At 35.3% G+C, this 144,179-nt stretch overlaps 1 non-coding gene across 1 annotated transcript; it reads left to right on the top strand.

Moving 5' to 3' along the window:
- Positions 1 to 53,806: 53,806 nt before the first annotated feature.
- On the top strand, positions 53,807 to 101,344 carry LOC106969505 (uncharacterized). Its single transcript, XR_003422220.2, has 5 exons — positions 53,807 to 79,060; positions 81,432 to 81,501; positions 88,057 to 88,168; positions 89,571 to 89,609; positions 99,959 to 101,344. It is a non-coding gene; the product is annotated as an uncharacterized LOC106969505 (transcript).
- The last annotated feature ends 42,835 nt before the right edge of the window (positions 101,345 to 144,179 follow it).

Genomic DNA, 144,179 nt, shown 5'->3' with positions numbered 1-144,179 from the left:
ATGATGTTTACAAAAGTCACCAGCGTTAAAAAAAAAGTCACTGTGCTAAAAGATATTTCCAACGTCAAAATATTCTTTCTGACCTCATTAGTATGGATGAAGACTCAATGCAACTTGCTTTATTTATTTATTTCCTATGTTCCTTCCATTAATGTTTTAATCATACTGTGTGAAACTGTTCAAGCTTCAAAACTGATATTACATGTCTCTATTCTGCCAAAGCAAGACTGTTTTGTTAAACATGAAGCACGTCCTAAGGCTGTTTGGGGATATTGAGAACTTACGAGGTGAAGAAACAACTTTTTTCTGTAAACTAGAATAATTATAAAATAGTCTAATCAAACATTTTTAGAGGCCTATTTTGGTGCTATACCTTAAATAATAATGACTAGGCCTTAGTAGATAATATGAATCACACTGACTCATGTCTTTAGAATTGTGAGATTAAATTTGTATAAAGCTCAGGGATAAAATCGTATGGATTTTGAATTTATGTGTTTATAATGCTATTAAGGTAGAATGTCTCAAACTTAAAGGTGACATAATTATTAGATTATAATTACTGAGAGACTTTGAAAATGGAAGAATACTGAAAAAATAGCCTGGTGATCAGAAGTCATAGGTATGTTAAAAGGTAAACTGAGATACATTAAATTTTTTCAAGTTATTTGAGATTAGAAATGGGCAGCACCAAGCCCAGGGTGATTAGGAGTACTACAATGATAAAAGCTAGGGGGAGGTTTTTATGAAGGATGCAGAAACAGAGCAAGGGAATTCGTTTATTGGCTAGACCTTAAGCAGCTACCTTATTTAAGAAAGCCTAATTGACTGTTGTGATTGGTTGTTTTTAAGTTCTGTTTTCTCAGATTTGAGTCCATTGACTCTGGCTTAGGTTTTAGTTTGCTTACTAGGCTACCAAGTCATTAAAGTCACCTCAATCTAATGGTTTCCTTGTTTAATTACAAATTCCTTATTTGATTTTGTTTGTTTGTTTTCATTGAAAGGAGGAGGAAAAAGCAGATTAAATGGATACTAATCTTCAGTAAGACAATACTTTGTCTTTTTAGAACTGTACAACTAATGTACAACTGGACGACTGTGAACTAACATACACATCTTTTAAATTCCGTATAAAAAATGACCACTTAGAATATTAATAAGATAAATAACAACTAAAGGAAAGGAAAAAACCCATTACTACCATGAATAATGCAGATTTTTTCTACCTTGGAATCTTGAGAATTACTAAGTTATGAAAATGATTAACCGAGAGGATAACTTATAAGTATTTTTTCGTATGGCTGATTTTATAATTTGCAATACCCAGTAAACAAACACAGGAAGAACATGAGAACAGTTTTGTATTTTCAAAGATCACCTCATGGGGAATCTGTTTTAGTGTATTTAAAACAATTGTTTAAGGCTCTGTTTTCCCATGTATTAACATTTAAATAACTTCAGTTCAATAAGTGCGTCAGGTACCAATGGTGGAATTATGATCAATAGACTTCTGTCTCGAAGCAGTGAATAATCTGTTGGAGGAGAGAGATGACTTAAAAATGTTTACTACTGGTAATTATAAATAATTCATAAGACCTGAGGATTCTGATCAGTCAAGTGTGAGCTGTCTGCAGAGCACCCAGTATTGCATGAGTGTAGCCACTCTTTTCAGATATATAACATGATTTAGTTTAGAGCAGATAAGTGATCAAAATGGTTATAAAATTAAACTACAACAAACTTCATTCAATAATTTTGTGACAGATGATTTAGACCAACATAATGAAAATTCAAAGAACTATACATTTGGTTACCTTTATCCACATGTGAATATCAGCATCATCAGATAATGTTATAGTTAAAAGTTACACTGTGGAATGATAATTCACTCATTCATAAAGAAGGATTTTTGTTCAAATCGTACAAAAACATCTTTACTACATTATCTTTAATCATAGTTACAAACAGCTCAATTTTGTCATGGACTGAATTCCTGATATTTAATGAATGACACATGATACTGAAATAGATTAACATACATGCATAATTATTTATAAATATTAATTACAGTATATATTATCTCAAACTTAATAGTGAATCAAAGGCTTATAAGCATGTGTAGTCAATACATTTGCAAATTATTCTCATCAATTGCTTTATGTACTTTGTATGAAAATCTATGTATAAAATCTATGTATAAAGTATTTGTGTAGCATTCAGCCAAATCAAACCCATCAAAACATAAGAAAAAATTTGCTTAACTTTTCTTCTATTGTAAATCACTGAATCTTTTTATCTGAGGTCAATGACCAAATGATACTTGGATTAACTACATTTGATATTTATTGAAAAGGATGTCTCCAAGTCTGTCTCACTTCATTTCAATTCTGTTTTATGCCCTGTTCATGTTTACCATGGAATGAAGCTGAAATAAGAAATTATTACTTTACTTTGGCATTACTAGACTTCTTTCAAAATCTGATAAAACTCCAGGTGATTTTAAAACATTGCTAATTTGTTCTGCACGTCTGGACCACATTAGTTGCCTGGATAGAGACAAAGCATAGATCAAAGAAGAAGTTAATTGAAGTACCCATTTGTTTTTAGTGGATCCAGTATACGTTGCTTGGAAAAAAAATTTCAAGACTTGGACAAGAGTTTAAGGGAAGGTTTAAAAGAATTTGTGCAGAAGCAATAATTTTTGAGGTAGAAATAACTGAGCTTGAAAGCTGAAAGAAATGAAGTATTGAGTATTCCTTACAAGGGTAAGGAAAGAGGAAGTTTTGAAGAATTACCTCACCTGATCTTCAGGTCCTGGAAAAGCATAATGAGCACTTGATTATTGCTCAAAGCAAGGAGAAAAGATAATATAGGAAGGAAAGGGAAATCTTGGAGAGTTGGAGGTGTAACAGCATACAAACCAGTGATTTGAATATGAAAAGTGCTTTTGAAGTTGGTCTATTCAAGGAATGGTAATACATTATACCTTAAAGGAGGACAGCAGTAACTAATGGATTAAGGTTTTGTTTTTCATATCAGTACATTTAACTCATTAGTAAATTAACCCAATAAGTTATAGTTTCCCTATAAAGATAATTACTTAAGTCTTTAATTTTATCAAATGTATGCTTTGTGGAAGTGGGACATTTATATTCTACTTTAAACCATAAACATGTTCTCTCATATTACTCTTGCACGGATTAAGGTGGTTTAAATAATTTAATAATCCACAATAAGTATATCAACACTCCTAAAATAATTTAATTAATACATTATTACCACATTTGAAATTTAAGGATGCATTTCACTTATTGTATACTTTGATTTATCTAACATTTATTTAGGATACTTTGAATATTTTTGTTTTTCTTTTCCTTTGAGCTATTTTGCACAATTAAAACTAAGCTGGAAAGAGGAAAGATCTTGGGGGTGTAGAGTGTGTGCGGGGTGGGGGTGATGGATATAGGGTTTGGTGGGTAGTATGTAAATGTCATGTGGGCATAGGACATAATTGAGTTTAAAATATTCCATAGTGGCAGACATGTTAGTCATTTTTGCTTTTTAAAGTGAGAAGTAGGTTTAAATACCACCAGAAGAATGTCAAGTTTTAGGGAGCTGGGAAAATTCCTAGTTCCTTATTTGCACAGATGATTATATGCATATATTCCTGATGAGTTTTCTAACTCTGGGTATTAACTTCAGATTAAGCATTACAGGTAGCCTAATTGGAGGATTTTTCTAGCACCACATAATATAGTTCTTTGTTTGCAATAGAAAACTGAGTACAATATAAAACCATACTAAATTCTGCAAAGCTGCTGTCAGTTGTTAGCATAAAGAAGACAGATACAGCTAAATGGCATTTTTGTGACCCATTTGTAATGCAATGCTTAAGAGCCTAAAGTGAGAGCCTTTGATTTCTAGCATGTATAGAGGGCATGATTCAACAATGATAATATATGAATGGAGTTTTAAATGAACATACAGTTAAAGCCCAAGTTGCAACCCACCGATTTGAAGAACATTATATATATATATATATATATATATATATATATGTATCTGCAGTCATGGCAGCCTTAGAGAATAGATTTTAGATTGTATATTTTATTATAGACTATAGATAGAAAATAAAGTGAGAAGTCTCAGTTCTCTCTACTTCACAAAACTAGTAGGAATGTATTTCAGCCACAGGAGATTTCTATTATCTACTAATTGTTTCATTATTATTATAGTCACAAAACACTTTAACACTGGATACCTTGAAATGGTCTGCAATTAAATTAATTTCTTGTGAGGCATAGCCATTGAGTTCTCAATAAACATAATAATAAAAAGCTTTCTTTCCTACATCAAAATCTTAGATGAGCTACAACTCCTCCATGTCATATATATGATGTCCTTACTACCTAAATTTTAATAAAATGAATTGAGTATTATTTATTTATCTTTTTGAGTTTTTTAAATATATATTTAAATTAAATATATATATATATATATATATATATATATATATATATATACCAGATATATAACATACAGTGTTATATTAATTTCAGGGGTACAATATAGTGATTCAAGAATCCATACATCATCCAGTGCTGATCATGACAAGTGCACCTTAACCCCATCTCCTATTTAACCCATCCTTCCACCCACCTCCCCTCTGGTAACCATCAGTTTGTTCTCTATAATTAAGAGTCTGCTTCTTGGTTTGTCTCTCTCTGTCTCTCTCTCTCTCTCTCTGTCTCTCTCTGTTTTCTCTTTACTCAGTATTTGTTCATTGTTTCTTAAATTCCACATATGTGTGAAATCATATGATGTTTGTCTTTCTCTTACTGACTTATTTCAATTAGCATTATACTCTATAGCTCCATCCATGTCTTTGCAAATGGCAAGATTTCATTATTTTTAATGGCTTAATAATATTCCATTGCGTGTGTATATGTATATATGTGCATATATGTATAAAATCAGTCTTCTTTATATATTCATCAATTGATGGACATGGGCTGTTTCCATATCTTGGGTATTGTAAATAATGCTGCTATAAACATCCTATAAACATGCGTGTATCCCTTTGAGTTAGGGTTTTATACTCTTTGGGTAAATACCCAATAGTGTGATTGCGGGATCATAGTGTAGTTCTATTTTTAACTTTTGAGGAACCTCCATACTCTTTTCCACGATGGCTGCACCAGTTTGCATTCCCACCAATAGTGTAAGAGAGTTCCTCTTTCTCCACATCCTCACCAACACCAGTTGTTTCTTCTGTTACTGATTTTAGCCTTTCTGACAGGTGTGAGGTGCTATCTCACTGCAGTTTTGATTTGCATTTCCCTGATGATAAGCAATAATGAATGTATTTTAATGCGTTTGTTGGCCACCTGTATGTCTTATTTGGAGAAATGTCTCTTCATGTCTTCTGCCCAATTTTTATTTGGGTTATTTGGCTTTTGGGTGTTGAGTTTTATAACTTCTTTATATATTTTAGATACTAACTCTTTACCAGATATATCCTTTGCAAATAATCTTCTTCTATTCTATAGGTTGCCTTTTAGTTTTGTTGATTGTTTCCTTTACTGTGCAGAAGCTTTTCATTTTGATGCAATCTAATAATTTATTTTTGCTTTTGTTTCCCTTGCCTCAGGAGAAATACCTAGAAAAAAGTTGCTATAGTTGATGTCAAAGAGGTTACTGCCTAATGTTCTTTTCTAGGATTTTTATGATTTCAGGTCTCACATTTAGGTCTTTAATCCATTTTGAATTTAATTTTGTGTATGTTGCAATAAATTGGTCCAGTTTCTTTCTTTTGCACTTTGCTGTCCAGTTCTCCCAACGCCATTTGTTGAAATGAGTTTTGAAACTAGGTGATAGTGAAATGAATATTTTACCTATCATTTATTGTATTATTTCTAACCCAAAAAGAAGTGGTCTCAATCTGATTAAAACAAAGTTGTCCTATGGAAATTTACTGATTCTACATCATATCCTAAAATTAGAACTTTCCGTTACAAGATAGATATATTACCATTTCTTAAAGCTTTGCAATAACATGGGGAGGCAGAGTGTCAAAGAGAAAAGAATATAAGCATTAAAATGATATAGACTGTTACAAACTACATAGATAATAAAGTAGAGCCACTCTGTATATATACATATATTATGTATTTTATATTATGAAATATATCTATATATGCATATATATACTTTCTATATTATATATATTAAAAAGCTAATAACATTGGTAATAATATTCAGTAACTATATCAATTTAAAATTATAAGTATGAGTCATAAATGTTGCACAAATATCAAAACATCATGAGTTTGTCAAGAATCTGGAATAAATGATGCATTGAAAGCCATCAACATGGGTGATATATAGTGTAGAGTCTGGATAAGAAGGCAAGAAAAGTATCAAAACATAATCTTGAGATCACTAATATTTGAAGAGTCATTAAAAGAAGAGAAGATGTAGAAGAGGCTTCAAGAGACTTCCAAACAAAGGGAGAATATGGAAAGTGTGATTTACCAAAAATATAAGGGAGAGAGAAACATTTAAGACCTAGCCTTTCAGATGCTGCTGAGCTCTCAAGCGAAATCAGTTGTCATGGATGCAGGATTAGTAAAGAGGTGGGAATGAAAACAGATTTCCATGATTCTAAAGTGTAAACAAAAGCTGAAGAGTAGGCACAGCAAGTTGAATATGTCTTATAAAACATGTCTGTAAAGGAGACATTTTAGGTGTTTGATAAAGGGAAGTTCAAGGTACAAGGAGGCCTTCTGAAAATGAGATGAGAAGAATATAACCTAAGGTGATAATCTCAGTGAAGGAATATAATTGTAGGATAAAAGGGAAAGTGGATATAACTGATCAGTTAGAGTTTCTGGAAAATAGGCGCAGGTGTTACCCAGAGCAGAGAGAGAGAGCAAGTGAGTGAGTGAGAATTAGCTTTGAATTGGAGTGATACATTTTCCCTGCAGCATTAAAGATGTGAGAAGTGATAATGTGTGTGTATATATAATATGTTAAAGAATAAGATGCTAAAATAAATCCTAGTTTATTTTTTCTTATAAATTTACTTATAAAAATTTCTTTATAAATCAGAAATGGGGTCTTTGGCTTCGTGGGAAGGGAATTAGAAGTGGGTAAATTGGCTTAATTAGAATGGTAATGTTAGTATACTAAATAAGAGAGCAGAGAGAGGGAAGGAAAGAGGACACAGAACATAATCTTAAAGAATAAGGATATTGGAGAGATAAAGAAACACAAATAGTGGCCAGAGAAGTTTAAAGGAATCAAGGGAATAGAGTTTTTATGAAGATAAATGATGAGTAGGATTATATGTCTTTCAGTTATTTATACAGGAATATTTAATATTAGTTTTAGCAAAAATAACTGTAATTTCAAAGCAATTAGACAAATTTTACAGAAAAGCAAGGTTTAAAAAATTTGACATAGTGGCAATCAATTCAGTTAAATTCAAGGAGTTTGTGCAGGAAAGAAAATAGATGGGGTTATATGGTTGCAAGGAGGATATGAGATCAAGGGATGGTACATTAATGAGAGGGAAAAATCAAGTATGTTCAAGTAGTCAATGAAAGGATCCAAGAAAAAGTGTTGGCTAAAGACCAAACAAAAAAAGATTGGTTAAGAGATAAATATAGCTGAAGAAGGAAGGGGAAAAAAGTGTGAGATTATTATTGCTATAAAAAGATAACTCTTTTTGAATAATGGTGGGAGAATGTTGAGTATTTCTGCTTGTGAATTTGAGGGAAAATTTTTCTGTTGAGAATGAGGACAATGGAAGATAATGTTTGAAATAATTTCTCTGGAGAATGGGAATAGCAATAACTTGGAATGATTGTTCGACATTGTAGAGCCCAGATGATGTTAAAAAACAAGGATATGTATTGGCACAGATCTTAAAGTTGAGCTATTTTTCTTTGGCAATAAATGTGAAGCCAAACATTTGTTGTAATTCAAGTTCAGGGAGTGGAGATGGTGGTATTGTTGAAGGACAGTACACAGAGGGACTATACATACTGACAAGTCAGTGGTTGAAATAATGGAAATGGAGCCTAAACTGAATATGGCAGAAGGGAGCTTATGATAGGGAAAAAATAAAGATCAAAAGACTAGAGTTCTGCTGAGTCCCAATAATTATGGAAGTGGAGTTCTAAGTAGATGTAGTCAGTATGATTAACAAAAAAAGTAGGAAGTTGCAAGGATCTTTTTTTTTCAATAAAAAAAGGGTGAATTATGACAATATAAATGAGCCTCAGAGACCTGAGGTTTGCATTAAAAAAAAAAACATAAAAGTAAGAGTGTGGAAGTGGCAGGAAGCCAGCAATACCTAGGATGTAGGAGTAACAGGCTCGTTTACTTCACAGGGTTACACAGGAAGGAGACAGGACGCTCAGGGGAAAATCTATTTTGAAGATGAGATTCAAGATCCCTTAGTGAAGAGTTTTTGGACATAAGTTCTATGTACAGAATGGTGCCTTCTTAGAGAATCATGAAAAGATTTGGGTAAGAGTGGGACATTGAAATTTGTGTTAATGAAGTAGAATTAATGAGAAGTAGGAATAGACATGAGCATGAGATGACATGAAACAAAGGGATTTGCATCATGGGAAGTCCCAAAGACTATTAGCCATGATATGGTAGTTTTAGTAGCATCACTGATAACATTTTTAGTCACATGAATCTGAAATATAATGTTAACAATTTTTCTTGTAACTAAACTTAGATGTAGCATGTCTAGACTTTTCTTTCAAAACCACTTTATTGAGGTATAATCTAAATGCCATAAAATTCACCAAATATAAGTGTCCTATAGTTAGCAAATATACAGAGTGGTACAACCATCACCACAGTCCAGTTTTAGATAGTTTTCATCACCCAAAAACTTTCCTTGTGAATATTTGCAGTCAATCAATGTTCTTACACCTAGCATGGGACAGCCACTGATTAACTTTCTGTGTTTATAAGTTTGCCTTTTCTGGAATTTCCTTATAAGTGGATTCTGATCTCTTTTGTGTCTGGCCTTTTAACTACACCTAATATTGTTTTTTATGTGCTACTTTACGTGCACCACTTTATATTTCCACCAAAAATGAGTGAGGGTCCCAGTTTCCCCACATTTGTGCAAATACTTGATATCCTCACTCTTACTGATAATCACCATTCTAGTGGTATATAGTGATATTTCACTATTATTTTAATTTGCATTTCCTTAAAGATATGCTTATTAGCCTCTACTTATCTTCTTTGGTGAAATGTCTATTCAAATCTGTTTTTTTTCTTAAGCTGGTTTATCTTCTTAGTATTGAGTTGTAAGTATTCTTTACATATTCTGAATAAAATTATTTTAGATATAGGATTTACAAATATTTTCTCCCAATCCATAGCTTATCATTTTTTTGTTTTTGTTTTCTTTTTGTAGTAGTAGTAGTTGTAGTGGTATCCTGCTACTTTGTTGAATATGGTTCTTAATTCTAGTAGTCTTTTCATAGGCTCTTTAGAATTTTCTACATACAACGTTATGTTGTCTGCAAATAAAGGCAGTTTTACTTTTTTTTTTTTCTTCCCAGTCTGGATGCCTTTTATTTGTTTTTGTTGTTTTATTTATTTGGCTAGTCTCTCCAATACAATATTTGAATAGTAATAAGAGCAAAATTCTTTCCTTGTTCTGAACCTTAGGGTGAAAATATTCGGTCTTTTGTAATTAAATACAATACTATAGTTTCTTATAAATGCTTTCATTAGATGGGTATATTGCCCTTGTGGTTTGTCATGAGTTTTTATCATTAATAGGTGTTGGATCTTGCTAAATGCTTTTGTTTTTGTCCTTTGTTATACTTAACTAATACTCAGATATTGAACAAACCTTGCATTCCTGGAAAAATTCCAATCTGTTCTGATATATAACACTTTTTATGTGTTGTGGGATTTAGCTTGCTGATGTTTTGTCAGTAATTTCTGCATTTATGTTCATGGAGTTTCTATAGTTTCCTTGTGTCTTGTTTTGATATCTAGGATACATAGTCTTTGTAGAAAGAACTGGAAAGTGTTTCCTCTATTTCTAAGAGGTTAAGATTGGCAATATGTCTTCTTTAAATACTTGATAAAACTTACCAGTGAATTTCATAGAGCCTGGAACTGTCTTCATGAGAGATTTTTAAAATTATTATCATTAACTTAATTTCTTTATCTGTAATAGGTATATCCAGATTATCTCTTTTTTTGTTGTTGTTGAGTCAGTTTTGTTAATGTTGTCTTTGTATTAATTTGCTAATTTCATTTAAATTGTCTGATTTACTGGCATAAAAATTGTTCATGACATGCCCTTAGAAGACTTTGAATTTCTCCAGGGCCATAAGTAATGGCTTTTTAAATATCTGATTTTTATATTTTTTGTTTTGTCCTTTTTATTTTCCTTAAAGAATAGTTTGTCAATTTTTGTGTTTTTTTTAAATCAGATTTTGTTTTTTCATTTATTGATTTTCTGAGTTCTCGGATATCTATTATTTTATTTCTTATGCTTGAATTCAATTTCTCCCTCTTTGACCATTTTCTCTATTGCTGCTGTTTATATTAAATAACTATCTCTCTTTTTAAATAGAGACATTTAAAGTCATAGATATCTACAAACTATCAGGATCTGATAAATTTTGATATTTTGTTTTTGTTTTGATTCAATTAAAATATTTTCTAATTTCCTTGACTATTTCTTTTTTCAAATGTAGACTTCTTTAAAATTGTGCTGATTAATTCCAAATATTTGAAGATTCCCCAGCTGTTTATTTTATGTCCAATTTTATCCTATTATGTTTAGAGAATATAGCTTCAATTATTTTAACCCTTTTGAGTTTGAGTCTTGTTTTATAATATAGCATACATCATATCCTGGAGAATATTTCACCTACACTTGAGAAGAATCTGTATTATCCTTGTTTTGTGTGCTGTGTTCTGTAAATGGCAGGTCAAGCTGCTTAATAATATTGCTCAAGAATTCTATATCTATGCTGATGTTGTATATAGTTGCTTTAGTAATTATTGAGAATGTGGCATTGCAATATCTAACCATAATTATGAATTGTCTATATACCCTTTTGGTGCCATCAGTTTTTGCTTAATGTATTAACATATCCCTATGCTAAGATACACACATGTTTATAATTGTTATCTTATGGACATTTTATAATTATTAAATATTTCTGTTTCTAGTAATATTTTTGTCTTATATTGTATTTGATATCAGTATAGCTATTCTCATACATTTGTGATCACTATTTGGCATTTGTATCTTTATCTACCCTTTTACTTTCCGCCTACTGGTGTTTTTGGTCTCAATGTATTTCTTGTGGACAGCATTCACTAAATCTTGCTTTTTCATCTTGCACTTCAATTGCATAACTTGCCAAAACTCATTTAACATAATTATCAGTATGTTTGAATTTCTGTCTATAATTTTGTTATTTTTTTTATAGTTCTCATATCTTTTTCTTCCTCTGTTCCTTCTTACTCTTGTATTTTGTGTTAACTACTTTTTAGTGCCCATTTTCATTTGCCTGGTGATTTTTTACTAGTATATTTTTAGTTTTTTTAATGTATTTTAATATATTGCATTCTGCTTCAAGTTAATCTTTAGAACTGTCGATGTTTTGAGATTTTGCTTTACTTTCAATAACAAATAGTGTGCAACAGTATCATGGGTATTAATAGGGAACATGTGACTCACGAGCAAGAAGCAAAGGACTTTCTTACTCAAAGCAATAGAGTGGAAACCGGAGGATCAGCATTCCCATGCCTGGTTCTTTGAGGACTATTTCCCACAGGGCAAACCGAAAAAGGTCAAGTGGCACTTGCAAACACAGTGAGTTTCGTTACAGGAAGGAAACCGTGAGGTTAGCTTACTCAGATCTTATATGCAGCAACGAAGTTCCCCTCTGTTTTGTTCCAGTGGGAAGATGCCATCTCTTACTTCCAAGGCTGTTCCTTATACAAATGTCCTTGAAGGGGTAGTCCAAATTAAATGCAGAAATTTCTCTGCTGACAAGATAGATGGGAATGTGAGGGACCCGTGGGGAATTGCCTCCCAACAATTAATACTGGCTTAATTCTGGTTAAATACAATAATTTCACACTAATAGAACTCTTTTCCACCTCCTTTTGTGCTATAATTTTTATATATCTTGCATCTATATATTTGATCTAAAAAATACAGCATTATAATTATTGCCTTATAGAACCATGTGTCTTTTAAAGAAATTAAAAGAAGAAAAGATATATTTATAAAATAATTTATATTTACCCAGATATTTATCATTTCCAGTCAACATCTGGTGTAATTTCCTTTCAGCCTGACAGTCTCCTTTACTATACCTGGAATGACAGGTATACTAGCAACAATTTATCACAGCTTTTGTTTATCCAGGAATACCTTTATTTCACTTATTTTGAAGGTTAAAGTGTGTGTGTGGATGGGTGGCAGGGTGTAGGTGTGGGTGTGTATTTTCTGAACATGCTATTCTCTAGCTTTTACCTCTAGTTGTTTCGATGAGAACTCAGAAATTAATCTTATTGGTGTTGCCTTCTGCATGGTGAATTATTTTTCTATTTGTTCTTTCAAGTCTTTTTCCTTTGTTTTTGGCTATTGACAGCTTGTCTATTCTGTATCTGGGTGTGGATCTCTTTGGCTTTAAACTTCTGTGGCATCATTTTATAAATCAAATTTGGCCAATTAAGTGTCATCATCCTTAATTTTTAATCCTGCCCCCTGTCTCTCTCTCCAAATGTATCTATGGTGGTGTGCCTGATACTGTGTTCTGGGTCTCTGAGCTTCTGTTTATTTTTCTTTCATCTTTGTTTCTTTCTGTTCTTCAGATTATGCACATTCTATTGATCCATATTCATGTTCATCGATTTATTATTCTGACATCTAATACCTGCTATTAAGCATATCTAAATTAAATTTTTTTTTTACTTTTCACACTAGAATTTTCATTTGTATATTTATACAATTTTTATTGTTTATTGATATTACCTTTTTGCTAAAACATTTTCACATTGTTTATAATTCTTTAAGGATCATTTCCTTTGATTCTTTGAATATATAAAGATTACACTTTTATTTCTTTACATGTCTCATTTTTAATTTTTTTAAATGTTTAATTATTTGAGACACACACACACACACACACACACACACACAGAATCTGAAGCAGGCTCCAGGCTCTGAGCTGTTAACACAGAGCCCGACCCTGGGCTCAAACTCACAGACCACAAGATCATGACCTGAGCCAAAGTCTGAGGCTTAACCGACTGAGGTGCCCCTCTTTACATGTCTCTTACTTCTCTGTTGGAAACTTTACCTTTTACAGAGCATATTGTAGCATTTCTGGATTCTGATTTTTTTTTTTTAACAGAGAAGAGTTATAGCCATTGCTAATTTTTGTTATTTTGCTTTGCTTTCCTTTATGCTGTAACTTTCCTGGACTTAAATATGGACTCTCTCCTCTGCAGTGTGTGGTCACTGATGCTTCTGCTCAGTTGTTTTTATTCTTCTATTTTTAGCCTCAATTCCTAATGGTTGTACCTATGTTTGCTTGGTAGGCAACCAATCGTTGATGAAAGAGTCCGCTCAAGCCTAAATCCAGTAAGATTTCCACTCTTTTACAGTAGCTCTGATTGGAAAGTATTTCCAACATCAGGCGGTTTTCAAGTCTTTCCACTCAGGCCTCTCCCATCTCCCATGTGCATATGCAAAGTCTCCTATTCCACTGTCATTTCCTGGAGATCTTGGGCCCATCTGAGTCTCCTCCTTATGGACATATAGCTACCCATCAAGCCAGGACTAGGGAAAAGCTTGTCTAACTCGACTTTTGCTCTTAATTTCTAGGATCTCTCTGCTAAGAGTTTTGATTGTCTGGGGGACTTCCACGCATTCCACTCATGATGGTTTTAACCTTAAGCTAAAGAGCTACAGGCTTTCTGTATTTGTTTCCAAGTGAGTTTGCTACTTTCATTGGGAATATTGTTAGGATTGGACTTTCCATTCTGTGAAACAAATTAAGTCTACTTCCTCCTCCAGTGAAACTTCCGGTTTTCACAGTTGGCACTGCTCTGGTAGAGCTATATGCTGACTGAGATGGTGGGGACAGGAGCACCCCTAGCAATAATGACACAGACTCCCACTGTTGTTACCCCAAATTCAATGGTACAGCATAAGAAACTGCTTCTGTTTGTGTTTGTTGTTTGGCCTTTGACCAACTCCCAGAATCTTGAAATAGATATTTGTAACAACTTTGTTCAGATCCCAATTTGCTTTGGGGGAGACCATTTTCTGAACTCTTTGCACCTCTATAACCAGAAGTTCTCCCTATTCTTTTTGATATGGTGAAATGAAACAAAACAAAAACCTTAGCTTAAACTCTTTCAAATAAGTCACTTTTGTAACTTTTCTCAGATATTTCTTGCTTAAAGAGTCATTCTCTCCCATCCTGCCCACTCTTCCCTTTGTGGAGTTTTTAGGATCCTCTAGCAAAATATTCAGTGAACTGCTATCACTGCCCACATCTGACTCGTTTGGATGTTTTCTCCACAACTTCTGCTGCTATGTCTCCTCTAACTGACAGTGAGAGGCCTTGTAAAATTTTCTGTTTGTGTGTTCTCTCTCATGGTTAGTTTCTGTGCCTCCTTTGGGGGTGGCAAGTGGGACCATAGGTGTCCATTCTAATCCTACATTACTGAAGAAGTGCAGGAATCTGAGGAATTCTCTGCTCTCAGGTTTGGACACACAGTGCCACTATGATAACTGAAAGAAGGCTTTAACTAGAATTTGCAGCACTGTCTTCTTTAAAATCATTTCTCCAAACATAGAGTTGTACCATCCACAACTCCCCACTCCAAAAGACTAGACCTTGAAAACAAACAAAAATAAAAAATGCAGGTAGAAATTATAATCTAAGTATCATATCTACCTTGTTCTGACTCTATGTCCTCACATACCATCCTGCCCTCTCCCTTCACAGTTCAGAGGATTATATGGTCGGGAGCAAAGATTCAATTTCCTATATCTTTCTGCTTTACAATAATACAGAAGGTTTTTTTTTTTAACTTAAAATCTCAGTATTTACCAGTTCTTCTGTTTATAATCTTTCCTCAAGGCAATGCCATTCTTCTGTCTCAAGGCCTAATTTGAGAGGATCATAAGATACAAGGGGGAAACATACTTCAGCTAGTGTGTGTCTTCCTGCCACATTTGCAACAGCCTTCTCAAACTAGAATAAATCCCTTTCAGTCCCTGATGAATAAAAGACATCCAGGACTTGATTGATCATATTTCAAGGTGAGTCCTTGACCAGAGGCACAACCTGGCAATGTGAATATCACCACATACTGGAAAAGTGACAGCTTCCGATATTTGAGAAACACTTAACTTATAAGGGAGATATGTGCCAAGCAAGATTCTAGCCTAGTGGTCTCAATGCTTGCTTCACATTTTAATCAGCCAGGGAAGAGTTAGAATAGAGCAGTGTTCATGTTCCACCTAGAAATCATGATTTAATTGTCTTGGGTTATGAACATTGTTTAATTCTATAATGTAGCACAGCTTGCTTGAGCCTTTCTGGGAGGGGTTAGCAAAAGATTCGTTTGGTTTTAGGGATTTACTGCACATACTATCAGAGAGGCACTGTATGACCTAAGGAAAATCTCAGGTAATTGAAAAGTGCCTAGCCTGTAGTCACTGTGTCTAAGGCGCTGGTGGTTAAAAAAGTCTCATTTCTCTACTTCCTTTGATAGTCTTTATCTCTCTACTTCCTATTGCTAGCAAATGATTAACCATTGTATTCTTTGTGAATAATCATGGTCCCGAGACTAAAACACCCCAGGCTATGATAATATTAATGTTTCAGAACATCAAAACAGAGAGCCTATTCTTGAATATAGTGACCTTCTTGAATTTACCTGCTGAAGTACTTTACAATGTAACCACTTTTTCTTATATGACATGGCCAGCACTTTCATTGCTGAGTTTCTACAAGTATTTGTTGTTGAAGAACAAGCTGTCTGAGGCCAGAATGGTATATTATTTTTTCTAGGCATGCCATAATGAAATACCACAGACCGAGAAGCTTAGACAGTAGAAATGTATTTTCTCACATTTCTGAAGGCTGGAAGTCCAAAATCAAGGTATCGGCAGGGTTGGCTTCTCCAGAGGCCTTTCTCCTTGACTTGCAGAAGGTCACCTTCTTGATGTGTCCTCACATGGTCTCCATCCCTGGTGTCTCTCTGTGTGTCTTAATCTCCTCATTTTATATGGACACCAAGGAGATTGAATTAGGGCCAACGCCAAATGTCTCACTTTACTTTAATCCCCTCTTTAAACACCTTACCTCAGAGAGGCTTGAGACCTGAACATATGAATTTTGAGGGGACAAATTCAGACCATAACAGATGCCGAAGCTGCTGAAAGGACATGGAGAACAAAGCTGAGGTGAGGGCTGTTCTAATCCATGATCTTGTGACAACTACTTAAATTGTATTTCTTCTTGTTTTCTTTACCTATAAAATGGGGGGAAGTGAGCATCAGAATAGTTAAAATTAAAACGTGTTAAAATTATGCTGCACGCTCTGAAGATACAGTTCTCCATGGATTCCTTGGGTTTCTGTGTGGTCTCTCGACTTCTTAGCAAAAGGCATGTTTGAAGAGCAGGTGGAATTGGAGATTAGAGACAGTCTATCCCTGTAATTTAATTTAATTCCTATATATTTACCATATGTAGGAATTAAAACTGTACTGAAATCACTTATTCCATTTATGATTTGAGGCAGAAATAAATTAGGAACAAATACTCTGCTTGTAATAAGTGAGAAACAAATGAAATTTCTTGAATTATTTAATAATTAGAATATTTCTTAGAGTACTTTAGCAATGTCTTGATTGTCCTAATAGAATATTTTTACCAAGCTGTAATGAAGTGGATGACTGCAAAATAACCAAAAATCATAATTATCCTTTACACAATTGGTAGAAATGACTTTTGTTACATTTATTTAACAGAACCCTGTAGCTTAGCTCCAATTAATGAGTCTGTTTTGTTTTAAAAGAAAGGGATTGGGACATAGGAAATATTTTGCCTTTAATTTTTCCCCCATTACTAGAACATGTTTAAGTTCGCTGTCTTGAAAGCATAAGCTCCGTAGAATCTATGACAAAAACCAGATGCAGTGTAACCCTATGTGGCAGATAGCAGATTAACCCTATGTAATACCAATACTTACAATACCTGCCCTATTGCACACTATAGACTGGGAAGTTGAAGAAAAGTGCGTGGGTCCAGATATCTCTAAACATATGTATAGGATAACAAGTGCATCAGATGGTGTAATTCAAATTTGAATTTTAACATATGGTTGATCCTAAAGTTTTTAGTACCACTCATCTCCAGTCCTGTCCCATGCTTTTATTCCCTTCTCTCAGGGTATTCCACTAACCAACATCAACTCCTCTCCCCCATTTTCAAAGTGTCGTTGGAAAAACAATGAACAGAATAGCTTTTGATTTACTCTATTTTGGCTTCATCCTAGCCATAAAGAGATCTGCACTTTACCCTTCCAGGTGATTCTTATGCACATTGATTTTGAGTCCTAGTTTCCTGGGATTTAAGTCTCTGCGAAACTTTCTGATTATTTTAAAATTCAGGCCTAATGGTTTGTGTTCTTACTTGACTTCTAGTAGACCCTGCTGGACTATACCAATAGTACTCACATTGACACTGGGCAAGCACTTCTTGTAAGTTATCTCTCCTAATTATCACACTGGTCCTATGGAATGGTATATTCCCATTTCACATATTAGAAAATGAGATGAATAGTTAAATAGCTTGATGCTTCGCTGCCAGTTTGTAACTGGACGGACTTTGATTTGAGAATACCAGAAAGAGGCCAGTAACCCGAAAAACTAGATATTAATTCTACCTAGAGCTAGGTATTTCTGTCTAAAGATTTTATTACACCAGTCACTACCAGGCTGTCTTCATAATATCTATCTGAAATCATTTGCTTCTTTCTATCTCATAGACACCTTTGCTGAAAAAAATGTACTCAGTGTAGCCATTATGTAAACAGACTATTCCCACCATTGAATTTTCTTTTTGATTCTACCTGAATTTTAACATGTTCTCATCAAATCACTAATTTTAAATTGTAAAATTCTCCATCTTCCCTACCAAAACTTTTTGAGACATTGAATTAGATTTTCATGATTTTGTTCTGAGATGAAATTTTTATCATATCATTTTAATAATACAACAGAATGCTCAGTTGCACCTCTATTACTGCCCAAAATTGATGATGGAATCCAAAATTGGAGGCTGAGAAGCATCAAGCAGCAAGGAATTGGAGGCCAGACGTCCACTTCAGCACTTAATAAGGGAGGCTAATTTGGCTCTGCTCCCCTGATTCTAATCCAGCTTCTGAACCCTCCATTTCAAGCCAAGTAAGAGTGTTTCCAACAAAATTAGTCACAGAGTTTTAGGGTTGCCTTCATTCTCCATTTGAAGGTCTATTCCTTAAACTATCAGCTACATATGCTTATTTAAGCAGGAGCTAGGGAGGGAATTGAAGTGAAAATCTTCGGCAGGAAGAAGACACAAAATGGAGCAGCAGGCATAACCATCACTTGACGTGGCCAGGATGCGTAAGCTTTCTCTAGTATTTATAGTGCATGAAAATAAAATTTGAGGCATGTTGCTGGTATCTCAATCAGGAAGCCTGCCAAGTCTGCTGGCTGCCAAGCGAACAAAAGACTGTAGGATGGTAGCTGAAGGGTTGGAGGAAGGCAAGCCAAAGGAATCACCATCTTTGCATAACTCCTGTCTGTAAGTTTACCCATGCATACAGTGAGATAGCCAGCCTTCACACCATTGTTACACAGAACATCAGTGATCACCTAGATGAGTGAGAAAAAAAATTTGCAGCCTAGAGAGACACTTGTTCCTTTCTACTCCTCTTTTTCCAATCCTGACCTAGTGAAGGAGAATGGAACTGAAGAGAGAGAAAGAAAGCAGTGAGAAAGCAGAACATATCCCCTACCCCATGTGGGTTACTAGGGCCAGAGTTGAGCCCGACTTAGAGAAGTATAGAACGCATTGAATGAGATAGGAGATTAGACTATTACACTTGATTAAATTTGTCTCATATTTTCAAACCTGACAAGAACCATAACGTTACAGAATCTGTGCATTACTGGAGGAAGGGACAAAGTCACAGAATGTTTGTGTCTTACTTGGTTCACACAGTTTAACAAATTAGTGAAAACTAAAATACAATCATATTCTTGAGAATAGAGAAAATTTAATTTGACTTTGCATTTTTTGCCATTGTTGTGTGCCAGTAACTCCTTATCTTTTTATTAATCTGGGAATTCTCAAAGTGTGGTGTTCATGTCAGCTGCACTGGCATCACTTAGAAGCTTGTTAGAAATGTAACTTCTCAGGCCCTAACCCAGACCCACTGAATGAATAACTTGGAGGTGGGGCCTGGTGATGTGTCTTTTAACAAGCCTTCCAGATGATTTTAGTACAAACTGAAGTTTAAGAATCACTGGGTATTTTGTTTTCTATTTTGCATGTTTTGAGGGAAAGGGTTACACAGATTTAACTTTAATTGATATTTTGGTGACAATTTTGCAGCTTTGTATATTCATCACTTAATTTTTCTAATATTTGGTTTAACTTAAAATATTTTGGACCTTTTATTACAATATTGTATCAATGTTTATTATGGTAAAATCTTATTTAATAATTTTATAATTATAAATAAGTTTATAATTTTTATATATTTTTCCAAATGAAAATGTCCCATTTCATAAATTTATATTTGTTATTAGCTAGTGATTATTTAATATAAACTCTTAATGAGCTATCCTACTGAAGAGCTATTCTCTTAAAATTTCCTTAGAATATTATCCCTGGCCTTTAAAAAATGTAAGCATTTCTGTAATTTTAGTAATATGCTTAATTCAGAATGACAAAGTTAAAGTTAATAAATTCTGAAAATTTATATCTGGCTCAGTAATCCTTAACAGTTTATAATTGACCCATATTTAGCTCATAAAAGATTTCTATTGCTTTTGAAATTTTATCATAGCCAGCTAAAATTAGCTTCTCAAATATGTTTTATGTCTGGTTTAATATCTAAAATGCATTTCTAGCCTTGATTGCTATTTGTTTTGTTTTGTTTTGTTTTTACATTCCTTGTCTGTTTTACTATCTAGGAATATCACCATTTTAAGTTAAAAACTGGTAAAGTCCTATTGACTTTAATAATCATATACTTACTTAATAGAATAAAGAAGAGGTTGTTTTCTATAGCCATCATATTCTTTATAAAAATACAGATACACACACACACACATGCACACACACACATGCACACACATCTATTTAAACCATGGCTTGATTCTATTCTACTTTGGAGCTGAAATAACGGTGCATAAAGATTTGCTTGGTAACTGTTTCTGGGTAAAACAAACTTTTAAAATTCTAATAAAAAACTTCTCAAACTACTGTGTTGTGAAATGTAAGGCATTGCCACATTATATTTTCAAAAGACAGAGAAAAGAGACTAACACGAATGTGCATATTAACACAAAAATGCATTTCTATAAAAAAATAGGTGATCAGTGCAAAAGAAATATTTTGATTTCATGTTAGTATCCGCAATATATCTACATGCCCTTAATGTAATAGAATTTGACTTAACTCTGCTAGAATGGATCAATAACAAAAATAACAATATCACTGTGTTTTGGATGTTTGAAGGATGTCAGGAATCTCTGTAAATGCTAAAAATACAGTATAGTATGCCAAACAAAGGGAAGCTAAGAACATGTGAGGTCTAAAATTTGTGGATTTGGGCCAGCTGAGCACAGCAACAAGTAGTTCATTTTAGCAGTGTGCACAAACACTTCTTTCATAGAGGAACACTCTGTCACTATTCCAGCCCCTCCGGTCTCCCTGAAAAATCCCATACATGACATTTGCATTGACTTCATCAGCTTCGAATCACACCATCATGAATACTAGCACGTATTTTGTATTCTTTGCATCAATAGCCAGGACAGGAGGCTAATTAGTGTACCACCAATCCTTTAAACACAGAGTTGCCATAAAGAGCAATTCTCTCTCACAAACACCTCAACTTCAAACCTGTCAATTTAGTCAGAGATGGGATTTTTCCCCCTTGCACAAACTGCCCTAAATAGCTACCTATTTACAAAAGTTTTAACTCTTATACTAAAATGTCAAGTAATATTTTAAAAACTGTTCCAGCTTCAAGTCTGAAACTTTAAATTCTAAGTGAACTGAAGCCATTCATTGAAAAATATTATAAATTGATCTGACTGCTATTTAGACTTCAAATTCTGTTATAAATTAAATGAAGTAATTCATTGAAAGATATTATATAGTAAGACATGGTTAGAGTATTAGTTGTGGGAATGAAACTCAGAGCCTTTATTGCTAGTATCTGATCCCAAAGGTGGTTGTGCTTTGAGCAAATATCACTGGGTTTAGACCTGCCATAGTTCTTAGAAACTCATAAAGTTCCAATAAATAATATCTTGAGCATAAGAGTGAATGACCATGTACAACATTTCAACAGGATAAGGATGTGAAATTTTTTATTTAAATACTCAATATTGATGATTCTTTAAAAAGATATGATTGAAATAATTTTGAAGTAATGGTAGAACGTTATATATGTATATATAATACCTATGTGTATATATTTGTACATACTTATACAGACGTATAAACACACACACACAAATTTTTATTTTTTTATAAATTACAAATGAAAATTTGAAAAATACTACTTTCTGTATTTTTATCAATAAAAAATAAACTAAAATATCTATCATGGAAGTTGAATCCATCTCTCATCTTGAAAGAATAGATACATGCAAAAATTTGTAGAAATTCGTCAAGGGAAGAGAAGACAAAACATTCATATATTTTCTGAAATTGTTTAAAATTCTTCATTTGTAATCATGTAATAATTATGACTGAGAAATCTCTCCAGTTTCCCTTTTTCAGGAATTGTAAAGAAGTATTACCATCTATATGTGAGTTAGACTGCGTTACAACGAGGTCAACACTTCTGTGTAGTACAACTTTCAAAGCACATTTATAATTGAAAACCAATGTTAACATTAGTTTTTGGGGAGTTATTTTGTACTTGTGATAATAAGGTTTGGCCCGTAATGCCTTTTTAATATTTGTATATATTCCAAAATGATCACCGCAGTAAGTCTAGTTAACTTCCATCACCACACGTAGTTACAATTTTTTCCTTGTGATGTGAATTTTTAAAGCCTACTCCCTTAGCAACTTTCAAATATATAATAGAGTAGTTATAACTATAGTCACCATGCTGTACATTACATTTCCATGACTTATTTCTTTATAACTGGAAGTTTACACTTGATCTTAGCCAAAATGCTGCAGTGAACATGGGGATACATATATCTGTTTGAGTTAGTGTTGCCTTTTTCTTCAAATGAATGCCCAGATGTGGGATTGCTGGACCATATGGGAGTTCTATTTTTAATTTTTTGAGGAACCTCCATACTGTTTGCTTTCCATAGGGGTTGCACCAGTTTACATTCCCACCAACAGTGTAAAAGCCTTGTATACTACCTAGGAACTACAAATTAAATACATTAACTCAATGCATTTACAATGAATTTTTAAAGTAAAAAAAAAAAAGGAACTTCGCATTTTGTTTTGTTTTTCTTTTTCTTTTTCAGAAACCATTAACAATGTGGCTTTATTTATTTATTTATTTATTTAAATAAGAGGATCCACCTTTTTTTTTTTAAGTTTATTTATTTTGAGAGAGAGAGCATGAACAGGGGAGGAGAGACAGAGAGAGAGGGAGAGAGACAGAATCCCAAGCCCCATGCTGTCAACGTGGACCCAGTGTAGGCCTGGAACCCACAAACTGTGAGATCATGTCCTGAGCTGAAACCAAGAGTCAGATGCTCAACAGACTGAGCCATTCAGGTGCCCCAACAATGTGGCTTCTTAAAAAGATTATCTACTGTGGTCTTTATATTAAACTTAAAAAAGTATATACATATATATATATATATGATATATATCATGTCTTTTTACAAACCAGAGTAACAAGAAGCATATCATTAATAATGTTCTTATTATGACTATGAAAAACTGAATTAAAAATTGTAAAACCTTATGGAACATCATTCAACTAAATTTTTTCAGAAATGATAGCATTAAACTAGCAGAAGAGTAAATTAATGAGTATATTAATTTAGAAATCATTAGCTCATATCTCATTTTAGTTGTATACTAAACAAATCAGAGTATCTGCAACAATTTTAATTATTTTGTTAGATGTGGTCTTAAACTAAACTCCTCTTCTGCCTGTGTTGGAAATAGACTACAGATGATTACATTTCCATAGACTTCAAAACATAAGCTTCTTTTGGTTTGAAATAAGAATGTTAAGGTTGCCAAGTATAAAGTTTATAACTGCTGTTATTTTGGATTATATAGAGTTATGAAAATCCAAATGTTTTACAAAGTTAAAAAGTATTCTTTTTTTTGCTCACTTATAACTCAAAAATCTCTAGTCATTCTGCCAAAACATGCCAAGAAGCCCAGCTCCTTGCCATATGTCTGCATAATCTTATCAAATCACTGCTATTCACGTGCACACTCTCACACACATACAAACAAGGGATGCCAAAAATTAAAAATATATGTATTTTACAGAAGCTTGAATTGAGACCATGACCTCATTTGAACACAGCATGTGGCCTATTTCTAGGGTTATTTTAAGCCACCATTAACAGAAGTATGTATGTGTATTTTACTTAATACTCCTTGTACTACCTACTATAATTTTAATGTATCCTGATAGTAAAGCATGATTGAAATAATTTAATAATAATTTAGTTTTTTAATTTCGTTTACTATGTACAATTTTCTTTGTTTATCAGTTAATAATATAAAACAACATAATAGTGAATGGCATTCCGGAAGCACCAAATAAGCATTAGCTATAATATAATAGTTACTTAATATTTAATAGCATTAACTATTACTAAAACATGTATAAATAGATTCTTAGACAAGGCCCTTAATGTCTTAGGTTCTTAAAATAACTAAATTCTGTTAATAAGTTGTTTATTAGATTTTTTTTCCTTTGTGAAAAGTAGCAGTGCAGCAATTTGTTCTGAGGTCACGATTGTCCAAAGTTCCATATTTCCTGTTCCTAGATACCCATTGATATCTTCCTATAATATCAGTCATTCCAGGCCCTGTGAGAAAACAGACACAAGGATTGTATTCTCTCTCGAGACATGGACTAAAGAGAATTTCAAATTGGGTGTTCTAGTGTTTAAAGAATACCTACTTCATGCCAAAAAATAATTAAAAACCATTTCTATATGTCTATGTGTTAGGGAAAAAATGTGAGTGGGAAAAAGCAGGAGGAGTGAGCTCCTCTCCTTGTCTTCAATATCACCACATTTTGTTCCAGGATAAGTAAGTCTCAAATGCTTTAGGGTATGAGGTTCTTTTTAAGCTGATCTCAGTTTGCCCCTTTATCCTAGGTTTGAATGATTTTTCCAATCCAAATCACCTCACATCAAGATGTATGTCCTTTCCGATTGGAATTTGCATTTTGCACCTTTACTTTTTTCTATTTCATATCTCTCTGCTATTTATATTCACACTATCTTTTTTTAATTAAAAGAAAATTTTAATGTTTATTTATTTTTGAGACAGAGAGAGAGACAGAGCACAAGCAGGGCAGGAGCAGAGAGAGAGAGGAAGACACAGAATCCAAAGCAGACTCCAGGCTCTGAGCTGTCAGCACAGAGCCTGACGTGGGGCTGGAACTCACAAACCGCGAGATCATGACCTGAGCTGATGTCGGATGTTCAACCAACCGAGCCACTCAGACGCCCCTATATTCACACTATTTTATAGCTACTTTAGTTTTTCTTATATTCTTAGTCCTAGCTAAAGACTCAGTGTTTATTTAATAAGTAGACAAATGAGAACATTTTCTTGAGAAATACTGAAAACCATGTATAATCCACCCAGTGGGAACGGCCATTCAATCCCACTATAGTGAATTTAGACTACTTTAATGGCACTCAGCCTTAGATGAATGTATAATAACTTGGAAGTATTGAAAGAAATCATGTTGGAAGAACTTGCTCCGAATTATATTAAAATATCTGAAGGTAGAGGGGACTTGGCATTAAGAACTATTAATATCTCCCAGGTGATATTCTAATGGGTAGCCATGGTTGAGAACCACAAAAAGATGACTTTGTATCTACCTATAAGGTTTCATATCACATGTACTTAATTAGGCCAACGCATCAATGAACATCAGGTGTTGTTGAAGTTAGCCTATAATGTGGCTTACATGGATCTACTTCCTGATCACTTTTCCACTGCACAATAATGTGAGAGATTTTTCATGGAGTCCAGACCTATGATTTATAACTTATATCTTATGATTGGATTTGGTCATGGTTTTATGACTTGATTGTGTTATTTTATTTATTTTTAAGTATTACTTATTTCTGAGAAAGAAAGAGAGAGAAAAGGAGTACAAGCAGGGGAGGGGCAGAGAGAGAGAGGGGGGGAGACACAGAATCTGAAGCAGGCTCCAGGCTCTCAGCTGTCAGCGCAGAGCCCAAGGTGGGACTTGAACTCATGAACTGCAAGATCATGACCTGAGCTGAAGTTGGACACTTAACTGACTGAGACACCCAGGCACCCCTTGATGGTGTCATTTTAATCCCTTCTACAAAATCTTTTGGAGATGCTTTGTTAGACTTCTTTTGAACAAATCACTTTGTGTTTTTCCCTTGACACAGTCTATACCTATTAATAGATTGTTCTAATTCAAGTCAATTTCCTGTTAAAAAACAAAATTCAGGCAAGTAAATTTGAATATCTAATTGGCTTTATTAAAGGATTCATGAAGTGTGCACCATCCCATCTGGCAAGTAGACGGAAGCTCAGAGTGGTACAAATGGAAGGTTTTTATAGGAAGGAAGGTGGGGCATCCTTTGTTAGTAGAAGAAAAGGATGATTCCTGGCAAGGTTGCTTTTCATTAAGGGGGAAAATGGGCTCTTACCCAGCAGATGACCTCATCTCCCTTTGGGGGATGGAGAGGGCCCACATGGCAGACTACTCCACTGGCATCAATTGAGATAATTCCTGACTGACCAGTTATAACTACATTTCTGGGGGAGGTTGAAACTTCAGATGGATTGTATATTAAACCTCAGTTTGGGGACTCAGCATAAGTGGTACCATTTTTGGCTGTTTTCTCTTTAACATTCCTCATTTGGATTGATTAAAAATCAGGTTCCCTATAATTTTCCCTGGACCTTTGCACATGAAATAAATCTGTTTGTTTTCCATCAGTAAGTCCATTGAGTGTTTGAAGATGGTTATTATATTTATTTTTCCAAACTATACTTTTACACTTCTTTTATGATATGTTACTTGGCTTTTGTATTACTCTGTAACAATTCTATTTAAAGTGTAGTACTGTGCAAATATTTAATACTGTAGATGCATAGTGAACTAGCAAACGTTAAAATAAAATCATATATTTTTGAGACGAACATTTTTTCCTGGTAAACCAAAGTTACCCCTGCCTCCCTTTCTAGCCTGTATTTTTGTTGTGGGGTTTTATGTCCAAATACAGATGTTACTTTTATCATGGCTTAATTTTAGTTTGTTTTATTTTATAATTCCCATCAGATATTTTTAAAGTCCAGTTGTTGTAATCTAAGGGAAAAAGGATTCCTTGAGAAAGCTGGAGGCAGAGATGTTTTTCAGAGGCATTTAGGCAGTAACGATGAGTTCTCCTTCTGGAATGGTATGGCCTTGCTGATACAGAGTTTGTTTGGTTTAAGACCTCCATATGTTTCCTTAAAAGCAGCACATTGATTAACAATTTAAGAGTTTCCAAATGTCAGCTGAAGTTCCACATGTAAAAGGTCAGAATCATGAAATAAATTGACTTTTTGGAAACTGGTAAGACCCTACCTGCCCTACCACAGACTCTGGCTACATCTGTTTTGGCATAGTGGAAAATTTATTTTCATTATGATTTTATATCCTTGGATAACCAAATTGGGAATGTAGTCTGTGTAGAGTGTTTATCTGTGTGTGTATAAACATGTATAATTGCATACTTGTCTTTTATTTTGTTTGGGTAGGTAGATATTCCTTTTCTCCTTATTCTGCTTGTCTGAAAAGCAACACTTGTCAGGTGTTGATTATTTCTTTTTGCTCTGGCTAATCTGTGTCATCAACAACCAAAATGACTTTATCAAAGACATTAATAACAATGCTGAGCAGAAAAGGGCTGATGATAGGACTTTGTAAAATACCACTGAAGACAGCTCCCAATACCTCTTATCTTCAGTTTGAAAACAATCTGTTATGCAACATTCCTCAGACATATTTTCCAAATAGTTATATTGCCCTCCACCATGTGAAGTCACAAGGAGAAGGCATCAGCTATAAACCAGAAAAAAGGCCCTCACCAAATAATGCAACCATGTTGGTGCCCTGATCTTGGACTTTAGGCCTCCAGAACTATGAGGAATAAATCTCTGTTGCCTGTAAGCCAATAAAAAAGTGTTTAAAATTTGTATCACTAACAATCCTACTGGATTTATATAACAGAGGTTTATTTCTCACTACTGTTTTGTGTCCTCTGCTATAGGTTCTATTCTGTTTCTTATTTATTCCAAAACTCAGGCTAAAGGAACAAGGTTGCTTAGGGTATACTGGTTTTGTGGCTCTTAAAACTTCTGGTTGAATATGATATGTCATTTCTTCCTACATCCTGTTGGCCAGAGATAACCCTATGGCCCATTAGCTCTGATACAAAAGGGAGAAGTGGGTATATTCATCTAACAGGGAGAACACGGAAGGGATAGATGAAACCTTATAGATGGACCCTGTAGATATTGGTAAAAAATAGTACAATCTACTACAGAGTTCTTTATGGTCAAGAACCTTACCTTTCTTATGGCTATATTTCCAGAACCAACAATTATGCCTAGAACATAATAAGATCTGGATGCTTGTTTGTTTAATGAATGAAAGGATTGATTAATGGCTGAATGAATGATTGAATGATTAATTTTGAGGTACTGAGTACAAATGCCACTAAATACCAAGCTAAGGCATTTAATATTTTAACTGTTAAAAGAATAAGACATCATTCAAAGCCTTGGATCAAAAATATTATTTGAATAAAGGATAGCTAGAAATTTCTAGTGAAACTCTGGAGCAAAATACAGCCAGAAGACCATCCACCCAAGAGCCCTCAGAGAGATTGTTAAACATGCAGATACTTAAGCTAGATCTTCTGAATCAGATTCTGCAGAAGGGCCTAGAAAATTGCAATTTTTTTGATGGACGTATTTCATGACTTTAAAGTACCCTCAAGTTCGAGCATTTCTCACTGATGCATATAAGAAGATCAAAGAACTATTGGAGTTTAGAGAATTTGTGGAGAAGCAGGTTCTGGAGAAGAGGACAAAACCAAAACTCATCAGACAGATGAAGCTGTTGATGAGATAGGATTATCTGTTAATCCTGTCTTTAGAGGTACTTTTTTCTTCCTCCATCTTTTGTTAATATTTCTATCTTTTTCATCCTAAAAATGACAAGACTATTCTTAGGTGAAGTTAGCGATTATTCAGAGAATATCCTTCTGACTTCTGTTTCAAATTCTAACCTAATTGCTGGATTGTCCCCTGGAGGAAGGGGACAGAGGTGATGGTACAATGATGAGGTAGCAGGAAGAGGTAGAATGGGATAAGAGGTATGAGAACTACACCAGAAATTAAAGGATAAAAAATTACAGGCATTTGGCAGGATGTCTGAGCTGAGTTCTCAAACTTATTTTCAGATGTGCAATAAAGTGTTACTTTTCCTTTCTCAGAAAAATAGAAGCATTTGGGACACATTAAGCAATCAAAAAATGTTATCTATTTCAAATATATATTTTAGTTTCCTTATGGAACTCAATTATTTTCACATAAATATTCACTCTTTTAGATTTTAATCTCTTGCCTATCGGTATCTATTTATTAAATATATTATGAATTAATATACAGAATTTTGCATCCTCATAAATTTTTGAATAATGTATTGTTTTAGTATCTTGCTTTTTTAGCCACAAATTAATACAAATATTTAATATAAATTATGTAAATTAACAATTATTTTTAAAAATCTAGAGCCATTCCTAGTGTAATTTCTAGAATTTCTTCAAACATCCTCTAATTTCATCATCCCTATGATTGTTATTGATAAGATGTTATCCATATTATAGGGTAGTATAATTGTTCAATACTTTCCCACTTTTTTTAAACAGTCTTTTTAAACAGTTATAATATATTGATTAAGAAGACAGTGGCGTCAGACTGCTTGTGGTTGAATTCTAGTTCTCCAAGTTAACCACAACAAACCTCTGTTTATTCATCTATAAGATAGATATAAAATAAAATATTACCTATGTCAGAGAATTATGACAGCTGGATAACAGAATATGTTCAAAGGCATAATGCATGATACAGTAAGCCTTCAATTAAGATTAACTATTATTATTAGATATTGGTGTAATACTTATAAATTATATGGAAAATATCTACTTACATATTTCATAGTACAAATTTTAATTTTATTAATATCAATACCTATTATAATATTACTCTGTTGATGAATCTGACAGTTTTTAGATTTTTGATACGAGTATATTTTATAGTAATATTCTAGAGAGCATGCATGGGGGCTTAACCTTCTGAGTCCTCATATTTTCACAAAGTTTATTTTGTTTTCTCATTTTTAAAGTTCATTTGGTTTGGATGCAGAATCCTAAATTCCAAATCAGTTTCCCTTCCATCAGTGTTATATTGTTTGAATTACTATGGCTATGTTTAATACCAAGTGTCTGATAAAATAGGCTCTTATGAATTAAGATTATTTTTCAAATTTTCTTAAAACATTTTCTATGTAATCCAGTTTTGGTAATGAGAATGTCAGCATTACTTATATTCTCATTCCTTTGTAGGCAATTTGTCTTACTTCTAAAAGTTTTCCGTAGTCTCTATTTTTCCTTATAGTTCAAAATTTTTGCCGCGATATGTGTCTTGTGGGTCATTTTTCATTCTTACTACTTAGTACTTGATAGGCCTTATACAAATACAGATTTATGTATTTCTTCAGCTCTGGGAAATTTTCTTCTAATATTCCAGATTTACTTTAAGGGTCTTTAGTCCTAATATAATTACTGATATAGTTATATAAATATATGCATTAAAATTATCTTCAACTTTTATATACTTGATTCTGTATACTTTTTATGACTAACATGTAAAAAAATAATTTTCAAAGTTCAGAAAATCTTGATTTTATCCAAGTACAAAGTCTGGAATCTAAGAAATTCATTTATGAAAGCACAAGCAGTGTGGTAAAATCGATACAAAGAATATTTTTCAAAAGACTTTATTTTTTGAGTAGTTTAACGTTTACAGAAAAATTGAGCAGAAAGTGGAGATTGACCATATATACCACCTACCTTTCCTCTAGTTTCCACTGTTATTAACATCATACATTACTGAGGTACATTTGAAGATTGATGGGCCAATATTGATCCATTATTAACTCAAATCCCTATTTACCATGAGGGTTTATTCTGTGCTGAACATTCTGTTGGTTTTGACAAGTGTATCAGGACATTTATTCACCATTAAAACGTTATACAGAATAGTTTCACTGTTCCAAACACTACTGTGTTCCACCTATTCATCCCTGCCTTTCCCTCCAACCTTTGGCAAACACTGATTTTTTTTTTTTTACTGTGTCCATAGTTTTGTCTTTTCCAGAATGTCATGTAGTTAGAATCCTACGGTATGTAGATATTTCATATTTGGCATCTTTCCCTTAGCGATATGCATTTAAGATCCCTCATGTCTTTTTGTGGCTTGATAGCAATTTGTGTTTCTAGTGCTGAGTCATTCTCCATTGTATAGATGTACCACAGTTTACTTATCTAGTCACCTAATGAAAAATATCTTAGTTGCTTCCAAGTTTTGGCAATGATGAATAAAACCTCCATGGGCAGGTTTTATGTGGACATAATATTTCACCTCATTTGGGTAAATACTAAAGGGTACAATTGTCATATTACATAATAAGAGTATATTTAGATCTGTAAAAATCTGCCAAAATTGTTTTCTAATAGTTGTACCATTTTACACTCACCAGAAATGAATGAGCATTCCTGTCACCTCCTATCATTGCCAGCATTTTGTATTATTCTTGTTTTGAATTTTAGCCTCTCTAGTAGGTACATGGTGATATCTCATTGTTGTCTTAATATGCTATTCCCTAGGGATATATGATATTTAGTATCTTTTCATGTGCTTATTTGCCATCTATATATTTTCCTTGAGGAGTAGTCTGTTCAGATATTTTTCCCAGTTTTTGTTGGATCATTTATTTTCTTACTTTTTAAAAAAAATTTTTTTAGTGTTTCTTATTTTTGAGAGAGAGACAGAGTGTGAGCAGGGGAAGGGCAGAGAGAGAGGCAGACACAGAATCTGAAGCCAGCTCCAGACTCCGAACTGTCAGCACAGAGCCTGATGCGGGGCTAGAACTCATGAACTGTGAGATCATGACCTGAGCCGAAGTCAGACGCTTAACTGACTGAGTCACCCAGGTGCCCCATATTTTCTTATTTACTTTTAAGGTTTCTTTATATTTCTGGAAACCAGTCTTTTATCCAATAGGTGTTTTGCAAATATTTCCTCTTAGTATGTGGTTGCCCTTTCATTATCTTAATGGTATATTTTACAGATTAGAAGTTTTTAATTTTAATGAAGTTCCAATTTATCATTCTTTTTTCTTTCATGGATTGTGCTTTTGGTATTATATTCACAAAGTCATAGACAAACCCAAGGTCACCCTGATCCTGATTTTCTCCTATGTTATATTATAGGAGTTTTATAATAGTGTTTTCAGTTTATGTCTGTGATATGTCTTGAGTTGATTTTCATGAAAAGTATAAGGTCTATTCTAGACTCATCTTTTTAGGCATGTGGGTGTCTAGTTGTTCCAGCACCATTTATTGAAAAGATGCCCGATCCTTTTGCCATTGAATTGTGTTGCTCTCTTGTCAAAGTACAGTCACAGCTATACTTGTTGCAGAGATGGGAACATTTTAAGAATTAATTATAAGAATTAAGAAATAAATAGTAAAAATCACCAGCTTATATACAAACTTATGTTCAGAATTTTATGTTTACAATATTTATGCTCTAGAAGGAAATATAATCATGACTGAGTTATTCTGGTCAGAAGTTATTTGCATCTCAAATAAATAAAAAATCCACAGTTTAGCATGTAACTATAGAGTCTGGGTCAGAATCAGTAGTAAACAGATCTCAAACAAAGCACATCCCATAGGGATCTGAACTCAAATGTCACATCTTCAGGGATGTTCTTCCAGTCTTTGCTACTTTAAGTAGTCTCTTCCCCAAGAACATTTTGTCAGATGATGTGTTTATTTCCTTCTTTGTATTCCTAGCCCCTGAGACCTTTAGTGGCAAATAGTAAGTGTAAAAGACATAGGATCTCCTATTTTTCTAGCTCCGTTACATTTCAGTTGACTTTGTGATTTGTGACTAGAAGTAACAAATCACTTCCATGAATAGTCTTAGGAAAGCCCATGTGAGAACTTCCACTTATACCATATCCCACTGGGAAATGCAAGAAGACCTTATTCAGAGGTGGAGGAGGAATGATAAGATCTGAGCAGCCTAGATGACTGATTAGCCACGTGGATGGCAAGAAACAGTGTCATCTAAACAGACATCTGAGCCTACAAGCAGATGGAGGGCAGCAAGAAATAAACCTTTGTGTGTACAGAATTTGGTGTTGCTTGTTAGCTCAATAAAACCTAAGTTGTCCTAATTAATACAAGTATGTGCATCGATATAGTGTATATATGTATTTTAGATGAATGGTAAAGGAAAATGAAGAAATGTGTGTTTACTACAATGAGAACAGTCATAAAGGCAGAAAAATAATTTCATTGTAGAAAACAAGTGAATTTATTGGGTCAGGTCAACATTCCAGAGAATTATGGGAGATCTCAGTCTAATTGTGTACATGTGCTTCATATGTCTGTGTGACCCATGTACTGAGTATTCTCTTAATTAACTAAAGTAAAATCCAAATTGAATTGAGTAATGACTGTCTCTGAGTTACTCTAAAATTTCCAGGCAGAAGAGCCTACAGAGCAATCATGAGAGTAAGAAGCAAACATCATAGATCTATTCAAGAGCCAATAAGATCAATCCTCACTTTCTATTTTTATGGTTAATCTTCTCAAGTTCAAATTTTGGTCTTCATTTGTGTCTTTGCTTATTTAATTTTGTTCTCTATTTTTGTTATTTTCTGTTCTCCATTGTCCTTTAGAACACTGAGAACTCACAAACTGCATTTGTCTCATGTCTTACTGGCTGGTTTTCTAACAGGTTCTGCCAACAGGATTCATTGCTGATAGATCAGAAGGGAGGAGAGAAAGAGGAGCTTCCTGATTCTAGCACAGCAGTTACAGTGGTCCCCTGTTTTCACTTCCCATGGTTTCTGTTACCTGTGCTCAGCTGGGATCTGGAAGCAGATGATCCTCCTTCTAATGTATCCTCAGGAGGTCAGCAGTAGCCTAATGCTATGTCACAATGCCTACATCACCTATCTCACTTCATCTTATCACAAGGCGTTTAATCATTTCACATCATCATAAGAAGGGTGAGTACAGGACAATAAGATATTTTAAGAGATAAAGAGATCACATGTATATAACTTTTATTATGGTATACTGTTATAATTGTTCTATTTTTATTATTGTTGTTAATCTCTTCCTATGCTTAATTCATAGATTAAACTTTATCATAGGTATGTATGTATAGGAAAAAACATAGTACATATAGGGTTTGGTACTGTCCATGGTTTCAGGTATCCACTGAAGTTTCTTGGAATGTATCCTTCATGGATAAGGTGGGCGTGACTACTGTATTGGCATTTGCTAGCATTACTTAGAGCAGTGGTAGCAGTGAGATATTGTACTTGAACACATTTTGATTGTGTCAATGCCACTCATCTTATTAGTGTGTCCAGAACTACCACTATAGCCTCTCCTAGTGTGCAGTAGCTGATGTAGGCTGGTGCCCTACAGTTGAGAGACATTACTAACAACTTCTATTTCTTAGTATTATCTCTTCCAATTTATTCCTTCAGCCCCTGTCATCTTTTTTTTTAAATAATTTCTTTTTTTTTAATGTTTTTATTTATTTTTGAGACAGAGAGAGACAGAGCATGAGTGGGGAAGGGGCAGAGAGAGAGAGCGAGACACAGAATATGAAGCAGGCTCCAGGCTCTGAGCTGTCAGCACAGAGCGCGATGTGGGGCTCGAACTCACAGACTGTGAGATAGTGACCTGAGCTGAAGTCAGCCGCTTAACTGACTGAGCCATCCAGGCGCCCCCTGTCATCTTTCTTTTGATCATTCAGTCCTCCACCACCTGTATAACCATTTAGCCTCTTTGAACAACATGGATTAATTTCTGTTTCCCTGAGTTCATTGTGACAATATACTTGATGTATTACAGGAAGGCAATGATGAGTGAATTAGCAATTTGCATAAAACTAATGAATGAATGTGATATAATGTATAGAAAATGGACATATTTTTATATTTTATATGCACAGATTCCTTTAATAATCTGAAGTCTCTTGAGCAATCATTGAAAATTAAAGTAAGCAATCACAGGCATGAAGATTGAAACGGTTGTCTAAAGTTTTATGCCCTGAAATTCATGTACTTTACTCTGTTGGATATATCCTGGCATTTTTTTACACACTATTCTAATAAGCTCTTTCATTTTTTTTGTTCAGCCCAGAGCAAACTACTTTAGAACAACAATTTTATATGGGGGTGTTAGAATGACTCCTAAAAGCATAGTGATCAAAACCAAGATTAATACCTGACAGCTTAACCATAGAGGAAAAGAAATACTCAAAGAATAAAACAGAAACTGTTCAAATGTTATCACACAGAATAAAATGTATGGACACGTTCATTTACAGTTTTCAAAATGTCCCCAGATGTCTAAAATAATAAATTTTCCTATGATATTTAGCCACTAATAAGTTATTTTAGCTTTTAAATTTTAAAATACCAGGAGCATACAATTGAGTAAGTAGAATTACACAACAAATATAACATGTTTTAATTATGTATAACAAGTGCAAAGGGCTTTGATACCTAAATAAGAAATTCCTTATATACATAAAGTTCATGAGAAGTTTCAATTTATGTTGATCTACCCAGCATAATTTTTAATGGTGCCTTCTTTTACACTTATAATTATTGTGGTTTGTGCAATAAGGCATGGTTATCCTTTCTACTGGGAATATACTTGTCATTATTGTAAATTATGTATTTGGTTAATATCCAAAGCTAACAGAATTTCTGACACAGTGGTAGCAGTGAAGATTCTTGGTTGTCCTGAATATCCATACTCCCATTTTTCCAAAATTACACATTCCAATTCAGAATACACATGATTTTTTTTCTTTTCCTCTCCCCCACCCCCCAAGGACTCCAGTGTGACTGTGTGGATAAGTTCAGATCAGATGGAATATGGATAGAAATGTAATCTGGAAGCTTCCAGAAATTTTCCTTAAGAGAGCTGTCAGATACATTTTGACCTTTTCATCTCCTCCCTCCTGTCAGTTCTTGGGATGCATACATTCTGTTTTGGAACATGAGATTGGGTGGGGGGTGGCAAACCCATTCAGAACATGACAAAGTTCTGAACAGGATAGTCCTTGGTTCCCTGGGGAGTTCATAGACTAAGCACAATAACTGGTTTGGGACCACTTATATCTAGAGTGTGTTTATACAAGATAGAAATAAACATATAAGGCACTTATTGGCAGCCAAATGTAGTCTTTACTGAGCTAGTAGATCTTTAATAAATGTCCAAAGGGTGAATCAATTACTGAATCAAGATCAAGCTAACATTCAATCAAACTTAGAGGCAATCTTTTATTTAAAATGATTTTAGCTTCAAGGTGCAGAAAGTCCAATTCAAATTGCTTCTAACAATATTAATATATATTTAATCACATCAGAGAAATTCTACAGTGAACATAGGATTCAGGGTCTGATGATTTAATGGCATACAGTAACACAATTTATGCATACCCTTTCCATGGTCCCACTCAGTCATTCTTTGACAGTCATGGTAGATTTAGAATGATTGCTGGAAGCAATAGCAATTTTATTCAGCAGCAAAGGGATGGATGTTGCCGAGATTTTATAAGTGGAAAACTTTTCTGGGAAGTCAGTGGTAAACTCTTGTTGGCTTCTATTGTATTCATTCCTTTCACCGTGAGAATACTGTATGTTGATTGATCTAGGCTGGGGTTTCTGGTGCAATAAATGGCAAGAGGATGAGATACTTATTAGAGTCTTAGATTATTGGTAACCCATCCAACACATATATTAAAGTGGGGGGTGGGGGTGGTATAGGTGGATAGTTGGGAAAGGATAGTCTCTGGAATTCAATGACAATATCTTCTATTGTCTAGCACTTTTGCCACCTGACACCGATATTTCCTTTTCATATATACTTTCAACTGAATTTCCTGTCTAGGATCTCAATGTAATATACATCCCTCTTCATCAGATACAGATATCTTTCTTCATGACCAGGTATGTACATATAGCATATCCATCCCCAATGTGTGTGTATAAATATAGGGAAAAATTGAAAAATACTAGAGTGAAGAATCTCATTTGTAAAACTTTGAATAGAAAAGACCATCAACTTTTCATTTGTTCACATAGCACATCATATTGGAAAAAAAAAAGTAAGAACTCTTTGAGCTGGTTGTAGAGTCCTCATGTGTACTGTTTCCCATGACTTCACCTGAGACTGATGCATATTACAGTTTTATATTAAATTTTTAGTCTTAAATTTTAAGTTATACTAAAAACTGTTATCTGCCAATAAACTACAAAGAAAGTCTAGGTAAAAATAGCAAAGTATTATACTACTGAATTACTTTAGCATTATTATTGATACCACAGTACTAATAAGGAAAACAAAAAAATTTAAAAAATTGTCTAAAATACTTAGCTAAAAGAGCATTATTTTATCTGTGTAAATTGTTACCTTTGCAAGTTAGAGAAAGTGATCTCATTTTGTTATGCAATTACAGAGGAGTTACGTTTAATGACAGTGAATATAGAAAAATATATTTGGGCAGTTTGCTTATATATTTTTCCTTAGGTTTGTTTTACAAGTAATCATTGATGCATTGTCTAAATTATTAGGAATTGAAATTTAGGAGCTCATCACCATCCATTTAACATTTTTGTAGAAAGTATTCAAGAAAGTGAAAATAGATTTTTCTTTAAAGATTTTTTCTAAATAAATTTCACTTCAAGACTACTTTCCTCTAAATATTCCCAGGGCTACAATGATCACTAGTACAGAGATTTCAAATCATTTGAACTACAAAGTTATACCTGGCAAGTTGGTCTTATTTTCACTTTTTTATTTCTTTCTTTTGAGTATTTGGCAGGACTAATCATGTTGATTGATGTGTGGTAAAAAGGGCTGCTGGGAAAACTGCTTCCAAGCAATGTGCCGCTGATGAAAATGGTGCAATTTAAGATTTTTAAATAAAGATGGAACAATTTCAGTATTAGGAAGTGCATGGATTTCAGTGGAAATTGGAATAAGACTTCTCTTTGGACTGATACCAGTTAATAGCTATGCTAAATTGCAAATGCCATTAGCATTTGCTGTCAAAAGAAAAATTGAGACTTAAAAATACCTAGAAAAGTTTTCTTTACAGTTTATTGTTATGTGATAAACCAATCTGGGCAAATTATATAAGTGTTTATCAGTGGTTACCAGGTGAATTGTGCATTTCCCTTACTTTGATACATAGATGTCACTCTTTTCAATTTTATTGGTTAAATTATAGTATGATAAGGACAGATAATAAGGCATATTTTTCCATCACGTATTTCCTATTTAAAATTATTCCTAGTTATTGTTAAAAATGTTATAATAAAATGTACCTCTTAAAATACAAGAGGCTTGAAAAAGGGGGTAAAGAAAATACTGCTAAAATCATGAGGAGTTCAGTGTCCCGTCAGAGAATACCATCTGAATTCCACAGGGAACATGCACCAAATCCATGAGGAGAGGAGCATATCTGGTTTGTCCATATCAGGGTCACCAGTAGCTAGCACTGTGCCCAGAACAAAATAGATGCTCAATACATGCATTGATTAAATGAATGGATAAAATATCACAAGATCTTGTCTTTTCCAAAGAAGGGTGTCAGGAGACAAACATCAAACAGGTTCGTGAGATTGATTTGATCTAAGTCCTACTTAACCTTAAGTCTGTACTTGGTGGTACACGCAAAGGAAAAGAAACATAGGTACTTTTGCTTCTCGTGCAGAGAAATGAATTATTTCTTTTTCCCACTAAGAAAGTTTGTTCCCACTAAGAAAGTTTGTGTTTTTATAAATGCATTGACTTTATATTCTATAATTAGTTTATATTTGTATATAAATGAATAGGTAAGGAGGTATGTGCCTTCTGTGCTAAAATATCTATCAATAGACAGACAATCCCAATAAGGAAAATTCCCTTACCTATAGTATCAGTGCACCACGATACTTTATTGCTTAGAAATTTCAGACTTTTCCATGAAGCTGTTTTGTGTTCTATGAATAATCAGATACAGTTCTTGCATATGTCAAACAAACAGCACTGTGCTCACAACAACAGTGAAGATCAACCAAAACAAAAAACAGTATTGTAGGAAATCTGGGAAATTATAGCACAGTTTAGTGTTGCTCGAACTGGGAATGGAAAAGGGAAAAACGTCCCATTGGGGGGAAATTTACTACCTTAAAAGATTTTTCTAGGACTTCAGAAATTCTCTGAAAAATATATTTATTTATTTTTGTTTTGTAATTCTTAATCCTAAGAATGCCCTTTAATTCTGTAGGACTGTAGTGGAAAAACAAATACCTACACATTTATGGAAACAATTAAAAAATAAGTGAATACAAAAAGAAGGGCAAAGGGACTAATGAGCCTGATTTAAAGGAGCTTTCCCTGTTGCCCCACGTCACCCAAACACCCGCACATGTTTTCACTGACATTTAAAGGCATGCATAAGATGTTTTCTCCATTCACACTACTGACATATGTGTTATTTAGAAACTGCTTTTTTACAAATGTATTTGAGGAGTGTGGCAGTTTTTCAGCACAGATACACTTAATCTCCATACTTATACATAATAACTGTAAACAGAGATGAATAGTAGTAAGTAGTGGTACAGAGGAGTGGTACCTCCTCTGAAGAAAGTGCTGGGTTATAAGGGAAATCAAAATGCTTCGCTACATGATACAACCCTACATTACTAGCTCAGTATTTGCCGTTAAAACCATGGAACTTATAATATAGATGACATTAACAGAAAAATGCCAATAGGTCTGGTTACTTTGGATACTATTTGAAACTGTAGAGGAATGATGGGTTACTATGGCTTTGAAAATAAATAAATATAAGGAAATTACAAAAAAAAAAGTAGTATTAGAGATGCATGTCAGTAGAACATAAAACTCTACTAAGAAATACCTCTCTGTATCACTTAATATTCCCAGGATCTATCTACCAAATAGGTAATAGAAAATACATCGATAAGTCTGTATAAAAGTGATAAAGGAGATATTATTTTTTATTTCAAGTGGTTGTGTTTTCTATGTGTGATTGCTGTAGGATTAGGCATTCTGTGAGAGGCATCAAGAAATGCATATATATATAAATATATATATTTTTTAAAATTGTCTATAAATATATATCAGTATGTATATATACATATACATAAAGAATGAAGAATGATCAACATAATTAATAACAATCTGTTAATTTTGAGTCCCAGATAAACTTCATAAAAACAGAACTATATAAAGACACTAATATTGTGAAAATTTCATCATTCATCAAATTTAAATCTTTTTTTAAAAATTATTTTGCTATAGTAAAAATTCCTGGATTTCAGATTTATTTTCCAGATTTATTTTCCTAAAAATGATATGATGATTAAATTATTGAACTTTTATATGCTATGTGATTTTCACTTGAAAATCATATTTCTTGAAAGAGATTTATAATGATAATAATAGGAGCTAGAATCTTCAAATTAATAGCACATACTTAACAGAAAAATATGGCTAAAATGCTAAAGCTTTAGGTAAGTCAAGTTATCTCTATGCAAATACATATTTTATTTGCCATAAAATTACAAATATGACTACCCTATGTCTTTGTAATAACATATACACAAATATCACCAAATGGTCTAATACATAGATACTTTACAATATGTAAGACTGTCAACCCTAAAAATAAAATGGCCAGTTATTTTGCTAGCAAAATGAGTTTATTTGAGACAAGCAAACTATGGCAAACAACAGTCAAGTTCGAAGAGGCCAAGAGAAGGTCGCTTTAGTAGCTTTCAGGAGGAAATTGGGAAAGGTTATTTTTAACAGGAGTTCACTGGAGAACAGCAATAATTAAGTTGTGGAGGTTTCTCATTGGCTACAGGTGGTAGATAGTGTGTTGTTGGGGCACGTAGAGATCTGCCTTACTTGTTTCAAAGGCGGGAAATAAAATTCCTATGTGAAACTCTTCAGTGTAAAAATTATATTCTTCCCGCTGATTAGGCAGACTGCAAGTACTGGTACCTGTGAGAGCGCCCCCTTCAGGACTTCCCCCACTTCATTTTATTTATTTATTTATTTGTAATCTTTATTTATTTTTGAGAGAGAGACAAAGTGTGAGCAGGGAAGGAGCAGAGAGAGAGGGAGACACAGAATCCGAAGCAAGCTCCAGGCCCTGAGCTAGCCGCACAGAGTCCGACACGGGGCTCGAACTCATGGACCTCGAGATCGTGACCTGAGTTGAAGTCGGAGGCTTAACCGACTGAGCCACCCAGGCATGCTCGCCACTCCATTTTATTTTTTAATTTTTTTTTTAACGTTTATTTTTGAGACAGAGAGAGACAGAGCATGAATGGGGGAGGGGCAGAGAGCGAGGGAGACACAGAATCTGAAGCAGGCTCCAGGCCATCAGCCCAGAGCCCGACATGGGGCTCGAACTCACAGACCGCGAGATCGTGACCTGAGTTGAAGTCGGAGGCTTAACCGACTGAGCCACCCAGGCGCTCCATCGCCACTCCATTTTAAATGAGATTTCCTTTACTCCATGCTCAAAACTCTCATACCATAAAGTTCTTATTATTAACTAAATTTCGGGCTGAACTCATCATCTAAAGGCAGTGTCTTCACCTCTCCTCTTTAAAACAAGTTACCTCTTAAATTTAAGCTTTGTTTCGAGTGTAATTGTGAGTGAATAAATTAATCATGTGCTATAACATAAAAAGAGAGAGGACAATAGGACTCAGGGGAGAGGTGAATGCAAATGAACTGAAGAATTTAATGCTCAGCTTCAGTGCAATATTATGATTTTCACTTCAGCAGATGAGAAATAGCGGGGGTGTGCAATCTGAAAATCATCAGTACAGTTAGCTCTTCCCTGTTCCCACACTAAAAATCCATCAACAATCTGAATACCAGACTATAACTCCACAATCCAAAAGCCTTTAATGTTGCAAACTCATCTGTGCTACTGCTCTATGTACAGCATACCAAATGTAACTATTTAATTATTTAGCACCTATGTAAATTTGTGTGCGTTTGTAAACTTGTATCTTGCAAACACCTGCTTCTATCATGCATAATGTAAACACAGTCCCAAATGAGAGGGGCTGTGTAAAGGATTCTTCTCCAATCTACTTCATCGTGCTATTTTGGCAGTGTTGCTACTGTGTCTAAAAATTAGAGAGACTATAAAATACATGTAATCATTTTTATATTTTTTTATTGCCTAAAGCAAATAGGTCACAGAGTAATTTAGATGGCAGTTACGTTTTATTATTTTGACAGTTTCCAGAGAGATAGCAGTGAAATGGAAGCTACTTTCACCATGTGTAGCATGTCAGGAATATTTTGTGTTGGCTTAATATATAAAGGGATTTTGTAATTTGGTAGTGATAGTGGAGGACCATCTAGAACTTATAACATCTTCAATACTGGGTCTTGAGTCTTGAGGTAATTAAGTCAGAGCCAGCAGAATCAAATGTGTCATAGGTTTATTTTCCCTACTACTGCAGAACATTAATTTGGTGGATGGTAAATTATTATTTTTTTACATTCTTGAGTAGTCTATGGAATATGCACCCCACAGCCTAGACATCTGTGTCCAATTCCCACAGAAGACAGTGGGAAAAATAATCTCCACAACACATAGCTTCTTCATATTTATAATCCCTAAGGAAAAGAGACTTTGGACTTAAGGCATGTAAATAAATTCATTTTTATAGTGCGATAAAAGTCAATCACAAGGACTTTGAAGATTTGGACAACAAAGACTTCATTACTTGCCTGTAGCAAAGCAACTTAGAGTGCTATTCTTCCTGGAAGTGTATCTCTCAAGTTCCTGGTTGGAAGTTCTTGTTCAATCTCATCTTAAATTAAAAGATTTTGTGGAATTTCTTTTCTTGATTTATGATGTTATGAAATGTAGAGAAGGTGGTCTGTGGCACCAAATAGGCCTTGTTCAAAAGCTCATTTCCAGTAAGCATTAGGTGAGTGAACTTGAAAGAGTTATTCAAACCCTAAAGGTTTCAGTTACTTTGTGGTTTGCAATAACAGTTGTTTTCAGATTTAGATAATGAGTATAAATTGCACATCGAGCACAGTGCACATATCAGATACTGTAGGAATATCATGGCACTCTTTGATAAGACTCTTTTAGTAAGACTTCCATTTTTAAAATAAAATATATTGCAAGCCATTAAATTATAAACAATTATGTCTGCAAAATTATGTTTCCTAGTCTGCCCTTAAAACCAGTGGTCCTTGTTTTTTTTTTTTTAATTTTTTTAACGTTTATTTATTTTTGAGACAGAGAGAGACAGAGCATGAACGGGGGAGGGGCAGAGAGGGAGGGAGACACAGAATCTGAAGCAGGCTCCAGGCTCTGAGCCATCAGCCCAGAGCCCGACACGGGGCTCGAACTCACGGTCTGTGAGATTGTGATCTGAGTGGAAGTCGGAGGCTTAACCGACTGAGCCACCCAGGCGCCCCCAGTGATCCTTGTTTATAATAACACTTACTAACATTAATGTTGTAGTGATGTGTTCTAATGGTAATACTTCTTAACAAATAGTAATGAACAACTGACAACAAAAACCTAGTCCAAATATTTTATAGAAAAAATTTAACATTCATTGTTCATTGTTGGTAATATATACTTTATATATGTTATGTTAAAAGCAGATATTGTTTTCAATATTTTTCAGATAGTCACTGAGGCTTAAGAAGCTTAAACAGCTTGCCCAAGTTTATAAAGCCTGGAATTTAGGCTCAGGTTTTTTGCGTCTAACTTCCATCTACCATGCAACACAGAATTTCTGTAGTTGTGCAGGGGGAGGATCATGAACTAGAATGCCCCACAGATCCCTTTACCATCTTGTTCATGTGATTCTGATCATAAGAGATTTCTAAATACAGTGGGAAAAAATTACAAAATGTATGGTATTAACTATGTCATGAAAAGCATTTTCAATTCTATCCAAAGTATGATTCATGGACTATTTTCACAAATAGAAAAAAATTGCAAATTGAAGATAGCCATAAATCAAGATTAGTCTTAGTTTCACAAAGAGTAGAAAGAGAGCATATTGTATGTGGGCGGAGAGGTGAGAAAAGTATAGAAGAGAAAAAAAAAAATTAAGGTGCTCCACCTAGATCAGGTATAAAGTTTGAAGTTGCAAACTTATTTCATATGTAAGAAAGGAGACACATTCACAGCTCTCCCTTACATATTAGATATTAAGTTACAAGCATCACATTATTGTCACAGCCTTCAAATTCCTTAGCGATAACTCTCCCATATTAATCTCCATATTTTCTTTTTTCCCCAGGGCTAATTAATCTTCCTCTTCAAGCTCTGGTTTTCATCTTATCCCACAAAACCTCTCAATTTATTTCTATTCTCTTATCCCTGTTCAATATTTTTTTTAAAAATAAAAGTATATTCTATTTCTTCTTTTTTTCCACCTTTGGGTAAAGGCCTATATCTGGCCTTCAAGGCCTTGTAAATGGTCTCTTCTTTTTTCTTCAGTACACTTTTGACAGTACTTACCCTACACTTCCACCCCTGCTTTTTACCCATGTGTTCTCAGAATAAGCCACATTCTCCATGCTTTTGAACATGCTCTTCTCAGTGAACAAAATCTCTCTTCCATACCTACCTCATTTAGGTATCTAACAACTCACTTTTAGGTCTCAGGTCTTATGCAATTCGCTCTGGAAGAACTTACCTGTTTTATCTAGGTTGGATCCATAGTCCTTTTGTATTTCCACATTTATAACATCTATGACACCTAAATTATTTGTTCATTATCAGTCTTTTCCACGAAGGGCAATATCTTTTTTATTCACCAGGGAGTTCCTAGGATCTAGCATAATGCCTGGCATAGAATAGATATCCAGTTCAATTTAATTTAATTTTTCTGTCATGAAAATTCTACATACATTGATGCGGGTACTAAAGTTAAGTTTTAAACAATGTAACATATTCAATGTAATATGTGAACAGAAAGAATAATATATGGTCCATGCTGTCAATTTAGTTTATAACCTGGTTCACTTATTTCTATTTCTACATAGTTGAAACAAATTATATTTTGATAGAAGTCAAGTGGTGGTAATTAAGGGTACAGTCTCTCACTTACTTTTGTGTACAGACCCCAAAATGTAGATAACTGGAAACCCAGTGAGCTTTGAATTGTCTTTTTTTGTTGTTGAAGGGAAATTCAGATGTAGATAGTTTGCACAGAGAGAAAAGTTATAAGGTCGGTCACATACAAATTTTAAGATAAATATTTGTTATGACAAATGGCAAGATAATGAGTCTCTGCTAAAAGCAAAACAAGATGATCCCTCTTTATCAAAGGCTCTCCATTGAACTGTTACATATAATTAAGACAGGAGAAATTTTTATTAAATCCTCTCTGAATTTGCTTGATTATATTCTGCTTTTAAGCAATCTGCAATCTATTCAGAATCTTTTTAGAGATCCTGAATTTGATTGTTTTAATTATAGCTCTGAGCTTCACATAAAAGCTCAGTTTCCTTTTCTGTAATGATGGGGAATCTAATAGCACACACACACACATACACATGATAAATTTCATGAGTGGTTATGCCTGTCAAGCAAAAATTGATCTTCCCTTCCATTTTTTTCTTAAAATACATCCATCAGAATATCAGATTCAAAATCAGAAATTCTGGCCCTGCTCGTTCTTAACCATGAAATTTTAAGTAATTTCATCAAAAACTTTGGTCTCCTTTCCAGTCCATAAAAAGCATATGTGATATTTCCAGATCACTTTCTTGGTGAATTTGAGGAAAAAGGTAAACAAGTGACTGTCAAAAAGCTTGAATAATATGAATAGTGTCATATAAATTTAAAACAATAATTTAACTTAGTCGTCTCTCTTTTCTACACTAGCCTACTAACAACAGTGTTGTAGACCTTTATAAATAAGAGATTCTGTAAGGACCTGTGCCTAGTTATTTACATATAGACATCATTTTTCTAGACAGAATTTTTATAGTGAATTTAATTCTCTACTCAAGGACTTATTTTAATTTACTCTTGTGGTAAGTTTAAAGCCGATACCCACACAAAATACAGAATCACTCTTTTATGTACCAATCTACACCTATAGCTCTCAAACTATACCATGGAGCAACTCACCTTCAGAGCTTGCTAACACTACTGGGTCCCACCTCCAGAATTTCTAATGAAGTTGATTTTTTTTTTTCATGCAAGTTCCTAGGTGACATCTATTCAGCTACTCCAGTGGTAGCATGTTGAAAACCAGTGTTTTCAGATTTTAACATTCTTAGCAACTGCCTGGCTTTATTCCCTCAAACAGTTATTCCATTGCTCTGAGGTATTCCTCTACAATGTTATTCTTAAAAAAGAAACAGGAGTTGAGATTAACTGCTTTAGAAGGAGCGTTTCTCAATCCCCTTGCCAAGACCATACTCGATTAAATCTGAATTGAAAGGCAGGAAGCCTGGGATTGCATATTTGTTTTGTCATCTAAACAAATATTCAACACAATGTTATCATTCAATTAGAAAAATCTATTTGAATAACTAATAAACACTGTTTTCTGGGTCATCCCAACCTAGCAATGAGCTGTTACAAACAGGTGTCTGTGGATTGGGGTACAGTGATCAGAGGTGGAGGTTGCCCTCCTTCCCGCCCTTAATTCAAGTATGAGATTCATGAAAAATTCACCTATTGTGAGTTTTCTGATGCAGATACAGTAGCTAGTGCACCAAGACTGTAGCACTGTTGACCCATTAAGCAGAAGAAATAACTTCCCCAGCTTCCATTTCTTTATGATAGAAGTAAAACTCAAGAATTTGTTACCATCCAAAAAAGGTGATTACAAGGGTTTTGGGGCAAAAGAACCCTTAATACTCACTTTTTCCAGTTTGAGATTTTGGAATGTCTATACCTTTCTTATACATGCTTACCCTCATAATAAAGCTTTGATTATGTGCCTTCATTAGGGAACGATAATTATTGTGACATGGACTTTAACAGACCATTAGCATATGAGTTAGTTGATATTTCATAAATGGTTCTCAATGAAAAATTACATATTATGGGGGCATCTGAGTGGCTCAGTCGGTTGAGTGTCCAACATTGGCTCAGGTCGTGATCTCATGGTTTGTGAGTTCAAGCCCCACATCAGTCTTGCTGCTGTCAGTTCAGAGCCTGCTTAGGATCCTCTGTCCCCCTCTGCCCCTCCCCAGACTGCTCTCTCTCTCAAAAAAAAAAAAAAAAAAAAAAGGAACACTTAAAAAAGTGTATATTATGTGTTTAAAATGTTTAAAAAAAATTTTTTGACGTTTATTTATTTTTGAGACAGAGAGAGACAGAGCATGAACAGGGGAAGGCAGAGAGAGAGGGAGACACAGAATCTGAAACAGGCTCCAGGCTCTGAGCTGTCAGCACAAAGCCCGACGCGGGGTTTGAACTCATGGACCTCACAGACCGTGAGATCATGACCTGAGCCAAAGTCGGACGCTTAACCGATCAAGCCACCCAGGTGCCCCTAAAATGTTTTTTAAATAACATAATTTCAGGGTACATAACAACAGTGAAAATTATGGTGAAAGAAAAATTATACTTTTTAAGCTAATTTTAACCCTCTTATAAGCCCTTTGTAAAACTTAATAACCGTATTGCTATTCTTTAGATGAATATCATGTATTCCTTAATCATTCATCAAATTCCTCTATTATAAATAATATATGGTAAGAAATTACATATTTTTCCAGTATAGGAGATATTTTACACATAATAAAATCCTGTCTTCAATTCATTAGATAAATGGAAATGAGCACTTTTATGACATGGTTTTAGGTTATAAATTTCTCAAATCTGTTAATTTGAGAAAATTTAAAGATACAAAAAAGCATACAGTAGAAAAAGAAAAAGAAGGCATGTTAATATAATGTAAAGATGACTATTGTATTCATTTTTTAAATTTTATTTTATGTTACTAAATATTTAGTGTCCCTTTATTTCACTTTAAAAGTTTAACATACTGGGGTGCCTGTGTGGCCCAGTCAGTTAAGCGCCTGACTCTTGATTTCAGCTCCAGTCGTTATCTCATCGTTCGTGGGTTTGAGCCCCGCATCAAGCTTTGTGCTGATGGTGCGGAGCCTGCTTAGGATTCTGTCCCCCTGTCTCTCTGCCCCTCTCCTGCTCTCTCTCTCTCTCAAAATAAACTTTAAAAATTAAAATAAATAAAAGTTTAACATAAAAATTCTTACAAATCTTCATAAATATCATTTAACAGTAATTAGAAGATGTGTTTATTATGTTTAATATTCCATGTGGTAAAATCCATATTTTTAACTTTGTTTTCACAACACGAGTCAATTCTTTTGTATCTTTTACAATGAAGTTCAAAAAGCCACTGTACCTGATTTTTGAAAGATTTTTTACAAAGTTAGAGCATTCTGCTTCTAATACTTTTATTATATATTTTAAACTAAATTTAATACACAAAAATACATATTTTGTAATTGGTGATTTTCACATCTGTATAACTACATGCTCGTCAAGAGATAGAACATTGCTAACTCCATAGATACACCTTTACATCAAGTTCCAGGCATTAGCATAACCTCCAATGCCATAGATTACTTTCACTTTTCAGCTTTATCTCAATGGAATCATATAACATGTTATCTTTTGTGTATAGCATATCTAGCTCCAGATATCTTTGTGTGAGGATTGTACCTCTTTCTACATAAAGCAGTGCTTGGTTCATTTCCATTGCTATTTGCTACATACACATATGAATATCTATACCAACACTTTTGACTCTTTCCTGCCAATAACCAATGGCATAATAAGTACCTGTATAATATGTGACTAAATTGTCAAACAACTAGAAACTGAATGAAGTTTTAAGTAACCAAAATGGACAGTGAATGATAAACTATGTTATTAAGTATTCGTTATGCTCATGTAGTCTCCATAAACTATTAAAAATTCTCAAATAAAGCACCTAAAAACCTAAAAATTATATTATTAATATAATTTTGTTAATATACAATACTCTCAAAGTATAAATGGAAACAAATACCAGTGTTTCCTTTAATGTCATGACCACCCCTGAGCTTTCAAACCTCAACAGCAATGGTGAGAAATGGTTGTTCAATGATCTCTTTAATATTTGGGTATTTATATATCTAGTTAGGGAAAAAAAGTCATTTATTGTTAAGAATTGTCTTAAATATAGTTAAAGATTCTAAATGTAATGAAATAGGAATTTACAAAGTTAACCAAATAGGTAGCTGATGATTAACAGAGTTAATAGGCAAGTTATTAATAATTTATAAAGTATCAAATTATTTTTATTTGCTTTAAATATAATAAATCCAAAATGAAATGACAATTGTGCAAATACAGACAGATCAATCAATAGCTGCATGCTTAGTAGCTGTGGTTATGAATGTTCCTATAATAATGTTTGTCTAGCCAGCTTCCATTCTACCCCTTCTTTCTCTTGTGAAGCAAACCTCTGATCATACATGCATGCATCTCAAGGGAAGCATGAAAACTCAAATATTATAATGAACAACATTGTATTCATTATAGAATGTGTAAAATTTCAATAAGTATTCTTGAAGGATAAAATCAGTATCTTCTAATCATGTTATCTAGAGAATTCATATCATTCTCTGAGATGCTGTTAACAACTGAACTTGTTCTAAATGGTGTAGAATTTTCTTGAGGTCAGCCTACAAAGAGTGTGAGAAGGTCAGGAGCATCATGTTCAGTGTTGGAGATCCAGTTCACCATGTATTAAATGAGAATTTCTAAGATAAAGCAAGCTGGAAAAGAAATAGAAATAGAAATAATAGAAATAAAAATAGAAATAGAGCACCAGCATCATTTTAGATACATTTCTACAATAGATAATTCTTTTCAACTAAATAGGTGAAAAACCAAAAATAATAATTTAATTAAAATTATAAAATTATATTTGTACCTAGTATATTTAAAAGGTCAGTCTGGCTCAAAATTGGGAACCTAAAAGTTATATATGAATATTATCTAACAGAAATAGACATATATATATATATATATATATATATATAAGTGAATTTGAAAGTTCCCATGTGGTTAAAATTTATGCCTGTATATATGTTGTGTTTTTACAAAATTGTGTTTCAGTGAGCAACTGAGAGAATTATACAAACGTCATTTGACAATAGTGTGCCAAAATTTTATAAGGAGCCCCAGGACTTATTTCACATTAATTGAAGAAGTACCCAGTGAGGCCCATTGTTAGATGCAAGGAGGTCTTGACCCATCTCACTATGAATGACTTCTTCATCATCATTTTCAACTTTTTCACATATATTCGCTTCCTACCACGATCATGACAAAAAATAAGGAACAAGTGTATCCTAGTTGGAATTAGAAAAGACAGATAAATGAGGAAACGCTCTTTCACTTCATATTTCAGTTGCTTTCTTTGGACAAAGTTTATGCCTTGTAACTCTAGGCTTAAAGAATTCAGCCACTCGAGACAAAAATAATTGAAGAACAAAATTTGTGTTCCTTGACTAATTGATTTGTATTAGGAGGGCTTATTGTTTACCCTTGCTATACATGATGAACATTGCTATTCTCAATTTCAACCTTTCCTTTCACAAAGAAGCAAATCTTGACTAGTGTTTCTGAGTTACATTGGGAGAGAAATATGGTCTATAATATGCTCTCTAGGTTTAGCCTGGTTCAGTGGAGTTTATTAAAATTTCAATTCTAATTTTTTCTCCCTCTCTCCCTTTCTTCTCTCACTCTTTGTACCTCTATATCTCATGATGGTGACTGATTCATTTGACTAAAACAGAGTCAACCAATGTGGACATAAACTGAGTATATGTGGACATAAATAGAGCAATAAATAAATGCTCTATTCTCCATTGTATACATAAAAATATAACCCTAGAGTAAATCAATGTCTCCATTATTACATCAAATCATAGCAATAACATAACTCTGAAAAAATGATTTATCATTTCATTTCCAGAAATGCCTATTCAATGATTTTTTGTATGTGCAATTTAAAGGCCTAATTTTATTTATTTATTTATTTTGAGAGCAAGAATGTGCATGCAAGTAGCAGAGGGGCAGAGAGGGAGAGAGAGAATCCCAAGCAGGCTCTACACTCACAGTGAAGCCTGACATGGGGCTCCATCCCACGAACTGAAATCATGACCTGAGTGGAAAACAAATGGATATCAGTTAGACGTCTAACCAACTGAGCCACCCAAGCACCCCAAGACTTAATTTTCTTAAATATTTATGAGACTTAGTCTTAGTTTTGCTTTTTTTAAATTCTGGCCAAAAACGTTTGTTATTGTATCAGTTTTTTACAACATCAACCTTTATCATGGTATCAAAATCCCATTAGCATTCTTTAAAAAATTTTTTTTCATGTTTATTTATTTATTTTTGAGAAAGAGAGAGAGAGAAGCCTAAGCAGGATCTGTGTTGTCAGTGTAGAGCTGGATGCCGAGCTCAATCTCACTAATGGAACTGTGAGATCATCACCTGAGCTGAAATCAAGAGTCAGGTGCTTCACCAGCTGAGCCACCCAGACACCCCAGAATCCCATTAGCATTATTTTTTTGTTCTTTCTTTCTTTCTTTCTTTCTTCATTTTTTTTAAGAGAGAGAGAGTGGGAGAGAGGCAGAGAGAGAGAGAAGGAAACACAAAATCTGAAGCAGGCTCCAGGCTCTGAGCTGTCAGCACAGAGCCCGATGTGGGATTCAAATTCACAGACCACGAGATCAGAACCTGACCTGAAGTCAGAAGCTTAACCGACTGAGCCACCCAGCTGCCCCCATTAGTGTTCTTTAATCTGGAATGGCTTTTTCATAAAACACACTAAAGTAATACTGTAGTTTTTCTAATGGTAGTGTACACAGAAAAATTTTCTTGGTATGTGAAGAATGTATTTTAATGGATATTTAAAGATACCATGGTAGAACATATCATTAATGTCCTAAGAACAATAATGGATAGGTAAATTGTTAAAATACAGACATAAAACTTGATGTTGATAACTATAAATACTTCATGCAGATTATGAGGAAGATGTATTGCGATGTTTTTAAATTCTAAAAACACTGAGCACTGTATTTTACCATATTCAAATATTAAGACAGGATACACTGAGATACCTAGAATATGTGTATGTAACCACTCTGTGCTTCCAACAGGAGTATATTTGTAATTTAATATACATCAATTAATATATACATTATTAATGTGTAATTCCTTTTGAGAAAGATGCCATTTTCCCTTCAAATTTGATAAATGCATTCTACATAACACTACTATCATTCTCATTAATGATTTATTATACAATATTGTCTTTCACCAGAAATTATGGTAACTACATGACCTACAACACTACCTGAACTGAAATAAATGGCTTTTAATGTTACCCTGCTGTTTAAATATGCTCCACCCATGGTGTTTCATGCTGCTGTGTACCACTATGCTAGAGTAACTTGTTGTGCATTCCAACTTTGTAGGTAATAGATGGCTTAAATATATTATTTGCCTTTAATTTAAATATGGTCAACTGAGTGATTATAAAATAGCTCTGTAAATCATCATTTAAATACCAAATTTTATAGAGTTTTATATATGTTTTATAAATATTTGCCCTATTTATTTATTTATTTATTTAATGTTTTTATTTTTATTTTTGAAGGAGAGAGAGACAGAGCATGAGAGGGGAGGGGCAGAGAGAGAGGGAGACACAGAATCCAAAACAGGCTCTAGTCTCTGAGCAGTCAGCACAAAGCCCAAGGCAGGACTCAAACTCACAGACTTTGAGATCATGACCTGAGCTGAAGCCAGATGCTTAATTGAGCCACCCAGGCACCCCTATATTTGCCCCATTTAGAGGGAGGGGAGGACTTTTAGTAATTTTTATTTTTCCACATATGTGCACACATGTGTGTGTCATAATCAGTAGTATAATATGGTGGAGTTTATTCAAACTGACATATGTTCTAATCTCATTAAATGTTAACTTCCTGCCACCCCTTGACATTAAATGTTAACTTATAAATTTACGTAACTTTGGGAATACTGTTTTATAGCTCAGGTTGGACTTTTTTTTATAATAAATTGTAGGTATGATAGGATTTTTTATAATGAATTGTAGGTATGATAAAAGGATTGATTATTTGACATTGTAAATAAGCAAAACTTGGTTTCTAATAGATGCTCATTAAATGGTACCTAAAACCATTTCCATATTGTCAAGGTAAAAATAGTCTTATTCTTTCTGGTACTCTCCTTTGATGTTTCTCCCTTTAATTCTTTCACTCTTCATTTTATAAAATACCGGATACTGAATCACATTTCCACTTTGTTGTTAAAAAGATAGGTTAGCAAATAAAATTAAATAACTGTAAACCAAAATGTAAAACATTTATTTTCATGTGCAATTAAACTTGTATACAGTGCAGGTATAGAAAATAAGATGCTTTGTTTGAATTTTTCTACCGAGAAACACAGAACACGGGGATTTGTTTGAGGGCTATACATTTTTTTTGCCAGAGTCTCTACATTGCTGTCTTCTTGTGCTTTCAATGGCATTTGAAATGTGTATGTGTGTAGGGAGGGTGGTGGATTAAGTTCTGAGGAAGCCATACACGCAATTGTCTCTCAATAAACGTTATATTTAACCACATCACATTAAGCTGCTATAATATTAGCATATAAACTCAATGGTCTTATTTGTAAAAATCAGTTTTAATGTACCATTTCATTAAAATAAAGCTTTTTAGATATCTCCGAAAGAGAGAGAGAGAGAGAGAGAGAGAGAGAGAGAGAGAGAGAGAAGCTATATTCTTTCAGTCATGGAATTATCTACTTCAGAATTAATAATATTAAGTCATTGAAGTATATTTCCATACTAGAAAATAAAATTAGAATAATAGAAATTCTAATGTTTGACTCTGGTCCCTGTTGCTTTTCTAGTTTTTAATCTGTTAGCTATTTTATGTGTTTGTCTTGTAAAAGTAAACTCTTCAGTACTTGTAGGCTAAGTGTTTTGGGACTACTGGGTTTCAACCTCATACTCACAATAAAAAAGAAATATATGTGAAAACTCTAGGACTTCATGCTTTGCCTACTGTCTGAAATATTTTACTTTAGGTGTATTTAAAGTGTCTAAAAATAATTATCTTCAGAATATGTACTCTTATTAAACTTAGACTACCTAGCGTGTGGTCAAATTGACATTTCTTTCATGTAGATTTTTAGCTTCCAACATCTTCAGAGTGTGTCTAAGGCCATTTTTGGAAGAAAAAGTAGTTCAGATACCATAATATTCAGTCTTGTAAAGTGTCCGATTCATGTGGTTTTACTAAAGTGGTACAACCACAACCACTATTTAATTCTAAAAAATATTCATCACCCTAAAATGAAACCTCTTCTCATTGGCACCTACCCTTCAATGTCTTTCCCCCAATTCCTGGCAACCACTAATCCACTTTCTATCTTTATTGATTTGCCTATTCTGGGCATTACATATAAATAGGATCATAATATATGGCCTTTTATCTGGCTTCCTTCACTTAGCCCAATGTTTCCAAGACTCATCCTAAATTCATTTTAGGTAGTAAGAGTCTTAATTTTGCAACACACTTCTTACCGTTTCAAGAAATATTCAAGCCATTTCAACTGGTGAAAAGTTTGATTTATTGCAATTCTGCAATTTTTTTCCAAAGGTGAAAAGACAAATGTAAGCCATGTCCCTTCTAAACGAAGTGAGTTGGAGTTCTCATCCTTCACTTTATCTCTTTCCTTAATTTGCTAGCTGTTTTGTGAGATCTGTGAAATAAAGGTGATATCTGGCCCTTGTCTGTCACAGGTGCCTGCCAGCAGCCATTATGGGCTGCATAAAAACTACATAAGATCTTTTTATCATGTACTGTAAGGTTGGCAGTGCAGGTAAAACCTTTTTCTGTCAGCTAATTCATTGTTCTCACCTTAGAACACAATTTTAAAAGGCCCAAGAGAAATGGAAAATGATCTTAATGTAGATCTAACACTTTTAAGCAGAAGAAAAATGATGAACTGCTTTTACCTCCTTCAGAAATTTAATAGATAAATCAATCTCTAAATTTTATATAAATGGTGGACTGCATCAAAGATAAATCAAAGAGCCAGATAAGAGCAAAGTAAGGTGCTTGAAAATCTCTGCGAAGTTATGAGTAGCCATATTTTAGCATGCACAGCCAATTTTCAGGGCTCTAATTAATGTTGAATGTTCTAAATCATGCAAACCAATACTAATGACAGACAAGAATGGATATCCAGAAAAGTACACATGCTAAAATATAATTGTACAGTTGTATTACTAACCTAGTTCATATTAATTTTTTTAAATTGGATACAGTGGCTGAGAAGATAAAACTATGAAGACCTTGAAATGAAAAATTCTCAAAGTCTCAATTTAGAGTTAATAGTGTAGGAATTGTGCTGTTCACTTCAGTTTTTTATTAGGATTAAATAGGAAGCCAACAGAGAAAGATCTTACTTTGACAATTGATTAATTTGAATGTGGGGGCACTGATTATGAATTTTAATTTTTTTTAATGTTTTATTTATTTTTGAGACAGGGAGAGACAGAGCATAAACAGGGGAGGGTCAGAGAGAGGGAGACACAGAATCTGAAACAGGCTCCAGGCTCTGAGCTGTCAGCACAGAGCCCGACACGGGGCTCGAACTCACGGACCGAGAGATCATGACCTGAGCCGAAGTCGGACGCTTAACCGACTGAGCCATCCAGGCACCCCTCACTGATTCTGAATTTAATCCTAGTCACTTAAAAGCGATATTACATTTGCTGAATAAATAGCTGAGATTCAAAAATAGAAGGAAAAGCTGGGCATAGTCACCAGACACCCTGCCCTTGTCAGAGAAATCTTGGAATTATAGGTGAAAACTGACTTAAATTCATGTTAATATTCTATGCTGCCTCTGACATTTCCACATTAGAACCCTGGGCCTTCTGTGTCCTAGCTGGGTAACTTTTAATTAACTAATGATGTTTGCAGGGTCTCACATTTCTCCTCTATAAAAAGATTGTTAGTAACAGCATCTATTGGAAAATAGTGAAAACTGAAAGATGGTTTAAGGGCCAGGTACTTTGCTGGGCGCATCATAGACTCTTGGCATTATAATAAGGCTTCTATTCACTCCCTCTTCAAATTGGATCCTCATGTTAATTTTTCCCACCTGAATGTTTAATCAAATTTACTTAGTTTAATTCAATTTTTACTTTCTTACATATTCCAGCTGATGTAGCTAAGCCTAGTAACGTGGAAAAAAGATGAGGTAAAACCAGAGAACCACAAACACATTGGATTCTTATTCCATCAATAGTACCTTTAGGGTATGTTTCAAAAGTTCACATCTTCAAGGGTTTTCAGGGTACTGAAGAATAACATCAATTTTTAGGTAGACTAACAAAGTTGACTTTACAAAGTATACTTGTTTGAATCTGGATTCACCATTTTCTGTGACTCCTTTCCAATTATTAGCATTAATAATTTTCAAGGTTAGTATAAGCAAAGAAATTCACATTTTACTCATTGCTTTCAGGTTCAGTATCTTTATGTCATAAAGCCTGTAAGACACATAGAAAAAGAGATCAATAACCTTTCCAAAGTCATAAAATTAATGAATAAATAGAGCCATAAAAATATAGTCTTAAGCATTTCATTTCCTAAAATGACTTATGTTAAGAATTGGTAAATAGTTCAATGAATCCATAAAACTTACCATCCATGAGTTTGTAATTTAGTTTTAATTCAGCAGCCCTTTCATTTTATTTTCTTTAATTCTTATTTTGCAAAGGTTTGGCCATTTGATATCTCCCTGGCATCTGTGTAGGAGACCATACTGAAGCAGAGAAACTTAAGCTAAGTAAAGGCTGTTTCGTTACATTTTTAGTATAGGGAGATTGAAGAGTTTAAGTACAATTAAAGCTGGGAATTTTCTCTAAATTGTTTTTATTCTCGTACCATTCGACCCGTTTGCATCTAATATATAGATAATAATTTCCTAATTTTGAGGTATTTACAGGCTTCCACAGCAAATGTCATACATGCCCTCATACTTTCTGTTAGGAAGTAATGGCTTGAAAAAATAACCACTGAATAAACACTAGGGTGAGAAAGTTTCTTAACATACTAAACTGAATCGTGCCACCTAATATTCCTAAGAATTAGTAACTTTTAACATGGGGATATATCATAATCATATTTGAGATTGAACAGTGAAGATGGTATTTTCTGCAAGGCTACAATTAAATCTCTTTTCTTTAAATTAAAGTCACTCATATATGAATATATATGAATATACATGTGAATATATATGAATATACATATGGATATATATGAATATACATATGAATATTGAGTATTTTTGTATTCTTTGCATAAGTATCTAGTAGTGCAATTGCTGGGTCATAGGGTAATTCTATTTTTAACTTTTTGAGAAACCTCCTACTGTTTTCCAGAGTGTCTGCATCAGTTTGCATTCCCACCAACAGTGCAAGATAATTCCCCTTTCTCTGCATACTCACCAACACTTGTTGTTTCCTGTGTTGTTAATTTTAGCCATTCTGACAGGTGTCATGTGATATCTCATTGTGGTTTTGATTTGTATTTCCTTGATCATGAGTGATGTTGGGCATCTTTCCATGTGTCTGTTAGTCATCTGAATGTCTTCTTTGGAAAAATGTCTGTTCATATCTTCTGCCCATTTCTTCACTGGATTATTTGGTTTCAGGGTGTTGAGTTTGATAAGTGCTTTATAGATTTTGAATACCAATCCTTTATCAGATATGTCATTTGAAAATATCTTCTCCCATTCCCTAGGTTGTCTTTTAGTTTTGTTGATTGTTTCCTTTGCTGTGCAGAAGCTTTTTATCTTGATGAAGTCCCAATGGTTCATTTTTGCTTTTGCTTCCCTTGCCTCTGATGGGAACTTGTGATGAGTACTGGGTGTTATATGTAAGTGATGAATCATTAAATTCTATATCTGAAACCAATTTTGCCATATATGTTAACTAGAATTTAAATAAAACTTGAAATAAAAAAATGAAAATTACATTGTGCTTAGATCTCTAATATGTTGAAATTTATACAGGTTTTGATTTTTTTTCTTTCAGGTTTTGATTTTATAAAGTAAACTCCTAAAACCAAATACTTTAGCATTCGTTGGTAGATTTTTAGAAAACTACATTTTTGTAGAAGTCTTAGATTGATTTTGATTTTTGTAAATTAGTACTTTAGAATTGTCATATCCTTTCCAACACTGACACTAGAAATCTCAAAGTCACCTTTTAACCTTCACATTAAAGAATGCACTAAATTTGGGGTGCCTGGGTGGCTCAGTTGGTTAAGTGTCCGTCTTCATCTCAGGTCATGATCTTGCCATTCATGGGTTCGAGCCCCACATCAGGCTCTGTGCTGACAGCTGAGAACCTGCAGCCTGTTTCTGATTCTGTGTCTCCCTCTCTCTCTGCCCCTACCCTGCTCATACTCTGTCTCTCTCTGTCTCAAAAATAAGTAAACATTAAAAATAATGATTTTTTAAAAGAATTCACGAAATTGTTTCATCGTACTTCCTTGTTCCCACCCACCTCCATTGCTCATTTAAGATTTCATAATCCCTTACCTAGTAGTGGTCTAATTGTTCACTCAAAATCCAATCTCTTAGTTTGTTTATATTTCTTTATATGGTATTTATTGTCCTAATACACAGTTTAGATTAAGCCATTCCTTTCACAACTGTTTAGTGAGTATTAAAAAACAAACTCCTTGATTTATATACAAGGCCTTCTGGACTATGTCGCTATACCTTTCAATGCTTCTGATTGTTATACTCAAATCTGTCTTTTTTAGTATTTATGACATGCCAAATTATCTGTAATCTTAACAGCACTGTGCTAAATAAGTCTAGTTGAAGATGAGTATTATGAGGGTCCGAAAAGATGTCCCAGACCAAACAGCTAATTATATGGCTGGATTAGGATGCTTACTTAGTTTAGCTTCTTCCAAATATCTAAAACTCATCCCTTCTTTTCCCTCCTCTCTAGTCAAAACCTGTTATTTTATGATGTTGAACCCAAATCTCCTTAGTGAGATTCTAGTTCCTTACCCAGATAAATAATTCTATCTTTTATAATCAACTGGAATTATTTATACCTGTAGTATAAAGATAATTTAGCCTCCTTTCTATTAAATTAGGTACTAGCTTCTATATTTTATTTAAGACACCTTAAATACAAAAACTGTATCTTTGTCTTCTTTATCCTTCTATGTTTGTTTCCATTCATGATCAGAAACATATTTTTTATCCTTACATAATCTGAATGGCAGGCATATTCAGTCTGTTGGTTGTAATTCAATTTATTTGTTGTTGTTGTTGTTGTTTTTGCTATTTGATAAAATAAAAATTTAACTATAACTTTCAAATACATTACTTACTGTATTTTGGATTCTTTGTAATAAAACAGATTGCCAAAGTTTGAGGCAATATTAGGACAATATCTGCTGATTCTCAGAATCCTATTGAATACTAATACTGATTACATTTTAAATCTTGGCCAAGAACATTATAAATTAGGATGATGAAATTGAAAGAATAAAAAATCTCTTTAGTTATTTTTTTCCTAAAGCTCTTAGCTAAGTTTTGGAAGAAAAAACATGTATCTTCACAAACAACATTTAAATGTATATGTCATTGTTTCTATATTAAAATATTTATGCTTATATATTTATAAAAATGCCTCTTCATAATATTTTTTATGAATGGTATAAATTGATTGAAATGGCAATGAAGTCAAATTTATTTATGCCATCAATAAAGAAAGTTTTTTTCAAATGCACACACACATGTGTTTATGGTAAACATATTTAAGGCATTGCTCCAGTTTCTATAAACCCCTTCCAAAAAGAACAGAAAAATCCAATATTATAAGTCTCTATCATTTTCAACCTTATGTTGGTTTATAGGAAGATACAGGACTAGGTTAAGTATTTTTCACATAATGTTTGAATTTAATACATTGGACTAATTTTTACAAAATAGAAATAAAACATAAATAAATAGTACTTTGCTAACTGAGAATCCAAGTCACTTATATTTTATGACTCATCAAAATTCTAAAGACTAGGAAAATTAACTGAAAGATTTAATTTACCTATTCCTGAAGATATCTGGACTTGATTTTTCAGTAGTAATAAAAATATGTAATTGTAGAAATCACTAGATAGAATTTTCATAGAATTAAAATAATAAATAGTAATACTCGATGTGTAATTCAATAAGATAAGTAGTTTACTTGTGAAAGTGTTTTATTTAATATCTTATTTTTTAACTCACATAGAATTACAATTCTGTAAAATTCCATTAATTTCAATGTTAATTTTTAATTTTCTTAACATTTATTTATTTTTGAGGGACAAGAGAGAGACAGAGTACAAGTGGGGGAGGAACAGTGAGAGAGGGAGACACAGAATCCCAAGCAGGGTCCAGGTTCTGAGCTGTCAGCACAGAGCCCAATGCGGGGCTGGAACTCACGAACCATGAGGTCATGACCTGAGCTGAAGTTGGACACTTAACCAACTGAGACACCCAGGCACCCCAATGTTAATATTTTAGAATTAATTATAATTTGTTGTGGGTTGCAATGATATAGCCTATCCTAATTATAAAAATCTGTTATAAGGAAATAAATGATTTTTAAATGTACCATATATGATGATGAATATATTCACTGATTTTAAAAGGCTTTTAAATTTACCTCATATGCTGGGACAATTTTTATGAGACCAACTTTAATGGCCTTATAAAAGATGTCATTTATAGGGTATTTATGACATGCCAAATTATCTCTAATTTTTTAAACAACACTGTGCTAAATAGGTATAGTTGAAGAGGAGTATTATGAGGTTTTGAAAAGTTGTTCCAGACCAGACAGTTAATTACATGGCTGAACTAGGATGCTTACCTAGGCTGGCTGGTTCCAAAGCTGGATGAGTAGCAGAAGCTTAAAGAATCCTTTATAGTCTAAGTGAGCGGCTGTCTCATATTCAGAAAGACTCGAAGAACTAAAATTTCCTGGACTTGTTATCAATTAAAATGTCAATGAATGTCAATGACTCAATATAATAGATTTTTAAAATATCTTCCAAATTACTTTGATGATCAGCAAGATATGAAAATCCAGGTGAATATGGTAGACAAGTATAGTACAAACAGCACTGCATCAGAAGGGAAACCTATGTTTCATTTCTATCCTGCTATTTAAAACTTCTAGGAAGATCATATAATGTTTAATGAATTGCCATGTGGTGTCTACTTTTTTCTCTTCATATGCTTCCTGGTATGAATAACTTATGCTATTGATGACGGGAAGCTGCAAGTACTACCAAGAATGCTAAGAAATCACTGAACCCAACATCAGCTCTAAACCGCTACAAAGTGTATGCGACAGCTGCCTCTTTAACGAGTGCCTCAAAAACAAATAAGCCTTGTTGGTGTTCTACATTATGGATTATATCTCATGGTTGTGTCTATGTCATCATTTTCCAGCAATAATCCTAAGTAATCCTCAATAATCCTTGGTTAAGTAGGCTACAGAGCCATGGCACTTTTTTTCCTCTAAAGGTCAGACGTATTTTAGTGACATTTTTCCCTTAGGGTTCAAGCATCAGCCCCTTCAGGCTGAGTCAGAAGGTGACCTAAATGACTCATGCTCTTCAGTACTTAACTATTCTTTCTGACCCTGAGGATTTTTCCTGGCTTATACTAAATACTGTAACTACCTTTCCATGAGAGTGAATTCTTTCCCAGAGGCTGACTTGATATCTTCTCTAACTAGAGGCCCAAAACAACTTCTCAACTAGTCTTGAAAGCATTTCTAAGAATGGCACAATATTATGGTGATTACAATATAGAGTAAACTATAGAATATATGTATATTTATATACATATATACAGCTCATAACTAACTCTATACTGTACTATATATATTATATATCTAGTGCATATATATATTGTATATATACACACAAGTATTTGGTAAATATTTGAATATTTAATTTCTGGCTGTTTCATTTATCCCCCATTTATTTTGTACCAAAAATGTGTATAAATGGTTATAAATTATCAAATGTTTATGGATAAAGATTTTAAGTCACAGAAGTTAGATAATATGCCCAAGATAAAAGAGCTAATATTGACAGGTGCGATTAGGAATCCAGGTATTTTGGGTCAGCTAGGTGGCTCAGTCAGTGAAGTGTCAGCCTCTTGATCTTGGCTTAAGTCATGACCTCACAGTTCGGTTGGTGAGATGGAGCCACCTCTGGGTCTGCACTGACAGAGCCTGCTTGGGACTCTCTCTCCCCCCACTCTCTGCCCCTCCCCTACTTGCGAGCACTCTCTCAAAATAAATAGTCCGAAAAAATCTAAGCATTTTGGTTTAGAGCTAATACTCTTTATAGGGGCAATATTCATATTATCTGTCACTGCCTTTCTTCTTTCTCCATATTAAATTGAAATAGCAACATCTACAAATTTCATTTCAATGTGAATGAATAAGTCTAAATCTACAAACGGAGAGTCATTATTCAGATTGTTTAAATGTATTAGCCCATAAATATATTAGCCCAAGGATATCTTTTCTTTCTTTGGATGGTTTCTTAGAAAAGTTCACATTAATAAAATGCTTACACTTTCTACTCAATTAGTCATGTATATATAATATATCCACTTTGTGTTTGTGCTGTATTTGATGGATTGTTTGTTAAAATAGAAAAATAGAACAGAAAAATAAATTGTTTTTGGTGATCTGAGAGAACGTTTTATGTAACTGATGGGCACAATTTCCATAGGTTAAAATTAGATGTCAATAAAGTAGTAAATTATGATATGTTGTGCACTAGTACTAAATAAAAATAATTTTCAGCCAGAGGGATCAATGAGGAGATGGGACTTGAACTCAATATTTAAGGATGGTCCTTAAAATCAGTAAAATACATGGAATTTTCTAGAATATATTTCAAAAATCCTATAAATATAAAAACATTTACATGTAGAATGATGTATGTGGAACTAGATAAAATGGAATAGATCTGTTGCTAATTTCCAGAAACTGTTCTGTAATATTGAATGATTCTCATCTCATGCGTATGTTTATTCATTCAGAAATATTGTTGACTGATAGCATTTGTGCAGGGTCCTGAGCAGGGCATGTTTTCTGCTGCTGCTGAAAGATTTTACTTCCTTTTCTAATGGTAATATAAAACTCTTTTAAGATAGAAATTATATATTAGCTATCCAACCATAATAGAGTCTGCAAATGGACAAAGTAGCCTAGATTAAAGGGAGAATCTCAAGTGTGAAGCGAATTCTACCAATGTCAACATAATTTCAAAGAAATGGCTTAGGAGAAAAATAAAATAGTATATATATATATCTATATATAGATATAGATATAAGTGTAGTATTTTTCATTCTCTGTATGTAAGATTTAAAATATTTTTAATGACAAGAGTACTTACATTTAGTTGTCATGAAAATTTTTCTCCTAGTAGATTCTGATTATTACTCTTAACTGTCTTACAGCTGGAGTCCAGGGACCTATGTAATTTTAGCTATAATTAAAAAATAAAACAAATTTCCAGTTTCAGTTTTCTAATTGCACATAGGTCATGCATTTAGAGTAATTGAAATTTTCACTCATCATCTAAATAAGTGACATTATAAAGACACAGTCTTACTGTTTATTGGACCAAAACTAGTTTGCTCCATATACACTGTAGAGGAAAAAAAGTAATCAAATTAGTGTAATGAAGATGTGCTGTAATAGATTAAAGATTTCAGTACCAAGTAGTTGATGATCTTGAGTGATAAATATGGCTTTTGTATGACCACCAAGCTTAATCTTTAAAAAATTGTAGCGTTCTAGCCTTTACAAAAAGATCTAACCTTATATCAAATAAATATTGTCAAGATTGATTAATATAGTTGTTATTTTGACCTCAGATGTCCAAGTTGCAATCCAATTACAAAATATTTCTGTGAACATCTATAAGGACATTTCAAATTGACAGAAGGTAACACATGATTGTCACGTTTATTCATGCAAAGAACAATTAGAATAGATTTATTTTGAACATGAAGGAAATTTAGAGAAAAACAAGCATCGTTTCTCATCTGAGAAAGAATTGTTGTTTACTTAAGGTTAACCATGAAAATAACTTACTTCATAGAATACACATAATATAGTAAATACAGATATAGAGAAAAAAGTACATTATGAAAGCCATGTACAGATATATGCACTTTGCTCAAATAATTTCCACAAGAAATATTAAATGCACATTCATTGTTGTTACCATGGAACTAGGTTCTGGGGATAAATAAAGATAAAATTATTTTTGAGGAACTAACAGCATGCCATGGAAAACAGTTACATGAGCATTATAAAAATATGTACAAGTACCATAATGGAAACATATATAATTTTGATAAAAATGCTAAGAAGTATCTTACTCCAACTATTTTGGCATTAGTTGTGGGTACTGGAATGGGAAGGAGTTGGTAGATGGCAATTGGTAAAGCACCCTGGAGAAGTGATTCCTAAGTTGAGTATAAAATAACCATATTAGATGATATCTATGTCTGTAAGGACATCTACTCAAAACGGGTGAAATAAGTGAACATATGCAGGAAGATAAGCATTGTGTTTAGGGAAATATATAATCATTTTGGTGTCTCTACATCAATTTGAATTAGACAGTAGGGACAGATGTTGGAGAAATAAGAGGCTATACCTAAAAAAAAATGTAAACTTTATTCAAAAGGCAGTTATGTTATTCCAACTGGTCTGACACCAACTGTATGTACTACAGTTCAATTCTGATCCTAACTGCCGGGACTTGGCACAGACTCACAGATTAAGGGCAGATTCCTCTACAAGACTGCTCTCACTTCAGATGCCAGCTGCAAGTCTTGAAGGCATGATTGGGCCATCCCACTTCTGGCCAACTGGCTACAAATTTAGGGGTTTCCATGATCAATCCCGTCAGGTTTAATAATTTGCTAGAATGGTTCAGAGAACCCAGGAGAGTACTGTATCATAATTACAGTTTTCTCACACAGGATACATACAGGGTGTAACCTGGGAGAGAATGCAGAACTTCTGTGCCCTTTCCTCACAGAATCAAGGAGTGTCACCCTTCTGGCACATCAATGTGTTCACCAACAAGGAAGTTCCACTGGGTTTTGGTGTGCAGAGAATAAATTGAGATTTCATTAATTGGGTATGATTGAATTCAAATACATGGGCAGATTTAATCTCCAGCCATGCTCCCTTTCCTAGAATTTGGGCTAGCTCCAAGTTCCAACACACTAATCGGGAGGTTGTTCTTCCTGGTGACCAGCCTCCTTTCTGAAGCTAAATAGGACTGACCAGGAGTAACATCATGAAGAAGTTTCAATATTTATCAACCCTTGACTAATATGGTTTCATCTATTTTCCTTTCTTCTTTCCTCCCATTATTTTGAATCAAATCCTAAGATACCATCCCATTTTACTTATAAATATTTTGAAAGGATTTCAGTTTTAATTTGTCTTTACTCTTAGTCACAAACATTATTAAAGATTATAGCACAAAGAAATACTGAGATTGATATAAAACTATGTAATAAGAAACAAGGTCTTATTTATTTAAACAGGCCACTTTATGGCTATAACAAGTGAAGGGGAGTCATAATTTTGAGAGTCAAAAAGCTTAGGCATTATCACCACATATTAATTCATTTTATAGTCCTCAATGAGACTATTGTATGTATTTCTGTACCTTTCATTTGAAAAAGCAGAGAAGATATTTAATATTTAATTTACAATATATTTTACCAGCTCAGCATATAGTGCGAATATAGAGTCATCAAAGTAGTAAATGGGGCCTGGGTAAACCCTGAAAAAAACAGTACTTCAGATGTCTGCTAATTTTTAGAAAAGCGAAAAAAGCAATTTTCTGTTCAGGAGTGAAATAAATTCAATGCCCTGCAAAATATAAAGAGCTGTAAAAATGTATACCATTCTGATAAGTTAGTACATAAAAGTTTGATGTGAAGTAATACAAATGAAGCCTTCAAGAGGTGATAATTTAGAACCAAATAAATTATGAAACAGAACTGCCAATTGATCATGAAAAAAATTAATCTATTTTTGTTAATCTGTTGGTTTGTGGGTTTTTTCTTCTGTAATTACATAAACTAAATTTAATAAAATCTGTTAAATGGGGAAGTGTTCTACTCCAAAATAAAACACTTTGTTAAAATGACTAAATCCTGAAATGGCTAGACAAATTCTTAAAAAAAAAAAAAAAAAAAAAAAAAAAAAAGAGGATTCCTAGAAAGGAGATTAAGAAACCCTGCTCAATTTGTAGGTATTTGTAGGAGTCAGATCAACTAGAGATGGGCCTCTAAGAATGGTATGCACCAGATTATTTATGACAGGGATTTGTTTATGGAATTGGGGAAAGGGTTACACCGTTTAGCTACAGTTGTTGCTTTGTGTCTGGTGGTGGCTCTGAAATAACAAGGGCATGCAGTATAGACAGAAATATAAGGTGTTGGAGAGAGCAAAGGCAAACTGGAACTTGTATAAATGAGTGGAGAACCCAGGAGGATGAACTGGAAGCCAGGTAGCTTCTCAACACCTTGAATTGTCCAACTTGAGTGATAGGGATGATTTGCAGAAGAGGCTGGTGCTATTTGTCAAGGGCATAAACAAAAATCTGGCTCAGGAGCCAGTGGATCTGGAGGAGGAGATCTAGCAGATGGCAGAGGAGGTGGAAGCCCAGTTACTGTTTCAAGCCAACAAGGTGAGTCAGCAAGTTTCAGATACTGTGCATGAGCTATAATTGTATCCGATCCTACACTGACACCCTGAGTTTCAATCTAGCTGTTGTTCACTTCCACCTTCTAAATCTTACACATCATGTTTTCCTTATGGCCAAGCTTAGCCCAAGAACATAGAGGGAAAGAAATTCTGGGAAATCTTGTTTCAGCTCAGCTAAGTTGACACAATAGAAAACTATCAAGATTCTCTTGCTATCTCGGACTCTACATGCATCTTCATTAACCACAGATAAGTTCTAAAGTCCTACTTCTTCCTAACATGATGCACACAGTAACCATCTTCCTAAACAAATTTAAAAAGTCCTTATATTTGTCTTTAGCTGATGATGCTCAGTCCTTTTCAGGATGAATCACACTTTCTCTTTGATGTTCTGTAACCTAAATATTGAGATAGAAGGTTAGCTACTATTAACATATCTAACACTTGTTGATTTTGTGGAAAAATGTTTAAACTATATTCCGTACTGAAATAAGTTAACTATTCCTTAACTACTGAAGACCTCATTTCAGCAGATTAGTTACGAGTTAATAATTGGTGTTTGTCACTACCTCTTCCCACTCCCAGTCTGTATTGCCTTTACCTTCAGCAATCACCTCAGATGCTTGTAGATTCTTGCTTGGTTGAATGAGCAAAACCTTTATCCCTAAAGTGGCTGGGTCATTACACATTCTGACTCTACTGGGTTGATGGATTTTCCATGGGCTCTAACTACAGGACATTGGAGTGCCCAATGATCCCCAGAAAACTAAGCGTTCTCCTCCTTATACCATATTTTCTAATAGCACCACAATTTCTCTTTTTAAAATTTTTATTTTTAGAAAGAGAGAGAGAGTATGAGTGCTGCAGAGGGGCAGAGGGAGAGAGAGAGAGAGAGAGAGAGAGAGAGAGAGAGAGACTCTTAAGCAAGCTCCATGCTCAGTGCAGAGCTTGACACGGGGCTCTATCCCATGACATTGGGATCATGACCTGAGCTGAAATCAAGAGTCAACAACTGAGCCACCCAGGTGCCCGCACAATTTCTCTTTTATACTAAAGATCACTCCAGACATATAGCAACCTCTTCCTAGTCTATGTATTTACTGGTGTTGAGTAGCTAGAACAACAGGTCTTAGGGTAGAAACTCAGTTTGTAATTATTTCAAATCATTGCAATGTCTCCCGGTGGAAGCAGGATTTTATTTAATGATACTGAATCTGTGATATAAAAATACATGTCCTTATATATAAAAGTAATTTTTTCCCTTTTTGTTACAGTTGCCTGGTCAGCGTATAATCATAGAATGAGTTAAAAAGTTTTTCATTAACCCCTCCCTTTAACCTACTTTGGCAATTTGAAATTCCTTTTCAATTTTTTTAATCTTTTCACATTTTCTGCTACAGTTTGATAATGAAACTCTCCTTTAAATAATTAAGCTACTGGCTAATCAATGCAGTCCTTCTTACAGTACCTGCCTGCTCTCTAAGATTTTGATATTACTCTGCGGTCACGCTGGGAAAAGTCCTCTTTTTGGATGCTAATTCTTCCAGTTTTTAGGTTCAAAATTTTCATTGCCACATTTCACCATGAATCTAATTATATGTGCCTTATTTTATAAAAATCTAAATTTATTCTTGTAGAAATATAGTTCTCTACCACTTATATATACAGAATTCAATTATCACTGTTTTATACGTGTTGCATTCTATTTCTTTCCTTGCTTTAAATGTGATTCGTCTTTTGAATGCGAAATGTATAAAAATGTCCAGAGAATAGTGTAACACACATGTATCTCAAACAAGAACAACAAAATAGTATATGTGCTTTTTATAAATTATGAGTTAAGGAAATATCACTTGTAAAGTTAACACTTCAGTTTGATTCCCTTGCTTCACACCTGCTATGGATTGTTGTACAACCTCAAATTTACACTGAAATCCTATGCCCCTTGCAATGGTATTAGGCGATGAGGCCTTTGGGAGGTAATTAAGTCATAAGTGTGGAGCCTTCATGAATGACATTAATGCCTTTACTAAAAGAGGCCCTAGAGAGCTCCTTTGCCCCTTCTATCAAATGAGGACAGAAGTCTGGGACCCTGCTGGGGGCCCTCACCTGAACATGCTGGCCCTCTGAACTCCTACTGCCAGCTCTCAGAATGGTGCGCAATCTGGTTTTTTATAAGCCACGTAGTCTGTGCTATTGTGTTACAGCAGCATGAAGAGACTAAAACACCACTTGTAGAATCAAACGTGTGAAGTCATTGAAAATACTTTAAGTTGGCATATTAACATTTTTTTAAATCATTCATTCTATTTATTTAATAAATATTTCCCTGGTGCCTAATATGTGGCTGACAATGGTCTAGACATTGGGAATCCAACAAAGTATAAAACATAGTTTTTGCCATGTTGGCAATTATATACACGTTGCCTCTCACCTTGGTATGTTCACGTGTCAAATGATCTTGTACTCCACTCTTCTTCAGACGTTCAATTACAGGTTTATTCTCTAGATCTTTTCATGATCAGTAACAGCCACCTCCTCCTTAAACTAATCTCAGTTGCAAGAATGCCAGTATCTGATTAACACCTTCTATTTTCCAGCTCACTAACTGTACTACTGCAATTACAACAATCCTTCTAGCCCACCATAATCTACAATCAATTAATACTTCCATCTATTTACCGTCTCATAATACTCATATCTTCTTTTTCCCCATAACCTGATTCAATTCTATGGTCAATCATTGTAATCATTCTCTTGCAGACATCCTCATTCCTTTCAATGCTCTTATTTTTTTTACTCTCCGTTGCCAAAGCTGCTTCCCTGGCCTGGAACTATAACACTCAACTTGCCTAATTTGTCTAAAAGAAAACCGATCTTGCTGAATCTTCCCGTGTAAATGCACGATCAACGATTTCAGTTGAGCACTCAGTGCTACTCCACCATCACACTTTATTTCTCCAATCCATCCCTTCTCGCAGTCTGAAAGATGACTATTTTGCATTTTTTCTGACTTCAAGTATTTAACATTTCCTGCCTATACGTACACTCAACTAATATCCCTGCTTTGTATTTCCCCCAACAGAATTGAAGAATACAGAAGAGAATATCCATAAGCTCTAGTAATTATATACCCCCTAACTGTGTCCATGTGCTGTATCTTATGTTCTCTCAAATTACCATTAATGAACTGCCAGACTCCTTTCTAGATTTAACACTTTTACTTACACATCCAATTCCATATCGTCAGTGCTGCTTCAAGCAATTGCTCCAGTATTTCTTATTTCTCCCTTCCTCTCTTGTAAGCATTTTTTTTCTCTTGCTACTAAATCTATAGTTACAGTATAAAACCATGTTCCTATTATCCTCATATTGAACAAAAGATAGGATTTCCCTCAATTTCATTTCTTCATTAATTTTTCCCTACTTCTCCCCCTTCCATTTCAGCAAAACTTCTTCACTTCATATATTCACCCTCTGACTTAACTTCCCTTCTTCCCTTCCTCAAACTCCTGTCAGGCTTTTGCCACTATCATTACATCATATCTTTAGCCAAGGTGCCAAGACCATAAGTGATTTCTCAGTTGCTAAACGTAAGTGTCATTTCTTCATTCTCCTCCTGAGCCACAGCACCATCTGAAATAATTGCTGACTCACTCTCTCTGGGGAAGCCCTTTCTTCCCTTTTCCTCCAAGTATCTTCCATGGTTTGGAGCCTACTTCCCTGACCACTGCTTCTGAATTTCCTTTCTTTCTCATCTCTGCATATATAACTTGGAGTACTCCAAGTGTTTATTCCTGATGTATTTTATTTTTGGCTTACCTGCACTCACTCAGAAATTTCATTAAATCTCGTGCTCTATTTCCATACTCTGAAGAATTACAAATGTGTATCTTCAGTCAAAATCTCTCTCCCAAAATTGACTCAATTATTTAAAGGCCTATTGATAGCATCATTTGAATGTCTAATAGATATTTCAACAGTAAAATACCAAAAATTGAGCCCTTAATGTGCTGTCTCCCCCCCTCCCCAAATTCTTCCCTGTTATATTAGTTTTCACGAATTCCTTATTTCTAGTTGTTCACACCAAATCCCTTAGAGTTCTCCTCCTAAACTGCCTCCCCACCACATTATTCAAGTCTATGTAGTAATCTTCTTTGCTTTACCTTCAAAATTAACCAGAATGCAAACATTTATTAATACTTCTGATATTATTAACATTTTGGTCCAAGCCACCAAAATGGGTTGAAGGCTTGGACTTCCTCACTACTTTCTCTGCCCCTGCCTTTGTTCTTATTATAGTACATTCCCTTCAAGTTTTGCTTTGTTTTTAATTAAAGTAAGTACATTTTTTTGAGACAGAGAACGAAAGTGCAAGTGGGAGAGGGGCGGAAAGAGAGGAAGAGAGAGAATCTTAAGCAGTGGAGCCTAGTGTGGGGCTCAATCTTGTGAGATCATGACCTGAGCTGAAATCAAGAATCAGAGGCTCAACCGACTAAGCCACCCAGGTGCCCCTGGTCAATTCCCTTTAAAATAATGGTCAGATCACATTACCTTAGCTCAAAATCCTTTGGTGGCTTGTTATCTTGCTTATAGTAAATTCAAAGCCTTTACAAGATTGACGAAGTGCTATGTAATTTTTAGCTCCATAGGTACATTATGCGTGTTTTGTGCATGTACACTAGAACCCCCATCTGTGCCTTGTCACTCCCTCTTCTAACAGCACAAGACTGCAAGTTTTTTCCGAAGACTGACCTGAGCAACTGCTGTCATTGTGCCCTCAGAGCTGAGCGTCCATGGAATTTATATTCCTTCAAGCAGCCTTGGGCTTGAGGACTAACTTGTGCTGGTGTGAGAAACCCCAGCCGTGTTGATTGCAGCTGAGATCAGATCTGGGGGCTATTTTGTACTCCAGAATTCCCCTGCAAGATCACAGTCTTGCCTTGCTCCTTCACCTTCCGTTTTTTACTGCACCCTTCTTTTATCAGGTTCTTTCTGGAGAACATTTCCACAATAAATCGTTTGTATGTATGTATACTCTCAGGGTTTGCTTCTGGAGACCCAAGCCCAAGACAAGTCTCTATTCCAGTTTTCTTTTGGGCCACATCTCCTACTACTGGACCCCTTATTTACTCAGCTCTAGCTTTGTATCTTCCCCCTTTTACTTTTCCCCATGACAGCAGGCATGTCCCCTTCTCAGGTCCTTTGCATTTATTCTCAATGTCCTCTTACTCCTAGTACCTGTAAAGCTCAGTGTTTCACCCCTTACTTGTCCTTGTTCAGATTATACCTTCCTAGGGAGTCCTCACTTCCAGTACACAATATATCCTATCTTCCCATCTTTCTTTTCTCCATTGCATTTATCAGCTTAAAGTACAATGTGTTTAATGGATAACACTTATTTACTGTCTCCTCCCATCACAATGTAAACATCCTGAAGGCAGGAAGTTTCTCTGTATCTCCAGATCCTTGAAGAGTCCTTGGCCCACTAATGTGTCAAAACAACTAATTTGGGATGAATTGAATAAATACACATTCAATAATAATATGTAAACATTGTGTTAATTTGTACAGAAAATATATCATACTGTATATCATTGTGAAGCATTTTTTTGTCATTCACATTATTTTTGAAATCAATCCATAGTGATATATATACATAAGCATCATTCATTTTTAATTGTTTCATGATATTTATCATTTAGAAGTAGTTTTAAGAGGAAACATGTATTTTAGTCAACATTTATATACAATTTTTCAAAATATTTACTTGTAGAAGAGAAAGTCTGTACAGTTAAATTTTCTAGCAATGAAAAAGTTAATATAAACACCAATTCAATATGAAAATATTGTCTCAATCACTAAGCATTTCTGTCATGGTTTTATTTTTTAACTTCTTAGACTTCTAAGTTAAATTGAAATTTTTGGGTACAAATGTCATATTGTTGTATCTTATAAATATAGATAATCTTAACCTTTAAAAAGAACAATTAAATTGCAGAACACTTCCTGCATAGATAGATGAATGATAAAATAGCATAGAATAGTAGTTCATTCTTTAAAATCTAGGCAAGAAAGACTAATTTCAAGGTCCAGCATTTCAACTTCATCTTTAGTTTTGAAATAATTGCTAAAATACTTTCTTAGATGAAGAAATTCAATTGAAATGAATGACAAAGATCTGTACTAAAATCAATGTCTCTAATGTTAGGAATATATTTATGAAATGTAACTCATGAGAGATTTTTCTTGAAAACTCAGAAATAAATACGAGATTACATATTTTTGTAATATCTTAGGATAGTGGGTTTAAAATGAACACATAAAATATTTTGAAATAAACTGATTTTAAATACTTCAGAACAAAATGCCATTTGTGAAACAAGGTCAGTATTAATTATCAACTTGATCTTCCAACATAGAAATGTGATTTGGAAAATCATCCATCTATAGAAAAGTCTTCCTTTTTTCTTTTCTTTTTTTTTTTAATACCACACTGAAATAAAATGTTTCTCATTGCCCCTAGTTGTTCTTTGTGATCAGAGGCCAGTTTTATCAGTGTATTTGAGTGGAAGGAGCTGTACTGTGCAAATTAGGAGACCTGGATTCTGATCCTCCTCTAACTAATATTTCAAAGAGGACTAAAATCTGGAGATTTATTCAGATACAAATAGTGTTCCTATATTTGAAACACACACAGTTTTTAGAACTGTATAAATAAAATATACTAAATTATTATATTATATTTAATATAACATATTAATTATATTAATTATATTAAATATATTAAATATATTATAAATAAAATATGCTATTTTCACCAGAATATAAGCTATAACAATATAAAGCAGTTTCCCAGTGTTCATTATACATTTTTAGTATGAAAAATCAGATGGTGAAGTAACACATCATGTTATCTACTGGAGAAACATCACCATTACTAAGGATGAAGTTGTAAGATAGCTTCTAATAATGAAGCTGTTACACATTAAATTTCCAAGTGTTTTCAATTACAACCTATCATTGTGCTGAACACAAATTTGTGAGACAATGCAGACACCATTCCTATCTTATGAAGTAATTCATACAGTTTCATTGTTATTCCCAAAGTGTGGCTGGTTAACTGTGGCCACACATCATCTGTCACTGAGAGGTTGGATGTATAAAGTGGTGGGCTGGAACCAGCTTGTAACAGCTCACAAGGATAGGTTTTCCTCATTTCTTTCCAATTCTGTGTTTAGTGACATAATATTGATAACTCTAATTACACCAGAGAAATTGGTAAGTACTATAAACACAATTGTTTTGTTTTGGGTTTTGTTGTTGTTGTTGAGAGACAGTTTACTAGCACACCACTGACTGTTCTCTCTCTCTGAATCAATTTTGGCTCTGAGATGACTTCGACCAATAGATTTTGGCAGAAATGATCTGTACCAGTTTCCTGGCCTAATTCTTCAGAAACTGTCCTCCCCTTTCTGCCTCTTAGAATATTTGCTCTTGGAAAATGCCCAAGCAATCAGTGAACAGGCCCACATAGACAAAAACTGAGGGTCCCAGTTGATGGCTAGTGTTAGCTTGTCAGCCACCTTCAGCTGGATCCTTAAGCAGTGGTCAGTCCATCCCAGGTGACAATATATAAAACAGAGATGAGCTTCCCCCACCAAGCCCAGCCTGAATTGCAGATTTGTGAGCAAGGCAAATTATTGTTTTGGTTTTCAGCCACTACATTTTTGGGTGGTTTGTAATGGTACATTAGATAACTGGAATGCAGAGACACAGCTTGAGTGTAGACAAATTAGGACTGGACCCCACCTTATGGAAAGTTCTTCATGCTTCTATTTCCTTCCCATTCCCCCATAACAGTACTGGAAAAATAAAGAATATATACCCTATTCTGAAGAATGCAGAGAAAACCCAAAACTAGTGGTTAAACTACTGTTTTTCTAACAGTATTTGACAGACACTTTCAAAGTCACTATTGTGGAATCATTGCAGGCATTCTGAATCAATGTTTCATGAGTAGTATATGCCTTCTCTTTTCCTGATTGTAAATTTCCATGTAATAAGAATAGCATTTGAAAGTCAAGTCATTTATCTTTGTTATGTGTCTAAAATTAGCATCTATTTTGTTTATTTGCTGACTGCCAGAAATATGATGAATAATAATATTGGAAGAATTGGCAGGAAACTGAGCATGCATATGAATCACTAAGTCAAATTATAGTAACATTAAAAAATTAACTGTAGGGTAATGTAGGTTATCTTTCTTATTGGTATATCTGAAAACAATTTTGTAGATGTTTAAAACAAAGCAATCAAGAGAGAATCATACTGGTAACAAGTTAAAGTGTTAGTAATTGTAGATATGTCCACAATAGCATTAAAATATTTAATAACCTGCCATTAGTGAGTAAAACATAAAAGTACAAATCAAAACATTACACCTACTTTCAAATATCACAGACTCAAGTCTCGATTATCTGTCACCATGAATATTGTGGCATTCTAAATGGTTCTGTTTTTACCCTCCTTCTCTAGACCTATTACTCCAAAAATACACCTCTAAAATAAGTATATTCTTGCACAGAACCTACCTTTTCATTCTAAGGAATAAACTCTAAATCCCTGTATTCTATACAGTTTCTCTTTTCAAATCTCAAAATTTCATTCTCTTTCTTAACAAACTAGGTTACTCTCTTCCCTAATATTTCCCACACATTCTCATCCCTACTTTTGACCATATTGATGCCGCTATTTGAAAGTCCTTTCCCTCCATCTATATATATTGAAGGTAAAGTCAAATATTAAGAACCAGTTCAAAAAGGATGCATGAAATATTCCCAACCACCCAACTCCAAAAGTAGTAGCTCATGCTCCTGTATTCACACTTCTCTATTACAGTACTTCACTTATGTTAATATTTTATTTATTTCTATAAAAGCACATTTGTACTGCTAATAGTTCTCCAGTTTCTAATATTATTTTTTTCATTACTAGTACTGTCTTTTAGTTTAATTTAGTAAATGGGTGCACAGAGTCACTTCCTTTCCCTTTTGTAGCTAGAGGTAGTTTTGTAACAACATCCTTGCCAACTGTTTTAAGGATAAGTCTTTCACTTAAAAAATTATGCTTGGTTCTCCTTTAAATTGTTTCTCCTTCCCATGAGACAGGACTTGGACTTAGCACTGGTCAACCAAGTTTGACGATGCAGATAATAGCACTAGTTGAGGGAGATGAGGCACAGAGGTAAGAGCCATACGCCCTGGATGATCTAGTGGTTCAAAACTGCCAGCCTACACTGGCCTACCCACCTACCTCATTGTTATGAAAAACATATATGATTCTATAGCCACCTAGACTATATATCCTAACATACTAATGCACTAATCTCTAACTTTCTGAGTGTAGAAATATCACAGATACTTTTTTCTTTCTCCTATACCTAGCACAAGGACTTGCAGACATTATGTGTTCAAAATGTCTTTGTTACATTGCATTGCACTAAAAACTAATTCTATTTGTAGGAAAAAAAATCCGTGTAAACGTTTGTTCATTAGATTGGCCTTATCAGCATTAGGTCATCTTATAGTCCTCTATTAAAATAATTAGATCATTACTTTTACTAAAACATTAAGATATTCATTGTTTATAATACAAGTCAGTATGTTTCAGAATTAGAGTATATGTGGAAAGGAAATGGTGGCTGAGAGGATAAAAAGAGCAGAGAAGAAAGACTTCATAAAGTATCTGTGCTTCATTTATAGTAATGCTATGTGCATAAGGGAACCTCTTAAAAATGATCCACAAAGCAAATGGTATTTCAATAGTAAATATCACAAAGACCAAAGGAAATTTAAATCTAATTCAGAATTATTCAATAAAGGTCAGTGAGAAGTAGGTGGGGAAAAAAGAACATCAGATGATAGGAATTTTCAATAATGTCCTCATCAGAAAGGTCAATCAAAGTTATTTCCCTACTGTTTTCAAAGGAGGTAAAACTTTTCAATTAAGAGTTGTTGAGTAGTATTAAAGAGAGAAGACTTTGCCCTCAGCAATTTTTTAAGTGAAAAAACACAAATCATTTTATCTTAATTCATCACTGTATACAAGAACCAGGACTTAAAAAAATAATAATAATAACAAGGCTAAGATTTTGCTATAAGCCTCCAGGCATAGGTAATATTTCTCTACTCACATGGCTTCTGTCATCTTGTAAGCAGAAAAGTAGGAGTCCTACTAAAGCCTGCCTCTGTGCAGTTTGATTATTAAACATAATTCTGAGTCACAGAGTTCTCACAGCTTCTGTGAAAGCTACAGGAAAAGATGCAATTCAAACAAAATGTTCCATATAAATTCAGGCAGACCATGAGCATAATGGACCTATGTGAATAAACCCTCGAATCACAAAATTTCACCATGAATATAGAGAGTTGATGGCTTTACTGTTTCTAGTTGAAGGATTCCACAAAGTATCTGATTTCTGGTATATTTAGGGAATTGGCCTCATGGTATGTTATAGGAGCCACAAATGCCCCATGGTGGGGGGAAGGGAGGGGAAGTCCCATGCATAATAGAGAGTGTTTACAGGCTGATATGGCTAGAATTTGGATGGTTTGGACATTTCCGAGTGACCTCAAAAGAGAGTTGCTGGGGATCACTGTGTTAATGAACAGATAAAGTGCTCATCCAGACACAGTGGAATCAGAACGCAAGGAACTTTTATGAGGAAAATATCTCAGAGGTGGACAGAATGACAATAGTATATATTATAGCACAATTACATTTAGAAGGAAGTAGAACCAATTTCCTCACATTTGTGTAGAACATAACATGGAGCTTTAAATGTGGCAGGAAACAAATAAAAATCTTAGCATACACAAGATCTTTAAGATGAGCAGTTAGAGAAATCACTCCTTGGCCACATAACAAAAGCTGTGGTGTCATTTGGACATCAGAAGTCTCAATAATAAATTACCATAGGGACCAGATTAGGGAACATGGAATTTGCTAAATTACTATGTTGGCTCATTTGCAATATCCAATGGGACCTTCTAAATATCACATAAAGATATGTGGGAAAAGAGCACAAGGTCTTAATTACAAGTAATCTATGAAATTAAAATGTGAGATTATTTTGCCATTAAAAATGCTAAAGCAATCTTGTTAAACATATGAAGCATGGACATTCTAACACACTGTTGAAATGAATATAAATTTATCTTATATAAAATAATTGACTACTTTTATAAAAACCCAAAAAATATTCTTTCAGTAATTCCAGCGAAGGGAATTTATTCTAATGAAATATTCACAGAACAAATGAAGATTTACAAATATGTTTACAAAAATATTAATAAAACATTTCACAGTAAATAACCTATATAAGGAAATTTGTTAATAAGGATGGCATAGTTACATATGGAATATACACAACTATTGTGAATTATATTTGATTTTGCCTGGTATCTATTAATGTGGAAAACACATAATATTAAACAGGAAGAGTAAATTACTTGAAACAAAGAGCAATAATGATCTTACTTTCTGAGGAAAAAGAGAATCAAGTTTCTTAATTCTTACTTTGAGAAGATCAGTGTTGTTGGAATATCTAACATTGATATTTGAGTTCAGAAAAAAGACATTGGCAGGTTAGTATAACAAGGTTCTCTTGAGTTAAGAGATCATCATCATGGAATGCATTAGTACCTGGGCCTTGATTGCCATGGAAGATATCTGGGTTTTGCCAAATCAAGTCTTGGGCCAGAATTAATCTCAAATAAGGTAACTTAACGATGTGGACATGCACTTGGGAGAGGTGTGTGTGTGTGTATGTGTGTGATCAAATGGTATTTCATTGGGAATCAAGAATTATGTTGGTATATATTATGGTATATGTATTATGGTTTAAAATAACCCTGGAGAGAGAAATTTTTTTCATCCAAGAAACAAATATTGAAACTCTAGCAGCAATGTCCATTGTTACATGAACACATAAGGGAGAACACCATATAGAAATTGCGTGTTTGCAGGAATAATATTGCATACTAGTAAAAGCAGCAACGGAAGCAGAGAATTGATTCTGATTGCTAGAAGATCATACCTTCAAGTTTTACCCATTGGACCAAATGAAGCCACTGACTTCTTGGACTCAGTAAGTACCAGGTTTTTGTTTTTTCATTTTTTTTAACTTGTCAATGGAGTGGACACTGTACCAAGAAGAAAAGAATATTTTCCACAATAGGCAAAATGGGAAAATAGAAATGTGATATTGTGACTTTATATTTTTAGCCTATAAAAACATGCTTGTATACTTACTATCAAGTGACATGATAATATTTGCATTATAGTACTTGATGTTGACTCTCTGGAGAATGGGTATAGTGGGATAGGCTATTTCTATAATAATTATACCTAATTACAGACAGAAAAGGCTTGACCTTGAGAAGCTGAAATAGAAATGAAAATTAAGCAACTTAGGAATACAGACTATTCATTAAATATAAGTGAAAGATAATTAAAAATATCAATAGTTTCTTAGGATTGGAAAATAGATGGATAATAGTACAAACTTAGAAAATACAGAATTATTTACATATAGACAGAACTTATTCAATTTTGGAGTTTGTTCATACCTGTACGATCTCTAGATGGAGAGGTGAGGAAAAGCAAACATGATTATATACATAAATCTTAACTTCAAGTTCTGATATTAAAATAATAGGTTTGGGAATCAACACATACAAGGTCATTGATGCCACAAGAATAAGCAAGTTGGTGGAAGGAAATAATAAGAAAGTTTGTGAAGTGAGAAGAGCAACAGGTCTAGGAAACTCTGTAAAACACAAATATATAGAATGTACAAAAGATATAAATATGCTCATAAGAAGATAGTAAAAATAAGAAAGAGGAAACATAGAAATAAATGGAATAGTGTTTCAATAATATCAAATGAAGTAACATTCATTAGATATGGGAATTAGGAACTCCTTGGTGACCTTCCAAATAATAGCAGTTTTAGCTAAGTGCTGAGAACAGAAGCCAGACTGCAGTGGGTTGAATAGTGAATGGGAGGTGCAGAAGTAGACAAAGAGTGTCAAGGTTATTCCTTTGAGAATTCTGGAGTAGAAATGGAAGACAGCAACTTTGAAGTAACTGAAAGAAAGAAAGGTCTGTGCTAGCATATCAAAGTCATTTTTATCTTCTCCTTTAAGTACATTTAATAGTCTGGATGTTGGTAAAAGTTGAAACATGATAAGGATTATTCTTTGTGTTTGAAAAAAATCAAGGCCCCTTTGATAACACTCTTTTAATCCTGTGATTCTTACTTACAGTTATAAATGCAGTTAAAATTACATTCAATCTCATCAGAAATATAGCATCTTAAAAGATTTTTTAGGATGAATGGGAATCAACTGAATTTCTCAGTGTCCCTACAATTCTTTTCATATCTGGTTTCTTAGTACCCACAAATGATATTAACAATATTTGACCTCAGAGCAGCATTCACATCAACATCAGAAATAAGCACTAACTGGGGAGACCTGGGAAGTGAACAACACTGATTAGACAACAGCCAAAACCAACCAGTTCCATCAACAGTGTATCAAAAAGGCAATGCAATAAGGGGAGGGGGTTATATCCTCCATGGAAAATTTTGAAACAGTAATGAAATAGAATAAAAATGGGTGTACGTTTTACCATCATCATATATCAACAATTCTAAACAATGTATGTCATAAAATACTGCTTCCCTCCTTGCTGGACTACGTCAATTCCCACATTTAGTCACTATCCAGGTATGTACCAATTACTTATCAGTCGTGTAACCAATAAGCATAACATTTTTTAAGCATCCACTATGTTTCTAGCATCTCTTTAGCTGCATAAAGACACATACACCTGCATATACTAAGCAGACAATTGTGACATTGGCTTATTTTAGGTTTCCTCAAAATTGAGAGGAAGGGTAAGTAATAATTTTTGTATGTGTACTGTGCCTGGTTAACACCCCAGAAACACTACACACTTCAACTATGCAAACTTTAATCCACCTAAATAAATTATGCATTATAAAAATGTCTATTTTATACACTGAATAAACTGAAATTTAGAAGGTTAAGTGACCTACCAGAGGACATACAACCACTAAGTGGTAGCATTAAGACTTGACTCCAGTATCCTTTCTTTCTCCACTAGTAGTTCTTAAAATTGTAGGCCAAAGTTTTCCTAATTGCAAAATCTCTCAAGCTGCCAACTTGATACACAAGTATAATGCAAATTACCTCCCCTCCCCACCCCCCGGGTATAGGATATGGAGAGAAATAGAATACTACATATAGTAAGATTAAATTAAACAAAACATGCTGCATGGAAAAAGTTTACATAAATGTATTTGATGTTCTAGTGAGCACTTTTAATGGGTGTTAGAAACTGCTCAGAAGTGAGAGACTGAGGCTATAAGACATGGGCTGCCTCTCATCAGCCAGCTCTGTCCTGATTCAACACTCAGAATCTTTTCACAGTGTCAGACTGCTGCTCTACTTAAGAAGAGAGGAAGAAGAATTTTCAATACCAAAAAATAGGGAGGAAAAGGTATGTATAGTACTAATGTCATGGAAAAATACCAAATGCATTAAATTTGTCATGCAATTCATTCTAAATAACAGTGCACTTCAAAAATGACATCCAAAATGATATTCCAAAAGCTATCGTGCCTGCAAAAATCTTTACAATGTACACTATTAGAGTACAACATTTTAAACCAATTATTTCATTAACTGCCTTGCTATTATATGTAAGACAGATTTTCTTTGGTGAGTGAATAGAGATGCAGATCAGGTTTGATAATAATAGAGGCAGAGTATGACTAAGAGCTTTATGTACCAGTAGTTCTGAAAGTGGTTAGCAAACTGAAAGGTAAATTAGAAACTGAAGGTGATGTCAGATTACAGTGTGACTTAAAGAGAAGGAGTCTAGAAGCTTTTATTTTCACCATATTACCTGTCAAGGCCAAGTGGGAAGCTAAGATTCAATTTATTTTTATATAAACTGTAAAACATTAAATGATATTCTGACCTTTCCAGTTTTACTATATGGAGATTACAGAGCATTTAGTTGTAATGTACAATTTACTTGGTCTTGTCTATTTATGCTTGATATTTGCATGCAGAATAACTTTTAAATGCACAGAGCACATAGGAAAAGTTCGCAAGCAATGTTCAAATTTTACCTTGAAGCGTAAGTACTTAATGCAGAATACTGATTCTTCATATTAATACTCTGTCTGAGCAGAGAGGTTTTTTTGCAATATAGCTATATTTAGTTTTGTCATGTGAAGGAAAATGAGATATTAACTCATTTTAGACAAGTTCACCAGCTATTATATAAGATATCATTCTGATAAAGCCAATGACCAACTGTGCTCAGAAGAGGGGCCTGTGTAGTTATTAAAAAGCAATTATTAGTAAAGTTTGGAAAATGTTCTTTTTGTAAAAAGCTGATGATTATATAATAGGTGAAATGGATAAAGGAATAAATAATAACCAGTTTACTGAAGAACAAGTAGGAAAATGATTGCAAGTAGAGAATTGATTTCCTACTTCGATGATAGATGTATTATTGTCCTTCACTTTCAACCAAACTCAAATGACAAAAGTTCAGGCTTAAGAACAGCTTTCTTTATAGAGAATTCAGATTATCTATCACTGAAAATTTCTTTTAAACTTTGAACATAATTCAAGGATATCACAAAAAAGAACATATATTTTCACAAAAAGAACATACATTTTCAACTATATAGAGGTTGTTACCTATTCATATATGTATGGAGACACATTCAAGCATGCACACAAAACACACCACATAGAATACAGATTATAAGGAAACACATTAAAACAGCGATTTTAGGATTACAGGGGACATTATCCTACTGTACTTTTATATGTTTTCTACAAAATTATATCACAAATTAATTGATTGGAAAGTGTTATTTCTGAATTAATCAGAAAAGTTTCCATTTGGGCCAAGAAAAAAATGTGTTTATGGTGGAATTGACTCAGAATTTCAACATTTGGAGGTTGACATCTCAAGCCCTCCGCATCCTTCAGTTGTGTGATAATGGGCAAATAATTTAACTATATTTTTTTCTGCCTAATCTTCTAAAAATATAATATTTGAAGGATTCTTGTAAGAATTACATATAATTTTTGTCAAATTCATGAGTTCTAATATATTGTGAGTTTTTTAAATAACTTATTTTCCTTACTCTTATTCTTTTATTTTTAAGTTTTTAGTGTTTATTTTTGAGAGAGAGAGAGAGCGCGAGAATGAGCGGAGGAGGGGCAGAGAGAATGGGACACACAGAATCTGAAGCAGGCTCCAGGCTCTGAGCTGTCAGCACAGAGCCCGATGAGGGGCTCGAACTCACAAACCATGAGATCATGACCTGAGCGGAAGTCAGACACTTAACCGATTGAGCGACCCAGGTGCTCTTCTTTTAGAAGAGTTACATTCATAATAATTTTAAAGTATGTTTTTGTTTCATAATAAACTATTTTCAGTAGGAGCAGCTACTATTTGAACAAGCACCTGGCTTTAAATAAAGATGTTGGAAAAAACATTCTTCCATTCTTTCATAAGATTATTTTGGTTTGTTCAAATATGGTTCATGGTAAATGTTTTAGGATCTAAATCTTTATTTATTCTCATTATTATTATTATTATTATTATTATTATAGATTTTACTTATTTTGAGAGAGAAAGTGCAAGTGAGGGAGGGGCAGAGAGTCCCAAGAAGGCTCCACACTGTCAACACAGAGCCCCATGCCAGCTCCAACCCAGGAGCCATGAGAACACATGACCTGAGCAGAAGTCGCATGCTTAACTGACTGAGCCACCCAGGAGCCCGAGTATCTAAATCTCTGAGAAAAAATCTTTTACAAAATATTTATGGGTTTTTTTTCTTTCTTTAGTAAAGTATGTTAAAATCTGAGCAAAATCACAAAAGAAAACAGTAACAATAAACTCATATGCTAATCCCCCATTGCCAATTAGGTAGTAAGAAGTCTTTTGACTAAATGTACACATCATCTTATATTTAAAATTTTGTTACAGGTCACTATTCTTTACCATTTTATTTATTTTTTTTAATGTTAAGAAAATTTTGTGGTTTGATTGGATAATGAGGCATTGACACATCTGAATTAATCAATATCTCGGCCCTGAGGCAACTGTTTTCTCCTTCATTTCTTTGGGTTGCCCGAGCAACTTGCAAATAGATCAAAACAAAACAAAACAAACAACCTTTTGCATTACTTTAATTTTTCCAAGGCATGTGCTGGTACAATATAAATCTCTGACAGATGCAACAAGTTGAAACATCATGCACAGTACCTTGGACTGCACTGCTCCCAAGGCGGCCCTGCTCATTTGTGTCTGATATTTGGAGCATCTGGAGGAGTGTGAATAGCATTGGGAAGAGGAGGGAGGAGGAAACAGCATGAGTGCCTGGCTGGGAGTGGGTGAGCCCAAGTTGTGCAGGGCAAGCCTAAACGTGTCATTGGTGCAAACCCAAGAATTCTTGATGGTCTTTAATAAAAACGTCTGGTGGAACCTCATGATAGGGTCTTCAACAGCCTTGAGCTGGCTCACAGCCAAGTTAATTCTGCAGCTATCTGGTGTGGCTGATGGTCCTGCACCGTGATGCTGTGCTGGATTTTCTGGGACAGAACGCTAAACACCTTTCCGACAAGGGCAACTTTCCCTTGGAACTGCTGTCCTTCCCGTGTAAGGCATGCGTCAATATAAATTGCACCTAGTTGTGTTCTATCACTACCAAATCACTGGTAGCAATGTTGAATGAAGCTGGATCCAGTCCCCTCCCAAGTTGACTGGGCTGTCATGGGACTTGATGAGACTCAAGGCACTGGCACCATAGCAGCAGTGGCAGCGGCAACCCAGCCCGGTCTCCTTACTTTACCATTTTAGAACTAAAATCACCTGTAACATCTTTTGTAGTTTCAAGTAAAAAAAAAAAAAAAAAGTGAATTTATAAAGCTTGCTAAATCTGACAACTGATTAATATACTCAAGAATTTTATATACTCTCAGATATTCTGAAATTTATTTTCAAAGCTTGACTTAGCTGAAAATAAGTTGAAATAGATTTTTCCTCACACACTTTATTTTGTAATATTATAGGTATAGTAAGGTTGTGTGGATTGAGGACAAAAATAAGAAAGCAAAAGATGCATCTCTTTAGGAAAATGGACAAGAAATGAAAATATTGCAGATCATAATATATATGTATATATATATATATATATATATATATATATATTTAAATCCCTCAATGTATAATCCTATTTTTGGATATATATGTGTTTATACTCAGAGAAGATGATTAAAGGTCCCACAGACTACCACAAACACCTCTCCATTCTCTAATTATTAAAATTACTTGTAATCAGCATTCTGAAAATACTCTTATCTAACATCTTTAAGCAGCCCCAAAACCTCTGGCGGAGAGAATATATCCTATCAGCCACAGCAGCACCCCTAAGCCATTTCTTAGGATTAGCCCAAGAACCATTCTCAGATGACCCTACTGAACTTCCAGATCATGACATTAAAACACAGTGACAGTTAGCTGGAGGGTTGCAGCTGCATTTTCCTTTCTTCTGTTAATGGTAAAGCTCTGAAGTCTGCTTAAGGGAAGGATTGCACAACTTCCATTTTCTGACTGCCTAAAATTATTTTTCTGAAAAATGATCCTTATAGATCACTAGCAGGCAAAATTGTTCTATTTTAGAAGACCCCCTAAAACAGGTAGAATATATAGGAAGGGTTATTCTCCTCAAAATAGAGAATAAATGCTCTGCCTTTAAAGGAATATTTTTGGATAGAAAGCTTTAAAAACAGAAGCAGGAAGGGTAAAAGCACATTGGGGCTCAGTGCCAGAGGTAAATGCATATTGTATTAAAATTCACCTGAATGTGAGGACTGTTTCACTTCATTATCTCCTCTGCCTTCCAACAAATGAATCTGTTTATCAGTATTCCCCAGTCATCAGTGCCATCCATAGGCTTAAAACAGAAAGAACCTTAATGTCTGAAAAAATACAGAGAGCTTCTATACTAACTTTAGAGAATGTGAATCAGTCAACATTATTTACACGTAGTTATAGTCAGTATACAGAGCTTTGCTAGAAATAATACAATTTACACCCAAAATAGAAATATATACTTCTTGTCAGAGTTAGGACAAAGTATTTTGCATTTTCATAACCAGGTTAAAGTAAATTCATATATATGTGTAAACACTACTTTATATTTATTATAATGGTATTAAATTGTAGATGATGCTGATCATATGGTAGCAACTGCTACATTATTTATAATAGCTTATACTTAATTTTAGGAATAAAAAAATAGAAGAGAATAAATTTTTCATCGCCGGAATATATGTCCATCTGCATTGTGATTTCATAATAAAAACACTACATTAAACTATTTTTAGTCAAAATTTGGCAATAAGTAAGTTTTAAATATAGAAACAAGGATATCATTGTTTAAGAATTTTTTATTTAGGTATTTCAGTTGTAGAGCACAGATTCATTCATTTCTGTTGACCAAGCATTTCTTGAAAACTTACTAAGATTAAGAAATAGGAAGAAGAGGTTCTTGACATTAAGAAATGTACTGTTTAATAGGAAGTGAAGCAAAAAAAAAAAGATCATAATGTTATGGTGAGTCCTATAATAAAAGTATGCAAAGCATATGCTGAGAAATCATAAAGGTAGACACTTAGTCATGAAAAGGTTGCAAAAAGGATGCTATCAGTGTTAATTCTCAGATGTTTGACCAGCAGATTTTGCCTTGTTTTATAAGGTCATAATATGTAATATTAGTATATTGTATAATATAAATGTGTTAGAATATGGGAAAATGTATTAAAGAAAAATGTGTCTTTAGTTGTTGGCACAACTCAAACTCACTCCTGCGGTAGCATTAACAGTTAATATACTTTGCTCTCTTCTAGTAGTTGTGGGCTGCTGTAGACTCTCACACAAATAGGCAGATGCCCTATTAAACCTGAAAATTTGGGGTCATCACTTTCAACTTGGCTTTCAGTAATTCCTTCGTATCTATCAGTCTGTTTGGTCTGCTATAACAAAAAATGTTATAAGCTAGATAGCTTATAAATAGCAAATGTATATTTCTTACAGTTCTGGAGGCTGGGAAGTCCAATATCATGGCACCTGCAGGTTCAATGTCTGCTGAGAGCCAGTTTCTTCATAGATAGCTATATTTTCACCATAAGCTCACATGGCAGAAGGGGCAAAAAAGTCTTCTAGAGTCTCTTCTAGAAAGGCACTAATTCCATTCATGAGGGCCTTGCTTTCATGACCTAATTGCTTTCCATAAGCCCCACCTCCTAAACCCACCACATTGGGCATCAAGTTTCAATTTATGAATTTGGGGTGATGGGCATAAACACTCAGTTCATTGTAATGTTCTAATATATTTTCTAATCAGTTTTCTTGAACATATCTGTAACAACATTTAAAACTTTTAGGGGTATCTGGGTGGCCCATTGGGTTAATTGTCCAACTTTGGCTTAGGTCATGATCTTGCTATTGGTGAGCTCGAGCCCTGCATCAGACTCTGCTAACACTCAGAGCCTGAAGCCTGCTTTGGATTCTGTGTCTCCCTCTCTCTCTCTGCTCCTCCCACCCCCTCCCAAATAAATAAACATTAAAAAAATTTAATAAAGTAACATTTTATGCATTCTGAGCATCTGCATTGTATCATATTTCACTAAAAAAGTTCATAAAACAAAAAAATTCCAATTCCTGGCACAATGATCCAAACCTACTTCTGCAGACCTATCATCTGTAATTTCATACATGCTTTGGTCAAGACTGTGTTCCTCCTCTAATAAAGGCAGTCTTCATTTTTGCTATAAATGTCAGCCTCTCTCTGAACCCTTTTATTTCTAGTTTTTCTGGTCTTGTATCTTCTGTTTGTGGGTCCTTATTTGCCCCTTTGAATTTTATTCATATGTTTCTCATATTATCTAGTGACTTCTATCTTAAAATTAAAAGTTGAGATTTTATGATTCAATAACTGTTCTTTCCTCTTCTTCATAGTCACATATGATATGTGCTGACTACAATTCCTGTTTCCATCTCCTCATCTCTCATTAACTCTCAGTGCCCTCCAGTCTGCCATCTAGCCCACCACAGCACCAGATAACTCCAGGTCAGTCTAGCAGGATTTTCCATTCAATGAAAACATTTTATTCTTCACAATATTTGATATAGTATCCAAGACTGTCAAGAACTCAGCTGATTAAATATTTGCTAGTCTTCTTGATTTCTAAGGAAATCTTTAAATAAAATATAAATATACACACAGAAAGTGATGGGACCCCAAGAACAAAAAGCAGTCATTAAATGTTTTCAATTATGTGTGTCTTTATACTCCAAAGTGACAGAAAACAACACAATGCTCCTCAACACTACATGACAGTAAATGAATTTTAAAAGGAAGAAGCCTAGGTAATGTTAACTGGGAAAACAATTCTTTATTTAGAATGGTGTAGCACGCATTTTCTCTAAGGAGAACTGCTAATTTTTAAGGTTATGCTTCCAAGTAGGAGTTGTAGTAAGAGAAATAACAGGTCATGGCTTCTTGTCATGTAAGGAGAAAAGCTAGAAAGGGAGTTTTGCTGGATTTTAACATGGACTGACACCTAAGCCCAATCTGAAGCCTGAAGGAAGGGATAAATGGAAGCACACAAGAGGTCCTATGATGGAGGGAGGGACAGAGGTCACAGAACTGGAAGATGAGGAGGAGAAAGTGCAGGTAAGAATTGGTATGAAACCAGGAGAGTCTGTTCTGTGAAGAAAGCCTCCCTGGTGTCATATACCATCCTAAAGCTGAAGTTTGGCAGGTTTCTCCTGTGCTGTGCAAGTCAAAGTCCAAGTTAACTGGAACTTGAATCTTAGTACTTTCTTGGCTTTAACTCCATTTTGAGATTTCCCAGAGCCTTCCAAACAGAACTTTTCATTCTAGAATACTATTCTCACGAAGTCTAACTGGAACAGAATAACAGAGGGAATGGAGGCTTGATGCACCCTACTCCCTTTCTGTCTCCACAGAAATAAGGACCATCCATCCCCATGAGGAGACTTTTATGAGGCGTCCCCACGGCAAGAGGAGGCAGTGAAGACACCCACTGTTTTGGGACAGTTGGTCTCTACAAATGCAGGACAGAAAGTAAAACCACACTTGATAGTACTCTTTAAGTTAGTTTGGGGACATCTTTTCAGAAGGAAGTAGGCAGAAGTACCTAGGATACACGCAATGATAACCCCCTTCTTCATGAATGCCTTTAAGAAAATTATTTCTAGATTTCTGCCACTTATCCCAGTTTCCTCCCATGATTCGTATTAACCAAAACTTTAAATGTTCAAATTTCTGTCTTGACCCAAACTTATCAGTCACCAAACCCAAGTGAATTCTATCTCAAAAATATTTCTTCAGTACAAAACTTGTCTAGCTTCATGGCAGCAGCTGGTCTAAGCCACTAAGATTTCTTGCTTTGTTTCCTGCAATAGCTTTCTAGTTATGAACATTCACTCTTGCTTCTTGCTTCCAGATGATTCTCCACAAAGCATCCAGACAATCCTTTCAAAATGTAAGTTTTATCTCTTGTTTTCTTGCATAAAATATTTCAGTGGTCTTCCTTGCTTTTAAATGAAATCTCCTCAATTCTTACCATGGTATATAAAATCATGCCTAAACGTCTCATCTAAGAATGCTACACTTTCCTTTACTCCTAAGCCCTGAACCACAATCACAGTATTGGAGTTTCTCCTACTTTCCAAGCTACTAGGGACCTCATTTCTTCTCTTTTTATATCTCTGCCACAAAAGAACTTTCTTTTAGCCTTTAACAGTCACTTCCTTGTTTTCATCCGGGATGATTTCTATATATCTTTTATAAGTTATCTTAAGTATCAGCTATTTGTGGATGCATTCCTCTGAATACAAACTCAGACTATGTTCCTCTGGTGTCTGTGTGTGTGTGCATGTGGTAGGCACTCCCCGTATCCTAGTTTTTCTTCATACGTCTCTACTCTAAGTATGTGTATGATTGTTATTTAGGTCTATCTCACCCTACTTGACCAAAACCTTATTTTGGAAAGGGACTGGGTCCATCTCAGTGTAATTTTGTGCTTTCAAGAGCACAAAGCAGCCTTCTTTCAGTCCTTTTTCTTCCCTCCCTGACAGTTTTCTGGATCTAAAGGCATACATTTTTCTTTATTTTAATTCTTATTCTGAGAAAGAGAGAGAGAGAGTAGTGTGTGTGAGTTGGGGGCACAGGCAGAGAGAGAGAGAGGGAAAGAGAGAGAGAATCCTAAGCAGGCTCCACGCTCAGCACAGGGCCTGACACAGAGCTCAATCCTAACTGGGATCATGACCTGAGCCAAAATCAAAAGTCAGATGCTCAACTGACTGAGCCACCCGGGCACCCCTAAAGACACATATGCTTTAAAATGAGAGTTGGGAGAAGTAATGGATCAGGGTGTGAGAATAAATATAATCAAACATCAAAATAGTAACAGACAAGTAAGCCAAAAGAAAGGATATGAATAAAGTAAAAGAGAAGTACAGCCTAGAAGAGAGAGATCTGGAAACTTAATATCCCAAGCCAGTGCCAATTATCTTTTCAGAAATTAAAAATTTGAAAAACCCACATGGGTTAAAACTTCCTTTTTGTTTCCATGTGTTAATAAAATACACTTTTTGAAATGTCGCCCACCATTCCACTTTCAAACACAACAGTTGTTTTAAGTTCTTCATGGCTGCTTAGAGTCATTCCCACCTGCATATGACTTTTTTAATAATTACAGTGGAGGTTTATTTTGTCTACTGACTGATTCACTCACCTTACCATGGACATTTTCCTGCAGTGTTTACAGTAATCACTTTAGTAAGAGCATACCATGCCACTGAATTACTACAATTCACTGACTGTTCCCTGATTTCTAACCATTTTTCTACTAATTTTTTTCTATAAAAATAAGTCTATAGTAATAGCTGGTTTCATGGTCATTTATTTTTCAAAGTCTAATATTTTTTAGGTTCCTCTTACCAGAAAGATATTGATGTGAAAGTATGAATGTTGCTATGTATCTAAATATAAACTTCAATATGCTTTACATGAATCTTTTAAAAGCCACAAATGAGAGAGGCATAACTGTATATCAAGTTAATGGAACGTATGTAAGGAGAAAAAATATGGATTAAAGTCAGAGTAACTGGCCTAAATGCCTCTGCTCTGTAAATTAACTATCTTCCTTTCTTATCTTGTCTCTCCCTTCCCCCACCTCTCACTCTCTCTTTTTTGTCCTTTGTTGTCTGCTGTGATTGTTGACAGCCTGCAAAAGCATCCTAGTCTATGTGAAATTAGCTTTCCAAAAGGCAAAATTGCTATTTGAGAAGATAACATTCAAAATGATTCCTGTGAATCAGATAGTCTATTGTGAGATGGACTGAATTATGCATTGAGTTGCCACAGATTGAATATTACTATTTCAAGAACTTTTTTTCCTCCCATATCTTATAAAATAGGAGCCAGAAAGTGGAAGGAATTAAAGGTTTCCTCTTCCTTTTCGATTTCACCCCTTCCTGTCAGCCTCCTTTCTTACCTCATTGTCTTTCCCAGTCATCTTCCTAGAGATATATATTTAAAACACAAGTAATGCATTCTAATTGTTTTGTTGATGTTTAATTGAGAGGAAGAGCTTCATCACTATAGCAAACTCATTTTGCATTTCAGAAGAACACATTAACTTTCTGCAGAAATATTTTTGCCAAAGACTTTGTTTTGATACTGCTTTAATTTTCTTTAAGCCTAATTTTCTTTCTGTATTCATTATGTAATGGAGCTTTGAAAAAAATGGCAATCTCTGTGTTTTGCCTTGAGCTAGCAAAGGATTGTTGTTCTTGTTTTTTAAGGAAGTACAATTGCTAAGAAAAATTAATGGATAATTCAGCAACAATTTTACTCCTGCAAGCGTAAAGAAAAAAGAAAAAAGGCATACATGAAGAATAAAAACCTTAGAAAGTAATGGATGAATGGTTACAATGTCTATTGGAATGCCCAGTGTAAAAAAATACAGATGGTGGTGTAGATTTAAAAGGACATATAGGCACAACTTAAATATCTTTTCTTTAAATAACATAACTCTCTAGAGTATGTCCTTAGGTATTTACAGAGATTTCAATTGCATTTTAACTGATCAGTTGAAAAACTAAAAATTCTGTGATTATGAGAATGAGTGAAAGGGTAAATCAAAGGATGATTTTTAAGCTCCGCCTAGTATCCTTACTCTGCTAAATTAAATAATAATGTGGACTATTTGGGAATCTTGTAGGAGAAAAAACAGATAGATACATGCAAATAGTGAAAAACTCAGGCCTTCTATGTAACATTTTCTACACAATATAAAGCATCATAAATGTTGATTGCAGGTTCAGCACAAAGGTCATAAAAACATACAGACCATTCACCAGGTTCATCTTTTCAACCCCCCTTCATTCTAACCCCCCCATCCAACCCCCTTCACAGAACTTCTCAAATTGCTCCCTGATCCCTTCTAGGTCTTGGTTCCCACTGCAGCATCTATTATATGAAATGTAACTTTGTCTCCTTTTGGCCAGAGTATGATCAGAGAAATAGACTAGTAGGACATACAATTTCAGAGATTATGCTCAAAAATGTAACACGTATGCTTGTGAGGGCTGGCACAAGTTCCCAAATCCATAGGGCAGGCTACAGGAAAGGGCACGATGGAACTCTCGGGCTTAAGCTAAACCTACTGTCCACCATGGAATTTCTCTTCAAGAAAACCTCAGTTCCACTCTTAAGGTCTTTCAACAAGACTGAACCAGGCTCACCCAGATGAATTAGAATAATCTCACTTACTTAAAGTCAACTGACTATGGAATTTAATTATACTTACAAAATGCCATCACAACACCTAGATTAATGTTTGAATGAGTAACTGAAGGCAATAGCCTAGCAAGTTAAAACCTAAAATGGACAGCCACAGTCCATGCCTTGTAAACTTAGCACCCATACACACCTGAAACCAAACTTAATCCTCAAATAGAGACAACATGGGGTGCCTGGATGGCTCAATCAGTTGAGTGTCCAATGCTTGATTTCAGCTCAGGTCATGATCCCAGAGTCATGGGATTGAGCCCTGCATCAGGCTCCTTACTGAGTGTGGAGCCTGCTTAAGATTCTCTCTCTGGAGAAGATTCCCCCTCTGCCCCTTCTCTGCTTGTGCACACATGCTCTCTCTCTCTCTCTCTCTCTCTCTCTCTCTCTCACTCTCTCTCTCTCTCTCTCTCAAAAAGACAATAACAAAGTCATACTTCTACAAAACATGATTCAGGTATCTTGCATAAATCTGAAAACAGGCCAATCCTTTCCCTAGGAGAGAATGCAAAGTATTGATGTAATGCTCACTTTCTTCTTTGATATGCTTTAAATTATATACTGTGATATAAAGTTTATTATAAATACCTCTTACATGACAGGGGGATAAGAGGAAGAAGAAAATATATTTAGCAGGTGTATGTATATAAATGTGCATATATAAAAACATATTTATATTAAGAAAAATACACATAACTATTACAATCCTCATTTCTGCAACTGATCACATAGTTGTAGCAGGAATTTATAACTACTTTCTCCTCTAATTCCAGTTCCATTCTTCAAGGGTCTAGGCCATTAGCAGTCCTATCTGAATTGTACTTTAACCCTGATTTTAATCGTAGGACATGACAGCACTAGGAGATACCCTAGGGAATGTTCTGTATATCAGACATACTCTTCCTCACTTCTGTTATTCAGTAACAACCCAATTACCCCCTTGATAATCTGGATCAGTCAGCCCAGACAGTAACATTGTAATTCTCACCTTATCCTGCTAATTCAGAGGCACACAGAGCCCAACGTGGCCAGGAGGCAACCTCATCTTCCAGTTCAGTGATATTATTGTTTCATCTCCTTGTGGATACATTCTTTCTTTTCCTTTGGAACTAAGGACTCTAGACCAACAAAACCTAAGGTCATGGGAATAGGACATCAAATGTTTGTGTAATACAGAACTGAATCACTCCAATTTCCATTCTTCAATCCCTGCATCAATGAATGCTAGCTGTGGAAGAAATTGCAACATATAATAGATGCTAATTTAGATCATATACAGACTCCTGCAGGACACTGCATAGGTCCTACAAGGTATTGCCACCTATCTGGCACTATAACAGAGTCTTCAGAAGACTATTTTACCATTCACCTCAGGATGATGCAAACATGATAAGACCAGTGATTTTCAGGAGCATGGGCCCATGCCACACTTTATTTTCTGTCCAGTGAATGTCTTGAATAGAAGTGATGCTGTGTGGAATACCTTGGAGGTGGATAAGGCATGGTAAAAGTCCATGGGTGGTAGTTTTGACAGAAGTATTGAGTTCAGGGCAGGTAAATCATATCCAGGGTAACTGTCTATTCCAGTACGAATAAAGTACTATTTCTGTGATGGAAGCTGTCCAGAGTTATCAGTCTACCATCAGGTAGCTGGCTGATCAACTTGGAGATTCAGATGTATTCTAGCGTGCCTAGTTTTATTCTCTACTTCTGGCACAGTAGACAATCAGCAGTAGTTGTAGTCAGACCCGACTTGAGTATAATTCTGTTAATAATTCTTATTAAGACTATGTGAAACCTCCATCCCTGCCACCATGGTCAATCGGCTCATGAGTCCAGTGGGCAATGACAGGGGGCTAGGGAAAGAGGTTGACTTATATTCAAAGAATGGGTACTTTTATCCACTTGATTTTATTCATTTTTTAATTTTTTAAATGTTTTATTATTATTTATTTTTGAGAGAGAGAGGGAGAGAGAGAGAGAGAGAGAGAGCGAGCAAGTGGGGAGGGGCAGAGAGAGATGGAGACAGAATTCAAGGCAGGGTCCAGGCTCTAAGCTGTCAGTACAGAGCCTGACACAGGGCTCGAACTCATGAACCATGAGATCATGACCTGAGTCAAAGTCGAACGCTAAACAGACTGAGCCACCCAGGTACCCCACCTACTTGATTTTAAAAATCTACTGAGGTCACCATTTCAGGAGCAGTCATATAGGAGACAAGTATCTTTACATCCTTTTACCATTTATAATAATCTATGCATGTGCCTCTTCCCCAAATCTCCTTGTCACCAGTTTTCTCAATCATGTTCCTTCTAAATCCTGACCATTTAGCTAAATTATTAACCACAGCCAATGAGCTGCTATAGACTTGTGCCTCTGGTCATTTCTCTTTACAGGCAAAACGAACAACCAGGCATATTACTTAGAAATTCTGCTCTCATGAAGGATTTCCTTTCACTGTTGTCCTTTTGGGGATGTTTAGAATGTAGTCTTACAAGTATCCACGTTAGGTGATGCTTGGATGTCATGCAGAACCATCCATAAGAGAACCATTTTTCTTCTTCAGTCTCCTATTCACAGGAAACTTTCCATGAGAATAAATATTGGTGTAGACTTCAAAAGTGAAGGTAATGGAAGATGAATGAAGACCAGAGGGAATTTGAGCCACTTCTTTACACAACATACTTATGTTTTCGGGGCCTGGAGAAGCCTCATCTTGTATATACTGCTTCCATTGGACGATGAATACCCAAATTTATGGCTTGAAGGCTCAGACAATACCCGATTCATGGTTTCAACATCTATGCAAAATCTCCATACCTGCCACAATGATCACTTTGTTCATATGCTCATTGAGCACTGAGAAGTAATCCCATACATTTGATTAGTAAAATCTGCTGAAATCACCATTTCATGGGGGGCATCTCAGGTTGCCTCCTAACTTGGAGAATTATGGATAAACATCGAACTTTCTACTAAGGCCCATAGTAAAAAGGGCTTTCTCAAATTGAAAGTAGTTATCTCTAGGGGATTATTAGGCTTTGTTCCAAAAATCTCAGGGTGATGCTACAACTAACCTAGTGATGCCTGGCATTAAACTTCCAGCATCATTGGATTTACAGGATTATATGGTCCAAGTGTTAGAGCAGTTTGCATGGCAGTCCAGACCTGTTGCACAACCTTCTCTTATTCTTGGCCTAACTCATATTGAACAGTTTTGGTCACTTGGTAAATGGTTCAAAGTAGCATAAGACAAATTAAGAATATGTTTCCAGGGGCACCTGGGTGGCTCAGTTGGTTAAGCATCTGACTCTTGGTTCCGGCTCAGGTCATGATCTCACAGTTTGTGGGTTCAAGCCTCACATTGCGCTCTGCACCGACAGTGTGGAGCTTGTTTGGTATTTTCTCTCTCTCCCTCACTGCCTCTTCCTTGCTTGCTGGCTCTCTTTCAAAAAAAAAAAAAAAAAAAAAGAAAAGAAAAAAAGAAAAGAAAAGAAACAAACAAAAACCCTGAATATGCTTCCATATTCCATGGAGGCCTGTTAGGTTTTGCACTTTTTTTTTTTTTTTTTTTTTTTTGTGGTAGGAAAGGCCAGAAGCAGCTACTTATTCACCTTGGCAGGGATATTTCAATATTCCCACACCAATGGACCCTTAAAAATATACCTAAGATGAGAGGGCCCCGAATTTTTGTTAGATTTATTTCTCACTGTCTGACACACACTATACTTGATATATTATTTAATATGTAAATATAAACTGGGGCACCTGGGTGGTTCCATCATTTAAGCATTATACTCTTGGTTTTGGCTCTGGTCATGATCTCACAGTGTCATGAGTTGGAGTCCCACATTGGGCTCTGCGATGGCAGTGCGGAGCCTGCTTGGGGTTCCCACTCTTTCTCCCTCTCTCTCTGTTCCCCCCAACTTGCACTGTCTCTCAAAATAGATAAACCAATCAGCAGAATATCAATAGAATGGGCCAGCATAATATCTTGTGCAAGAGAAAGGCAATCAAGGTAACCCATGAGGTAAATTATGACTTAGGGCTGGAGAGTTGAGACACCTGTGAAGGACAGTGAAGGTAATGGCACTGCTTGCTACGCCAGCTGAAAGCAGTACATTTGGTGGTCCTCACTAATAGATATTCAGAAAATAGCACTTGCCAGATTGATAGCTGTATACAAGTTGTAGGGATATGCTGATTTGCTCAAGCAATAAAATCTTCCACATGTGGAACAGCAGTTGCAGCTGGGGTCTATGACCTTGTTAAGCCTATGATAACCTACTGTCATTCTCCAAGATCTGTTTTCTGCACTGGTCAAATAAGTAAATTGTGGATGGTAGGAATTTCCACATCACTTCCTTCAACTCCTTGATGAGGGCAGTCCCCGCAATCCCGTGGAATGGAGCTCTACTTTTTTCCCTAGGTAAAGCATTTCTAGTAGCTTCCACTTGGTCTTTCCCACCATAACAGATATCACTCCATAGTTTGGGAAACCAAGATGGAAATTCTGCCAGTTACTGAGTATGTCTATTGCAATTATACAGTTTGGAACTGAGGAAATAACCACAGTATATGTTTAGTAGACAACTGGACTGACTCCAAGATGGATCTGAGCTAAAAATTCCACTGATCATCTGACCTCCGTAAGCCGCTATTCTGAATGATGGACACAGTGTGTGTTGCCAGGAATTAATTTTAGTTCAAAGACAGTGTCCAGCAATTGCCAAAAGTATCATTTCCCTTTCTCCAGTACTGCCATTCTGGTAAGTCCTTTTGGAGAAAGATTAACAACAAACACTTTGGCAATATCTCAGGGTCTTTCCTCAAGTAGAGTTTTAGGTCTGTAAACTGGCTCAAGTCTGGGAGTTGACTGAGGTGCCATGACTCAGTGTTTCACTGATTCAAGATGGACTTCTGCGCACCTGATCTAAAACTCTTCTGCTTATGTAGTTTAAGTAAGCAGTTAGCAGCCTTTCCTTTTATTTCCTTTTAAGGTCACCATATTCAACTAACCACTGCAATACCTCTCTATGAGTCAGATATTCTCACTGCTTTGACTCCACTGTCTATTAAGTTAAACATATCCACCTTATCTTTTTTGATTAAATGTCACCATCTGGCTTGTACAATTCTGAGATTACGTTATCTCCATTGTTTTTAGGAACCCGTTAAATGGGAGCAGTTCCCACTGTAATTTATGATTTATAGACAAGAATAACCACAGGGCTTTTCAGGGATTTAAAGACCCTACTCACAAGTATTTTTCTCAGTTTCAGTGATAGGTATGTCCTTTGGACCAGGAGCCATTTTCTAATTCCTCAAGCTAAAATATGGAATCCAGCATCTCTGCTCAGTGAATCCATATCAAAAAATTCAACCTCATCCAACTGTTTGCTCTCTCCACCATGATCTCATTCATATCCTTAGAATCTGTTCACACATGTATTTTCCAGATTTCTGTCACTACAAATTGGAAAATTTATTGTATAACAATGAGCTTCATGGGTTATAGTTTATACTGCATCATTTGGGGTCTGCTGGAAATGGAGTTTGGCTTTAGGTCTAAAAGCACATTGTGGTCATGGGAATAGATCTTGAGGAGATCATTGATGGCCTGCAAGTGAACTACCTCAGGCCCACCCAATAATATCCCTTACTTAAAGTCAACTAACTGCAAACTTTAATCACACACACAACGTATAGCAACAGCTAAATTAGCGTTTGATTGAAAACTGGGAATTAGAGTCTAGCCAAGTTGACCCTGTCCCCTTCCTCTTGATGTATCCCCAGAGGTAGGCACCTCACCCAACCACTCAGTTCTTCTTGGAAATGTAACCACGACACGCCGTTTCTTTATAATTGCTGAAGCTACAACATACAGAGTTTGGGTGGTGAAAATGTACACTGCTTTGGGAACAGCAAAGCTTAAAATGATAAAATGCAGACGAGAGAGAGAGAATATAGAAATGCAAAGAGAGGTAGAGATGAATGGATCAGAAAGTGCTGACTCTGCTTCCAGTTTTTCTTGAGGTCCCGGCATGTTCCTATCCTTGGATTGCTAAACCCCGATATCCCTGAAATTCCTCTTTTAAGTTTATTTTAATTAGGTTTCTGTTGCTTGCAATGAAAAATATTCTAATTCTATGAAGTTTTCAAACAAATGACTTGGGTGGGAGAAGCACTATTGAAAAACCCAACACAATGAATAAAAAGCAAAGAAAGACATTTTGACAAAAAGAAAAAATAAGGGAATGCAATATGATTCAAAGCCCAGCCTCTGAAGTCAGATATAACTGCTTCAAATCATGAGAGCAGTGTGACTTTTGATTCATTAATCCCCCACCGAAAAAAGGGGGGGGGTACCTCCCATGCATCAAACATCATCCTTAACATGGAGTTTTTTAGGAATACACAATCCTTACTCACATAGAGATTGATGAATATTCCATATTTACTATCCCCAGGATCCTGTGTGCAGATTGAGGCTTGATGTTAAATATCTTAACCAAGATCACAGGTAGTAAGCATTTATGCCATCTTCACAGACATAGTAAGGACATGAAATAAGATATGACACAAAAAGTTTTTAGCACATTGCTTGTCATATAAGTTAGTACTTAAATCTTAGTTAACAAGCAAATGGCCTCGTTTCTAACATTATTTTAGTTCAAGTTTTCTCTAAAGTCATTTTCAGCTTAGGCAATCATGACTCTAGATTAAAGATAAAACATTACATAATTATGTCAGGGACTAGCAGCTGCCAACACTATTTACATACTCCTTTTTCTTCTTAATGAAAGATTTCTAATTTTATTCAAGGTGGCAATATACCCATTAAAAAATTACATTTTCAAGTTTCTCTTACAGGTTGGTATGAGTACATATTTCATTCTGGCAACTGAGATAGATGTAAAATCATTGAATAGTTCTGTTGAAGTCCCTCAATCAAATGTAGGACAGGCATTCTGTAATGGGTTTTCTTTGCTTTTCTCTCCTTCCTCTCCTCTCCTTTCTGGAAACTACTTTGAGATGGAGCTGCACAGCCATCTTGTAAACCTGCAGGAAATCACTCACTATGGATGACAGAGCAGAAAGACAGAAGCAGCTTCGGTCTTCATTGATTGCACAGAGCTACTAGGCTAACGGTCAACTGCTTACCTTTGGGGTTCTTTTATATGAAAGAATAAATCATGTTGTGTTTCATCAATGTAGTGTGGTGTCTATTATAATAGCAAAATGTAACTGCTACAGTAATTTTTTGGAAGTAACAAATTAAGGTTAATGTCATTAGACAAAGATTGCAAAACTCAAAGGCATAAGGACCAAATTCAGTTATGAATAGTTATCAGTATATGCCTTCTCTTCTCAGAGCTTTCCTCTCTGTAAGTCTAGCTCCAGCTTGAAAAAGGAATTTGCTTTAAAGAAGGTTACATGCACTAAGATAATATCATATATATTTTTAGGAACAAATATAAATTACTTGCTAAAAAACTGTAAGAAACCAACAAGACTAAAGAACACATGTCAATCAGAGATAAGGAATCACTTGCATCTAAAGGTTAAAGTATTTAAACCCTAAGATTTGGGAACACCCTGCTGATACTGGTATACTCCCTTGGCATTTATCTTGTCATTTAAAATGTTCACAGCTAGCAATATATTGGGTTTATTCTTCTTGCTCTATAGGAGATGGAAGCCAGTGAAGGGACTGGAGAGAGAGGTAGCGGGGCACTAACCCTCTCTGATGGCATACATGGTGTTTTGGGACCCAGATATAGAAATAAATGCATATAAGTATATAAATAATTTTTTAAATGTGCCAATATACTATGACATAAAAATAGAGACAGAAACAGCTTCACTTTAAGCAGATAATTAATGTTCACCCTTCGCATTAAGAATGGTGTTTTACAACATTGAAATGTGAGAATTTAATTCTCCATTTCCTGCTGTTTCATCACCTTTCTTCTTCCTCCCCTTCTGCTATGACTCCTCCCCACTCACCACATACACACACCTCCTGGAGGGTTAGCACCAATCTGAAAGTTCTGTTTCCTGGTATTCAGTGTCCTTTTTGCAAAAGTTGAAATCTTGAAAAAAAGATGAATCTATAAAACTATATCAGCTAAAACAACTTATACAGGTACATTTTAAAACTCAGATAAAATACTCCTGATCTTAAAAATCAACGTTAGGGGCACCTGGGTGCCTCAGTCAGAAGGGCAGGAAGCTCTTTTTTTTTTTTTTTAATGTTTATTTATTTTTGAGAGACAGGGAGAGACAGAGCGTGAGCAGGAGAGGGGCAGAGAGAGGGAGACACAGAATCCCAAGCAGGCTCCAGGCTCTGAGCTGTCAGCACAGAGCCCAACTCGGGACTGGAACGCAGGAACCATGTGATCATTACCTGAGCCAAAGTCAGATGCTCAGCTCACTGTGCCACCCAGGTGCCCTAGAAGGGCAGGAAACTCTTGATCTCAGGGTTGGAAGTTCAAGCCCCATTTTAGACGTAGAGATTAAATCAAAACTTTTAAAAGTCAAAATTAAAGAACGAAAGCCTAAACATATACATGAAAGAGACATGTATCACATATACCAAAAAACTGGAATTTTAAAGTTGAAGTTGCCATTTTATATTCTCTTCCATGTGCTTTACTTTTTTTAACTGGTTCCACTTTGGCACTGCTAGTGTGCCTCTGGAATGGCTTTCTCTTCTCTATATTGCCTCATCAGCCCACCTCCATCAGGGACTACCCCCCTTCTCCCCAACCAACCCTTCCCCCAGAACCCAACAGTAAAAGGTCTCCCTTTTCTTAAAATTTTTTAATGTTTATTTATTATTTTTGAGAGAGAGAGAGAGAGAGAGAGAGAGAGAGCGAGTGCGAGTGGGGGAAGGGCAGAGAGAGACACATACAGAATCTGAAACAGGCTTCAGGCTCTGAGCTGTGAACACAGAGCCCAAAGCGGGGCTTGAACTCACAAAATGTGAGATCAGGACCTGAGCTGAAGTCTGATGCTCAACTGACTGAGCCACCCAGGTGCCCCCTGCTACTTTTTTTTTAAAATTTTTAAAGTTTATTTATTTTTGAGAGAGACAGAGACAGAGTATGAGTGGGGGAGGGTCAGAGAGAGAGGGAGACACAGAATCTGAAGCAGGCTCCAGGTTCTGAGCTGTCAGCACAGGGCCATGGGACTCAAACTCGAAAGGCAAGGTCATGACTTGAGCGCAATTCGGAGGCTTAACCGACTGAGCCACCCAGGCACCCCAAAGTTCTCCCTTTTCTAATGGCAAATCACAGGACTGGACACCACTAACTCCTGGGAGACAACTATTACCTAATGATTAATAAGGCAAGTCAGACTGTCTTAGTTCATTTCTCAGTCTTGAAATCTTAGTCACATTATATAAATTAAGACTCAGTTTCTTTTTCTTTCTTTTCTTTTTTTTTTTTTTTGTACAATGGAGATAATAACATTTCTATCCTCTTGTGCCTGTAAAAAGGATTAATGAAGAAAACATATAAATAACTTACAACACAGTGGCTAGCACAGAGCAGATATCCAGTAAATGCCAATTCCTAATTAAGTCATGTTATAGTCATGTATTTAATCTCTTAAACCAAATTAGATTGGAAACTTCTTTGAAGAAAGAACGCTTCTCTCAATATGCATCACTTTTAAAACTTAGCATATTGCCTTACATATTGAGAGAATTCAGTATAAAATTGAGGAGTGATACATCATCAACTTAAAATATTTATTGAACATCTACAGTGTACCAGTCATTGTTCTAAGAACAGAAAACATGTTGGCATATAAAACAGGAAATAGAGAAGTCCTTTAAGCTATGCCACAAAAAAAAAATTAAAAACAGAAATTCATTATTGGGTTCAGATTTATCATGCCTACTTCAGTGACACTACTCTACAAACTTTCTGCTTGAAATCTTCCTCAGTATCACAAAATAGATAACCTGTCTTGTCAAAATTGCAAATAGGCTCTGTACTAAACTAGACCTGTCTTTGGAAAGCAAAATCCCCACATGTCAGGGTCTTTAACACTGATGTAGGCCAGGGTTCTTAAGGACTGCAATGGAAGGGTGATGATGTTGAAATTTTGTTCACATAACATGCAGTAATCCATGGCAGTACAGAAGGGTTCGTGGGAGCAACCGAGGGGCTGTTTATCTAGGGCCAAGAGAATTGCCACATGAACAGGGGCATGTGTGTATTCACATGGCCAGCAACATCCCTTTAAGACACATAACTCCACGTGGTGCCTGGGTGGCTCAGCCGGTTAAGCTTCCGACTTCAGCCAGGTCACGATCTCGCGGTCCTGGAGCCTGTTTCCGATTCTGTGTCTCCCTCTCTCTCTCTGCCCCTCTCCCGTTCATGCTCTGTCTCTCTCTGTCCCAAAAATAAATAAGCATTGAAAAAAAAAAAAGACACATAACTCCTTGCCCGAAAACTTTCAGCGGCTTTCCATCACAGTTTAAATGAAATCCAAATTTTACCATGGATGGTCCTTTGCTACTTCCTCAGTCTCATTCCCTACCAGTCTTCTTTGTTTTCCTCTTAAATGTAAACCCCTTCAGGGAAAGGAGGGTATTTTGTTGGTTGCTCCATCCCCAGTTCCTGAAACAATGCTTAAAATATATGTAGAAGCTTTTGATTCATATTTGTTAAATAATGAATGATCAAAAAAAATCAAAATTTGTTATATCGTATAAAGGGAGGGTAATTCCTTAGGGCAGCCTACATCAGCCTACATCAATCAATATTAATTAGCTTCAGAGCTTCAGGAGCATTATGCACATTGAATTTACTTTTTTAAATGAAAGTATAGTTGACATACAATATTATATTAGTTTTAGGTGTACAACATGGTGATCTGACATTTAAATGCCTTACAAAATGATCACCGTGACCAGTCTAGTTACCATCTATCACTATACAAAGTTATTATAATATTAGTGGCTATATTCCCTATGCTGTATATCATATCCCTGTGACTTACTTGTTTGCTAACTGTAAGTTTGCACATTGAGTTTAATAACACTGGGCTTTAAAGAGAGGTACCTTCATGGGGGGGGTGGGCGGGTTGTACAGTGAGTCACTACAGAGCTTTCCACACCCTCTGTGGAGCAAGCAAATACTCTGTCTTCAATTTAAGATTGCATCCAGGAAAAGTAGATCTTTCTGGGGCTCAGACTGATCTGCCAATGTATCAAGAAGCACAGTCTGGCAGACAAGCTCTGTGAATGGATTACGGCTGGCTTCTGGCAGGGATCTATAGCCTGGTGGTATCTGAAGCTACAGGACTACCGACTATACATTTTGTTCTATCACACGGAGGTAGATTCTACTTTTCATTGTGTAAAGAAGCAGAACACATAAGAGGATCTGTGTTTTCATGCACCTCTTCTCAGTGATACAATAAACCACGATTAACAGTCCCGTTCTGGATTAGAAATACCATTTGTACAGAAAAACTCCTCTGTTTTATTGTTGTTAGGTAAGCTCTGCATCCAACGTGGGGCTCAAATTCATGACCCTGAGGTCAAGAGTTGCATGCTTCACCAACTTAGCCAGGCAGGTACCCCTTATTCACTTTTAAGAAAACTAAAAATTACCTAATTATTGTGCTCGGCAAGAGGCCTGGCACATGAAAAGCTCTCAATAGATGTTATCTAGTATTATCTCCTATATTCTCTTACATATTTCTTGTAAGAGTCTAGAGCATTTTCATTTATGACTTTTACTAGTTTATAACTGTACATTACACAGACTTCTTTTGCCCATTGCCTACTTTCTTTTTCATAGCAATTACCTTTTTAAAAAGATAGGCATTTTTTAAAAAATTATATTTTTGGGCGCCTGGGTGGCTCAGTCAGTTGGGCATCTGACTTTGGCTCAGGTCATGATCTCACGGTTTGTGAGTTCGAGCCCCACGTCAGGCTCTGTGCTGACAGCTTGGAGCCTGGATCCTCCTTCAGATTCTGTGTGTCTCTCTCTCTCTCTGACCCTCCCTGGTTCGCTCTGTCTCTCTCTTTCTCTCTCAAAAATAAATAAACATTAAAAAAATTTTTTTTAAAATTATATTTTGCTTTACCAAGAAGATTGCTAAATTCTTTTTGAGTATAGAATTATGGAAGAAAGCATTAGTAGGAAAATTGTTTTATGGTTAAACTACTGATATTACCAAATTAATGTCTAAAATAAGGCACTGACACACATTTTCTACTCGCAACTTGGACACATATTTATACAGAAATCACTTTTGATATCCCTGGTCTGTTTTAGTGTCTGTTTTCTTCTCATGTATGTTGGAAAGTAACATTTATACAGTGCAGTAGGTTCTTAACCTTTTTTTCCTGCATCATAATGTGACCTCCTATATTCCTCTCCACCTAAACTAGCTGAAGCATCTAGTGGTGACAGAATCTGATTTATTTCAGCAACAATCATTAACCTATCCTTTTGGGCAGCTACTGCAATAAATTCAGGAGATTTGACAGGAATGAAGACACTAGTGTATTTGAAGATTAGACTGCAGTTAGTTAGAACTAAGGTTTATTAGCTGTCATGTGTGATAAGCCAATTGGGATGGTGCTCAAAGAAAATACAGGCAACAAAGAAATTGTTGTTCTCCTTTTTAAATAATTATATTGGGGAAATATACCATACCATAGAAACAGGGGTTTCTATTACACAAATATATTCATTTATTTATATATATACAAAATATATTCTTAAATAAATCTCAAAAATTCTCAAAGAACTAAAATACATAAAAACATTTTAAAGAATTAACTTAGTTTGTTCTCCCTTAAGTTGTGAATCTATAAAATATTAATATACTGATTAGATATTGTATATAAGTCATGTTAAATATACCTTTATATTTGTTATATGTGATAGATACCTATTTATATTTTATATTTATGTATTATATAATATTTATATGTATTACATATAATATATAATGATATACTATGTTCATATGTAGAAATACTAAGAGGTAAAACATCCTGAAGGAAATGATGGAACATTTGAAAAGGCAATGGAAATAAATTATTAAGGATACTTTTTCCCAAAGGTCATTATACCTAAAGTACAGTTTAAAAAAAAAAACTTTTAGCATAAAGTCATCTGGAAACACAGGTAACCAGTACTATCTGATGAAACTTCTATGACTACATGGAAGTTTTTTATGCATCACTCTGTAGTTCAATGACATTCATCCCCACCACACACATAGATACAGGTCCCCTTCATGTGAGATAAAGGTTTATTGAATCACTTTCTTTGTTCTATAGTATTTAAAAGCACTCTACCCTTGCTCACCTAAAAGTAATCTAACATTCGGTCTCTCATGATTTCTCACTCATACCACATGCCATCTTGACCATTGTATTTTATTGTCTTTCTAAGATGACTTTAATTGCACATGTAAGTACAAACTACTGTATGAGTATGCATGTGTGTTTTACTCTGTTTACCTCTCTTGTTTTCCTTGTTAGATGAAGGAACCATAGCAGAACTACAGTGAGAAATTAAATAATTTAATTAGTCTTTTTACATGATTAAAGCTAAGAAGGCTTAAGTTTGAAATATACTTGCTGAACTATCATTTTCTACTGCAGAGGTTAGCAAATACGTTCTCTTTAGACCAGAATAAAAGGAAAATTATTGGAAACATTTAGAGTTAAGTTCTCGTGTGAAGAGAATGAGTGCCTGGCCGAGCTCTCTTGGATGGTTTTTAGCATCTCTTCTGTGGTATATCCTCCTGGATAGGAGATAACACAACCTATGCTCACTCCCATAAGACCATCCACATACTTCCTAGCCAGGCTATATAATCTCTAATCTTCCAATAGTCTTCCTGGCCTCTGCTTCTGAACAATGAGCCACAACAATCACACCTTAGGAGTTCTCTCAGGCTACTCTCCCTCCATACCAAGTTGATGTTCAGGTGTACTGCTCAGAGCTCTGTCTCCTGGGAAGTTTTCTCCTCAACATGGTCTTGCAGGGCCACCTCTAAGTGATGCTTTGAGCATCAGTACACGGTAGGATTAAATAAAGCCATCCATAAACTATGGTTTTCTGCCTGCTTTTTCAATCATCTGGTATACATAAAACACTATAGGTCTATGGTATGATCTAAAGGGTGAATGCAACAGAGATGAGTGACATGGATATACAGCCCACCTTTTTGTTCAACTAACTTGTGTCCACTGGACCTTCTCAAGACCAAGTATGTATACACTGTCTCATTTGCATAGTGAGTTGATGCTTTGACAACCAAGCATCATGATTTAACAGGTTTGCCACACCCAGCTCATGATGGGCAGTTCAGCTGCAGAGTTGCTTATTGTTCCATGTTTATGCATTCAGTCTCTATTAGGGTCCACTAGCAGGGCAGGGCAGGCTCTGCTTTTCACATGGGGAAGAGTTTTCTGCTGAGGATGGCACAGACTTAGAAATACGGGCCAGTCTAACTACAGTTCAGTTCTTTAGAGTAGTCTAGGCTTACAAAACACATAACAAAGTACAACTAATTACTATCTATCATGGACACCTCTAGCAACTTGAGATCTGCTGGGCCATATGGTCTAATTGGTAGAACTATAAACATCATAGCTTGAATCTGCTCTAAACCTGCTCTTCCTCTGCACCTCACTCAGAAGAGACTTTTCAAGTTATTACTAATAGTTTGAAGCCATCTTCCCAAATGTGGTATGTGCAGCCCTCAGAATACAAAGAAGTCCATAAGCACTGTGCCTTGTTCTTTAAAGCAGATGCAAAGTGCAATAATTTGCTCTTTTTCTTGGAAAATGGGATATGATAGAAACCATTAATAATGTGTTTTATAAATCTATGAGAATGACCCTAATCTCTGCCACCTCCCTGGATGAATTATTGCTTCTCATTTTTTACCTCCACCACAGTGGAGGGATGTAGTATTAGGGCTTCCATTTGGCTCTTCCATTTTGTTCTTTGTCCACAGGTCTTGGAAAAAGTGAAAATTCTTGCAACTTGAGGTATGTCCATCCCAAATACATAGTAAGGTAACAGAGAAATGATCATAGGATGGATTGATGAACTCCTGGTCTCTAAGAGATGGACTTGGATCTGGTTGCCATTTATCTACTAGGCTCCATAGTAATGAAGGGAACTGATAGTGCTTTAAGAAGAGTGGAAGGGGAATTCCTTGTAAATTATTTTTAAATTTTTTTAGTGTTTATTTATTTATTTAAGTTGGTTTATTTTTGGGACAGAGAGAGACAGAGCATGAATGGGGGAGGGTCAGAGAAAGAAGGAGACACAGAATCTGAAACAGGCTCCAGGCTCCGAGCTGTCAGCACAGAGCCTGACGCGGGGCTCGAACTCTTGGACCGCGAGATCATGACCTGAGCCAAAGTCGGACGCTCAACCAACTGAGCCACCCAGGCGCCCCAGTGTTTATTTATTTTTGAGAGAGAGAGAGAGAGAGAGAGAGAGAGAGAGAGAGAGGGAGAGAGAGAGTGTGAACAGGGGAGGGGCAGAGAGAAAGAGGGAGACACAGAAACTGAAGCAGGCTCCAGGGTCTGAGCTGTCAGCACAGAGCCCCATGCATGGCTCAAACCCAAGAACATGAGATCATGACCTGATCTGAAGTCTGACGTTCAACCGGCTGAGCCACCCAGGCACTCCTTGTAAATTCTTAACGCAGAGATTCTGATATTCCCAACTTGCTTTAAGGGTCTCATTTGTGGCCATGAGCATATACTCCATTACAGAAAATATCTGTTAGCTTTTCAGAGCTGGTGGAATGTAAATCAAGATGAGAGAGGGCATTCACAGGAAGAAGCTTGATTAATAACCTCCAAATTAGCCATTTTTTGAAAAAAAATATTTTTGAGAGTGAGTGGGGGGAGGGGCAGAGGGACAGGGAGAGAGAATCTTAAGTGGTTTCCAGGCAGGGCTCTATTTCTTGACGGTGAGACCATGACCTGAGCCAAAATCAAGAGTTGGACACTTAACCGACTGAGCCATCCAGGCACCCCTACAACTTTTTAAACAATAGTCAGCCCAACTTGTTCATCTGTAAATGAGAAAGTTACATAAAGCATTATAATCCCTCACATGGAAGTTAGCCATGATGTTACACAGAGGTCAGAATATATATTCCTTAGAGGAGAAATGACAGCTATGGACTATCAATTGTAGGTACTAGTGTCCCTTACCAAATCAGAATGGAAAGACTGGAGCAACTGTAAACGCAACATGAAAGGAAAATTTCTTCTAATAACATTAAAAAACTTGGTGCACGCCTGGATAACCGGGTCTTCCTGAGGAAGATTATAGTCAAAAAACTGACACACACACACACAAATAATGGAAAATAGCTTCCTTGTTCTGAAAATGTGTAATCCACTCTTTCTATGTAAGAAAACAAAAACTGAAGGAATTCACCCAGTTAAACCATAAGAGAAATAACAGGGAAACAACCTAGAAGCTAAAGAACTATTTTAGGGATTTACCAGTATTACCGAGTTATGAGCTTCTGGCATCTGTAAGCTACTTCACTTTGGAAAATTAATTTCATGCTTGCCTACTCCTGTAAAACTCCTGACTGAAGGGTCTCATCTAGGTTTGGAATGGTCAAAGGAATGTCAAAATTGTGCTTCAAGAAAGCTAAGGAAAAAGCTGTCAATGTCACAGCAGTCAAGGATATTTTTCTTTCTTTTTAAAAAAATCAACCATATATGCTAAATTAAGGATATTCAATTAGGGATATTAGGTATAAACTTCGGTTTATTGAGAGATGAAAGAAAACTTATTTTTCCGTGGAAGATAGGTTCTCATTTTGAGTACTAAGCTCTCATGTATTATTTCAAGAAATAGCTTCTTAAAATAGGAAACAACACAGAATCATTTCAGTTGACTTTAGGCTTAGATTTCAAATCTAGAACATTTAAAAAAAATTCTGGACTAGGATTATCTATCGTAATTCTACAATTATTTTTTTTCTATATTGTTAGTTCTGCTATTCTTTCAAATATATTTGGAGAAAACAATACCACCATGAAGAGCATTACCTTTCCTGGTTTCATTTGGAAAAGCAGGAGTTCAACGTTTATATATCTCTATAAAAAAAGGAAACAAATGAGAAACTAAAACCAATGCTATGATATTAAGAGAAATAAAGGAAAATATTCAAGTATCTGTCTACATACTGGAAAACACGGATATATATATATATGTATACATATATATATATATATATATACGTATATATATATATGTATATATATATATAGTAGATATTTAGAAGACGGCATAGTTCAGATGGATATTATACTATCTTTGTTGGGCTTACAAAGGAAATAAATAAGGTTTCCATGGAAGTGGAGAATTAAAATATAAAGAACACAAATTTGTAGAAGTACAAAATTTGGCTGGGCTTTTGTCTATCAAAGCCATTTTAGAATGCTTACACTACAGAAGTGCTGAACCTGGAGACTTGCCACTCAGACCACCCATCAAGGGAAGGCTTGATGGGTGCTGTAGAAGGGCAGGGCTGGCTGCAGGAGGGCGGAGCTAGCTGTAGCGGGGCGGGGCTGGCTGTCAGATGGCAGGCAACAGACAGGCTCCAGTTTACAGCTCCTTCAGGTCTAGCCTGCCTGCAGAGCAATGCCTCACCCTGGAACGCAGGGGCAATGGCAGAGGAAAACAGCTTTATCGCTGACCAAGCAAGGTGCGGTATAACGGCCCAACCATTTCAGGCCAACCTGGGACAACTCTGTTGGGCAGTACTTGTTGCAGGGCTCTCCAGTAGCTGACTGAGACTTTGTCACAGTTATAACACCACTGGACTTCTTTTGCTCATCCTGCTTCTGCCTCCTTTCCTTCACAGGTGCCATTCCGTAATAAATATTTTATACTCCCTATCCGTTTCAGCATCTGTAGAAAATCCAAGCTGTAACACAAATATTTCTGTACATCTAAGGGTTTCCCTAGACCCACATTGGGCTGTGACTGAATATTTCTCCCTGGTCTCTATCTCCCTTCTCTGCTAGTCCATGAAAGAAATGGTTTTGAGGAAATAAATGCAAAGTATTCCCAAAACTAAAACATTAAACAAGCAAACTTCTAAAAAGTTGTGGTTTTGTACACAACAGTCATATTCAAGTTATGCCTCATCCAGTCTATCTTTCTAAATGTCCACATCTGCTCCCGATCAGCTATTCTGCCTCAAGAACTTTGGTGGGTATTTTGGGATTAAAATGTTTCCTGGATAGATTTCTACATTTTCTCCTGGACACCCGAAGATCAGAGCTCCTCTCTGAACATCACTGCTTATTTGATACCTGAAGCAAATCCCTGTACCTTTCCAGAGCCCCTTGCTGGCACCTCTTCTACAGTCTCTTATTTTCATGCTCAGGAAGTGTTAAAAGGTTCACTTTAGGCGAATTCACCAGAGGTGAATTTTATAACTCTTTTCCTGTCTTGGATGGAGAACAAATCCCAAAGGACTTTTTATGTCACCAAAATTTCTTCTCATATGGCAGTTCCTTAGATTTTTCTTAAGTGAGTGCTTCTCACCTGGATGTGATAGGGACTCCTTGCTAGGGACTACTCTGGGAAAATCTAGTTTCACCTCCAATTGAATATCTGCGTTTTTGACCCAAAGGAAGCAGAGGACTCTATGCATATTCATAACAGCTCATTCTATATGATGCATACCAAGACTCCTATCTATGGCTTGCCATTATTAATTCTTTTCCCTCTGATCATCCACAGTTCTGGTCATTTGGGCTAATGTTTCAAATTTCTAGGACTTTGTATCTGAGTTACCATTACATGTATATCACCTGCTAACCACTTTGTTAAGTAGTCTACCTATGGTATCCTTTTAAAATTAATTACATAGGATATTTATACGAATAATGAAAATTCAAAACAGTCCATTAGTCCCCTAGTTTGCTGACCCAGGGGTATCTGTTTTTGCCTATGTAAGCTCCTGTTTCAACCAAAATTTAACATTTTAACTTATGAAAATTTTCCCATTCCTATTATTTCACATGAGGAAACCAAAGTCCTAAAGGTTAAATATTTCTCCCAAGGTCACACAGTTAGTAGGTGAAGAAGTCTTTGAGCTAGGTTTGCCTGACTCCACAGAAAACACTTTGTTGTGTTGTTTGCCTAAAGGTATTTGAATGAATGCAATCTCCAGATTTCTTATTACAACAGTGAAGGTCAATGCTGGCTCATATGATCTTTCTCCACATTTAAAAAATATACCTCTCCTTCCATAAATCTGAACATGGTCAAAATGTAGGAGTTTTCCTGCACCAAAATACTTTCCTATCATCTGACAGAAATCATCTCAATATTCAAATCAGTGAGGTCTATATGTGAACAACTTCCTCTGGTGTTACACAGTGCACATCTGGCACTACTGTACATAGCAGCCCTGATAACACACATAAGTGTTTAATTTTAAGCTGCAGCATTCAGCCAATATGTTCGAGAGCTTACTGAAGGATCAGTGTGAACATATTTCAGCAAAAGGGTGGGATTCATTTTCAACACAGTTACTATTCTTTACAAAGGGAGAACAGTTTTATTTTTTTTTAATTTTTTAAATGTTTATTTAGTTTTGAGAGAGAGAGAAAGAGAGAGGGAGTGAGCAGGGAGGGGCAGACAGACTCTGAAGCAGGCTCCAGGTTCTGAGCTATTGGCACAGGCTTGAAATCAGAGTGTGAGATCATGACCTGAGCTGAAGGTGCCCCGGGGAGAATAGTTTTTAAGACCACTCCCAGCACATGTAGAACACAGAACCAGCAGCAGAGAGAATTCAGAGATATACAGGAAGCTTTGGTACTATGTAAAGATAGAATCTTTTTCTACTAATACATAACTAGAGGCAGAGATTTATAGCACATACTGGAGGGAAGTTTATCCTCCTAAGAGATGGATTCTTGAGGACAGAAAACTCAAAGCTAATTTTCACAAATTGTAGATGTGGAAACCTATAATTTTAATAAAAAATTATAAGAATACTCCTATCAGAAAGGGACATCTCAGATATCATTGTATAGAAACACAAGATTAACAAAACTGAAACAAAGCAAAATGAGAAATTTGAATGGAAAAAACAGACAAACAAAACAGGAAAGGCAAATGCTTCCCATGAGTGTTGGTAAACTATAATTGAATGTTAATGTCAATTCCACCAAATCTTTGGTTTTAATGCAGATGGCCTTTCAGATAAATATATACACACTTTTCATTCCCTGCCAAGGTTCTATGCACTTCAAACTAATCTTTTTACCTTGTTCACAAAATATGGAGTTAGATAAATCTGAGCTATTATTACAGGAGAGAAATATATGCTGGATGGACTCCACCTGACTACTACAGCTGCCTTGATTCTGGAACCAAAAGTGAGCAGCTCAGATAAGACAAGGACTATCCATCCCATGGTTAATTCTCCTTTATAACAGAAATACTTTACTTTGAATGGGCTACATGTACATAATTCAAAAACACATCAATTTTCCAATTCTTATGGATTAGAAGAATTCATCTTCAAGTGGAGGGTGGTTAGCAACAACTGATGAGTATCTAGCAACTTCCAACAGTCCCATGAAGACACATGGAAAAGAATAATGCATACAACATCAAAATAGGAGGACTATGAAACCAGAATGGAAACCACCATCAATGCCTCATCCATGTTATCTACCTCTAGATATGCAGAGTCCTTGTTCGGACCCTATTACTCAGGTTAACAATGGTGAAGAAAATATTGGACTGTCATTTCCTATGTCTATGTTCTTTAAAATATTCCTCTGATGACAATGAATTACATGTTTCTTAGAGAAAATGTAGAAAAACATATAAACACCAATAAGGAAAATAACTTTCTCCATATTCTGCCACCGGGAAACATAACACATATCCTGTTTAGTCCAATAGTTCACAGCGCATTTTAATTGAATTTTATTTGATTCCACCAGAATTAGAATCATATAAGAATTTAATGTTATGAAAACCTCCTATAACCACTTTATTCTTCAATATGTCATTTACTGTCCCCACCCTACTGCTTTACACAGTGCTTTAAAATTTTAAGTACCTTATAAAATGTGCTGTTAGTGTTCCTCCCTTATCCTAGATCCTCCGTTGGCCAGATACTAGAAAGTCTCTGGATGTTTCATACTTTGAATTTTTGTAAACATATAACTTTGGAGTATATAAATGTCCACATATGTATTCAAGTGTGCTATAAATGCTTGGACATGTTTGTCTATATGATATGGGGTGGGGAGGTTAGTGGAATCTGATATCCAAATTCTAGAAGACTTATTCCAGGGAAGCAAACACACTTCAATTTGTCATGAGAATGTAAGCCATTGTAAAATTTCAGGAGCACAGTTTGGTTATAAGCAGAGGAAAAGAAAAAAAAAACACTTTGCAAGGTGATATAGGCATATGTTAAAATTCACTATGAAACAATTATAGTAAGTGTCTCTCAGCCTAGACTCCCAGGTCTCATGACACTCTTCCCAATATTCAACTTGACTAGTTTTTACATGTGGGCTATCAAAATTCTATGTGCTGTTGACAGGGTATAAAAGGATATATACCCTTATGCAAATGAGATAATACCATAGCATTCTTCAGTACCTTGATCATTTTCATTCAAAAAATGATTCTGGGGACAGTTTCCCAATAAACCATTCTGCATTCAATTCCTACATGTGGAGTGGGGAGGTTTCTACATACCACCAAGCAATTTTCCAATACCAGCTGGGTGTCTTACACCTTAACTCTGTTCTGACACTGTTTCCTGAAGATAGCATCAGATCCCACTGATTAAGGGCTCAGTCCCACAAGACTGCTGCCCTTCCCCGAATCTCAGATGCCAGCCACAAACCCAGGATATCACCTGTGCTTCTGAACAACCAGCTATAGATCGTAGGCTCCGATAACTCCCTGCCTGAGTTTGATTAATTTGCTGGAGTAGCTCACAAAACTCAAAGAAATGTTTTATTTACTGGATTACTATTATATAATAAAAGGATATTACTCATGAACATCCAGATAGAAGAGAGGCAGAGCACCAGCTATGGAGAAAGGGAGCTGAGTCTAATGGCCCTCCAAGTATGCACCATTCCTAAAGCTCTCTGAAACGTATCGGTTAGGGTTTTTCCTGCAGGCTTCATTACGTAAGCATGATGATTTAATCGCTGGCCATTGATTTGACATTCAACCCCTTTCCTTTGCCTGAATATCAGGGGCAGGGACTAAAACTTCCAACCCTCTGATCACATAATTGGCTCCGTGGGCAACTAGCTCCCATCCTCAGGTGTTTTCAAAAGTCACCTCATTAACCTAACTCCAGTTGTGTTGGAAGGGGTTATTTATGAATAACAAGACACTCATTTAACCCTTAGGGCTTTGAAGGGATTTCTGAGATTGAGGACAAGAGACCAAATATTATAACAAAAGTTGATCTCATTGCTCTCAGGGCTCAGGGAATTCCAAAGATTTGGGGATCTGGGAGCCAGGAACCATGAACAAAGATCAAACATATACAAGAAACATCTTTTGGTCATCTGAATGACCAAATACATATTTCTTATAAATCACAATATCACACATGACAACAAATATATCCACTTCATCATGAAAATTGCTGTCTGGCATCCCATTGCATGGATATCCCATATTAAATTAAATGTCAATGAAACTCTCTCTACTACTCTTTTTATACACACAGTTTTAAAATGGACATTCATTCTTATACATGTCTTTGTTTCAGGTGTGGGTATAACTATGATTAGATTTATATAAATAGAATTATCAAATGACATGTGAATTTTAATCTTCACACATAATGTGTGTTAAATATCATGACTAATAGTCACAAACTATTTACAAAACCACCCTTGTTAATGTGAGATTTAACACACACACATATAATATATATATATATTAGCTTTGGCAATGCCATTGGTGGAAAAGCTAATGAACATTTCAATGTGTTTATTGCTACCTGGCTGCAATTTGAAGAATTATTTATGTTAGGGTTTCATTGCTGCCAAAACAGATTAATGCAAACTTCACGGCATAAAACAACATCCACCAAGTTCTGTAGGTCACAAATCCCAGTGTTCAAAAGGTTGGTGTGAATGCTTCCCTTCCTGGGGTCTCTGGAGAAGAGTCCATTTCCAAGCTCATTCTGGTTGTTGGCCAAATTCAGTTCCTCTTATGGTGGCAAAAATGCAGTCCCCGTTTCCTTCTGGCTGTCAGCTGAGTCTCAGGCTTTGTTTCTAGAAGCTTTCCATGTTCCTTCTCATGGTTTCCTATGTTGTTCTCTCCAGCATCAGTGGGCTAAGTCCCTCCTGCTGTGTGAGTCTCTCTGGCTTTATCTGGAGATGTGGTTTTTTTGGTTTTAAAGGGTCCCCAGAGGCACCTGGGTGACTCGGTGAAGTGTCCAACTTTGGCTCAGGTCATGATCTCACAGTTTCAAGAGTTTCAGCCCCATGTTGGGCTCTGTGCTGATAGCTCAGAGCCTGTAGCCTGCTTTGGATTCTGCGTCTCCCTCTCTCTCCCTGCCTCTCTCTCTCTCTCAAAAATAAATAAAAACATTAAAAAAAAAAAGTGTCCCATGATTAGATTGGGCACTGATGAATCTTTCAGAACACCTTCTCTATCTTAAGACTCATAAGCTTAATCATTTTTCTCCATGTAATATAATATACCCACATATTATAGGAATGAGAGCATTGACATTTTTATGAAAGGCATTCTAACTACAATATTATATATTATATAATCTATTATATTATATATTATATATATTATATAATATATTAATATATTATATTTTATTATAATATATATTATATTATATATTAATATATATTATATAATACATTATATAATATATTATATTATATAATATATAATATATAATATAATATAATATATTATATACATTTTCTAAACCTAAAACAGGGAAAAAATTATGTTCACCTATTATTTCAGCCTGTTTCTCCTTTGAAATGCTGGGTGATAGTAAAATATGGTATCTTATAGGTCTTCAATGGAAAATAATTATAACCATGAATTACACACTAAGAATTAATCTTTCATGTTAAAATCCACATAAATAAATTCAAAGATGTGTACAGATCCTGAAATAATACCTTAAAAATATCAAAACATATTTCAAGAACGAACTAACATTAGACAGAATTATGAATCAAGAAATGAGAAATTTGTAGTAGTTAAACAGTACGCAATGTGTACGTGTGACTTCCTACTATTTTTAGGTATGTATAACCTCAGTGTTAATAAATGAATGTCTTATAGCTTCCTTAATACCCTAAGGAAATAATATCAGTGTTAATAACATGTATTCAGAGATAGGATTCTGGTAGCATAAAGTATTAGGATATTGTTCTAGAATATAATATTAGACATTGTGGTAGGCAGCATAGTGCCCCCCCCCCCAAGATGTCTATGTCCTCATCACCAGAATCTGTAAATAAGCTAGGTTAAATGGCACAAGGGAATTAAAGTTGCAGATAAAACTAAGGTTGCTTAATCAACTGACCCTAAAATAGGAAGATATTTGGGATTATATGCAAGTGGCCTCAATGTTTACAAAATGTTCTTAGCAGTGGAAGAGCAAAGCCAAAATGTAGATCAGAGTGACGTGATATGAGAAGGACTGAATCTGCTGTTGCTGGACTTCAAGATGAGTATGGCCATGAGGAAGGGAATGTAGGCAGCCTCTAGAAGAAGAAAAAAAGTAAAGACATCCTGCACAGAGGATGTGCATCCTCCACAGAGAAGTGTAGTCCTGCCAGCAGCTTCATTTTATCCTAGTAACACCCATGTTGGACTCTGAGTCTCAGGATTATAACACAATAAAACTGGATTGTTTTAAGCCATAAAATTTATGTCAATTCATTACAGCAACAATAGAATACTAATATAGGCATCAGTTAAAGTATATTTAAGAGGAATTTTAATGATGTGGAAAATATTTTATAAAGTTAAGCTACATCTGCAGAAAGAAAGCTTACATAGAATTATATAGTTTAAGGGAAAAAATGATACTGTTAACACTGACTTCAGTGACAAACTCTTACTGTCTGAATATATTAATATTTCACAGCAGTTAAGAGCATGGTATTTACAGTTAAACTTTTATTTGAATGCTATCTATTATTTATTAACTTAATGTGGCCATTGGAAAAATAAAAACATGTTAATCCTTGGCTTAACTATTTATAAAATGGGGGCAATTATTCCAACCCCATATGATTTTTATAGATTTCCAGTAAGATGATATGTATAGTCCAGTACATGACACATCATACACATTTGGCAAATGAGAGCTGGCGGTGAACTGTTCTTATACTTTATATCTCCCAGTTCTTTTTTTTTTAAACTTTCTATTTATTTTTGAGACAGAGAGAGAGAGAGAGAGCATGAGCGCATGAGCAGGAGAGGGGCAGAGAGAGGGAGACACAAAAGCAGGCTGCAGGTTCTGAGTTGTCAGCACAGAGCCTGACGTGGGGCTCGAACTCGTGAACCATAAGATCATGACCTCATCCAAAGGCAGACGCTTAACCGAGGAGCCACCCAGGGCCCTCCTAATTCTTAAGGTCAAGCAAATAGGTACATTAAACATCCTCCTCACTACAGTGTTAGACTAATTTTCAGGATACATTTAAGTGAAGTTTGGTAACTCAAATGAATATCTAATTGACACGATGTCAGGAAGATGACTGGAAAACAGTAAAAATTTCAGCCAGTGTAGGGTAGATATTTGGTAGATATCACTATCATGCAGGAGGTAGAGTGTTCTGGCTCCTCAGAGTGTTCTAGTAAATTTGTTTACTTAAGTTTAATCAATTCATCGGTATTATTTTTAATTTTGTCAACTTCTCCCCTCCAATTCTGTAACAGTATTATTCCACCTTTCTTCTAATGTCTTTAATGACAAAGCAAAAGAGCCGTGTGTTTGGGAAGCGGGTATGAAGCAGCCCAAAAAGAATCACCTGGAAGCTAATAACTGCCCTTACGCATTGCAATGCCACACGACCAAAAACATAGACTGAGGGAGTTGGATAGAACAGTAAAATCATCTAGTCTAACTTTCCTATTTTATGTATAAAGATAACGAGTCCCAAAAGAATAAATAACTTGCTGAAGGGTACAATGTTTCAGACACTAGGAATAAATCCTAGATGCTCCTTCTTTTAGTAACACACACTTTATGTTTCAATGTTTATTTATCATTTTATAACAAAGCCCCTTCCTTATGTTTGTCCTCTTGCTGTAGAAATTTTCATTGAAAGCAAAAATTGCTCAGTATCCTCCTTAGAGTAGAGCTGTTTGCTGTTATTTTGCCTGTAAGGAAGAATTCTGACCCATGTGGCATGTTGCTGCTGTCAACAGAAAGGGCATCGGGGCAGCAGGTGGAAAGACTCAGCAGTATATAAAAATCCTCTACGGCAAGGTTCACCCAGGTGTTTCTTTCAAATTCCAACCTCCTCCCTCCCACATCTCCTTAAGAACAGGTGTGACCCCTGGAACATCAGAATCAGCAGGGGTAAGTGAAAGGTTATACAGAGTTGAAAAGCAGCAGAAAATTTGAAACATAAGCAAATTTAATACATAGCATCTGTTTTCAATATGGGTTTCTCATATTTAAACTTAACATTCTATTTTTAGTTCTGAAAGGAAAAAAGGACTGACTAATCTTGATCTAGAAATTAGTGACATAAAGCAGCACAGATTATGAAAGATAGTAATTCCAAAGGTCAAAGACATTATTATAAATGAGTTATTTTAAAATTTATACATGTTATTTCATAAAATCATAAAGTCATGGGGATGAAATACATCAGTCTGTCACTTAGACCAGTCTCATTTATTCTAATTATCTCATTCTCAATTTGGGGGTTTTCTCATTAGGAATTATCATTAAAAGTTCATAAGCTATTCTTGACAGTGAATAATGAGCAAATTGTCAGATTTAGCCCATGCTGACATTTCTGTTCTCAATTTGATGGTTGTTGACCTCATTAGGTGCACTTATAAAACAAGGCTTAAAATCTAAAAAAAGGTTAGAGACTTGAAAGTAAACTACTCTATAACCTGTCATTATCCCAACCTTAAGAAAGTTGATTTTGATGTATTAACATTCCGTTAGATGTTCAGAAAGAAAAAAAAAATAGTGAATAGAAATGTTTATACAAACAGACTTTAATTTTAATTATTCTTACCAAAAGCATTGACAGTTTATTAACTTTAAATAGGTCATATGCGGTGCAGGTATAACAAATATAGCATGTATGGTGCTCAAAATATAACCAAGGGATAAGAGCCTATTTCTTCTAAAGGAGAGTATATTGCACATCTCTGAAATATTTACTCACTAGCTGGTTTCTAAGTGCACTCAAGTGCTTTCAGTACTATTTGTTTTTCATTTTAACAAATTAGGAAGGTATTTTCTTTGGTATTAAAATCAGATAACTAGAGTTTTGCATTTGGGAAAATAATCTCTAATTTTTTTAAAAAACAATAATGTTTTTATTTATTTCTGAGAGAGATAGACACACACACAGAGTACTAGCAGGGTAGGGGCAGAGAGAGAAGGAGACACAGAATCCGAAGCAGGCTCCAGGCTCTAAGCTGTCAGCACAGAGCCCAAAGCAGGGCTCAAACTCGTGAACCGCGAGATCATGACCTGAGACGAAGTTGGATGCTTAACCAACTGAACCACCCAAGCAACCCAAGAATCGGTAATGTTAAAGAGAGATTTTCTCTGACATACCCAAAGCAATGACTTTCACATATCAAAGCCAACCTTATTCATGGTTGTTTTAAATACATTTAAGTAAATGAATATCAAGTTATTGTTTATAAGTTTATTTTCTAAAAAGGCAGCCTACTGGCTACATTACCTAAGGGTATTCTATAGTGGTTAGGTTTGAAGAGTTCGTTATCTCTTGAGTATTTGCTAATTGTGTTTACCTATCAGTAAGTACCATTGGAGAGAATAAATATGATCAAAGTTAAAAATGGAGGAAGTTAAAAACTAAAGCAGAATTGGTAAGGTAGGAGGACTGTAAATAAGAAATATTAATCAAGAAAATTTAAAGGATACTCTCATATGGTAGAAATATACCTAATATGTAAAATTTCTGTCATTTCCCTTCTTTACAGAGTAAGAAAAGGGAATGGGAAGTACTATGTTACACAGGAATGTGCAAGCACATAACAAATATATAACGTGGAAAAAATGTGTCTACAAAGTAAGCAATACTAAATAAATTCAAGTTTCTATTTATTTGCAACAAATAAGCCAAATACTAAGATGACTTATTAGTGTCCTTTTATTCTTCAGTGACTGTCAGATTTTCAAATAAAGACAATCTGAGTGTCTTAAGTTTAAGCGTCATGATAGAAACAGAGTTGCTATGGGTTAAACTGTGTTCCCTAAACATTCATATGGTAAAGTTCCAACCCCCAGTACCTCAGAATGTGGACATAGTTGAAAATAGGGTTGTTGCACATCTAGTAAGTTGAGGTCACACTGGAGCAGGATGAGCCCTTAATCTAATATGACAGGTGTCCTTATATAAATAGGAAATATGAAGAAACAGACATATACAGAGGAGGACATGACATGAACATTAAGGCAGATATTGGGGTCATACATCTACAAGCCAAGTAATCCCAAATATTCTTCACTCAGAAGGAATCAACTGTGACAGCATCTTGATTTTGGACTTAAAGATTTGGAACAGTGAGACAATAAATTTAGTTGTTTAAGCTAACCAGTTTGTGGTACCTTTTTTTTTATGGCAGCCCTGGCAAAATATTATGGGTTGTATCTGTATCAATTAGTGTTCCCTTATGTTAGCATAGAGTTCTGAAAAGGTGGCATATTTGCACACATATACATGAAGAGAATAGAGACAACCCTCAGATTACCTGGCACTTAATGATAATAAGTAGATGCATACACTGCCTCTTGTTGAGCAGAAATAGGCAAGAGAAAGAAATCCATAGAAGCACATTAAAGGACAATATCCTTCCCTAATTAAACACTTAGAACACTATAAAAATAGAACACATTAATTTGTTGTAGGCACAGAACTCATGCCCATTATGTATTTTTTATTTAAACACCATCAAAAAATGTATATAATTAAGCACTGAGTTATGATAGCAGTTTGATGCAAAGAGGCGGCCATTGGCCAGGTTTTTGTGAAAGCAATGAAATGTGTCAAAAGTATTCAGATAGTGTTATGGTAAGTCTATTACCTACATTGTCCATCAAATAAGCATGATGTTTTTGTATGTAACTTTCATCCTTCCAGATAAAAATGCATGACCCTCTTCTCTACTATATATAAATCATTTTGAGTTTTAGGTCATTTGGGAGTGGGGAAGTCAATTAACTTCAGTCAGCAGCACCGGAGCAGTGACAGTGGGAAAAAAAGGGAGGAGAGAAAAATAGCAGTTCAGACTTACATGAAAATGCTAAATATAGATAGAGGTGTTCCTGGATGAAATCTATGAGAAACCAACAGCTAAAACCAAACACAGCAATGTAAGAATAACAATCATGACTAGCCAAGAATATTGACAACATTCACTCATTTGTTCAATAAATATTTCTGGAGTACTTATTATGTGCCTGGCATTAAACTAGACACTGGGAATATAAGAATACAAAACAGAAACTGTCATTATCATCATGTTGGAAAAGCAGAATAACAAATTAGCAGTCAAATGCATATGATGATTTCAGGTTTTTAAAAGCACTTCAAAGAAAATCAAGGTGTTGTAGCTGCTTCAGATGAGGTCATAAGGAAGGTCCGTTCCAGGAGATTTGTAAGCTGAGGTGTAAGGGAATGTAAGAAGTGACCCAAAGGCAAAGGAGCAGGTTTCTTGATTGAGAAAAGAAACAACAATAACAAAATATTGTGCTCTCCAAGAGAAGTCCGCACTTCCTGTGAATGCCTCGCTGAAACTGAATGACTTTTCCTGAATTGAGAGGATATTCATCTGAGTTGGAAGAAATATAATATTTTTATATAATATATGAAATATAATTTTAAAGTGTAGGACAGTAGACCACATATTCTGTGATTTTCCTGTTTGCTCTGGAACACATGGTACATTCGTTACCACATATATTTACATGAATGCAGGTCTTAATTATGATGAATTAACTAAAATATGCCTTGGGTTTAACTTAGAATAGCTTGTATAATTTGCTCTTAAAATATTATATAGTCTGTCAGTCTTTGAAGATTTATTGCTTACAACTAAACAGTGTTCATGATTTTTCATAAGCTATTTACACTTTAGATATATAATTATTTCTACTTAGCACATGAGGAAACTGAGGCAGAGGCAATTTGTGCAAATTATCCAAAGGCATAGAGCTGGTAAGTAGCAAAGGCAAGATTTAAACCCAGGAGGTCTGGCTTCACAGCACATGGACGTAATACTCTTCTGTTGTGCATTACCTATACTTTTTGTTCATATTATTTCAGGTTTATAACCAAATACATAAAATTCCACGGAGAATTTGTTTTTGCCTTACATGCCATGTTATGTTTTAACGATATTTGTCATCAACAAGATAAAAAATGAGAAGAGCTATCTGTTTCCTAGACTGCTCGTCTCATCTCCCAATCCAAATGCTCATACTTATAAATTCTTATACTGTACAAGTTTAAATAATAGCAAGTCCATTCAGACAAGTAGATTGTAAATGCATCATGCAGGCAAAGCAGACATGGACTGGCTTTTATCCTTTGAAGAGAATAGTGAAGGAAAAGATTCTAAGTATAGAAATGGAAGATTTAGAAAGGGGGCTTCATTAGTCACAGCATGAGGTGTGGAAAATGGCTGCATCACCCTGGGGATGTTTTCCTCATTCACGTCCTTGTATTAGACTCCATAGTTTTCTGATTCACTTTCCAAGTTGAAATCCTACCCAAACTCCTCAATTCTTTCCTTATGCCATTAATTACATAGAAACATATTGAGGAAGAGTACCTTCATGAACTCCTTAGATACTTACAAACCTTTATATTGAGCAAGACATGGAGGCAGGTACTGAGATAGAGACCTGCCTTAAAAATCTTAGAGGACTGTTGGAAAGCCAGCTACACAAAGGACTGTGATTGAACACAGAAATGAACTTTGCATTATCTAGACTGTAACAAATCCAGCTTGACATCACTATTGCAAACATATAAAACATCCTTGAAATATTTTTTCATCGAAGACTAAAATATCATATTTCACAGCAATTGTTTATGGTCCCCTTATTAGAGATAGAAGTTACTGTTTAAATATATTCAAAATAACTTTTGAGCTGAATGCTTACGAATACTGTGGCTCTATCTCTGGCATGTGAGCATGCAGACACACACACACACACACACACACACACACACACACACACACACACACTTAAATAAACATCTTATCTCCGTGGAAACTTTTTTATGTTTTTCATTATTTTTCCTTCTGAAACTATGAGTATATGAAGTCTAAATACCCCCAAGGGCTGTGGCTCAGTTTTATTTTTAGATTTTATTAACTGCTTTGTATATTCTACATTTAGCTTACAATTTTTTATTGTTGTTCTCCCAACATCTATAAATAAAATTTGAAGGCCCATCTACCTTTAGTTTACAGGAAACAGAATAGAACCTTATTGAATTTTACTGTTGGTGTTAGGAAAAGTTAACAAGGTGAATTGATTGTGCCTATGAGAAGCTAAGAATTTACTGCTGTTATTATAAGATTGTCTAAATTTAAATGTGTTTCATCATTGGTTGTGAGTTTATATGTGGGAAGGCAGATGTTAGCAGTGTCTTAGTTCTTTCTATTCAGAATGATATTGCTTAAATTTAGTTTGTTCAATAGAAGACAGTGTATAGCCAAATTGCCTTAGTATAAACAAGAGTACAAATTCAAAACTTTCAAATTACAGATAAACAATGAATGTCCAGATCCTGATTAAAATTTGGCCACATTTACTTGTAGTAAATAGAAATACTTAAAATGTTATAATAAATATTTATGCCCACACACAATATAAAGATAGTCAAAAGTATTTCATCTTGTAAAAGCCTAAAGCTCTTTCATTTAAGCAATTCCTATTTCAATTTGGTCTTTGATGTGTCAAGTTAAGCTCTAGAGAATTTCTCCCTTGAATGACTGACTTTCCATTGGAATATACTCTTTGAATAGAGATTGATGCTAGATTCATGCTATCAGCATTCTATTGCTTGCAGAAAAAAGAAAACCATTATTATACTACATTTAATTGCATTAATACTGAGAAGAAAAGGTCACTGAAAGAAATCATTTGAAATTTGATTTTTATAGCTATTGCCTAAGCAGCTTGTTTATAAAATATGCTTTTTGGATGTACAGGCTTGTAAGCATGGATGCAGATACCCTGGGTTCTAATCTTCTTTCTCCCACTAACTTGTACAGCTATCAACATAAGTCATACAACTTCTCTAGCATAAATGTTTTAATCTTTGAAAAAATATATAATTTACTGCACATGGATCTATGACAAGACTAATATATTTCTTAAACACTTTAACACATATGAGTGGAACAGTATTTTGGAATATTACCAAGGTAAGGAAAATAAAGGCATTATTATTATTATTTTAGATACGAGCCAGCTGATTTGGAAAATAAAAAGGTCAGTATAAACAAACATTTCAAGAAATGTTTCTCTTAACGTCTCTGTGTTAGAAATAAATGTAGATACACTGGGTTCTCCTTTGGAAAATATATCACTTGTATTGATTCTTTTGATAATCCCCTTAATCCCCACGGATCCCAATATGCTCCTGTGCACAGAATCTCTCCAGACCACACAGTACTATTGTGTTACTACAAGGATTACAGTTCATCAGTTACAGCATAATTAGCAATGCCCTACAGAGGAAAAGCACCCAGGGAAACTTGCATGTTGCTCAGATAATGATAGAAGAAATAAGAGAAAAAGGGAGAAAAGGAAAGTCAGGTCTTTCATGGTCATATGTGAAATGCACAATGAGGCATCCCATAAATAACTAAAGGAAATTAAATAGGGCTGGATTTTTGGTTTACAGGTAGAAGCAAGAATTTCAGACTTCAGAATCATACAGTTATTATTATCATTATTATTATTTCTTTGCAGACTCTATGACTTAAATGGTTCTCTTTAATGGAGGCTTTAGCACAAAAGCAATATAGGTGATCAAAAACACTGGGGTAGGGAATATTGAAGACAATCTAACATATCGTGATTAATTGAAGAATGAAAATAACTGACAAAAAAAGAGGCAGACTGCTTTTCTAATTTATTGTCACCACTGAACTTTTTTCTTAAAATAACTATTACTATTTACCTTCCAGGAATGTGCAAAAATAGAGACACCTTTTAAGAGACAGTCCTATTCCCAACTCTAATCTGTTGATCTGTTTACACAAGAACAATGTAACCATGTTTATACCACTTTGCTTTTCGCGGTGGCCAGGCAGATAAAGGGCAGATGGCTATTACTTCCGATCTAATCATTTTATCAACTAGATGCACCATGGTGAATGTACAACTGTAAGGAGGTGATAGGAGGCAATCTTCTCCATTGCTGTGCTAGTGTGTAGCTAGTGCCCACACAAGCCCTAAATAAAATAGAATTCATTTTCTGGGCTTCTAATCTCCTTTACTGTTTTTTTTCCCCTAAGTTTTTTGCCTTCTTCATATTTTCCATCACCTAAAGCCATTATTAGTCACAAGATTTCATATTAAAGACTGAATATTTCTTAAATGAAATTTTTTAAATGATGAATATTCAAGAAATCAATGAACTGGCTCCTGGAACACTAGTTTATACTAGTAACAAAGGGTGATGGACAAAATTAGTTAAGTGTAATATGAAGCTATAGTAACTACTTCAGTGGATGTCTACATTTCAGTGCCTTAACAAAATAGAAGTTACTTTTCACTCATATAAAAGTTCAACATGGCTATTTCTGGTCAACAAGTGGGATGACTTGTGTGAGAAGTTTTTTGAGTAAAACCTGGATGTTGCACACATCACTTTTGCCAAAATTCCATTGGCTGCAACTCTGTAATAAGACCTCTCCTAATGGCAAAGGATTCTGGGAGATATAATCTAGCTATGTGCTCAGGAGAGAGAAGAGATGGATTTTAGGAAGAACAATCAGCCATATCTTCCACAGTCTGTCCTGGTCAATATGAATTGACTCCCAGCTTTATTCAAACTCACATACTATATTCTCCCCCTACCCCAAAGGGGAAAATCCAATGTCCATACCAGGTACTGATTGTATCACAAAGTCCACTATCTCAATTGGAACATATTATTCAGGTCTAGTACCTCATGGTCTTGAAATTTATTAATTGAAAGATTAATTATTTGCCCCTTACCCAACTCCCACAGCATGAAATGGTAAACCAGGGATGAGATTACCTCAGTAAAAATACCCCAGGCACTGCTCTCTGGCAATGATGGCTGAGTCTCCATCCTAGGAAAGGAGGGATTTTCTTGTTTAAATTCAGGATCTCTGGCATTCTCTACTGGCACTTAATTCCAATGTTTGGGAGTTTCTTCATGTCACAAGTTCCTTCATGATTACATCTGAAGTGAGGAGTACATCCTCCTTCAGAGATGGGTGCTTCCTTGGTTGCAAAGATTTAAAGCCCTAGGGTTGTTGTAGAGCTGCAAAACACTTGTTTTAGTTTATTTATTTATTTTAAGAGAGAGAGAGAAAACATGAGTGGGAGAGGGGCAGAGAGAGAACCCTAAGCAGGTTCTGCACTGTTAGCACAGAGCCCACCGCAGGGCTCAATCTCACAAACCGTGAGATTATGACCTGAGCCGAAATCAAGAGTCAGATGCTTAAATGACTGAGCCACCCAGGTGCCCCAGAACTGCAAAACATATAGATGAGGCCTTTTTTTTCCTTTTTCTCAGCAATGTTTTTCTTAGAGAGCTTAGTAGATTTCTGATTCATTTGCTACTAGTCAGTTACATGCTAGTAAACATACCAAAGTTCCTTTTTACTTACAATTTTCATGCCTTTTTTTTTTTCCTTCTGATCCTCATGCTTCTGAAATAATTTGCTTAGATGGAAAGGAAACCCCCTGCTATAATTTTTGCCAAAAGACTGAAACTCCTTTTAGCTAAGAAATTCTAATTTGTCTTTGTCATGCAAATCTTTTTCTCTAGTATTATCTCTTATTATTTAGTATCTAGAGGCCTTTGCCTTTCCCAAACATGTGTGGCCCCACATTTCTCACCCCTGTTTCTTTCCATCTCTGTTCTGAAATTAGTCAATCTTTGCCTTTTTTTTTAACCCTTTGCTAAACCATCAAATAAAAGCTAACAAACATGAAACCTCTCATTTTTTCCAAATGCTTCCCTAGAGCTACAGACTTAATAGGGCATGGTTTGCTTTCTGAATTACTGCAGATAGTAGTAATTTTCTCAAATATCTCATCAGTATATAAATCTTCAATGTTTTAACCTGTAGTGGTTGTTATCTAATCGACTGCAACATGACTGTTAAATCAATGGCAGCATCCCACTTCTATATATTTATGAATTAACTAGATTAAAGCTCTCTGAAATTAATGCCAATAGTTTAGAGGCACAACAGATTGGAAGTCTCTCTCATAGATATGTATAACATTACAATCCAGTGTAGCTGGTTGTAGATCGACTGTTTTTTCTCCAGGCAATGAAAAATTTACTCCAGCTCTTTCTATTTTATGGCTCCAAATCCTATAGTTTAGGGTTTCTTCATTTAAGCTATCCAGACACAAAAAGGGGAAAAGGGGCATGGAGAAGACATAAATAATTCTTAAAACCTTGGGTATGAGTAACACTGTGCACTTCTAGTCACATTTCTTTGCCAAGGACTAGTAATAAGGCCACAAGGAGAGTAAAGGGAAAAATGGGCTAGATGGGCTGGTCCCTGGCTATACCTTTGCTATAGAAAAGGATATAATTCTGGGGGAAAAATACTGTCCCCATTGTGACAGACTGTCACAGTACTTCATAATGTGACTGTATTTGGAGATAGGCACTTTAAAGAGATAGTTAAGATAAAATGAGGTCATTAGTCCCTGTGAGAAGAGGAAATGTGGACACAGAGGGACACAGATGAACATGGAGAACCTCATGAAAACACATGAAGACAGCTGTGCACACCAAGCCAAGGAGAGAGGTCTGGAACCGTCCATCATAGTCCTCAGAGAAAAACAACTCTGCTGACAGCTTGATCTCAAACTTGTAGCCTGCAGAAGTGGGGAAAAAATCAATTTCTGTTGTTTGTCACTCAATCTGTAGAACTTTGGTGTAGCAACTCTAGGAAACTCAATGATATATAGGAGACATGACAATAATTAAAGTAAGTATATGTATCAATGACAATGAGAGCAGGTTGCATTCCTATTCTGAAGGCAAAATTAGGAAATGATTACTATTAGATAAAGTTTTAAAAATATTTCATATATATTTCAAATTGATATAACAATGTACCAAAATACCAATTGTCTTTATATAAACATATATATGTATTATTCATAAAGTCTAACAACAGGAGAGTTCTCTTCTTTTACTGTTTGGCATCTTATGTTCATATTTTATCAATATTTAAAAACATTATGCTTTTTCCTGGCATAAGTCAATTATCTGTCATAAAAAAGATGACTGTCCACCTGCCCTCTCCCCCTCCCCCCAACTTCTCTTTCTTCCCTATGCCCCCCACTCAGATCCACAAATCTCCATTGCAAAAATCTCAAGCTCAAGATCTGCACATGACAGGCTGGCTTCCCCATAAGATCCATTTATGATCCTTTTTACATTCACAATCTCTGAATTTATAAACTCAGCACTTGTAAGCTAATTAGTTCTAATACTCCTCATCCAAAATAATAAAAAAGAGAGATAAAAGGTGGGGATGGAGGGTGGAAAACACAAAATTATGCCTAGAAGCCATAATCTTGTTTTTCTTTTTAAAGTTGACTTATTTTGATAGAGAGAGAGAGAGAGAGAGAGAGAGAGAGAGAGAGAGAAAGAGAGTGAGCAGGGGAGAGGCAGAGAGAGATGGAGAGAATCCCAAGAATTCATGTTGTCAGCTCAGAGCCCAACACAAGGCTGGAACCCAGTTAGAATGAGATCATGACCTGAGTCAAAACTGAGAATTGGAGACTTCCTAGCCACGTAGGAGCACCCCCGCTCCCCAGCTTGTTTTTCTAACTGGTCATGAAATCATCTTAGTTATGCTTGGTAATAGACATTAATCACCCTGGCCATCAAAGAAACTCCATTTTCTACATCTTTTTTTTTCAGTGACACAAATATTCTCTAAATAAATATATAGGTGGTCTATATAATTAGACCATTTGGGGAAAGATTTCTTCCTTGGGAGTCAATACATCTTTAACATCGAGTCCAAAGTTAATTGAGTTATTAGGTGTAATAGTGATATAGTAAGAGGGGCCACTGCCATTTCTACCCCTTGGTCTCTTGACTTATAATAAACATTTTTGGTAGTGTTTGTTTATTTTTGAAAGAGAAACAGAGAGAGAGAGAGAGAGAGAGAGAGAGAGAGAGAACAGGGGAAGAGCAGTGAGATAGGGAGACACAGAATCAGAAGCAGGCTCCAGAATCCGAGCCACCAACACACAGCCCAATGCAGGGCTCGAACCCACAAACCACGAGATCATGACCTGAGCTGAAGTTGGATCCTCAACCGACTGAGCCACCCACAAACCCTTCTTGACTTGTATATTCTGCTTTTATAAATATATATATTGGCATCATATATTGGCCACTGGTTCATTCATATATTACAACAGTCATAGGGTGTTTTCTCCCTAATAGCACCATAACTATACATTTTATTGGCCATTTCACTATTCTTTCAAGCCATCTGTTTATCAAAAACAAAGAAAGAAACAACCAAACAAAAACCATGGCTATCAGCACGAATAGGCATGGCTTTCCTTAGGTATCTGTGCTGTGGTTCTCCTTTGGGGCTGTCCAAAGACTCCATACAGCATTCTCACCAGTGACACTTGGAGCAATGCTGGACCTGCAATGCCACAGTACCAAACGGTACATTTTCTTGTACCACAGACCACTGTTGAACTGTAACTACTGTTAACTGTCAACTACTGTAATCACTGTTGAACTGTAACTACTTCTCTTGTACAAGGTCTCAGGAGCACTAGTGGTTTGCCCATCAATTTAGGGCAAACCTAAAGATTCCTAGCATAAGTTACAGAGCAAATGGGTCAAAGCAGCCTAAATATGGTATATATTATACCAATGGTATACCATTGGTATACCAATATATACCATATGGTATATATTATATACCTAAATATGGTATATATTGCCTACAAAATCCAAAAGGCCCACCAAGTATTGTACTTCTCTCTAGTGGTAAGGAGCACAAAGTAAAGCATCTTAGCTTCTATTCAAAAAGAATATTATCCACCACTAAAACCCCAGGAAATCTATACCTATATGTTTCTGGATATTTGTCATGATGCGTCTCCTGCATTTTAGTTCTAAGCCATGCATTTTACTTGGGCTTCTAGGGTATCTGATACCTCCTGTTCACCAGATCCCATGTCACCAGTGTCAGAATGTTATTTGTATAGAAGGCCAGTATGATTTAATATAGGAAGTGTAAATGATTGAGGTCCTTGAAGACTAAGACACAGCAGCAGAACTGAACTATTCAGTTCTGGGGAATGAGAATTAAGTTGGACTTCTGTCATTGCTACTGTTTGATATCCTTTCCAACTGGCATGGAAAGAATGAATTTGCCAGATCCCAATTGCTGCTAGGTGCCAGAGACTTCCTAACTTACCAGCAAACATGTCACCTCTCTGGCCTCAACTGTGATTACAGTCACCACCCGATTGCAAGATCCATTCACCAGACAGATTATAGAAAAGGCTGTGTGATAAAAGCATCATTTTTGTATCTCTTAAGGTTTTAAAGATACTGAAAATCCCTGAAAATTTCCAAGAATGAAGTATTGCTTTGGATTATGACATTGGTGTGGATGGACAGTGACAGAATTTTCCACTAAGTTCCTTCAGCAATAATGGCCCTCACTTCATGGGTCAGGGGGCCCAGGTGTAGATTATGCCATTTACCAAGTATGTTTAACTTTTCCTTCAAGGACTCAAGTGTTAACTTCAGAAAAGGTTTGTGGAATTACTGGGCCTTCTATGAGATAAATTTGTGTTCAAACTTGATATGTTGGCTGCCCAAGGAGTAGGGACCACATTTAAAAAGAAATATCTCATAACCTCCCTTTTTTTTTTGTTTTGTTTTGCTTTTTTTTTTTTTTTGTATGTCATTGGTTTCCTTGTACATAGTCACCCTGATAAATGGGCACAGTTCTCTTTAGGGCAGGCTGCGTAAATCATGCAAGAATTGTAAGTTTCTTTCTTTTTCTTTCCTTCTTTTCTTTCTTTCTTTCTTTCTTTCTTTCTTTCTTTCTTTCTTTCTTTCTTTCTTTCTTTCTTTTTTTCTTTCTTTCTCTCTTTCTCTCTTTCTTTCTTTCTTTCTCTTTCTTATTTTAACAGAAAGAAAGAGAGCATGAGTGAGAGAATCCCAAGTAGGCTTGCCCATTGTGGGCTCGATGCTCAATCCCACAAACTGCAAGATTATGACCTGAGTTGAAATCAAGAGCTGGTTGTTTAACTGACTGAGCCACACAGGTGCCCGTGTAAGGCATTTTTTTTTTTTTTTTTTTTTTTTTTAGTGAGAGATGGCCCAAGTGAGTGAGGGGCTGAGACAGAGTGAGAGAGACAGACAGAGAGAGAGAGAGAGAGAGAGAGAGAGAGAGATGGGGCTCACCTGAGTCAGGGGTTTATGTTTACCCGAAAGGGGGCTCGAGCTCACTCAATGCAGGACTCAAACTCACAAACCAAACTATAAGATCAGGACTTGAGCCAAAGTCAGCACCTGAGCCAAAGTCAGATGCTTAACCAACTGAGCCACCCAGGCACCCTGTAAGGTTCTTTCATAAGAATACTGGTTCTCAAATTATATATATATAGCGTGAATCAGTATCACCTGGAGGGCTTTTTAAAAGACATATTTATGAGCCCCAAACTTGAATTTCTAACCTGGTAGCTCGGTAATACTTACAAATGCATTTGCTTTTTTGTTTTCTTTTGTTCTGTTTTTTTCAATGTTTTTGAAGTTTACTTATTTATTTTTGAGAGAGAGACAGCGAGCAGGGGAGGGGCAGAGAGAGAGCGAGAGACAGAATCTCAAGCAGGCCCTGCATTGTCAGCACTGAGCCAGATGTGGGGCTTGAAGTCACAAACCATGAGATTATGACCTGAGCTGAAACCAAGGGTTGGGTGCTTACCAACTGAGCCACCCTGGTGTCCCCAAATGCATTTCCTTTTATAACACGTTTCCAGGTGATACTGATGTTGCTGAACAAGGGACCATACTTTGATAACTACTTCTTAAGAAATTCAAAGTTGCCTTTGGTCATTGGGGTTCTGAGTGTATGAATTTCCTTAAATCTAAAACTGAGGGAAAGCTCTTGGCTTTTGACTTGAGGTTTCTAAGAAGAGAATAAATTGTGTTTTTATCCATCAGGACTTCAGTTTTCCCCTCTGTATAGCTAAATATACTTCAGTGCACCATCCATCCATTTTATTCCTGAAGACCAAGTTTTCAGTTAACCACATCAACAATCCCTGTGATTTAAAATATACGGCTTACCAGGATGTCTGGATGGCTCAGATGGTAAAGTGTCTGGCTCTTGGTTTTGGCTCAGGTCATGATCTCACAGTTTTGTGAGTTTGATCCCTGCATCAGGCTCTGTGCTGGTGGTGTGGAACCTGCTTGGGATTCTCTCTCTCACTCTCTCGCTGCCCCTCCCCCACTCATGCTGTCTCTGTCTCTCTCAAGATCGGTCAATAAACTTAAAAAATATATATACTGCCTATTACTTTAAGGATTTAAGGATAGAGTACTACCTTGACATGTCTGTGGAAGAGAGACTTTATTTGATTTTGAGCAAATTTCTCCTATGTGTCCATACAAAGGCACTAAAGAAAAGAATATGCCTCTATAACAAATGTCCTTAGTTATATCTAATGTGCATCCCTTCACAATTTTAATAAAGCAAAGAAAGATTTCTTGGTTTTCTTCATTTGTTCTTACTACAGAGGTATCAAGTTAGCTCTGAAATTCCCTAAAAAGCTCTGGGATTTAAATGTAGCAGTACATTGATGTTAAAACATACACTGTCTGTTAAAAAGACTCCAAAATTGGGGCATCTGGGTGGCTCAGTCAGTTGGGCAACCAACTTCAGCTCAGAGCATAATCTCACAGCTCATGAGTTTGAGCCCCGCATTGGGCTCTGTGCTGACAGCTTGGAGCATGGATCCTGCTTCAGATGCTTTGTCTCCCTCTCTGTGTCCCTCCCCTGCTCACACACTGTCTCTCTCTGTCTCTCTCAAAAGTAAACTTAAAAAAAATTAAAAAAGACTCCAAAATATATTTACACACTCCATAGTGTGACCATATTAAGTTTGTGTTATTAAAAAATATGCTATATTTTTTCAAGTTGATATTTTCATTTAAAAATTATAAATTTCATTATTAATTTTAGAACATAACAGAAAATCAAACATTATGTAAGAGCCAATACTTCTTGGACTTAGGAGGGTTAATATTAAATCATAACTCAAACTTTAAAATTATATTATGAACAACAATAAAATATATTTCATAAAATGAACAAGATGAATATATACTTTGTGGTCATAAAAACTGATTTGTGCTGAAGACATGATATAATATTTGCTTTTCAATAATAATTCCATGTAAAACACACTTGAAATTTCTTTTTTTTTGTTGTTTCACATTTGGAATTTCTAAAGGGAGCCCTTTTACATCTGGAGTATTAAGCATTTTCAGAATTTTGAAAAAAGAATTGTAGTTTATCACGTTTTTTATAAAAGTGTTAATAAAATAATTCTACAGAAACGTTTATGTAAATACACATTGTCAGCAAATGAGATTTCTAAAATTATCTTTAGGGTTCAAAGTTGTATATTTTAATTAATTAAGGAATAATTGCCAAATAACCTTAAAAAGAGACCTTAAAAATCTAGTAAGAAAGACTGTCTTTCTGTACCTATCTTCAAGATAAACCTTCAAACACTAAAAAGACATAACACCCTGGGGGCTGTTTGACAGACAAGAAGAGCTACCAAGTGAGGGGACCATCACTTCAAAATAAGTTCCTAAAAAACAAAACTTTCAAAGGTGTAAGTCTACTTTTCTTAGAAGACACCAATCACTGGAATAGTTCACACAGTAAAAAATAAAGATAAAACTGAAGGTAACCAAATATATATCTAATGAAATTCATTTTGGTAAAGAAATGGAATGGAGCACATTAGACTCCCTGAATTACATTTGCCTCTTTGCAATCATTTCTGTATCAGATGGCACTAAACCTAGGTAACCTAATGTTTCCAAAACACTAGCTACTCATTACATGTAGCACTTGAAAACACAAAACCCATAATAGCCTAAAGCTCAAAGTGTTAAAACTAGACTTCCCAATTACCTCCATTTCCTCCAACACTTAAATCAATTTTGGAAGACAATTAGAGTGTCTAGAATGAACATATATATTTCTTTTCTTATTCTAGCAGTTTATATAATCACTTGTTTCTTCCTATCATTGCTACAATTTAGACGGCAGTATTGATCTGGTTTTCATTCAGTATATTGAGGATTTATGAAACCCTATGTTATAGATTTTTACTTTTACCTGCAAGCACCATTTCCTCTTGTTTATTACCAACACCCACAATCTTTCACGAACTATCCCACTCTATCCTTGTTCTTCTACTGGAGACCTTGAAAAATAATGCTCACATTATCTGACCACTTAGTTGGACAAGGGACCATATGGACCGGTGGCCTTTTATCTGGGATTTTTTTTTTTTTTTCAGTTGGAAACTCTGGAAATGAGGTATTTGTGTCTGGCACCTACCTGCTGTCGGCCATCATGTCTGTAGGTGTAGAGAGGAAGCCTACCTAAGAAAGTGAAGACAGCACGCAGAGGAGTAGAGTGTAGAGATGGAGAGGAAAGCATCTTTGTCTTGTTTGAATCCATGATTCCAATCATCCCTGACACCCAAGAGCACTGGCCTTTTCTGAGGTTCTATCTAAGTTAGAGTTGTATTTTACTTGCAACCAAGAAAACAGCCAGAAAGGCACAAAGTGCTGATGTTTTAATTTAGCACTACATTAGCTTCCTATTTCTGCTGTTACAAAGTAATACAAACTGAGTGGCTTAAAACAACACAAATCAACTCTCCCATAGATCTGAGGGTCAGAAGTGGGTAATTTGGTCTCACCTGGCTGAGAACAAGGTGTTGGCAGCCCTGCATTCCCTTCTGGAGGCTTTAGTAGAGATTTGTTTCATGGCCTTTTCCAGCTTCTAGAATTCTTTGCCCTATTTTATCTTCAAAACCAACAATGACTGATCATGTCTTTCTCACATTGCATCACTCTGACTCTTCTGCCTTCCACATTTAAGAACACTTTTGATTACATGGTGCAACTCTGATAATCCAGGATAATCCCCCATCTCAATGTTACTTGCTTATCAACTTTAATTTCATTTGCTACCATAATTACCCTTTGCATGTAATATAAGATATTCACAGGTTTCAGAGGTTCAGGAATTAGGGTGTGGACATCTTTTGAAGGCCATTAGTCTACTTATCATAAGTATCAAACTTCAAAACAATAGAGAGAAAGAAACACAAAAAAATTATTTATATAAATTTATTCTTTTCCTCACTATAAGTATTTCAAGAGAAATCAGAAACAGGTGGAATGTGTTCTTATAAAAAATAATTGTGCAAATTCACATTAGCCACTACTTTTATAAAAAAAGATTTAGGTACTTCCCCTCCCCCCCTTATTCCTATGCATTTTTGCTAGTGATATTTGTTTTCTATTATATAATATGGAAAGTGTATAGTATAAAATGCTGATTAAAAATGTCAGGCATGGAAGAAATGCTAGATATTTTTTATTCCTGCCACTCACTCAATGCTTGATTCCCTTCTAACACATCCATCCATATTATTCTATATGTGAATACTTCCAGTGATGGACAACTCATTATTAGTGAGTTTAATGAATATCCAAACCTGTGGGCATTGAAGAATGTCCTCATGACACTGATTCTGGGGCTTTTCATGGTTTGCAATCTTTGCTGACGAAGAAAGGAATTTCTGCATTTGATGCTTGCATCCAATTTCCCACTGACACAGCAGACTGCAGCCCTTGGGAACCAGTGAGAAACATGGGCTCACTGAGAGGTTGTGGGATCACCAGCCCTGGCTCTATAATTCCTTGCTCTGGTAGAAGAGGGGAATGCAGAGGAGTTCAGGAATAGGTGTTCTTTCCCTGCAGTACCCGGAGCTTGAATTAGTAACACCATGTCTCACTAGGAAGTATAGGCATTCTCTTACCCTATTGTACCATGTGAAACAACACAGCTGACAATACATATTTGAAAAGGTCAAGGGTATATTTCTTCTAGCGATTAATTTTGTTTCTGAGTCAGAACTTGTACAGTTAACAAAGAAAATGCACACTTTCTCTCATAGTGATCATAATTATGAACAGTCAATATGTAAGATCTAAAGAATTAGCACACAATTTTCCATTGTATTATGTCAGTAGGAAGGACATAAAGGCTTTGTTATTTTTATTTACTTAAACTTTTTTGAGAGAGAGAGTCAGGGAGTGCCTGGGGGTGGGGTAGAGGGAGGGGGAAAGAGAGAGAGAATCTCAAGTAGGCTCCACACCCAGTGCAGAGCCCTATGAGGAACTTAGTCTCTCAAACCATGAGATCATGACCTGAGCTGAAATCAACAGTCTGATGCTTAGCCGACTGAGCCACCCAGGCTCCCCAAGTTTTGTTATTTTTAAGATGATGTATTGCTGTCATTTACCTTATAAATCCAAGAGTGGATAGATTCTAGAATACTCATGAATGCTTTTCTATATGACCAGGAACCCCAAATTCTATAAAAACATGTGCAGTGAAATAGAAACCACTGCTTTTGAGATGATACAACATAAAATAAGAAATATCATCACCACCATTTCAGACACTTGAATGTGTTACCAGAACCCCAATGAAACAAAAATAGCTAACTCTAATACTGATATTTAAGAGACAATCTCAGGGAATACACCTTGATTTAGGAACACCAAACTCTGGATCTTAGTGCTGAATTTGCCATTTAAATCCAGTGAATTTTATAATGCAAGTAGTAGGTTTTGCAGCTCAGACTAGGTGATTATCAAGGCTTCTTTTTTCTCATCTTTCTCACTGCTTGCCTATTGAATATCTACCTATTTATTGCATGCCTTTATTCTTGCACACACACACACACACACACACACACACACACACACACACCACAGTAACCCTTATTTTTAAAAAATAAGGGTTAATAAGGGGTGCCTGGGTGGCTCAGTCGGTTGGGCTACCCAACTTCGGCTCAGGTCACGATCTCATGATTTGTGAGTTTGAGCCCCGCGTTGGGCTCTGTGCAGACAGCTCAAAGCCTGGAGCCTGCTTCTGATTCTGTGTCTCCCTCCCTCTCTGCCCCTCCCCCACTCATGCTCTGTCACTCTCTGTCTCAGAAATAAACGTTAAAATAAATTAAAAAAATAAAATAAGTGTTAATAAAATTTAAGGTGGGTTTCTTAAACTTTGCAGTATTGATATTTTGAGCCAGATAATTCTTTGCTGGGGAGTAGGGATTCTGTGCACTGTGGGATGCTTAGCTGCTTCTCTGGCATCTACCCACTAGATTCAAGTGCCAATCCTTGGCCTGTTGGGACAACCAAAAACATCTCCAGATATTGCCAAATGTTACCCAAGGAACAAAATCTATCACCAATTGAAAAATAATGTTTGTAAAAGATTTTGCTATAATAAAAAAAAAAAGAAATAGTCTGACACAGACAAAATAAAGCATCCTAAGTCTCATGATTCCTTGTATTTTAATGACACAGGATTTTCTTTAACAGTTTCAGTGAACAGCTGAACTTACTGTCCTTTTTATTCTGGGTTATGCATTTTTTTTCTTGACTGAACCTAGGAGTGTGACCAAATCATAGATTGTTTCATCACTTTTAAAAATACCTAATTACCAATTATTTAATCACTTCTGATACCCGAATAGCTATCCCTTTTCTTTCCATATAGCTCTAGAGAAATATATGTATATATTAATCATTTTTTCAAAAAATAATCACATAACATTTACTGCATATATATTATGGGCCAGGAAATATGCTAAGTAGTTTGCATGTGAGGTTCCATTTAAGCTTCTCCATAGCCCTATTTGTTAGATCTTATTTCCTCTAATTTGGAATGCAGCTGAACCCCTGGAATAAATTATTTTTGATAAAGTTTCACAACTTGTTAATGCCAGGACAAAGATTTGTGCCAAAGCTGGTCCATTTTAGAGTTGGCTGCACTTCTGCCTTGAATTGTAGTGACTGTACACATGTGTTCCTCCAGCTCCACAATGGGTCTTTTCAATCAGTTCTCTCGCCTCTCTCGTCACCCCCGGCATCTTGCATACAGGCCCCACTGAACTCAACTAATTTCTGCTTAGCCAGGAATTACTTTGCCTCTTTTGCCCTCCAGACCTCAGAAATAATATTTTTCACTCCAGCCTCTTCATATTTCCCCCCCAGAGTTAAGAGACAAAACTCGATGGATTTTGACAGCACAGCTTGGTTACGTTGTAATTTTAATTTTGCGGTGCTCCCTACTGGTTGGCCTTTCTCTTCCATGCTACAATTCTTGCTGTTTTTAATAAACTCACCTTGGTCTGCTGCTCATTTTAATCAGCACATATGGAAAACAACAGGATTCTTATTTTTTAAAATCTAGTCATCTTGAAGAAAATTTAAGTAACCCGTGCTAAAGCTATCGGTTGGAAACGTTGAGACCCTTGGGGGAAATGTGCTGTAAGGTGAGCGTGATAATGTTGCAGTGCTAAAATAATGAACAAAGATCTCATGTGGTACCAGAGTGATCTGAGCAGTACCCTGTAGCTTCAGAATTCTGAACATGTTTAAGTAAAAAAAATATCTTGCTAGGAAGGGAAAAGTATAAATCAATGTACCAGTGGCAATAAAATAATACCTAACTGAAAGTGACTTGAACAATGAAAACATCTGAAATATCTCAAGATAAGAAGTTCAGAGGTGGGCAGAAGCAGGATTGGCACACAGGCTGTATGATGTTCCCAAGGACTATGGCTCTTTGAATATTTCTTCTTTGCCTTCAATGTCTTGGTTAAATCCTCTTCTACAATTTTAAGATGGTGACAGCAATTTCAAATATCACCAGTTCCAAGCATCATATAACTCATAAAACAGTGTCCCAAAGCAGTGAATGATACCCTCAGAGGTCCCCAGTTTTTATCATAGAGGAAAATCAGGGTTTTCAGAAACTCTGTAAGAGTGCCTTTTTATAGCCTATTGGTTAGGCACACACTATAAACCAATCTCTGGTAACAGGGAATTATATTACTATAATTGATTACATAATTGGCATATTTCTGAATCAACTCCTGTTATTTACTTCCTGGAGAACATTATCACTACATAACTAACAAAACCGGGGTCCTGTTAGCAAAGCAGAAAAGAGAAAAATGGCTGTTGTTAGTCAATTACATTTTCCATATTTAGTAAATTTAACTAACTTAAGCCTAAAGTGTTTAGGCATTAAATATGTAAGCATTAAGATATAACTTCGGCCCACAAATAGCCCTTTGAATTTGCTCTACTTCCATTAATATAGGCTTAAAGAAGTTCAGGGATAATAGACCATGAAGTAGAGTATCTTGGGATAATAAAATGATTGCTTTCCCAAAAAGAAAAGATTGTTTTCTCAATCCTCAAAATAATAAACACAGAGATGCAACTTCATAGACCATCAGAAAATAAATAAATAAAGGAATGCTCTGCGGAATTGGCTTCTAATTATAATCAGGAAGTGGATTGCTCTGCCCCCTCCCAAACTGGACTGAATCATAACATTGAGCAATGGAGCCCAGGGCATGAGCTTTTTTTTTGTTTTGTTTTGTTTTTTGTTTGTTTGTTTGTTTGTTTTTGAGCCTTAGCTTCCCAAATAATACTAAGGCAAACTATGTTTGGAAAACACTGCTCTAGAGTAAAGGCCCTTTGAGTTACTTTGGATTTGAAAATCCTAGTATGATAGGAAATGACGGCATTTTATGTGGTTTTCAGCTTTAACCACTTCCAGCCCTAGACAATGGAGACTTAACATTTTCTCCTCCTTCATTCTTCTTTTATTCATCTCTCATCAACATCCTGTTGCACAGCAAACCTCCACAATAATTCCTTATGCTGCCCTGATCCTTTACCTCCTTTCATATCTGACTCTCACTTTGAATTGCCCATACCAGTTTCTTAACAATTGCCCTTGCATCTTGATAGGGAGCAAAGTCATAGCCAAACCAGCACTCGTAACTCCTTCCACATGGTATAAAAAGAAAAATCCAGCACAGATTGCTGATAGGTAAGGATTTGCTTCTTCCGTTGAGCTTATCTCACAGTAATTAATATTGGAGTCAACAAGTATGATGGATTTGAAATGAGTTTTTTTTTTTTTAAGTAGGCTTCACACCCAATGTGGGGCTTGAACTCACGACGCTGAGATCAAGAGTTGCAGGCTCTACCTACTGAGCCAGCCAGGTGCCCCAAAATGAGCTCTTGTATGAGGTCAGAATTTGTGAAATTCCTATATCATTTATATAAGCATTTCACTGAAAGTAAGATTTGATATTTATTATTTATTTGATTCTAAAATGTGCATGTCCTACATGCAGTTTTAAAAATATTTTGAAGACATCAGAACAAATAGCTCTTATCCACTGAATAGTAACTTTCTAAGCCAGAGAGGCAGCATCATACGTTTACCATGATCAGGACTATTGGGATCTAGGTTTAAATCCCAACTGTTTACCATCTACTTAACCACAGTTAAGTTAATTAACCTCTCTGTATTTTCAAAGGTGTGAAGTGGGTACATCACCTCTTTTTTTTCAACATTGTTATGAATATTAAATAAGAGTTTACATTAGAACACTATAAACATTATTACCTAATTAGTCTTATTTTTAGAGACAAAGAGGTGGTAGTTTATATAGAACTATAGATGTATGCTATTCTTTCATATAGATACATTAACTGTTTTAAGGGAAATAACGTGAACAAAGCTCCTCAAATAGGTAAATGTCAGTTTTAAATTGACAAGGAATAAAATGAGTTTGAAATATTATACCATCTGTGTGTGATATTTGTCATCAAATATATGGGTTTATAAGGAGACAATTATTATTATTCTTTTCTCCCAGGAATCAGGTTATTTGGTGCATTTGAATCTTGTGCCCATTGACTTCCAGCTTTCATTCATAACCCACATAATGAAACTGACCCAGGATTTAATTCAAGCATAGATGAATAATATAATCCCATGCAATTATATTTACTAAACAAAAATGTTTCACAGTTTAGACCCACTACCATGCTTACTAAAGTAAGGGTATATATCCATATCTATGTAAATTAAATATAAATTGACACAGTTACTATTTAATTATGGTTAATTAATTGTGAGGTAATTAATATCACTTTAACAAATAAATGTCAAGATAAAAGGTGTGATAAACTTTTGATTAGATTGTATCATGAGCCACTATTTACCCTAATTTCAGTTCATCCAATATTGTCCCAAGGATAGTTTTTTTCTCTTCTCTCCAGTAAAACTGGTCGATGTAGTTTTTTCATACTTTAACATACAGATGTTTAAATATTGCTATTATATATTTTTTTCCTTAACCAGATGTTACCTTTAGACAAAAGTATAATGTTTGTGGTTTTATTTCTGTATCTTTTTGCAAACTCATACACATTTAGTCTAATATGAGAATATATGTGCCTTCTTAGAGAGCTGAAGAGAGCTCCAGCCTAGCCCTGTGGCATCTGTGAAGGAGGGAGGTCGATGAGCGTTGGATTAGAAGTAATGAGGGATGTGTTCTGGGGAGGTAGGAAGATGTGATTTTCAGCCCCAAACCCTATGCCCTCTTTTTCCTCACAGCAACAGCAGCACAGGAGCCTCTCAGCTTTGGGCTCACAGCAGTATGTGATGTATTTTCTGTTTTAGCTTTTAGAGGAGGAGATGATAGAAGTTTCCTTCTCCAACCGGAAAATCTATTCTTAGAGTTTCCCTGCAGCAAGGATCATTTGGGCATCATCTCCCTGTCTGTGATGATTAGTAACACTCTCTTCAGTTTGTTTGACTTGAAGATGGAGTGAAATGCCCTCGTCTGCTGGTTACAGTTCTGAGAAGACCCAGGTACCTTGCGTGACAAACTAGCCAAGTCCCTAAGCTCACAGCCTTTCCAGACACTGAGAGAGAAGCATATCTTAGTGCTTGCCAGTTCTTCCTCATCAGAGCCGCTCCTTCCAGCTTATCTGCCACAACTCATGAGTCTGGGAAGCCTGTGTTTTGCCATGTCTAGAACCCTCATTGACACCGACACATCTATCCCACATTCTGGGTTTCCCTTGGTCCTTATAAATATATCCCTTCGATTAGGGACTTGGTAAATGGAATCTAGCTTCCAAAAGGTGTCATGGTCATTTATAACATTATACACTGCAGCTTGCCTTCTGCAAAGCCCTGGCTAATTTCCAAGTTAACCCAACAGCGTCTTACAAGAAGACTTAGGCAAAGAGGTCATATTCTGCTCAGGATTCTGTCTGATAATATACAGTTTCAGATTTTTCTGGTAAAATAATATAAACCTGATTGGCCGTCATGGCCCACTGAAACCATTAAAGTCCACAGAGAATTTTGATTTCTTCCCATCAGATGTAACAATCGGATAAGTCACTTCTCATAAAACTGCTCTCAACTCAAAAGGCAGCCTTAAAGAACTAACAGATTCTTTTTCACCCTCCCCTAAATCTATAATGTCTCTGGAAAACAAAATGTGAAACACAAAACTTCATGTT

Source organism: Acinonyx jubatus, chromosome A1 (genome assembly GCF_027475565.1).
Source record: "Acinonyx jubatus isolate Ajub_Pintada_27869175 chromosome A1, VMU_Ajub_asm_v1.0, whole genome shotgun sequence".
Taxonomy (NCBI): domain Eukaryota; kingdom Metazoa; phylum Chordata; class Mammalia; order Carnivora; family Felidae; genus Acinonyx; species Acinonyx jubatus.
The sequence above is the reverse complement of the archived record's forward strand: the minus strand, read 5'-3'. Positions and strand labels throughout refer to the sequence as shown.